Source organism: Camellia sinensis, chromosome 3 (genome assembly GCF_055761805.1).
Source record: "Camellia sinensis isolate YWXY chromosome 3, ASM5576180v1, whole genome shotgun sequence".
In the NCBI taxonomy this organism is placed as follows: domain Eukaryota; kingdom Viridiplantae; phylum Streptophyta; class Magnoliopsida; order Ericales; family Theaceae; genus Camellia; species Camellia sinensis.
The window spans coordinates 87550568-87684095 of NC_138963.1; the positions used below are offsets into that span (position 1 = coordinate 87550568).

Below are 133528 nucleotides of genomic sequence, written 5' to 3' on the forward strand. Positions count from 1 at the left end.
AGGGACTAGTAATGGTTATAATATGGACAGGTAGTTGACATGTGAAAAAATACAAAAATGACACGTGAACAGATAGGTAGACAATGTGGACAAATATGTGGACAATCGATAGATAGATATATAGGTAGAGGTAATATGGTCATTCAATTTTTATTTTTATTTTTTTTGCCCCCAAAAAAATAGAGTTTGGCCCTCTTGCTCCAAAAATTTTGAAATTGGACTAAACCTGAGTGCCTTATAAGTTTTTGGGGAGGAAGCATTAAATTTCGTAGATCCAACTCTTATGTGGAGTGAGCTTTCCAAACTTTCCAGTGGGCTTGGATGAAGTTAGGGGCCATTACATTAGATTTGTCAAAATATTAGAGAGTAAACCTTTTATTAAAAAGGGGTTTTCAAATTTTTGGAGGAATCATATTCCCTTGATCCCTCTTCCTCTGCCCTTGATTGCACCAAAAATATTAATGAGAAACCTTACTTTTCGACAGTTTTTAAAAATAAAAAAAGTGCTAGCTAGTAAATATGTCTCACATCATCTGCAGTAGAGGCAGCCTTATTTTTGACATCTTGGCCGACCTTCTTTGCCTCATTGGCACCTTGTTTTGCTGCATCTTGAGCCTTGTCACATGCTTGCGTAGTTGTAGCTTCATGGCGTAAACTTGTCTGCAAAACATGATTTAATATATTAACAACAATACTATTATAAATTATAAAACATAATAGCCTTCAATATATGCCATACTTTTTCTATATTATATATGGTTATAGGTTCAAATATTTTATATATTTATGCATAATGCATACGATATGAAAGACTTGTGAAACATTTGAGACTGGAAGGAAGTCGGAAGTTAAGTTCACCTACCTGGAAAGGACGTGGGGCAATGGAAACAAAAACCCTGGAGCTCAATGGGTTTCGTACTATGATTCCTTGGCCAGCGTGGTGGGATTTTGTAAGGATGGTTGTCAAGGCCATGCTTGCCATTTTACCCTCTTTCTTTCTTTCTTTCTAATACTTTGAGAGTTATTGTGTCAAGGACTTGTTCATATATGATTAATTGCTCCCTCTTCACTACTTCGCTGTTGAGTTATATGTAGATCCAAATGGCCTTGATTTCAGGTGATGTGTTGGCTTGGAGATTTTCTCTCATTTGCATGGTTAGAAAGCTTGCTTCTTGTTGAGAATAAGATACAAGGATGACCCAGTATTTGGGGTTGGTTTGTTGTTGTTTCCCGCGATTCATTTATTTATTATTTTATTTTTTTTGCCACAAGTTATGGACACATCATTCATGTTATCATCAATAGAAGTTCACTCCCCTTTATTTATTTATGGGAAAGTTGTGAATCAGTCAAAAATAAATAAAAATTACAAAGTGATGGAAAAATTTATAATTTCAATTAATAAAGTTAATGAACTTTATCATTGATGTGTGGACAAGTCTTTGGTGGAGACTATCCCTAATCACTGTCTTACTAATACGAACACTTTTGATACATTGATTTATGAGGATGGTCAATGGAATATGACTGCTATATATTAATAATCACATCCCTCCGGAGGTGGCTTCGGATATTTTAAAAATCCATCCCCCTCCCTGACAAGCCCTGTTGGAAGGGATCCATTTATGGAGGATTTTCTTCTGCGGCTGCCTATGACCTTCTCACAACCCAATCATACAATGTGAGTGATTGGAAGTAGTTGCGGAAACTCAAGATTCCACAAAAATTGAAAGGGTTCTTGTGGATTTTGTTACATCGGAAACTTCTTACCAATTGTATGCGCTTGAAAAGGCCTCACTACGGATCCTAGTTGTTCCAACTGTGAGGATATGGAAGACATGAACAACGTGCTAAGGGCCTGCCCAAAAGCAGTGGAAGTGTGGTCCTATTATATATTTTGTAGAATGTGGTATGTTGAAGGTTTGAATGTCCCACTTGAGGATTGGATTAAAACCAATTCAAAAAACAAAAACCATTTTAATAGCTGCACCTCTTGGGAATTGTTTTTTATCACCACACTTTGGCGTATTTGGAACAACAGAAACAAGAAGATTTTTGAAAACAAGAATTGTGATTGTTTTGAAAGTGCCAAATTCATTTTGGATTATTCTTTGGAAATCCACAAAGCTATTGGCAGATCCATCACCTGCCCCAAACCTTCTTATAAACTAATTCCTCCTATTGTAGGTTCTATAAAGCTTTACTCGGATGGATGCACTGGAAAGGGAACCAGAGCTAGTGGATTTAGAGGACTCTTTAGTGATGAAAATGGAGCATGGATAAGTGGCTCCTATGGGAGGTTTGGAGACATGGACTAGCCTTGAAGCCAAGCTGTGGTCTGTTTGTCATTCTTCAAAGGGGTCTCCCAAAAGTTATTGTTGAAACAAACGCTGAACAAGTTGTCCATCTGCTCCGAACTCCTCTTTATTGATGTATCTCTGCATACTTTGTATGGTTCTATCATCAATAAAGTTTTTCTCTTTGCCGATCAAAAAAAAAAAAAAAAAAAGTTGTCCATCTGCTGACAGAGGCCCGGGTGAAAACTTTCAGTTTCGAGGACTTGTGGAGAATGCGAGGATCATTATGCAAGGTTGCGAGTGCGAGATCAAACATGTAATGAGAGAAGGAAACGCATGTGCTGATGCTCTAGCCAAACTTGGAGCAAAGCAACTAAAGGACTCGCTTGTCGTGAATCACCCACCGGCGGAGATTCGCAGCCTCTTGGTTGCGGATATTTTAGGAGTTTCGATGGAGAAGGCTTCTACTCTCCTTTTTCTTTATGATGTACCTAAAAATAAATTTAAAAAAATAGAAAGAAATTGATTTTGAAAATATAGGCTGAATTGTAATTTTTCCTTTATTTATTTACTAGCGTTTCTAGCTACGCAAATGTGTGTTATATATAAATAGCAAAATAAATTTTTTTATAATTTAATTTGTAGATAAAATAAAATTTTATTAAAGAAGTTAAGTTTGAATATAATTTTAACGGTGTTAAGTTTTCAAATCAATCTTAAATAACTTACTATTTGGCTCAATAAACTTATATGAACTACAAAAAATAAAGTTAGTAAAGCTCAACTCATGTTGGCTCATTAAAATTTCATTCGAGATTGACTCGTTATATACACAAGTTAAGTTTAAAGATAATTTTAAGCTCATTAAGTTATCAAATCAAACTTTTTTTTTTAGGGAGGGGAGAGGGGGTTTACAATGGGGGATTATTAAATCAAACTTAAAGGGCATGTTTGATTGGGTGGATTAGAGCATGGGATTGGGATTAGTAATCCGTTGGCCCAATTATCCTATGTTTGTTTTAACATTTTGGTTTAGGATAATTAATCCAACAAATTTGTAGGATTATTAGTAATGGAGTAAGGGTGGGATTATTAATCCAATGGATATTAATCCAATTGGATAGTGAATACCACACTAATTTAATAGGATTATTAATACTTCACTATTAATTTTATGAATCAAACATGATCAAAAAACCTACTATTTAGTTTGTTTTCATCTCTACCTAAGGTTTAACCTTTTGATATAATTATACAAACCCCCTCAAACGTTAATTGCAATTAACAAATTAGATCATTCTATTAAATTGCCATTAAAAAACAAACAATGCCATAAAAAAAAAAAAAACTTTATTAAATTTCAAATTTATCATTCTTAATTAAATTGCCATTATTTTATATTTTATTTTTTGATATTTAAATTATTAACCATATATTATAATCACAAATATAGATATATAATATCAGTTTCTTACCCCTCTTTCTGTCATTCATCTCCTTTATCAACCATCATATCGACCGAAGTGTCCCAACCTTCTCTACCTCCCTCCATCATCTCACCACTAACCCCCATACTACCTCACCACTATCTCCACCAATTACCTTTACCCTTTCCTATTGCCTTACCACCACCTTATCGCTACCCTACCTCTTTTTGTCTCAGTTACAAGCAAAAAAAAGATTTGAGTTGGTAGCAGTCGACTGATGGCCACAATGGCTATAACTGTGGCACTGGTATTGGTGGTTTTGTGCAACGGTGATGAAGCAAGTGGTTTAGTGTGATCGATGAAGATGATGGAGGATAAGATGGGGTGGTTCGTGATAGGTTGTGTTGGTGGATGTGGGGCACTGGATTTGAATGGAGGGTGGATATGGATGGTGGTTCTCCCTATAGCCACCGCACTACCACCATCCTTCCATTACAAAAGCATCACCACCACTCTACCACCACCACCCTAATCCACCATGATCCATATACCTCAACCAATCTCCCATCTACCGTTGCCAACACTGCCAAAATATATAAATTTAAAAAATTAATAGTAACAATTTTTTATTTTAGATTTTAGATTCTTATATCAAATAATTTATTTTAGTTCAATACTTAAATTTTTATCAAACAATATTTTTAACTTAAAAAATTCAACACTCAATTTTTATAATTTTATTTTCAAAATTTAAATTTAAATTTTTAGTTTCATCAAATGACACCTTAGTTCAACACTTCAATTTTTATTAAACCATTTTTAAACTTAAAATTTTCAAAATTAAATCTTAAAATTTTAATTTTCAATTTTATCAAACAATATATAGATTAGATTAGATTGATTATTCGATATGAATTCCTAATTCAAGTATTTAAATTATTAATGTCTTGATTAAATGTGGTGGTGTTGCTGACTAATTTGACTAGCTAACCCTAGGGGTGTAAAACTGGCTCAGGTCGGCCCGCCATTGAGCTTAGCGAGCTCCTGCTAAAAATCAGGCTTGGCCATGCAGGCCTACTTGTGCAAATCTTGGCCTAAGCCCAGGCCTAGGAGGTACATGGGCCTCGGTCGAGCTGGCAGGTTGGGCTTGGGCTTGGGCTTGACCATTTTTTTAAAAAAAATTCCACTAAAATAACTTGAAATTGACATTAGGCCCCAATCGGGCCCCAAAATACACAGCCCAGGCCCAGGCCTAGGGTCATGGGTTGGGCTCAATCCTAGCCGAGCCAGGCTTCAAGTGGGTTACGGGCTAATGGGCCGATTTTACACCCCTAGTTAACTCCATAAATAAATTTGGGCTTCAATTATGTCACCTGACATATATGAATCCAATTTAAGGCCCATTATACAAAGGGTAAATTACCGGCCTATTCGATCTTTTAGAGTTTGACTACACATAGGTCATGTCCATATTTGAAAAGCACGAATTAGTCCTCACCTATCCGTTATTTTACTTTTTTTCCCATGAGGTATTGTATTGGTTGTCTCTCTTTATGTTTCCCTAAATAGTTTTCTTTGTTCTCTCTCTTCTTCCACCATTTCTACAGTCGACATATACCATCATTTCTCTCTATCGACCATCGTTCTCCTTTGTTGCCATCAACATCACTCGCCTCAATCACCGTTCTTCTTCGTCGTCGTCAACAATACTCACCTCAACCTTCATTTTTGTCCTCCTTCATCGTCCTTGTCGTCACTTGTCTTACACCACTGTCTTCTTCCCTCATGGCCATCATTGTCACTCATCTTCCTTCATCCATCTGTTATTTTCAACACCGTCGTTGCCACCATCCTCTTCCTCCATCACTGATCTATTATCTTTGATATCGATCTTCACCATCAACTTTAAATTTGGCCAATTTCAACCCCAATCTACTACTTCGATGTTGTTCTAGTATCGGAACCCTTGTTGACGTCAAGATATAGCCATGACATGATCGTTGGAGTTTCTATTAGTGAGATCGAGCCTCTCGTGAACTAGATCTACTGTGTATAAAAATTGAAAGAACTGGCCTAAATAAATTCATCAATGAGTGATAAACTTATCAGTAAATTTGTTGAATTCTCTGCTATTAGTTTGTATATGTAACTTCTATGTCTTTTTACTTTTTATATGTTTATTTTTCTATTTCTGCTAAAATCTCTTGAAGTCTTTTTTATCAAGAGCACATTTGGCTCTATTTTGTATTTGACGAATGCGCATTTTTTTTATAATTAATATATAAATTTTTGTATCCATAATCTAGTGTTTGATTACTGTGCTTCATGATATTGAGAAGTTGAACTTAGAAGCTGTAACAAAAGTCTCTAGATTGTAGCTTGTAGGAGCATATGTATAAACAGTTGAGTTATCCATTTAAATTCACAAATCGGGAAAGTATAAATATTAATTCCACATGAATTAATAATCTCTAATGCAACTTGTCTAAATTTTTAACCATGGTGCTTAATTTAAAATTAAAAATATTTATTACTTAATTTGGTGATTTAGTAGAGTGTACACACGTTAACAAATATTCGTGCTTCTGTTTTCTGTTTCCATTTTGCCTTGGTCTAAGGCTTTGTAAATGTGTGGCTGGGATGATACTACTGATTGTGGCCAAAGAACTATGAATTGGAGATGACATCATGGGGGTAGACACTACGCCAAAACAGGGCATTAACGGCGGTTTTTTTAACGGCGGTAACGAAAACCGCCGTTAAAGGTACTATTAACGGCGGTAACGAAAACTGCCGTTAATACCGCCGTTAATTTATCATTAACGGCGGTTTCGTAACCGCCGTTAAAAAAACCGCCACTAAAGTGTCTTTAACGACGGTAATGAAACCCTCTATTAACGGCGGTAACAAAACCGCCGCTAATGCCCAATCATTACCGCCATTAATGACGGCGGTCTTTGCCTGCGGAGCTCCGGCGAAACTTCGGCGTACTCCGGTGAAACTTCGGCGAGCTCCGGCGAAACCATCTACAATAAAGTAAAAGTAATGTTTAAATATTTATTTAGGGAATATATTTCATGAAGAGTGACTATGGCAGAGTGGTTGGTGTGAGTGGATGAGAGGTCTTGGGTTCAAAACTTGGGGAGTGCAAGAAGAAAGAACTTCTTTTTGAAAAAATCTGAACCTATTTACAGCGGTAAAAAATCGCCGTTTTTGGTCGATTTTTAACGACGGTAATTTACCTTTTTACGACGGTTGTACTTTTTTCGACACGCGCATAAACGGCGGTAACGAAACTGCCGTTAATACCGCCGTTAAAGATTTTAACGGCGGTTTTACAGCCTTTAACGGCGGTAAAAAACCGCCACTAAAGCCCAATTTTGGCGTAGTGAGAGATAATGTTGTTTTTGCCTAAAAGTTGATCGGACTCCAATGATTGGAGATGGCAGACAGAGATAGTTATCAGCGATTAGAGACAATGACTAAAGATGATAGTTAGACATGAGAAAAGTTATGCAATTGCTGATAATGAGGATAAAGAATGTGGGGAAACAGGTATTTTGGGGATATTAAGATGAAAAATGAGTAGGATTTATAAGTAAATAATTTTACTTAACAAGATTGATCTGTAAGTGGGAGCAGATTCAATTGACCAGACTTATTTACCTATAAATATCGTTCTTTCTCTTACATTTATACTATATATTAAGCAAAAGGGGATTTTTAACCCCAAGGCTTGTGGAAACTCCAATCTCCTAATCCTAATTTTCTAAATTTTTTATTTTAAAAAAAAAAAAAACCTCAGCATTTATTGACTTCTCCCAACCCAACCTCGGCATTTATTGTCTTCTCCTAACCCACAATCCCTTTTGACTTCTCTCATAATTATTGCAACACCCTTTTTAATTTCTCTCATGCACTATGGTTACACACAAAAATAAAAAAAATAAAAAAGATAAGAATTTAGCTATAGATCTCAAAAAGATATAACATCTAAATTTGAATTAGGATTTAATAATATAATTATGTATTTTTTATTATGTATATTTATCAAAATTTTAAATCTCTTAATGGGACTTCTCCCAACCCACAATCCCTTTTGACTTCTCTCATAATTATTGCAACACCATTTTCAATTTCTCTCATACACTATGATTACACACAAAAATTAAAAAAAAAAAAAGATAAGAATTTAGCTATAGATCTCAAAAAGATATAACATCTAAATTTGAATTAGGATTTAATAATATAATCATGTATTTTTTATTATGTATATCTATCAAAATTTTAAATTTCTTAATGGGATAAATTAATCAATTTTCCAAAATTATTGATTTTGAATTTACATAATAGATTAAAAAAATATTGACTGATTTATTTATTTAATAACAAAAATATTTCATAATCTCTCCCTTCTAATCTCTCTCACAAATTTTCAAAAAAAAATATTAAAACTTGCATTCCTTTTCTCTTCCCCAAAAAATCAGATAACATTTTTTATTAAAGTTATAGATATCTACCTATATTTTATATATTATATTATAACATAACGAAAAAAAACTAAAAAACTAAAAAAAAAAAATCTTTAAAGATACATATCTATCACATATCTTTAAATATTAAAATCTTTATAGATATCTACCTATATTTTATATATTATATTAGATAAACTTTAAATAAATAAAACTCACATATCTATTACATATCTAACTCACATCATAATTTACCTAAATAATAATAATTAAAAACAAATGGAAACCACTGATAAATTAAATTTAAAAAAAAAAAGATACCCACAACTCCATCTTAAATAAATTGAAAAAAAAATACCCGAATAGAAATCACACAAAAATAAAAGGTATATCTATCTATCTATCTATCTAAATCTATACTATATATTAAGTAAAATGGGGTTTTTAACCCCAAGTATTGTGGGAGTTCCAATCTCCCAATCTAAATTTTTTAATTTTTTGATTTAAAAAAAAAATCTTAGCATTTGTTAACTTCTCCCAACTTCCAAGTCTTACCCTCATAATAACACTTTAATGCATTAAGAACAAGTATAAAAAAAAATTTTGAAATCCAACACATATGAATTCCTTAAAAAGTCCAAACGCGTATGATTATTATTCCTCATAATAACACTTTAATGCATTAAAAACAAATATAAAAAAAAATCTTGAAAAGTCCAACACATACGATTATTATCAAAATATTAAACTTTAATATAATATAAAAAAGGGGAAAAAAAAGACATTTAAAATAAAATAAAAAAGAAAACATTTAAAAATCACAATTCACATATATAGATAATTGTAAACACAATCCGTGCATAGCACGGGTGATATGCTAGTATTAATATATCCAAAATGCCCTCTTTTTCTTTATCCCCAATTATCAATACTGCAATGAGTCCACTTCTCCACCAACATCCATGTCCGGTTGTGGGTGACCACGTTCGGCTACCAGCTCCAATCATTGGTGACCATCTCTGGTCATTGTCTCTAATTATCGGCGAATCTCTAACTATCGTCTTTGACCTCCGAGGATATTTTCCAAGAATGCTTTTTGACAATTGTCCAACCATTTTTCAAGCACAACAACATCATTCTCTACTATGTCACTACTCCCATCACTTCCTCAGATCTGGTCATGACAAGAGAAAAATAAGGGCAGGAGAAAGATAATAAATATTAGTGATAAATTTAGGGAGCAATATCCACACTCTACTTTGCTCCAAATACACTCATTTCTTTGTCCTTATTATACATAGAACATAGTATATTTGGAGCAAAGTGGAATGGGGATAATAACTACATGTAATGAGGATAAAGAAGATCGTGTATTTGAACAGAAGTGGAGTAGAAATAGTGACTTCCTAAATTTATCACTAACAACACTCATAAAAAAAAATTCAGACCACTTAAGTAATTACTGCCACTCACTCTTACACTCACATACACACACACACACACTCACACTCACACTCACTCGTTTATTCATTCATAGAAACACACTAATACACTTAAACACGCGCGCGCACACACACACAAAGACTAAAAAATTTATCACTGCAAATTTATTTATTAATATTCAGATTTTACAAATAACAGATCTTATTTAACCATATTTTTACAAACAAATCGATAGAGATCCATCAATATGTACACACATTCATTGGTACAAGCTTCAACAATCTTGTCATGATCAAATTAACGTCCAAAAATGACCAAATTTGAAGTCACAGTGAAGATCTGAGTTGAAAATAGTTAGATTTGAAAGTCATCGATGATGGCAACAAAGAAATAAGACGATGGTGAGAAATGTACGACATTTATGATGACGGGAGAGGATGGTATTGTATAGAATGGTGATGGTAGAGTATAGATCCACAACAATGCAGGTGATTGATGAATGGGGTAGTTGCGACCAAACAATGACGACGGTGGTTGTAACTGAACAATGACAACATTAGTGGCTAGTGGACATCATGGCTATAGTTAGGGGGCTCGTGGATTAGTTTTTGATAGTTCGGTTTGCGATTTGGACCCGTCCGCATGTTTGTAGTTTGAAGAAAATTGAACCCGCAACCGTCCGCAGTATGGATTGCGGTTTGTGCAGATAAGACTCACGGATGTGCAGATGATTGTGAGTGGTTTATAGATTGGGCTTTTCCTTTAAAATTTATTTTTGTGCTTTCTTTTTTTTCCATTTTTTAAATATTCTTTTTGGGACTTTTTCCCTCATTTTTTAAATATTATTTTGGGGCATAAAATCACATTTCTTATCATGAAATTGTTATCTTCCACATGATTTATCCCAAATAAATTATAGTCTATCTATCCAATTTACTTCTAAAAGGAAACAGACCATAAGTACAAGTTAGGATTAGTCAATTGAGTCACATTCACTTTACAAAAAATGTATAAGCTAAACAATGCATACAAATACAGATAGGTAAGTGTGAGTATAGGTAAAACTAGCAACTTACTCGTAATCCACAAAATAGAAAAATTTTAACATGCATCCGGCCCTAACAATTATGTAAAATCGCTCAAATAGGTAGGAACAATTCGAATCGGACGACTTCCGCAGTCTATGCCCAACCCTAGCGACAATAGTGATTGTTACATTCAAAACGTTAATATTACTTAAGAAATTAAGGCCCTGTTTGTTTTGGGAGATAGAATAGAGGGAATTGATAGTGAGAGGATTAATAGTGAGGGAATTGTTAATGAGGGGATTAATAGTGAGGGAATTAATAGTGAGGAATTGTTAAGTTATTTTTATATAAAATAACAAAACAAATAAAAAAATATAAAAATTAAACATTAATATTTAAAAAAAATTCTCAATATATAAAAAATAAATTTTTTTTTAATCCGTTCACTATTTTTTTAATACCATCTCTACCTCCTCTAGAATTACTAGCCCCCTCACTATATCTCAAAACAAATACCACATTCTCCATCCCCTTCTCACTGTCAAACTCAATCCCCTCCTCATGACCCTCAACAATCGGGCCTAAGTCCAATAAACAAAGGACGGATATTGGTCGAGTCGGGTCCTATACATTTCTTTGTTTACTAGAAAAAGAAAGAAAGAAAGGAATAAAAAGGACACAACTTGAGTAGAGAAATCCCAAACAAAACCTAGTTTGCAAGTCTGTCAGTATTTCCTGTGACAGAGAGGCAGGGCAGGGGAAAGAGGTAATGGGTCAGGGAACACCAGGTGGTCTGAACAGGCTAGGAGAGGAGCGGAAGAATGAGGGGGAGAAGAAGGAGAAGAAGTTCGAGCCGGCGGCGCCGCCAGCAAGAGTAGGGCGGAAGCAGCGGAAGCAGAAGGGGCCAGAGGCGGCAGCCCGTATTCCGACGGTGACGCCGGTAACGAAGTGCAAAGTGAGGCTGTTGAAACTGGAGCGAATCAAAGACTACCTTCTCATGGAAGAAGAGTTCGTCGCCAATCAGGAGAGGTTGAAGCCCCAAGAGGAGAAGACCGAGGAGGATCGATCCAAGGTCGACGATCTCCGTGGATCCCCCATGAGCGTTGGAAATCTGGAGGAGCTCATCGATGAGAATCACGCCATCGTCTCCTCCTCCGTTGGCCCTGAGTACTATGTTGCCATTTTGTCGTTCGTTGATAAGGATCAACTCGAGCCTGGTTGTTCCATTTTGATGCATAATAAGGTGCCATTTATTCTTCTTTTATTTTTTTTATTTTTTTCCCTTATTAATTGATGATGATGATGATGATGATGGGGAATTTAGGGTTTTCAATTACCATTACAATAATCTCGATATTGTGATTTCTTAAGAATTTGTCAATTGATGATGATGGGGATTTTAGGGTTTTGATTTACCATTACAATGGTCTTCGACCCCCTCAGTCATCACGAATGCCTCCGATTAGTGCAATGGGATATGTCTATTTCTCTCTCTCTCGAGTCAAAATGGGAGCAGGTTTGAAAAAAGATCTTAGAATGTCTAGGGTTGGGCAAGAGGATCTCTTAACCCATTCTTTTCTTCTCATTGAAGTTATTTCACAAAGACTTGCCATGGTATGAAAGAAGGGGGGAACAACACACTTGGAGAGCGCACTACAATGGAGAGTTGTATTTTGCATTGGAAAGGATGAATTGCTCCCGAAAAGGAATCTATTGATTCTCCTCCAATTGGTTGGACTATAGGTGTGATGATTTGCTTCACAGGCAAGGTGTCTGGTTCAAGTCCATGATGGCCCAACTGAGATAGGGAAAAGAATAGAAGAAGCATCTGACCCCTTCGTCGACGTTGCACTTGGCTTGGGGGATATAGCTCAGTTGGTATAGCTTTGCTCTTGCAATTGGGTCATTATGAGGTTGGATGTTTAATTGTCCAGACAGTAATGATAGTATCTTGTACCTGAACAACATCCCTAAAGTATCTTCTGATGATGCCAAACTCAAAAACTGAGTCTGCAACGTGCACTTTAAGGCTCTATGATTAGTAGGATTAATAGTGAGGGGATTGACAATTCATGGGGTTTGTGTAAGATTAGTTATTTAGATCCAGTTGGATTAGTGGTATAAATAATGCCCCTCATATCCGTGTTTGTTTTGCAATAGATATGAAAATAGATAATTCCAATTATATGTTTATTTTTCATTATTAGTTCTAGGATAAAAAAATTCATCAATTTTGTTAGATAGAATGTCCATCGGAATAATAATCCCAATCTTATGCTATAATCTGACCAATCAAGCATGCCGTTAAGTGTTTTGCAATTGCCCAATCATAAAGCAATATGCATTGTCCTCTCAATTAGAAACATTCCATCCGCTTGTTCTGTCATTTAGAAAAGCTTATTTGTATAAAGTATACATGAGGTTTGTAAAGTGTGTGAAAAAAACTGAGGCTCTTGTATTATTAAATGCTCCATGCTCAGGTTCTTTCTGTTGTTGGGCTTCTTCAAGATGAAGTCGATCCAATGGTGTCCGTGATGAAGGTTGAGAAGGCTCCTTTGGAGTCATATGCTGACATAGGTGGGTTAGATGCACAGATACAGGAAATCAAAGAAGCAGTTGAACTCCCTCTCACACATCCTGAATTGTATGAAGACATTGGTATCAAGCCTCCCAAGGGGGTCATACTTTATGGAGAGCCAGGAACAGGCAAGACCTTACTTGCAAAGGTGTGTACTTGTATGTTGCTCTATTGAATTGCTACTTGTTAATTTAATACCTTCTTTGCATCTGCCTTCTATTCTTTTATGTGTATTACCTTCACAAATGAAATTAAATTATGTTTTGCTTATGTTGTGTGCAGTCAATTTCTTTAATATAAGATTTGTCCCTGTCAATTGAAAACCATTCTTTTCAATGGCAAATAATTTTATCACTTTAACTTTTCTTGTTGCTTTGGTTTATTTTTTTGTGTCCACAATTTTGCAAATGCACGAGTTTAACCATTGTAGTCTTGTAGAGCTCAATATATTTTCTTGGTCATGTTGTCCATGTTAGGTAATTATGGAGCAACTTAGTACCTATGTTGGGAAGAAAAATTGATTGAGGTTATTGGCTTCGTCTAAAGGTTAAGTTAATCTATGCTTGGGGAGAAGCATTTGCAGAGGGAAAGCACGCTTTAAGCCTGAACTTTGGGGTTTGTGTTTCAAAATGGTGAGACTGTGGGAAGTTCTCTCTTGTTTAAATATGCATTTTGTTACTAGAATACATCACATTGAAATAAAAATGAAAGGGTTAGAAGAAAATTTGAAGTCATTTCGCTTGGTAAAAATGTTAACCTTAGAACTTATTTACTTTTTTTCTTATTATCAATCTTTAATGATAAATAAACTAAGAGTTCAAGATAAAGCCTTAGAGTATGATATGATATGATAGTCAGGTTGTGTGGTTAATGAGAACTGTAATTCTACAAACACTCTTAATGAACCCCAAAGTTCTTAGAATTATATCAGGATTATCTTGTAAATCATTGTATTTTCACATGTTTCTTATCCAACGTGCTTGTCTTCAAACATGAAATGGCGGGGACAGACACGATTTTCTGCCTTGATGGGGGTGAATAGTAAAACTCTCAATGAAATTATCAATTAAAATTTACTAAATGGTTTATCCAATTCATAGTTTCTACGAAACTGTACATGACAAAGGAAACCCACTTCCGATACAAGTATGATACTATTTTGAAAATTTTTGGCAAACATCCCGGGTGCTTTTTGGGAAGGAAAACTGAATAAACTACGTAGAAACTGTAGGTGCAAAAAATATATATATGAAAAAAGTTCACTAAAAAACACAAAAATACGGAAAACAAAAAACTCAACTCAAAAACTATATTTGAAAACTTAAAACCAAACAGATGAATGATTTTTTTTTATGGATTTATTTTGAAAGATTTGTAGCAAATAAAAAAATAAAAAATAAAAAGCTTTTATTTTTTATTTATTATTTATTTTTTATCAACAACAAAGGAGATAAATTAAATATAAAGGGGTACATAATGAGAACCAATCAATTTTGAAACTCTTCACTCAAAAGATTCCTTCTATGATATCAAAGAAAATTTCCTTACCCGACTCCCCTCTTGACCCAACCCCATTCCTAACCCACTCCTATTACTTGAATTGGGCCCTTTATGTTTTTAGGCCTACAAATTTAATAAACCATCCCCCCTTTGGACTAGGCTCACTTTGTCTTTTAAACATGTGCTCTCTCCACTCCATTTTATTAGTCCATCTTTCCATTTTAAGATGTCCCAAAATGTTAGTCCTATTCTAAAAATAAAAATAAAAAATAATTAAAAAAAAGTATATAATTTTCCAAAATTATTTCTTATAGATGGCTATAAATTTATTTAAAAATGAGAGCAAAAGGGTATTTTTGAAAATAAAGTTATGACATTTGCATTAAAGTACAATAATTGCTTGTCCCCTTAAAAAGGTAGAATTCTCAAAAGAGACTAACAAATTTGGATGGAGGGATACATTACGGGAGTTCTTCTGCTATTTTTGCCTTGGGTCCGGTCCCAAGCACTAGATATGAGGATGGCAAAGAGTGAGATGGATCGACACCAGACATTGGATCATTGCCATCAGAGGGTCACCTAACCTATGAGAAGTGAAGGGACACCTAGTTTCGCTTTCAGGTTTGATAGAGAGCATTGCTTCAATAAGTATTAACAACCCCTCAAGGAGATTCAGACTTCGATTGGGGAGGGATTGGAATCATTCATTGGTGTCAGCAAGGAGGACGGGTGCTTAGCTTCCTTTTGCATCAAAATGGCTTATTCCGAACCCTTGCTTGGGCTTTCATGCCCCGCTAGAGAGGATGTGGTTGGGAGTTCATAGCCACTTGGCTTGGAGTAAAGAGAGTGAGGAGTGGAGGGAACAGCATCGGCTGGAATGGGTAGATATTTGGCCGGGGAATGGGCTCAACTCCCGCCTTTTGGTTCCGGTGAGTCTATCGATTTCGGGTCAAAGAGAGATGGGTGGGCATCAACAGAATCGGATCCATGTTTTGATCGATAGCCATCGGAATCACCTTCGTTGGTGTCAGCTAGTTGCTCCAAGCCAGCACCGTAATCTCAGGTGATGGGACCAGCCAGGGAGGTGGCAAAGAGTGAAATCCGGGTACTGCATCCTCCCCCCCTTCTCTACTCCCGATGGGGACTCAAATGCTTGTTTGGTTGGCCATCCCTCAGATCCAAGAGAATAAGAATGCTTTAGAAGACCAGGAGACATGGAATGACAAATCCTTGCTCTGACAAATCTTTATGATCAATCGCAAGAGATGCGTAGCTTGAGGGCTTAGATGCCGCTTCGTACCTGGGGTGGCAAATGAGAACAATAATTGGATCATGCGACCAACCATAGGAGAAAAAAGAAGGCAGCCTCTCTAAACTTCATACAGGACGCAGTAACTACCTACCCTAATGAGGATATGTAAAGTCTTGTTTAAATGCGTAAGAGAGCCCTTCAGGAACTATGAGGAAAAGGTTGATGAAGATAGGTTGCTGCTGTTGATCTCTCCTAGGTAGAAGAATACACAAGGCTGGGCCTAGAGCAGAAGGCCTCCCTTACTCAACTAAGAGGGAATCCAGGAAGTGAGGCTACAGACTAAACCTAAGAGAGAGACTTGCTATCCTGCATGCCCTTAGCTTCAGGAACAAGTAGGTTGGGAGAGGGCTAAGTCTTCCTGGTTGTAAATCAATCGAATACTAGCAAGGGAAAACTAGAAGGGAGACTCCCTTAAAGAACTAATAGCGAATTAAGATAAGTAAAGCCACATACTACTGTTAGCTGTTACGCTCGTCCCTCTTGTGAGGTTTTTTATTCCTTAGAGTTCTAACAGCAGTAATAAAAACCTTCCTCCGCGCGTCGTCTAGCAGCAAGACTGGCTTAGTTAGCTACTGGCCTCAGGTTTAGACATTCTAGAACCAAACGTAGCTACACACAACTACAGGAACAAGAACCGCAAACTCATCTATTCTCCTCTTTCCTAGCTTGCTCTAAACATACAGTAGGAAGAGAGCTCCCATCTAACTAATCTATTCAAACCTGTCCTTGTCTGTTATAACCTTTAGGAACCTGGGGAAGAACTATATAGCAAATAGCTACTAGGGCTAACAAGCAGCTGCTAGTCCTTATGCCACTATCAGAACTTTAAGGAGACTTCAACTACTATTAAGGCAGGAAGAACTCAAAAGCAACGAAGCTTACAGTCCTCTCCCAGGGCATTAAGGAAAGAAAGCTACCATCCTAGAGGTAAGATTGAAGATATCTTCTCTATCTCTACCCCGTTCTTGGCCTAGCTACAGGAACAACAAGAACGGAGAGAAGGTAGTTCGCTATGCTACGCTTTGCTGCGCTACTTATGAGGTACCCCCCTACGTTCACTCACTGCGGTGGTCAGGCAACAAGAGCTAACTGGCAACCTAATACAATCCCTTCTACCCTTACCTTCTATTGACGGAGAGAGATAGAGAGGAGGTATAACACATTACATAGTGATAGAAAGATACAGGAAAGAACAAGACAATCTAACAAGAGAAGACAAGAAGACAAAAGAAGATTGTTTGCTAACTAGGGGAAAGACAAGAATTGCTTGGAACTATGGGAAGATTAGAATTCCCTTAATAGGGACCTATGAAGAAAGAAGCCAGACAAGAGGATAGAAGTAAAGAAGGGCAGCTGTAAGCTGCTAATTTCATGTTTCAGGATAATTGCTTACCCCTGTTGTGGTCTAAAAGAAATTGATCGTAGACCACCCTATCACTCTCATCTTAAATCTTTCTTATTGGCATGAAGGAATACGCTTTTAAGGATGTCTTTCACAAGAGTCCCCTTTCCTTGCTTATCTCTATCTCTACTAGGCGGCAAAGGGAAGATGCAAACCATATGAACTATTGAGCGGACCAGGGGTGGCTCTCCTTTGTCTTGGGTAAGAAGAATAGTTCATAAAGAGATGCATGTGAGACTCTTTCAAATGCTGTAATGGAGTCCTTGCTTTTTCAGTCTCTCTCGAGAAAGCATTTTTAGAATATTGAAGTAGGCGAGAGTAGCTTGTCGGGTATGTATGGTAGTCGTCTTGGTATTGGGTCCGCTTCAAGTCTTTTTCGTTTTGGACGGATTTCCCTTTCCATTGGTAAGCATTATGAGTAATTAGGTGTAGGTATTTCGGGGCGAGCTCCTGCGGTCCCGCCTTCATTTTATAACTAACGTTATTCGTTCGCCTCCGAGCTGCTAGTGTATCTCTGGTTAAGTGTTTTATTCTACTATTTCATTACTTACTAAAGTATAGAAGAATGAAGTATGCATGATCACTTCTGAGATTTTCTTCCTTCATATAAGGAATCCTCTTGATTGGTCGAAACTAGAAGACGGAAGGACGAACTGCTATTTTGCATAGGGGGAGTAAGATAGGCTAGGTGCTTTTACTCAACTCGTGAAGGTTCATTTCTAGTTAGCAAGGATAAGAAGGAAGCAAAGGTAGTTTAATAATATATCTGTCATTACGTGCGATTAACTCCACTATAAAAATTAAAAAAGGAAAGAACTTCATTTTCAGCACATTTATACGGAAAAGTAATTATTATTCTAAAAGCATAAGTAGTAAACATTTTCAACTAGGGTTTCCATACATGCAAACATAAAAAAGAAAACCAAACAAAGATAGTTAGCATAAATAGGAGTCTATCTCCAGTAAGCATCGGAGTAGATCTCTGCTAAAAAAAGACAAAGAACGCCATAAATGAAAACACGCTACTTTACGTCTACAGACACCTATTTAAACCTTCTAAAACTAAAAAGAGTCGACAGACTCTTCTATTCTAGTCTCCTCGGTGACTGCGGGTAACAGCACGCACAATTAGGGCTTCTTACTCCACCCGCAACGCTTGCTGCCTCTCCTCCAAACCCTTTATGCGCTCTCTGGTAGCACTAATGCGCGTTTCTTTCCTTGCAGGAACCATTGTTTTAACACTTCTCAAAAGGAAGTTTAGCACTCTACAGTGCTCTTGAATTTGATTTTGCAGTTGTCCCATTTCGGCAACAATTGCAGAAAGCTTGTTTGCAGCATCCATAGCCATACGTGCTAGTACTCAATTTCTTTGATTTGAATTTGATGGAGTGAAGACACTTATCAAGCCTCTATTTATAGAGTGGTAGAGTAATATCGTCATGCAGTACAAATTGCATGGCTTTACCTAATAAGGGAAGTGCCATGTTATTGGAATCTCGCTATTGCCGCTTATTTATAGTATCCATTCCGCGGGGGGCACAAGCTTAATGAAGACCCTGAGTTGAGTACGTCCCAGGTAGAAAGAAGGGATGGAAAGGACAGCGCATCCTTAGGATGAACTTTTCTGGTTCAGATATTCCATAGAATGTTCGAATGAGACATCGGCCACAAGAAGGCGGTCATTAATTCACTCAAAGATGCCAGAAAGGCACAAATAGCGCACGATTGGAAAAAGGGTTGACAGCCTTGACTCTTTCTTTCAGGCACTTGGCTTCATACTTCCTACACCCACCTGTGTCAGCCATGCAATTCGTACTGCATGGCGATATTACTCTGCCACTCTATAAATGGAGGCTCGATAAGTGGTTTCACTTCATCAAATCAAAGAAATTGAGTACTAGCACGTATAGCTATGGATGCTGCAAATAAGTTTTCTGCAATTGCTGCCGAAATGGGGCAATTGCAAAATCAAATTCAAAAGCACCGTAGAGTGCTAAACTTCCTTTTGAGAAATGTTAGAATAATGGATCCTGTAAGGAAAGAAGCGTATATTCGCGCTACCAAAGAGCGCAGAGAGGGTTTGGTGAGGCAACAAGCGCTACGGGCGGAGCAGGAAGCCCTAATTAGGCGTGTTGTCAGCCACGGTCATCGGGGAGACTAGAGTAGAAGAGTCCTTCGACTCTTTTTAGTTTTAGAAGGTTTAAATAAGTGTCCGTAGACGCAAAGTAGTGTGTTTTCATTTATGGTGTTCTTTGTCTTTTTTTAGTAGAGGTCTACTCCGATACTTACTGGAGATAGACTCCTATTTATGCTAACTATCTTTGTTTGGTTTTCCTTTTTATGTTTGCATGTATGGGAACCCTAGTTGAAAATGTTTACTACTTATGCTTTTAGAATAATAATTACTTTTCCGTATAAATGTGCTGAAAATGAAGTTCTTTTCTTTTTTTATTTTTATAGTGGAGATAATCGCACGTAATGACAGACTTATTATTAAACTATCTTTGCTTCCTTCTTATTCTTGCTAATTAGAAATGAACCTTCACGAGTTGAGTAAAAACACTTAGTCTATCTTACTTCCCATATGCAAAATAGCAATTTGTCCTGCCATCTTCTAGTTTCGACCAACCAAGAGGATTCCTTATATGAAGGAAGAAAGTCTCAGGAGTGATCCTGCACACTTCATTCTCCAATACTTTAGTAAGTAATAAAATAGTAGAATAAAGACTTACTAGAGATATACTAGTAGCTCGCAGGCGAACAAGTAACGTTAGTTATGAAATGAAGGCGGGACCGCAAGTCGAAAGACATACACCTGATTACTCATAATGCTTTACCAATGGAAAGGGAAATCTGTTCAACAACTATCATACTACTAAAGTACCAAGGAAACCTTTGGTTCCCTTTGTTTGAGTAAACGCCGCCTATTTTAGTTTACATTCATTACAAAGTAAGCCAAGTCTAACCGGTCACGACATGTTCTTTGTTGATATTTATTGAGGAGTTCGATAGAGTTTAGTTGACTGAATCCATAAACCTAGAAAGTAACCGTCACCGGTACTTTTTTTACTCTATAGGTAGGTATCAGTGGGCTTTGCATAATGTAATTGTAGTTAAGGCTGCATTGAAGTAGCGCTTTTTTTTTTGAAGATCTACTGAAGTACCAAAGGCGAACGGGGCTCCTAGGCCGGGACGTCTAGCAGAATGCTTGGCCTCTTGCACTGGAAGCGACGCCTGAAGGGTGAGCTTCTAGCAGTTAGCTTAACGCACTAGATAATAGGCATTAGGCATTCTGAGCTACAAGCAGGCAAGCAAATAAAGGGAGGCATTACGGGCTTACTACAAGAAGCAAAGCTTTGTAGACTCAACAAGTCGCTTATAGAATGCCGACTACTAAGTGAAGACCTTCCACTTAATAAGGGAAGGGGGGAGGGAAGCGAAACTTAGCGAGCTTTATAAGGCCGACCACTACATAAGCTGCTGGTGGAGAAAGCTCTTCGAGCTTCCATTCATTCGTTGCTAAGCCAAGGTCCTAGGCCTCCAAGTTAGCCCGCGTTTTTTCGAAGAATCCTGCACCCATGGGCATACTGCTTGGCAGGCCTTCCCTTTCCGTTGGAGCTTTATAGGCGTTGCCTCGTTCCCCAATCAGATGTTTGGATGTGAGTTATACTCCGCGAAGAGCCAACCAAGCGTATGGCCTTGCCTTGCCATTTGACCTCTCTTCCCGTATGACTAGGAATGTTCAGTGACAACCTCTCAATTGTCACCACTTAGCCTCTCTTGCTACCACAGTAGCACCTAGTGTGGTCAGCACCAATTGTGTTCGGGCAACGAAGCTTACACTCATTCACATTGGTTCATCCTGCTACGCCCTGGGCCTTTTGCTCTTCTAACATAAAAGGTGGCCTACCATTCATCAAGGCCCAGGAATCTGTTGGACATCTCAGCGGCGGGATTAGATACCCGCATCCAATCGAAGTTCCATTTTAGTGCCCCCTTAACATAAAGGGGAGCTCTTTCTAGGAGGGTTGCTTCACACAAGACATTGCTTAGGACCTACGAGTCACACGACAGGTGCACGATTGAATTTGCACATTCCATCCTTCGGCCCTTCGCCTATTGGCTTAGTAGGCAAGCTACCTTGATTCGTCTTCGGCTTCGATTCGTTATGCTCAGCAGCTCCAACAAGCCCTAGAGTCTCTTGCTGCCTAAAACTCTGCCAAGAAAGCGCTGCTTTACGTTTGATCTTATGTGCCCAGAGAATGCTATGCGTTCTCCACTTTCGGATCTCACAAAGAGAGAACGTGTTTTTTCCTCTGACTTTCTCTCTCATTCGTGGAGCGAAGAAAGCGGGCTTGGCCCCAGCTACCCGCTATCCTTGGGAAACCAAAAGAGCTACCGAAGGAAAGGGGTGCAGTCTCTTCCTTGGCCTTTGGATTGGAGAGGAGAGGGCAGAAAAGATTCGCACAAGTTTTTTTGCTTCCTGCACCCTTACTAGTAAAGAGGCCCTTCGACCAAGGAGGCATTCTGGTGGGAAGGCTGCCCATGACATAAGCCGCCATCAGTCCAGGAGAAAAGGAAGCTACCTTTCTTTGATCCACTTTCCCGGGCAGGGAAGAGAATAAAAATGGACCGCGGATGGTGGTCGTGGTAGGTTCGAGGATCTTACGCGGTGGAGCGAACTCTTCTATCTTGTTGCATTTCCTCTGGCGGCCTAGCTGCACCCCCTTGATCCATCGTACTGGAGCGATTTGAGAAGAACGATTAGGGTCATTCTATCTTTTCTATAATTCCCATAGAAGAAGTGCTTCGTTTCTGATCAATTCTTTGCTGCAATCGCTTCGATCCACCCCCTCGGTGAAAAACCGTAATACGCCCTGAGGAATTCCTCCCAGCAGACTTCCCTGTGCTCAAAGTGAATTGTCCAAGTGCTCTCCCTTCTTGGCTTTGTCTCATTGTCTATCTCGTAATCATTTGATTCCGTTCTACTCCTACTCCTCTTTCATCGTCGTTGGTCCTTCTTTCACTTGCTGGTAAAGATGCTTGATTGCAGCTGTCAGCTACCTCTACCTGGCTGCTACTTGCTTGGCCATCTCTTAAGAGATTTCCAAATCGACTATTTTCATTCTGAATCCCACCCATTCTAACCCAAGAGAAGCATTGGAGAAGACTTTCTTTCGGACTATTCTGTAACATCACAAGTCTATAACAGAAGAAAGATGGGTCCGCTATCTCCCTATGGCTTTCTAAGAAGCTAAACCCAATAACCAATAATCAGCCCTTAGGTGCAGCCATCTCTTTCTTTCTGGAGGTATCTTCCGAATCGAATTTATATGAATTGGGTTTGTTAAGCATATAAAGAGGGTTCATCCTTTCTAATAGAAGGGGGGCTCGGGGGATCTCAAGAATCAGAGAGGGAACGAGGAAGCGGCGTTAGCTTCAAGAGAATCTCCTCCGGCCGGCCGAACTAGCATTGACGATGGGGGTTGCAGTCTTGCTTTTATAGGAGCGAGACATTTGATTGTACTAGATTGGATACTTAAAATTAGAATAGATGAAGTGAGCTCGGGGCCAATGCTAATGTAGGACCCAAGCGGTGCCATTCATTGTCTACTCTAGTGGGAGGGAGTGAACAGACTAACCGCTTTCCTCTTATATGTCTCTTTTTCTTTCTGTTTCGAGTTGATTTTTTGTCTTTTCCTCCTTAATATAATACTATAAATAGTCCTTTTATTTTTTAGGGAGGGGTAAACCCAACCCAATCTCAACATTCAAGGGCTTGAGTCAATCTCCTGAATCCACTGGATCAACTACCACTTAACACTACTAAGACTTAATTTTTTCATATCCCCTCTACAGAACCTACTTTGGAATACAATGAGTTGCCAGTTTTTGAATGAAGGGTAGTCTATGCTGCTAGTGAAAGTGGGTACGGTAAGGGACGGCCAAAGGAAGGACACTACTCGACTGGATCCAAGGTCAACGACCCATGGTGGAGAAGAACCTGTGCTTGATGGGCTCGAGAAAGCCTAAGTTTCCCAGGGTTTCCGGACCCCTTAGAAAAGAGATTAAAAGTACACCACGAATCTCTTGTTTGTTGGAGGTGATTATTCTCTTTCTAGGTGGTAGTTTTTAGGTGATTTTATGTGCCATTCTCTCTCTGTTCCCGTCTTAGTTCTGTGCTTCCTATACCGCATGCTCCAGTAAGATCAATCTGCCAATGACACTGCCAATGTGGATTGGTATTCGTCGTATCGGAAGTCTTGCTAATAAAAGACTTCCAAGCCTATGTGGTTCAGCATTGTGGTCTTTATAGTAATAGTTGTTGCATTGCCAAGGCCGCCCCACGTGCGAATGGCATAAATCCAATTGGGTACGAGCGGTACTCTCTTTTAAGTTAACGAGTAAGCTCCCTTGTGCAAGCGCTAGTGAGTCTTCCAAGTGAGTGGAATGCTTAATGTACTTCGGTCGAGTGACTTTCTTACGCTTCTCCTTTCTTTTGTCTAAGTGGCTTCTCCTTTGGTTTTAGTCAAGCCAAGCTTCACGCTTTACTGCTTGCATTTTTCTTTTATTTTAAAAGGCTATATAGACTATTCTATTGTTACCATTACCTCCTCCTAATAGGAAGAAGAGCACTATTAACGGGGCAAATTCCCTTTTCTTCTATTCAAGGTGGGCCAGTGAGGGAAAGCTTTTGACAAGAAGTGGTATCTTTATTAATCAAGATATAGTGAGTGTGAAGTATACCGCACCGTGGGTACAAGATCGAAATGGATTGGAAGCCAAGTGAGATGTCTGTCTAATAGTAAGGAGGTCTCTAATGGAATCTAGTGGTAATGGATGTCCTATAAATATCCTATATAATCTAAAATGAAGAGTGAAGCGAAAGGCCCCTTAGTTTAGTAAGATGAAAGAGTTCAATCTGGCTCTCTTTAGTGACTTTACTTCCTTGAAGCAAGCACGAAGACAGATGTAGCAAGACCGGAAGACCAGCAACCCGAAGACCTGGCTTGGTACTCTAATGCAAGACAGATTTTAGCCCCTCTGGACAACAAAGACTGGAGTGAACTCAAGCAAGCCCTAACTAAAGCAGCTTACTGAAAGTGGCTTGAGCATTAACCTTTTCTTTTCATTTAGAAGAGAAAGAAATCCAGCAGAAGGGAACCCATGAACCAAGGGTAGCAATTCCTATTGAAGATAGATTTTTTGCTATTCCGCCCATTGATTCCTTCTACCATTCGGGCTTAAGCGAGTGGACTAGAAATCTCTTTCGCCTTAGAACAAGCAGTGGGTGCATGTAAGTCTCATCTCTATCAGAAAGAAGGACTACAAGCATGGGTTAAGCAATCACCTATGGACCTTTTATTTTTGTCTTCTGTCTACTCGGATTAAGAGTCGAGTGAGTATCCCCGTCTACTTTGTCTCGCTCCTAGGATTTGAGGTTACGGAAGCGGTGGCTCTGAATAGAATAGACCTACCTTGGCTTGATAAGCCTAGCGATCTCGGTATAAATAGTGGACGAAATTCCTTTCTTTTTCAGCCCTTTTTGTGCTGTGCTTCATCTCTCTTTTTTCAGTGATCCCAGTCCTGCTCTTTTGAATGAGAATAGATCCTTCGTTAGAATGAAAGAGGAGCTCATCAGTCTTGAGAAGACAGTCTCCCTATAAGGAAGTGTAGCAAACTCGTAATATCCGCTCTCTGGGTACAAACGGAAAGCGTTAAGCTATGCTAGCAATTCCTCTTAAGGAAGTCCTTTTCCGAATAGAACCTTTGAAAGCAGAGGCACCTCCTTTGGTGGATTGTAATAATAGAGCCGTAAACCCCTCTTCACCGAAGTAACTACCCGAAAACCGCTTTTACAAATACAGGACGTAAGCATCATGCATGAGTGGGAACTAACTTGAGTACTATCTCATCTCCCTTATGGTCGAGCGGATTCCATCTTCTCCCCAAAGTAGCACATCTAAAAGCCCCGTATTTACAATGTAGCGAACTCATTCATAGCACGACATGACATAAGCTACTTCTGGACAGGCAATAAATAGAATAGTAATAATAGCCGGGGCAACCTTTGGCTGGATTGAGACCTTCTAGGAAGTACAATTCCTGCAATTAGCTATCTATTTTCACCTAGACATAGTTGAACTTTGATTCCTTGGCCACTTAGATATAGATAGAACTCTCTTTTTATTTACAATGAGGACATAGATACCATGCAGTAACCAGAAAAGAATCCAATTCCTGAGCCCACATGAAGGAGGGATAAAGGGCACGCACCTATCCTTTGACAAAGACCAAAAGAACTCAAAAGAAAAAGGAAACCAATACTTAACAAGAATTGGAGGGGATAACAAAGATTTCCAACTCAAAATACAGGAAGAAGAAGATTGGTTTGGTTCGCTATTCGTTATTTACACTGGGGACTTAGTCAGACAGCGAGAAAAATCAGAAAAAGAGATCTCCTCCACTTTCTTTAAAACAAGTATGGATTCCGCTTTGATTCTCTAAAGCAAGGGATGACTACTTGATTAATGCAGGCAGTGAGGCCATCTTCTCTATTGCAGGTATTTCTTCTAGTTGAACTCCAATTAGCGGAATCTGAATCCACTCTAACTACGCCCTAGTAAGAAGAATAGATAGAGGGCACTTGCCCATATACAACTCTTGACTCACAGCATTCGGGCAAACACACGGGCTCAGTACTATTCTATTAAGACGCTTAGATACAATTAGATACATGTTCAAGAATAGATAGAAGGATGAAAATCAATCCGGATTCGTGGATTCCACTCAATCCCCTGACTCTTTTGTTTGAAAAGAACTCTGGACTATTGGATGAAAATCAATTAACCGAGTCGCTCGTGTGGGAGAGCATTCCCACGTCAATCCGACGTCCTTCGAGGCGGCACTCAGTCAGAAACCCCTCTCAATCCATAACTCTAAGTCAAGTAGTTCCTTCAGCTGTGAGTTATAGCTTAGTAGTGAAGCCCAGAGTTCTTGCTCAGTAGTTAACTACACTTGGGAGGAAGTTTAGAAACTATATAACTCAAAATTTTAGAAACTTGTAAATCTAGTAAATTTTGATCATTTCCCACTTTCATTTCTGAGTTTCACTTCTTATTCTATTTACTATGATCCAATCTAATTAATTAGTTTCAATTAATCAGTCAATTATACAACGACCATCTACAAAATATTGCAAAAATAAAGTAAAATAAGAAACAAAACTTTATATGGAAAACGTTTAGAATAATGATCTCCATTGGTAAAAAACCACAACTACCTTGGTAAAATAATCCACTAGAAGAGTTTGGACAATGACTCTACAACTGAACCAGTGTTACTAGAAAACGCTAATACCCTAGCAAATAATTTTTTGGAATGCATGTTCCGAAATATTGTACATTTTTGTTCCAAAGTAGTAATTTTAGTGATCTAAAGTTATCCCAAAATTTTTTGGGTAAACTATCAATAGGTCCTAATAGTTAGATTTAATTCCCATCAAGTCCTATTGAAAATAAGTCATGGTGAAATTGTCGCTAAAAATAATTTTTTGTGACAATTTTTTACATGTCTCTAAAAATTGACAATTAGTAACTTTTTTTTTTTGTCACAGTTTTGATAAATTGTCGCTAAAACTTATAGTTAGTGACTTTTTTGTGACACATTTTTTAAACTATCGCTGAAAGTTGAAAATTAGTGACCTTTTTTTGTGACGGTTTTTTTAAACTGTCGCTAAAGCTTATAATTAGTGACATTTTTTGTTACAATTTTCAAATTGTCGCGGAAAATTAACAATTAGTGATATTTTTTAATAGTGTTTAATGAAAAATGTCATTAATTCTCACAGGACCTGGACAATAAGTCTACCTGTTAGGACCTACACGTAAATTTCGCAAAGTATTTTCCGTCATGTTTTTTCAAGGTTTAATTAGGAGTAAAACATTCAAATATAATGAACTAAAATCTAAGTTGAGTGAAGTTTTGACAAAACAAAATGTCAAAAATGAGTCATAATGCTTACAGAAATTTGTTGTTACATGACTAGTTTGGGGTGGGGGGAAGCTACATTTTATTAGATGTCTACTTGTCGAAAGAAAATTACTTTAAAAATACCTTAAATTCTTGTAGTGTAATCTATATAAGTCTATTCTTATCGCACCACATTTTAGAGCACGTGGTGTACCATGTTCTCTTTCCACGTGCCGGAACAATCCACCTTTCAGGTAACATAGAACTCAACTATAGATGTGTTTAGCCTTGATGTCCTTTGCTACAAGCCAGCAAATTTGAATTCCACTAGCTAGTGATTCTGTCACTGATAGCAGCATACTCTTGTCTAGATTTATGCTCCTCATGGGTAATGGCACTGATTGGCCAATTGGCAAGAATAACTAATGCATTGACCTAACTGCAGTAAACTATAGTTGGTTTTGTAAAACAATTACAGAAGAGTTTTTGCAATTCTGTTCTATGCATTTTGAAATCAAGTTTTCTTCTATGTATAAGGATTAGGTTTCCTAGGCTTCGAAGGGATTTAGAGAGCCTAGAAAAAGTTTTATGTATCAGAGACTGAAAAGCAAATGTTTTAATAGTTTTTCCAAACTTGGTGATGTAGGGATTCTGAAATCTACTTACCCGCTCAATCAAATTAAAGCAGACTTCTATCAAGCACAACTCTCAGGATCTGTGTTCCACAGAATCAACAGCATCTCACTCAAGTGCAATTCGAGCTGTCCTCAGATCCTGCCCAAATAAGTCTAGTTTTAACCTGAAAAGTACCCAATACATAGATAACTTAAAGGCTTGCAAACTAATGTCAATTTAAGCAATTAAAATGTGTACTAAACTAATGCAATATAGTGTGCAATTATACCTGAGATTAGATCCGAGCACACTTTGTTTTATCTCTGTAGATCTTCTATCTTCATCACTTGGAAACTCGGGCCTATCATCTAACTTAGGCACCTAGCACTTGTCGTGTCCACAGAAATTTCTAATACACCAAGGTCCTGTTCGGTGCAGCTTTTTTTATTTTTGAAATTTGTGTCGTAGTGTTTGGTGTAGCTTGCTTATAGCTTGTAAACAAAAATACCTTAAATCAGCTGGAAAAAACTAATTAACTAGAAGCTGGGGGACAGATGCTTTTAGTTTTTGCTTTCTGATTATTAAATTTTAGCTTGAAAAAAAGCTGCACCAAACAGGCCCTAAACGATGAAACAAAATCTCCCTGCTTGGCTTGATTCTGACTTTTTGCTTGGGTCCTTTCTGAGTGTTCTTTTGATAATTGACCATAATGTTTTCAAATTGCCTTGTCTCATTATGAGTTTGTGGTTATTGAAAGAATTTTGTGTAAAAATCTTCAGCTATGGAGTCTGTTTGGTGTTCTTACAGGCAGTAGCAAACTCTACAGCAGCTACTTTCTTACGTGTTGTTGGAAGTGAACTGATCCAAAAGTACTTGGGAGATGGTCCAAAGTTAGTGAGGGAACTCTTCAGAGTAGCTGATGATCTCTCACCTTCAATTGTGTTCATTGATGAAATTGATGCAATTGGTACAAAAAGGTGAGAACTTGAACATTACTGCATGAAATAAAAACTTTTGGGTATTATTTAATTTTTATGCTCTATAGGTATGACGCTCACTCAGGTGGTGAACGTGAAATTCAGAGAACCATGTTGGAACTGCTGAACCAGTTAGATGGTTTTGATTCGAGAGGAGATGTCAAGGTGATTCTGGCAACAAACAAAATTGAAAGCCTTGATCCTGCTCTGCTTCGGCCTGGCCGTATAGATAGGAAGATAGAATTCCCACTTCCTGATATTAAGACAAGGAGGCGCATTTTCCAGGTACGAGCATGGCATGATTACACAAATACAAGCGTAGTTATTACATCAATGCCCATCAGCCCTATGAGCAAACCTGTTTGTGGGTGAAATGCAGATACACACTTCAAGGATGACTTTGGCTGATGACGTCAACTTGGAGGAATTTGTTATGACGAAGGATGAGTTTTCTGGAGCTGATATAAAAGCTATATGTACTGAAGCTGGTTTGCTTGCTTTAAGAGAGCGTCGTATGAAGGTGAGGCAATTTATTATGAAAGTAAATATGTGCATCAATTGTTTTTGTTGTACGTGTGACTAATTCTCTAAGAAGCATGGACACAAGCATGTGACACGATATGACACTGTTATTGCAATTTTCAAATGCGTAGGACACCACACGTGAGAGACACTAAGTATATGGTTTTATATAGTAATTATATATGTCATATATATGAATATTTCAGTGAAAGTTAATTATATATTTCATATACATGTAATATATTAATTATATCACATATAACACGAATTTATGAAGTAATATGTTATATCTATGTTGTTTTTCTTTTGTCATTAGATGTCAAGTGTTTGATGAGTGTTGGGTAGTGTCCGACAAGTGTTGGTGTTTGACATGTGTCATACACGGAAATGTCACCTTAGCAGTGTCTGTTCTCTTGAGCTAATTCTGATGGCATATTGCTTTTTGACTACTTTGAATTTTGGCTTCTGAAGTGGATATAGAACTAATCATTTATTCTGTTAATACTGTAGTGTGAGCTTTGTGTTTTTGCAACTGAAAGTTGTACTAGGTTACATCCTGTTTTCCATCAAACAAATAGCTATGCCTGCATCCTTGCTGGTTTTTATTCTTATGACATTGAAAGCTGATAAGGCTTAAAACAAAATCCAATTTCAACTTTTTAGAAGGAAAAAATGGAGTTAGCGCAGCAGGGGAAAAACCAGAGATAAATTGGAAGCACGTGATAGGACGAAAAGGAAAAGAGAGGAGATGAATCATCTCCCACAGGCCTGTTTTGTGGATATAATCTGCTGCTATTCTTGTATATCCCATAATTTATTTTGTCATTTGTTTGAAATTTGTAAATGCACCATGTCAGACCCATTCTATTGGCAACTTTATGCTGCGTTTGGTTGGGGGATTTGGAAAGAGAAAGGGAAAAGGAAAAGATATCTGAAACTAGATGAAATGTAGGTTTATTTTATTCACATTTCACTTATCTTTTTCTTTTTTCTTTCCAAATCCCTTCTTAAATTCCCTAACCAAACACATCGTTAGTGAGCTCAAGATGTACCCTTTTCAAACACAGGTAGAGCAAAACAAGGCAAGAGAAGACAAGAAAATATTAAAACAGCAGTATCAACAAGAAGAACAATGTAGTTAGTGATATTTAGAATAGATAGATAAACAAATATGTTGACCAACATGTGCAAATTATTGAAGTGTCGTTATCTAATAGAAGTGTTCCTTCCATCTGCCTCAGGTTACGCATGCAGACTTCAAAAAGGCTAAAGATAAGGTCATGTTCAAGAAGAAAGAGGGGGTGCCAGAAGGGCTTTACATGTGAAAATACTCTTCTCTCTATGGACACAGTTGTGTATTGTTTTTTTTTTTTTTTTTTTTTTTTTTTTTGAACTGGACAGTTGTGTATTGCTTGTTTCTCTAAATTTATGAAACGGATTTTCCATGTTCTCTTTGTTATTTGACTATTATTGATACACAAGATGATTTGCCGTCATTTGCGGGAGGAGGATGATAGTTGTTTGGATAAATTACATTTTGCCCCCTTTATATTTGGTTATTTTTTCACTTGGACATCATGTTTTTAATTTTTTCCAATTTATTTCAAAAGTTAACTTGTGTCCAAAATTAAACAAAAAATGACACATTGGTAGTCACATGTCATAAAAATATTTTATTGTATATAAATCATGCCTAACACAAATCTAAATTCTAATATAATTTTATATTTTTTATATTATTTGATAGTTAACTTAGCTTCTTTTTTTTTGGTTTAATTTTGAACGAAGGTTAGTTTTATGAATAAATTGAGAAAAAAATTAAAACATAAAGGGTCAAAGTTAGAAAAAATAAACATTAAAAAAATGACTAAACATAAAAAGGATTATAATTTTTCCGTAGTTGTTTTTGTCATGGTTATTAGAATCTTGACCGGATTGTAGGATTTTACGATCCTATGATCTTAATTAAGCCAAACGATTTGAATTGCACTAGGATTTTAAATTTAGTAGAATCCTAAAATGATTGCAATTCTATTCATAAAATCATGTAGAATCAAATATGATTTCGATTTTTTATGATTCCGATCTTATAATTTTTTTTTTATTATTTATTTCTTATATAAATGTATGTATATATGTATATCTATATAAAAAAATTTGACTACAAACTCTTTTTTCAGTCATCTCTTTCAATTTATATTAACATAGAAAGTGCATTTTATCAAATTTATCATTTTTCTTTAGTCTTTTTAAAATTGTATAATATATATTATCATTATCCATAATTTTATTTTGCTTTAAAAGTATAATCTTAAGATTCTTAATCCGATTTTACGATCCGATTAACGGGTTCTTTTCAACGATCCCACTTAACATCCTGATTTTAACATGGGGGGCAATAATATCTAGTCAATTTACTAGTGTTACTCTTACTAACACCTTTAGAATGGATGTTACGGTTACTCGAAATCATCTTTTTTATTTATTTTACTGTTGCAAGATTTTAGGTTATGAAGCTCTGCTTCCTGTCCTGAGGAAAATCAGAAACCCTTTTGTATGTTTGACAAGGCAGCTATTTTACGCCCCCATGCATGATTACTATTTTTCTTCTCTATTGTTGGATGAGTTTAATCCCTGTTTACACCATATTTTATTTTTGTCAATTATGACCTATTAATTATGGCCAAGTTTGATTATAATTTGTCGATTGAAATCATAAATTATTTTCGAAAAATAACCTTAACTACATTTATTTTTATTATTATTATTATTTCTGTCGATAAGCATGCTAATGTAACGTGGCATGATGAAATGAAGGACCAGAAAATTAGCAATTGCAACAATTTGAAGGTTAGTTATTGAGATCAATGAGCCAAAGATCAAATCAAGCATCAAATTTGTAAAATGGTTCCTGTCAAACATGGGATATGGATAATGTTGAGGAAATTATGGATTGGTTGAGAAAATCGTGGGTTTAGTTTATTTCTTTCTCTCGTGTTGCTGAACCTATAAATAGGCTAAGGGAGATAACAAAGAGGCATCAATCAAACATCCAAAACCACTCACAAAGTGTGAAGAATTACTTAGGAATAGTTTAAGTTAGCCATTTTAGAAGTAGATTAAGTGATTTTTCAACCCCCATTTCTCTTCTTTGTGTTGATTGCTGTATTTTTCATTTCTTTGTTCTTATTTAAATTCTTATAACTAGTAACAAGTGACAATTTAATTGAATAAATATGTATTCTGTTTCTTCTTTATTTAATCACCTCTAAGGAAGTTCTTAATCTGCTTAAGGCATAAAACTCAACCACAAAACCTGATTCTTTTTTATGTTTATTTGAAAATTAGTTTAAGTCAATCAATCAATTATTGTCAATTGGACCTAAACCAAATTTTTGCTAACATAAATTGGTATGCCTGGTGGGATCATTCTAACTTGGAGTAATGGCAATGAAGAAGCAGACTAATGCGTATGAAATCACGCCTTCAAGTGGCATGTTTACATCTTGTGAACCCATGGATGCAAACCACCAATGGAATGGTAGTGTTTCCATGATACAGATTATCAGTAGAATGCCTCATATTCTGAAAATGTCAATGTTATGGTGGTGGATCTACTGTTTATTGCCAACATGACATGATAAATGATACGAAAAAAATGATTTGGCATTGTGAGGATGAAATTTATTGGTGCGAGAGTGAAATTTTGAGCCTAAAAGAAGAAATTAATTCTCTTTATAGGAAAAGATTTCAAATAATTTAATCATCTCTGTATTATTTGACACAAAGAGATTTAAATTACTATGATGGAAAAATTCATCGACTTAAAGGCCAAATTTTTCTAATTGATGAAGATATTCAGTGTTGGAAGCATAAATTAGAAGGCATAACAGCCAATGAAAAATTAAGATGCGGAAATAATGTGGTTCATAGGGTTAATACACATATTTTTGAAGAGCCAAGGTATGTGGCTCGAAAGGTTAAGATAGTTTGTTTTCAGTTTTCTGGAAATTAAGTTTTTTGTTTTTCTTGTTTTTTGATTTTAGTGAATATTTTTAAAATTTTAAGTAATTTTTTTTACGTTTTTAGATGCACCTTACTTAAATGTATCTAAATAGTAAAATATTTGTGAAAATTTATTTTAAAAAATTAATAAATACACAAAAATACGAAAAATGTACTAAATTTTTATATATTTTTTTTTTATATTTTAGGTATTTAGTGAATTTTTTAAAGATTTTTTTTTCACAAATATTATACTTTTTTTAGTGTCTTTATGTTAGGTGTGTCCAAAAATTAAAAAAAAATACTTAAAATATTAAAAAATTCAGTAAAAACAAAAAAAATACAGAAAATGAAAAAGTAAAATTTTCTGTAAAACGAATTCTGAAAACTAAAACCAAACATTTGGAGAATTTTCATAGGCCATTAATGGCAAAAAATAAAAAAGAACAACAACCACTTCTCTAAAAAAATGTTAAAAACTCATCACAAAATGATTATGAAAATTCACTTGGGGGCATGATTTTAAGCCAAAGGTGACTGAAAATTATGAACTTGGGGGACATGATTTTAAGCCAAAAATGACTGAAAATTATGAATAAATCACGGTTGTTGAATGTGAATTGTTTGGCATTGTTCAAAGTGTCAATTTATTTTTTCATAACATTCAATTATATGAGTTTTGGGATCCAACATCCAATTTGGATTTGTGGATCACACCAAAAATTAATTTTCATGACATGGTTTGAAAAATAACAATGGTTAAAATATATTATACGTAATGAATTCTCTTTAATTAGCCAAAATATGACTAACAAATAATTGTTTTATTTTAAAAATACGGGATGTGACTCTTTATTATGTCACTCAACAGAGCCAAAGATGGAGCATACGCCAATCGATAGCGATAGATTAAAAATTACTATAGGTGTAATATAACTCTTCAAGAATTTGAATTATTTGTACCATAAAATATTTTATGTCGATTGTGGTGAACTGCCATATAAATCATTTAATGGGATTTCATTCTTCAATCCATTTAAATGAAGGCGGCATTGTTTACACATATTTTATTTTTCTGTCGATTGTCGTCTATTAATTATAACCAAATTCGATTATGATTTGTCGATTGAAATCAAAAACTATTTTCAAAGAATAACTTTAACCACATTTATTTCTATTATTATTATTATTTCTATCGACATGGATGCTAACGTGGCATGACAAGTGTGTTAAAGACGTGACATGATGACATGTTAAATGGAGGGCCAGAAAGTTAGCAATTGTAGCAATTTGAAAGTTTGTTGCTGAGATCAATGAGCCAAAGATCAAATCAAGCACCAAATCTGTAAAATAGTTCCTATCAAACATGGGATATGGATAATGTTGAGGAAATCATGGGTTTGTTGAAGAAATTGTGGGTTTAGATTATTTCTTTCTCTCATGTGGTTGAACCTATAAATAAGCCAAGAGAGATACAAAAAGGCATCAATCAAACATCCATAACCACTCACAAATCGTGAAGAATATGTTGGAACAATCTTCTGTGTAAATAAAATAAATTGAAACTAAATCAAACAAAATAAAATAAAAACTTACAGAATTTATTTTGTCGAACCGAATGGAAAAGTAAAAGACCAATTCGAGTGTATGACACTCTGTCCTTAAGACAGATTCGCCCCGCTTTGGTGCTTACGGACTAATGGCATGTATCTCCTAGGATACAATGATCTTCACAAATTTGTAGTAGCACTCCAAACAAATTTGTCTGGCGAACTAGAACCTTGTGTTCTATACTCTCTATAAAATTCCTAAAAACTAATATGAAGAATATATGCAAATGTGCAGAAAATAGGACAACAAAAATAATGATTTTTTAGACTGTTTTTTTTATGCCCCGGACTGCTGGAAATTGGCTTTATTTATAGGCAAAAAATTTGACCCGAATAGGTACCAAGGAAGTGAACAGATGCAGTATTTAAACTAAACAGATACAAAACTGCTATAGTTAAATAACTGTTCAGAAACTGCTACAGTTGAATTTGAATATGTCCGAAATTCAATCTATCCAGGTGCAACAGATTAAGACCTGTTTGGACTGTATGATCTGTCCGAAATTCAATCTGTCCAGGTACAACAGATTAAGACCTACTTGGACTGTATAACATATCTGAAACTGATTAAATCTGTTCGGCAGTTACTGCAAAAAATTCGGACAAAAGGAGGCACAACTTTTGGACAAGAATTTGAATTCAAACTCAAATTTGAATTAAAAAATTTAAATTAATTTTTCCTGCAAGAAATTTTGGAAAATATTCAAATAAATTTTGTCTAAAAAATTAATATTAGACTCGACCCAACCCGGCCGGGCAGCGGCGGCGCGAGCGTGCACACGCGCGTGTATGGTGGTTTGGGCCAAGATTCACTTTGTCCATAACTCCTCCCTTCTACAAACTTGGGGTGCCCCTTGGGGCCCAACCCAAGTGTTGTAGTCTAGAGCTTATATACACAAAGAAGCTCTCTTAAAGTTTCAATGTAGGACAACCCATTAAAAGGAAACCTACATTTAAATCTTTAAATTGTCCATTCCACGAACCCGAAGATGATGTCAACTTCTCATTCACTCATAAATGGTTTTGACGAACCGTCTTCACCGTGTGACTTGTCACGCTGCAAGGAACACATCACCTCTTCGGACCCAACCCAAAAAACGTTTGGGGCCCACTCTATTTTGGGCTCAAAGATGGCCCAAAATAAGCCTATATTACACTATTTTTCCAACAATCCCTTACATGAATGGAATTTGACGGAGAGAAAATGCAACAACATGATCTACATACAGAGAATACAGAAATTGAAAATATTCTGCAAAAGATAGGTAGCTTTTGGCTTTGAACTTTCCCTTGTGAGGCACTATCGGATTTACTAGCTAACCAGTGAACATGATATCTTGAACTGTTTAGCCGTTTGTGTAAACCAAGACAATAGAATTGACAGAGTATATCCCAGACACAGTTTAGTTCTCACTATTGTGTTCATTTTGGCCCTGAACAACCTGGTCTTTCATGAGTGCTCTAGAGAATTGTAGCCCTTCACAAATCTCATAGAACCAGCCCAGTTCACACTCACATAGGTGATTCTTATGAAGAGTATCCTGTCATACTCCACTAGGTATTCCTAGATATAAGAATCATTAAAAGTATTACTTAACCTAAAACGCTGCAGACATCACTATTTCATCATAGAAATGGGTAGGAGTTAGACTCCCCAGCAATCCTTCTGAGTTATACACAACTCAGTTGTCCCTTTGAACTTAGATCTTGGGATCTCCAGTCAACTAGGTTGGGTTGCCGTTATGGTAACTCTTATTTAATAGGCTTAAGTCCCATTCCCGTCGATGAATTTTCAACTAGCTCTCTTGCTAACCCTTTGGTTAAAGGATCCACTATGTTGCTTTAGACTTCACATATTCAATGGAAATAATTCCGTTAGAGAGTAGTTGTCTCACGGTGTTATGTTGACAACGAATGTGTCGTGACTTACCGTTATACATAAGACTCTGTGCTCTACCAATTGCTGATTGACTATCACAATGTATGCATATAACAGGTACCGGTTTTGGCCACATTGGAATATCTTCAAGGAAGTGACGAAGCCATTCTGCTTCTTTCCCAGCTTTATCTAAAGTTATGAATTCTGATTCCATAGTAGACCTAGCAATACAAGTCTGTTTGGAAGATTTCAAAGATACAGCCGCCCCACCAAGAGTAAAGACATACCCATTGGTGGACTTTGAGTCTCTAGTATCCGATATCCAATTTGCATCACAGTATCCTTCAAGTACTGCTGGATATCTAGTATAATTCAGACCAATGTTACGAGTAAATCGGAGATATCTTAGAACCCTTATAATTGCTTTCCAGTGTTCTACTCTTGGATTACTCATATATCTACTTAATTTACTTACTGCATAAGTTATATCCAGGCGAGTGCAATTCATCAAGTACATTAGGCTTCCAATAATTTGGGCATACTCTAATTGAGAAATACTTTCATGTACATTCTTAGATAGAAACAAATTAACATCTACAGGTGTTCTAGCAATATGATCATCATCTTTGCTGAATTTGTCAAGTATTTTCTCAATATAATGAGATTGTGACAAAGCATAACCTTCTGATGTTTTGGTAATTTTCATACCAATAATTACATCAGCAATGCCCATGTCCTTCATGTCAAAATGTTTATTCAACATTTTCTTGGTAGTTTTAATCATATCATTATTACAACCTATGATGAGCATATCATCTACATAAAGGCATATAATGACATAACATTTGTCTGTATTTTTAATATAAGCACATTTGTCACACTTATTAATTTTAAAATCATTTGACATCATTGCCTTGTCAAATCTCTCATGCCATTGCTTTGGCGCTTGTTTTAAACCATATAATGATTTAACCAATTTACACACTTTTTTTTCTTTCCCTGGAACAGAAAATCCTTCTGGTTGTTCCATATAAATTTCTTCATCTAACTCACCATTTAAGAAAGCGGTTTTCACATCCATTTGATGAATTTCTAGATTGTACAAAGAAGCAATAGCAATTAGCATTCTAATGGATGTTATTCTAGTAACCAGTGAGTATGTGTCAAAGTAATCAAGACTCTCTTTTTGTCTATACCCTTTGACCACAAGTCTTGCCTTGTATTTGTCAATTGATCTATTCGCTTTTATTTTTCTTTTGAAAATCCACTTGTACCCAAGAGGTTTACAACCTGGTGGCAAATTCACCAATTCCCAAGTGTGATTTTGCAAGATGGATTCAACTTCACTATTGATAGCTTCTTTCCATAAAGGAGCTTCAGGACTAGACACTGCCTCTTTAAAAGTTAAAAGCTCATTTTCTAACAAATATGTTAGAAAATCTGGACCAAAAGATTTCGAGGTTCTAGCACGTTTACTAGGCCTAGGTTCCTCTTCCTCATTTTGATCTAACTCTTGCTCTTGATCATGTTCTTGATCATTATTAGTAATAGTATCAAAAGATCTTTTATTAGTACTAGTCTCTTGTCCAATCTTATTCGGAAATACATGTTCAAAGAAAGATGCATTTCGAGATTCAATAATAGTATTTACATGCATTTCGGAATGTTCTGATTAATGAATCAAAAACCGATATACACTACTATTCTTAGCATAACTGATGAAAATACAATCAACGATTTTAGGGCTTATCCTAGTCTTTTTAAGACTAGGAATAGCCATTTTAGCCAAACACCCCCACACTTTTAAGTATTTGTAGGATGGTACTCTTCCATGCCACATTTCATAAGGTGTTTGATTTACTTTCTTTCGGGGTACTATATTAAGTATATAATTAGCAAAAAGTATTGCTTCCCCCCACAAGTTCTGAGGTAATCCAGAACTTATTAACATGGAATTCATCATTTCTTTTAAAGTCCTATTTTTCCTTTCAGCAATTCCATTTTGCTGAGGTGAGTAAGGAGCGGTGGTTTGATGAATTATTCCATATTCTTTACAAAACTCACCAAAAGGTGATTCATATTCACCACCTCTATTACTTCTTAGTTTTTTTATTTTCTTACCAAGTTGATTTTCAACTTCATTCTTATATTGAATGAAAGTTTCCAAAGCTTCATCCTTGGTTCGAATTAAATAAACATAACTATATCTAGTATAGTCATCTATAAAAGTGATAAAATATTTTTTCCCACCTCTAGTTTAAATTGATTTAAAATCACAAATGTCACTAAGAATTAATTCAAGTGGTTCCGTACTTCTTTCAATTGAATGAAAAGGAGTTTTAGATAATTTTGCCTCAACGTAAATTTCACATTTATGATTTGAATCAATGTCAAATTTAGGTAAACATTCCATATTAATTGATCTACGTAAAGATCCATAATTAACATGTCCTAGTCTACCATGCTATAAATTTAAAGACTCAAGCAAGTAAGAAGAAGATGTATTTTTATTAATAATTGAGGGTACAACAGTCATTACATTCATCTTGAAAATGCCATCAGACATGTAACATTTTCCTACAGGCATCTCATTCATAGTAAGTACAAATTTATCACTCTCAAATACAGGCCTAAACCCATTCTTACTCAACAAAGATCCGGAAACAAGATTCTTGCGAATGTCCAGTACATACAGCACATTGTTGAGAGTGAGTTTCTTTCTAGATGTCATCTTAAGTACAATCTTTCCTTGTCCTTCAACTTTGGAAGTTGAGGAGTTGCCCATAAAAATTTGTTCACCATTGTCCACTGTAGAATAAGATGTGAACATCTTTTTGTCGGCACAGATATGGTGAGTAGCACCAGTGTCCACCCACCATTTTTTAGGATTCCCGACAAGATTTGCCTCGGAAACAACTGCAGAAAGATTGATGTCATCTACACCATTGGAAATATTGTCCACTTCGGTCATATGGACTTGAGCAAGCTTCTTGCTTGTTCTTCTTTTGCTTTTGCCTTTGCTACGGCAATCTTTGGCCCGATGTCCCTCTTTGTCACAGATGTAACATTTTCCATTAAACTTGTACTTTTTATTTTCCCCCTCCCCCCTCCTTTAGAGCCTTGTGATGAACTTTCTCCAAAAGACTTTCGTTTCTTGGTTTTTGAAGCATGTTCCACCACATTTGCCTAAGACTCCATAGGATGCTTACCAGCCCGTTTTTCAGAATTGCGGTTGTCCTCCTCAATCCTCAAACGCACAATTAATTCTTCCAAAGACATTTCTTTGTGCTTGTGTTTGAGGTAGTTCTTGAATTCCTTCCAGCCTTGTGGTAATTTCTCAATTAAGGCTGCAACTTGGAAGGATTCACTAAGAGACATGTCCTCTGCGTGATTTTCATGCAGAATGAGTTGGATATCTTGAACTTGGCTAATCACAATCTTAGAATCAACCATTACAAAGTCCAGGAATTTTTCAACTACAAATTTCTTGGAGCCGGCATCTTCCGTTTTGTATTTTTTCTCCAAAAACTCTCAAAGTTCCTCTGCTATCTTAATAGGACTGTAGACGTTATATAATGTGTTGTCAAGTCCGTTCAAGATGTAGTTCCGGCAAAGGAAAACAACATGTTTCCAGGCATCGACCGCAGTAACCACTTGCCGGTCAGTTTCATCCTCTTTCAAAATAGGAGCATCCTCACAGAGAAAACGAGTCAAGTTCAGAGTTGTAAGATAGAACAACATTTTCTGTTGCCATCTTTTAAAATTAGTTCCTGAGAACTTCTCTGGCTTCTCACCGTGATTTACCGGTATTGTCACAACAGGAGAGGGGGTTGGCGCAATTGCAGCCACCACACTAGTACTTGTTTGGGCATTAGTTTCAGTAGCCATCAATTCTAAATTATAAAACAAAATTATAATTAGAATTTATACTACACAGAAAATTAAACCAAATTCACATAATTAAATTCTGTAAAAATAAAAGAAACAAGAAATGTATCTTTTATTTTCAATTAATTTGGAAATAAAATAAAATTTATTTAACCAAATTAATTCCACACAGAAAATTAAATTTCTGTAATACTTCAAAAATTAAAACACCAAAACAGAATTTTAATTAATGAACACTCAGAAATACTTTCTGAAAACCAAAATTAATTTCTAAAAAAATTTCACAAATAAATATTCTAAATTGTTAATGACACTAGTATATTACTATTAGTTGTCAAAGAAAATAGACAATATATTACTACTATATGTCAAATAGTATATAACCACTATTTGTTTTTCCAACCAGAATATTATTTTTGTAAATCCACAGAAAATATATATATATATATATCTATATTTTTTTTTAAAACAAAAAAAGAGAAAAGGAAACAAACGCAAAATTCCATAAACAGAATAATTCGAATCTGTCTTAAGATTGTTAGAACAATCTTCTGTGTAAATAAAATAAATTGAAACTAAATCAAACAAAATAAAATAAAAACTTACAGAATTTATTTTGTCGAACCGAATGGAAAAATAAAAGACTAAGACGAGTGTGTGACACTCTGTCCTTAAGACAGATTTGCCCTGCTTCGGTGCTTACAGACTAATGGCGTCTATCTCCCAGGATACAATGATCTTCACAAATTTGTAGTAGCACTCCAAACAAGTTTGTCCGGCAAACTAGAACCTTGTGTTCTATACTTTCTATAAAATTCCTAAAATCTAATATGAAGAATATATGCAAATGTGCAGAAAATAGGACAGCAAAAATAATGATTTTTTAGACTGTTTTTTGGATGCCCCGGACTACTGAAAATTGGCTTTATTTATAGGCAAAAAATTTGACCTGAACAGGTACCAAGGAAGTGAACAGATGCAGTATTTAAACTGAACAGATACAGAACTGCTGCAGTTAAATAACTGTTCAAAAACTGCTACAATTGAATTTGAATCTGTCCGAAATTCAATCTGTCCAGGTGCAACAGATTAAGACCTGTTTGGACTGTATAACAGATCTAAAACTGATTAAATCTGTTCAACAGTTACGGTAGAAAATTCGGACAGAATGAGGCACAACTTTTGGACAAGAATTTATATTCAAACTCAAATTTGAATTACAAAATTTAAATTAATTTTTCCCGCGAGAAATTTTGGAAAAGATTCAAATAAATTTTGTCTAAAAAATTAATATTAAAACCGACCTGACCCACAACTCACAACCGGCACGGTGACTGTGCGCGTGTGTGTGGTGGTTTGGGCCAAGATTCATTTTGTCCATAACTCCTGCCTTCTACAAACTTGGGGTGTCCCTTGGGGCCCAACCCAAGTGTTGTAGTCCAGAGCTTATATACACAAAGAAGTTCTCTTAAAGTTTCAATGTGGGACAACTCATTAAAAGGAAACTTACATTTAAATCTTTAAATTGTCCATTCCATGAACCCGAAAACGACGTCAACTTCTCATTCACTCATAAATGGTTTTAACAAACCGTCTTCACCGTGCGACTTGCCACGTGGCAAGGAACACGTCACCTCTTCAGACCCAACCCAAAAGACGTTTGGAGCCCACTCAATTTTGGGCTCAAAGATGGCCCAAAATAAGCCTATATTACACCATTTTTTCTACAGAATAACTTAGGAATAGTTTAAGTTCACCATTTTAGGAGTAGATTAAGTAATTTTCGAACCTCCACTTCTCTTTTCTCTGTCAATTGTTGTATTTTTCATTTCTTTGTCCCTGATTAAGTTTTTGTAACTAGTAATAATTGACAATTTAATTGAATAAATACATATTCTGTTTCTTCTTTATTTAATCACCTTAGGGAAGTCCTTAATCTGTTTAACGCATGCAACTTAACCGCAAAGTTTTATTCTTTTTTATGTTTATTTGAGAATTAGTTTAAATCTATCGATCAATTACTGTCGATTGAGCCTAAACCAAATTTTTGTTAACAATTGCAAAAAGGCATTATTGAATAAGTGAATATATGGAGTACAAGATGATATCACACTAGTATTATTAATAAATAAATAAATAATCATTTCACAGTTAGGTTAGTGAGGGAGGAGATGTTCATTTAATTTTATTTATGATTTTTTTTATTGATTAGTAATACAATGTAAAATAATGTAAGCCCAAAAAGTTACTTTGTTAACCAATTTTCTTACATGATACAATACTAGTTGAATTTGCAAGATGATGCAATTTATTATATTTTAGATAAACTTGAACTACGTAAAAAATATATGTATATTTTAAGACTACCAAACTTTAAAAAAATATATATTATTATTTGCTTGATCAGTCACTTAATTTATCTTAGTTAAATCGACTATTTCATTAGGATAAATTACACTTTACCAAATTATACTTCAACCCTTTGTCATTTTATCAAAAAACATATGACCTCCTTAAAGTTTGAGTTGTAACAATGAACCTCTCCCTGATATGTTAACTACCAAATTACAAAAGTAAATGGGGGGCTCTAAATGCACCTCAAAAATTAGGTTAGGCATCCTATTACTTTGAACATTTGAACGGGAAATTCTATTTCCACACACTTAATTAACTCAGTGCACATCTTTTCTCAATACACACACTTATTAATTTGATTATTAATTAATTTTTTCAATCCACACACTTAAAGTTACAATTACATCATTAGTCATAATCATTGTATGCACACCACTTAACTCTTTTTTTCACACACTTTTAATTGACTCTACTTCCACATTTGTAGACCCACCCACGCCCTTGAAAAAAGGCCAAAGTCTGAAGTGATGCTTCCTCTATTGAAAACTCTCAAAAATAGTGTTGAAGGTAAGACGACATTCCATTTTATTATTACATTTGTCATTTTGTTATTGCATCTATCATTTTCGGATCTTTGTGCACTCCATTGACATAAAATCCTCAATTTTGTTCTTAAGATTTCTGGTTTAGGCTTTTGACACTGGGTTTCCGAAACTATAGATTTATTTTGGAACTTAACCTCTGAATAAAATATATTATTTCGACCAATTAGTTCCGAACGGTTGCAATATTTTTGACATTTGAGTTCTGAAAATTACGTGTTTCGTCGGCACTAAAGTTTCGAATGGAATTTTTTTCTTTTTTTTTTCACTTGTCATTGCACGATCTCGCTCATAAGCGAGATGTTTCCACTTGTACATTGAAATCAGGAACTTGAAATCAGTTTTTCCACTTGTAAACAGGCACTGAAGTTCTGAATGAAATCAAAAGCGAGATGTTTTGAGAATATTGCTTTGTAGGTAATAGAGGAGTATAGAATGTGTAACAAGTAAAGTGACAACAATGGAAAAATTAGGGTTTAATTTTTTTTAACTCAAAAGGTATACATTGAGATTTTTTTTGCTCTTAAAAGATGTGTATAGAGAATTTTTTCATATAATATTATGGGTGTTGTTGAATGTCTATTATGGTCATTTTCATTTCGGATATAATTGTCATTAAATTAATATTTCATTAAGTGTGTACCCTGAGTTAATTAGGTGTATGGAAATAGAATTTCCCCACCTCAACAAAAAATTTTAAATTTTTTTTTTTTTGGACACCCCAAATGATACCCTATTATTCCCCTAAAAATCTTTAAAATTCTAAAAATATATTAGAAACCTATTTTCTACACCTTGTTAGTCTAATAGTTACAATAGAAGCACAAACTCATCCTTAACGATAAAGTCAACCCGTCATCGCCAAACCTTGTCGTCGCCAACAACCCCGCCGTCTCCAACACCCTTGTCGCTAATCCATCGTCTCCAACCCCTCTTTTGTCTCCAACCCCCCATTGTTTTAGGATATTTTAGCATTCCATCAATTTGGGAATTTTTATTTTGATTCTTTGAAAAATGTGAGTTCTACAGTTTCTTCAAATACCCAGTGCCGAATAAATGAAATATGCCAGGATGCTCGGTTCAAAACAACAGAAAATTGGTTAAGCTTTTTCATCTGAATACTCAATTCTGAATAACAGAAGATTGGTTCCAGCTGTTCTATCCAGATACTTAGTGCCGAACAAATTAAATATGTTCATATATTTAATTCCAAAATTATGAAATTGCTTCGAATATTTGGTACCGAACAAATGAAATATGTGCGAAAACTCAAATCCCGAACAACAGAAAATTGGTTCCAACTTTTCTATCTGGATAATCAATTCCAAAAATATTAAATTGCCTCAGTTCCAAACAATAATTTTGGGTACTTAAAAATTAAATACTTATCATTCATATCATTTAAATTATTTAAGGTTATAAACACAGTCAAAACACTTGATTAAAAGTACTTAAAACAGTATATATTTAGCATTCGACTTCCAACATCCAATCATCATTTGTGTCGAGTTTCTTTCCTTTTTGTTAAAAAGGACAACCACATCTTTTTTGTGCTAGTTAGCTTGAAATTCATTTGTCTCTAGACCTTTATGTTTTTTCTTATATCTCTATAATAACCATTTCTTTCAGCTCTCTTTGTAACAATTACAAAACTATTCATCCTTCTTATGTCACGAACCAATCGAATTAATGCTCCTAAACTCTTGAATATTTATATATAAGACAAAAATAACAACTAATATTCATATTGATAATACACATTACAATTACTAATTTTATGTGCGTAGCATACCTCATGAGTGATAAATTTACTAATAAATTCCATTAGACATTCTGTTGAAATTTTACTACTTCATATAAAAACATCACCCTAAACCATAATAGGAGAAGATAGAAAGTTTAAAAGTATGGAAATACAGAGTTGAATATTTTAATTGTTTTTAGATACTCATTACCGAACAAAATTAAATTTATTTAGAAATAAGTTTTTGACCATATGTAATTTGATTGGAGATATAATATCAGATAGTTCTCTTTGTTTGAAATTGGAATATGTGAACAATTAAATGTTTGGAAATACAGAGCCGAACATAGACAATTGTTTGGATATTAAACACTGAATAATGACCATTATTTCAAACACATTGTCAAATATATGAATTTTGTTTAGAAACAAGTTTCTGAATAACTGTAGTTTGTTACGTACTGAATTTTCGAACATATTGCGTAAACCCAACAGTCGAAAACAATGAACATGAATAGAAAACTTAACTTCTCCATAAAAATAAAAATAAAAATAAAAATTGCTTAGAAACATCTTCTTCATTGTCCATTGTTAACTTCAATATGAAATAGAATGCAAGAATGATAGATTTAAGCAAAATAGGGGTGAATATGAAGATGCAAAATGAAGAGAGTAAGAAGAAAATTGAAGAAAGAAGGAAAGATTGAGTTTGATTATGAATGGGTGTCCAAAACACCTAGACTTGTATTTTTTTTCAATATTAAGTACTTTTTGGGCATTTTAAATGGGGACCTAAAAATAATAAAAAAAAGTTTTATTAAATTGGGGTGTCCAATCTAATTTTTCGGGTGCAAATAGAGTCTTCTAGTGAATGGGGAATGGAGGTACTGTTGGGCCCCTCTCCCGAGGTCAATATTGGGACTAGGACTACGTAAAATACTGCACAATCTGATAAAATTGCATCAATCTGCACCAATTCACACTGTTCTATTCACTAACCACAAATTCAACATTAATTTATAATCCTCCTTTGAAATAGTTCCGCTCCACTATATTTTTAACCTCTAATGAAATATCAAGGTAAAATGAGTGAGAGAGAGATTTAAGATATAAAATTTATTACAAATTATTAGTTATATATATGAAAAATATTATGTAAAATTAGTTTGTGTTATATATACGAAAAATATTATACAAATTAGTATTATATATTAGGCAAATGCTTGATAATTTGTTAAGAATATTTTTCAATCCACCAATCTACCCAAAACTTCCCAAATCACGATTTGTCAATCCGCCAATCTGCCATTTGATTTATACTTTTTATTCACAAACTGTCCGAACTACACCGCACACACCTCTAATTGAGACTATTTTGATAATCTAAACCGTTCATATTGTAGAGTTTGTCGAGTAGAATATACATAACAAAAATTAAGTTATTGGACAGTCGTAACTACATGATCAAGGCCTTAAATATGACTTATTACCAAATTTATGTTTACCGTTTATTTTTTTCAAAACGTATGTGATATTGTGATTACAAATGTCCAATTGATTTGATTTTTTTTATTTTTTATTTTTATGAATGATCTACTTGACGAATCCTAAAATATGAACGGTTTGAATCATCGACATAGGCCCAATATCGATCCCTACAAGGGGCACAGCAAGTTGTTGTGCCTACCTAGGCATAGTAGTATCCCCTTGTCCCAGGGGAGCTTCTATATACGCACACCTAATCCCGTCTTTGCACATCCTTCTCAAAACACACACCAAAAAAATTAATTCCTAATTAATTTCCTCACTACACACACGGTGAGTTCCAAATGTACACACACACACACACACACACCCGACCCCAAATACACACACCTATTGAATCTGAAGCACATCTTCAACCTTGAAGCATTCCATCACCGCTGAAGCACCTATTGAAGCATTGAAGCACATCTGCAAACACATTGAAGCATTCCATCTCCTTACCGTGTGCAACCCAGGTGTGCAAATATATTGAAGCATTTCATCCACGAAGCTGCATCCCATTGAAGCATTCCATCAGATTTTCAATCCTCATTAGGTGAGTTTACTTTTGAATCATCATTCCTATTCAATCCTCATTTTCATCTGTAATGTAGAGTTTTTCAGTTGGAATGTAGAGTTTGTGATTTGGAACCGTCGTTCGGAACTAGTTATCCGAAACATAACAATGTATTCGGACGTAGGAATTCGAAAAAATTCAATATTTTCATCAGTAGATTTCCGAAATTTTTACATTCATTCGATAGTCAACTTCCGAAAAAATTGAATTTGGACAACAGTCAACCTCCGGAATTATGTTTTTGTTTCGGACAACAACTTCCGAACAGAATAGGTATTTTCGGTTGTGAACTTCCGAACAAGTTTTTTTTTTTTTTTTTCCCCTTCTTAATTAAAACACTTAATTATAACACTTATTATAATTTAAAACACTTATTATTTACACACACACTCATTACACACACTCTCATTAATTTTACACACACTCTCATTACAATTTAAAACACTTATTATTTACACACACACTCATTACACACACTCTCTCATTATAATTTAAAACACTTATTATTTACACACACACTCATTACACACACTCTCATTAATTTTACACACACACTCATTACACACACACTTATAATTTAAAACACTCTCTTTATTTACACACACACTTAGTATTTTTTGCAGATAATATGGATTCTAAATATCAACAACGTGTCCCACCTACTGCTTCAAATAGACGACGTCGTGAATTGGATGTAGACCATGAACGGGGACGAGGGCGTGGGCGAGGACGAGGTCAAGGTCGTGGTCGAGGTCGTGATCCAGTTTCGGTAGAATATGATATTCCCAGTGCCAGTCAAAGTGGGGGCCGAAGCCAAAGACGAGTTGAAGGTTATGATATGCCTGACATTGCTGTGGAGGATACCTCTTTACCTGATTCTCCTCCTGTCCAGGAAGAGTACCTTACTCATGCTTTTCTAGGTGGACCGACTGATTCGTCAATACTGCGAAGTTTCAATAGTCATGTGGCTGCAGCTATTTGACACGGGGAGGTAAACATTCGTCAGTAAAACTGAAATTCATTTGTATATGAGTTTTTTTTTTTTTTTTTTGTGTTTTGTATGGTAGTTTGTGATGAGATATCATTTGTGTTGTAGGAACGAGGGCCCCTAAAGTGTCATAATCACTCTTCCAAGATCCTTGCATGGCTATGGTGGTTAGTAGAGAACAACACCAGATTCAAAGCCATTATTGAGCAGTCTGGACTGTCACAGTTAGCTCGTTGCACTTATCGGTTCGTCAACAAGCTTCTAATCTCCAGTTTTGTTGAGAGATGGCAACCTGAGACGAACACATTTCACATGACAGTTGGTGAGATGACCTTGACCCTGGATGATGTTGGCACTATTCTTGGCCTTCCCATTGTAGGCAAATCAGTCAGCATACCAGATGTGACAGATCATCATGGAGTTACATTACTCATTTATGGCTTGGGGATTACTGAACGTGTAGCACATGAAGAGGTTTCTTCTGCTGGTGGCAATTCAGTCAGGCTTGAATGGTTGCGAAGTCAGTTTGCTGGTGTCACAGATTCAGACCCCGAGGAGGCGATACAGTGCGCTGCAATAGGGCTGAGCAAGGAATCCGTAAAATCCGTAATCCGATCCGGTCCAGTCCAATCCAATCCGATAGGTTTGGATTGGTTTTTTGAATCCGTGGTTCGGTTCTGGATTAGAAAATTCAAAATCCGTAGGCCACGGATCGGTTCCGGATTGAACCTTACGGTTCCGGATTGGAACCGATCCGGACCATCTAGAAATAAACTATATTTTTATACTATATACCTTCCCACACCATATAATTTCTTACATGATATAAAAACTAAAATGTAAACCTAATCCAGCAGCCTCACCTTCACGCCTCTCACTCTCATCTCATCTCAGGTCTCTATTCTATATCGATGGTGTCTCTCTCTCTTCTCTTTCCCATCTCAGACTGAGTTTTCTCTGTCTCACTCTCATCCATCTCAGATCAGATCGGTGTGCTGCTGCTCTCTCTCCGTCGGTGAGCTCTCTCTCTCTCTCTCGGTGTTCTTATCTCTCATCTCTCTTTCTCGGACCGGTCACTATTTTTGTTTATTTGTTCCCAGATCTCCATCTCAGATTAGATCGATCTATAGCTGTTGTCTTCCTCTTTCGGTGAGCTCCTCTCTCTCTCTCTCTCTCTCTCTCTCTCTCTCTAACACTTTGAAATAGGTTTAATCTCTAACACTCTGAAATAGGTTCCCAGATCATCCATCGCAGATTAGATCGATTGTTCATGTCATCTACAATGGATTTAGTGAATGTAAGTAGGAGATTTTTTTTTCTGTTTTTATTTTTATTTTTTTTTTTATTTTTATTGTGTTTTATGTTTACATTATGTTTTTATTTTTATTTTTATTATGTTTTTTAGATCGATTTTTTTTTTTTCTGTTTGTATTTCTATTTTCTGTTTTTATTTTTTATTTTTTTTTCTGATTTCATCTCTGTTTTGTATTTCTATTTTTTGTTGTTGTTTGTAACCATTGATGCACAAATCAGTGTTTATGGAAATTAAACTAGTTAGAAACATTGATTGGTTCTACTTCAAAGCACAAAAGTGTCAAAGATGTCTACGATTTAAAGCCTGAAAGAGCTTGAGTTAATGTCCAGGATTTCTGACCTCTCGGAGCTTATTTTTTATTTCTGCTTTTTAATGTGTTTTTTGTTGATGGGTTTTCATTTTTAACGCTATTCAATCCAGTTTCAAGATTCAATTTTTTTTTTGTCTGATACTTTCATCGAATACCTGGGCTGCATAATTTGTTGATGTTTGAAATTTTTTCTCTACTGCATTGTGTGAGCGTCTTTGCCATAAAATTTAATGATTTCAGAGTGTGTTTCTGTGTTAATTGGAAGATCCAGTTGCATATTGAATGTTTTTATTGATGGGTTTTCCTTCATGTTGTAATTTTATTTGATCCAGTTTGAAAGCTTTTAGTTTTTTTATTTTTATTTTTTGTTCTTGCGTCAAATACTTGGACTGTGTTGAGCTTTGAAAATGTTTCTGTAGAGCATTGTGTGAGTCTCTTTGTCATAGAGTTGAAAGAGTTTCAGAGTTTGTTGATGTGTTAATTAGAAGATCAAGTTTCATATAGTTACTTTTGGTTCTAATCAACTTGATCTTTGAGTTTTGTTGTGGTGTTTGTTCATTTGTTTACATTGTATATAATTTATTGAGGTTCTTTGTTTGGTTCTTAAGTTATGAATATTGAAATGGTAAGTATATCAATTCGAACCAAAAGAGAGATTGCATAAATAGTAATTTTTTTTTAGAAAGTAGGAACTAGGAACTGCTTGCATGTTGAATTTCTATTTTACAATGCTCTTTACCTTTTTCTTTTTATTCCCTCTTCTTTACGTTTTTCTTGTTGGAATTGATTCAGCATTATTGTTGATGTGTGTTTGCTTGGAATGGATGATGTTTGCTTAGAATGGAGGATGTTTGCTCCAGTTTATAATGGAATGGATGTTGTTTACTTGGAATGGGTGTTGTTTTTACTTATATTGTTTACAGGTTTACAGGAATGGAGTTGCTATTGGAATGGAAATGCTAGTGGCATAGGATGTTTACAGGTTTTCAGTTTATGGAAATGCTAGTGGAATAGAATGGAAATGCTAGTGAAATGAAAGTTTAATTTGGAATGGTTTACAGTTTATAATTTGAAATGAAAATGTAATGTCTATATTTTTTTTGTTATTTAATTATTTAAATCCGTGGTCCTAAACCGATCCAATCCGTGTTTCAACGGATTGGTTCGGATTGGTTCCACAATTTAAACAGATTGGATTGGTTCTAATTTTCCAGGAACCGTAGATAACGGATTGGTCTTGGTTTTCTCCCAATCCGGACCAATCCGGTCCACGCTCACCCCTACGCTGCAAGAGCTTATTTGTTGTTTCTGTTGGGATGTACACTCTTCAGTGACAAGAGTGGCGGCAGGGTTCCCGTTGTTTACCTCGGCTTGTTGATAGATTTGGGATCCATACATACTTATGCCTGGGGTGCTGCTGCATTAGCATTTTTATATAGACAGTTGGGGTTTGCTAGCTGGTCTGGGGTTAAGCAGATGGGTGGTTATATGAATCTTTTGGAGGCGTGGATTTATGAGCACTTCCGAGCATTCCGACCTCATCAGAACATGGGCTACAATAAAGACATGCCACACGTGTACCATTGGACATCTAGGAGAGAGGCGGGTTCCTCCATTGACCATTTGAAATCTGTTCGAGCCGAGCTTGACAGTTTAGTAGCTACTGATGTAAGTTTACTCATCCTGCGATAATTTTAACACTTCCATTTATCTTACCCTTTATGTACTTTAATGCAAAAACACTTTACGTTTACAGGTTATTTGGGATCCATACCATAGCTGCAGAGACCGGCATCCATGTAACCCGGTTACGTTCTACCATGGATGCTTAAAGTGCTTAGACGTTGTCGAACCCTATCATCCAGATAGAGTTTTGAGGCAGTTTGGCAGGGTTCAAACCATCCTAGATGCACCGCTAGCTCCCAGTCGTGGTGCGCGAGGCAACATATCTGCACGATATACAGTCATGTACAGATACTTGGATAGGATCTGGGAGGCTTGGGATAACCACGTGTTATCTGAGCAACGGAGGAGCACACCAGTTCGTCAGCTTTGCAATGTGTACCGAGTTACATGGATTGGTATAAGAATATCACGCACCTATATGTCGAGCACACTGATGAACCGCGTGTCCATGACCATCAGGATTTCAGCGAACATGCGGATGTAATCTATTATCCTCTCTTATGCATATGTAACTTACTTTTTTCTGATATGTTCCCTAAAATGTGATATTCGTATTGCACATGCACTGCAGATTTCACATCCTATTATTGACGCTGGTTATCAGGAGGGGATTCGCCATCCTTATCAACTTTACCAGGCTATCGAGAGTATGACACATGTTCTTGAAGGTCAGCACATTGACGAAGCTGGACCTAGTTCTGCTGGAGGTCGCTTTCCATCTTCGACATTGACATACAGTCGTAGGCCTAGGCGTAGGCATACAGCTAATTCGTGACATGTTATTTTGTTACATGTTATTTTGTTAGTTGATGAATATTTTTTGGTGTTTTTTGTAAGATGACATTGTTGTAATGGTAACAGTGGTTAATATTTTCTTATTAGAATGGAATGGTAACAATGGCATTGTAATGACATTTTATTATTAGAATGGAATGGTAACAATGGTCGTTGATTTTCTAAATGATATTTTCTTATTACAATGGAATGGTAACAATGGTCGATAACATTCAATCCACATTGCAAAACATAACACATCAACATCAAAAACACATCCATTAATTTCTTCCATAATTCTAACATTGTCAAATGTATACATGTGTCATGCGACATCAACAACATCAAAAGTCTCTCGAGTAGCTACATTATCATGAATAATGTCCTTGAAATGTTGAATGCGACGCACATATGCATCATCCCAGTCAACAGCGCAAGGGTGAAGGTATTTTCTCCAATTAGTGGCAATAGGAGAAACTGGATGGCCTGGCTAGAACAAAACCTGCACCAAATATCAATTGACTTAGTGGTCATACCTCATAACTTCTTGTACATGCACAAACCCAATTGATAAGTTTCTGTTATACCTGGACGAAATGATTTCCGTTGACAAACCCAATGGCAATCTCACGTCTATCAAGTTAAGGTACTGGCACTGTTCTAAGAGGTAAAAAGGTGAGACATTGCTGTAAAGACAAGTGGTATAACACAAGATTGTAGCACGATGCAACAAGATGCCCCATGTTAGGCATAGTCATCCAATGTGAGTATCCAGGACTGTCTTCAAAGTATGACAATATGCTTGTCAATTCTTCAAACCTTTCATAGGACCCATAAAGTGTAATGTATTCCTCTTTGTGTGTGTGCAGCTCACCCAATAGGTCACGCCTAACTTGAGCCCAATCATCTTCTGTATGACCAATTGAAGCAGCTATAGCCCTGAAACCACAATTCCCATCTGCAACTACATCCTTGACGAACTTAATGTATGGTTTCAACCCAACAGGGAAAACATCAACATATGCACCAGGTTTCACTGTTCTAGTAATGTATGCCTTCCCTTTCGGATTCACCTTCTCCTTTCCCTTAACAGGTCGCTTCTTCTTGGTTTGCAGAGTAGAAGCTAATGTAGTGATTTGAGTGTCCCTAGGTGAGAAGGAATCATGTCCAGATTGCACTAACTCAAATGCACACGGGTCACGACGGGTAGAAACATTGATCTTCTTATGATCCCGAGGACGTGTTTTGGGCTTCACCTCCGGCTCAACAAGAAAAGTGCTTCCCGGATATACAATCTCTTTTAACTTCTTCAAAAGCTCCAACTGCATGGTTCTATCACTTTCATTAAACTTGTTCACAAACAACTCTACTTCTGCATGACAAGTCACCTCCATTTCCTCTTCTTTCTTGCATATGGAGATATGAAGTTGCCTCCACTGTGAGTGTATGGTAGCAAGTGGTATAGGACGATCTTGTCTGATGTAGTCAGCAATCTCATGGGTGCAAGGTAAACCATGAGTGTGGCGAAGGACGCATCCACAAGCTTCAACATCAATACCAATGGAAATGGCTCTCTTACTCTCGACAAGCAAGTACTCCAATACAGAGATAGACACATTACCCCGTAGCTCCCTGAATTGAGAAGGTTTAAATTGATGTTGCACAATAGTTAGACTTTTCTCAAATGAAGCCTTGATATCAGTGTGTTGCAACTCAAGCAGACTGTGTATTTTCTCAAATGATGCCTAAAATGAGACTTGACATGAACCCAATTGTCTTTTAAGTTTTGCATGTGCACTCTCAACCCTGTTCAATTCAATGTAAGCCAAGTTAAAATCAAGTACATGGCACTTATTAATAACATATTGAAGAAAGGTAATCTTACCTGTTCGTTGTAACATTGCCACAATGCATGCACGTGTTTGTCCATGCCGCCACAAATTTGTCCTTGTAAGGAACCAACCAATTATCCATGACGTATTTGACTGCATCAGGATAACTACTGAATTCCTTAAGTAATGATTTAAGACGCTCCTCGTATTGAATTTCAAAAGATGAATACACTACAGAGTTCCACTCATGGTTGAACTTCTCCCATTTTTGCTGTGTCTCAAACATTTTCTTGCATTTGGTCAACACATTCTTACTGATATGCCAACGACATAATAAATGTCTGGCACTCGGAATATCTTCTGTATGGCATTCATCAAGGCTAGCTCTCTGTCAGTAACAATAACTGTTGGCACAACAAACCCATCCATGACATCACGCAATGTAGCTAACACCCACGCATAGTTATCGACCCTCTCATACTGTAAGTATACAAAAGCTACAGAGAATGTCATTTCAGTTGATGTCACTCCCACAATTTCAAGAAGAGGAAGCCGATATCTGTTGGTTTTATATGTGCAATCCATAATTAATATACGTGGGAAAGACCGAAATAAGTCCAAACTAGTAGGATGTGCCCAAAACAAGTCTGTCACAGTCATCGTGGACTCTTCAAACCGATGGCGCTCAATGTAATTGTTAAAATTCCACTTACTCCACCTACTACCACCTACTACACACCTACCTACTCTACTCTTCTATATATATGCATCATTGTAAACATATTCAATACATCTATCAATAATATAATCAATAATACATACAATTTATTCTCTCTCTATCAATTTATTTTACATCTCTCTATCAATTTATTTTACATGGTATCAGAGCAAGGTTAAGAACCTAGTCATTCTGCTTCACCGGCGGGCGGCAGCCTCGCCTTGGTCGCCCGTCGGACCTCTACACATACCTTCACTCCGCTGCCACAAATTCCATAACTGAATTGAACTCTTGTCTCTCTTCTTGGCTTGACTTTCAACCCAGATTATCAACTCCCTCGTTGCAACAAGATTCACCGGCATTGCTCGCACTTGGAGATGCCAAGGGTAAAGAATTGGCCTCTGGGTTGCCTCTTTTTGCAGGGACCGGTGCAGCATCAGTAACTTCGATAGTTTCTTCTTTTGTCTCCTCAACAAGAAGTTCTGCCTTCACTTCTGGAGCCTCTTCAGCAGCAACTTCAGGTTCCTCAACTTCCTTAATCTTGGCTTCAACTGCCGGGGCTTCAGCTTCCGGGGCAGCTGCTGGCTCCTCTGTTGTTGTTGCCACCTCAGTTGGTTTTTCAGTCACTAGCTCTGGGGCAGGTGGTGCTGCCACTGCCTCTTCTGGCTGGGTCTTGCTCAACTCAGTTGTTTCAATTTCTGGCAATGCTGTTGCTACCAGTGTAACCTCAACAGTGGCCCTTGGAAATGCAAATGAAAGCAGAGAGAGAGAATCTGAAAGCCAGAATGGAAGAGTACAGGCTGTCAGCCGAATAGCTATTTCTTTAATCAAAACCAAAACATATACACACAGAGGACGGCTCTCCCTCTCTCAGGTCTCTCTCAGCTAGTATAGTTGCTCATCATCTGCTAAACAATATACACAAACACATGTCTGCCTTTCTCTCTCATAACAAGTCTTTAGACTCTTCTTCATTTACAAAGCTTTCTGAAGAAGAGCAAATATACTAGAAACCATGCTGCTGGAAAAGGGTGTGCGCCTTGGCAATTTGATCCGATCTTCCAGTTTTGCTTCTTTATCACAGATTGGAGCTTACTATACATCTCGGGCTGCATCTCCCCTCCAAGAAGCCTGTAAACCTTCTTCTTACAGTGATGATGAGTCCACGGATAGCCCCACTCCAAATCACATTGACCATTACCCATAAAATATCACCATTCCACAATTTTGAAGTAAATAGTGCTGGTGGGCCCTACCACTAGCAAAAGCAATTTATAATAAATACCAACAGCTCACTCCTCAAAAGAAATTTCTAATAATTTCTCTTTCTCACTTTACTTTTTCCCACCCACCAAAACCTAATCATCCTGCTGGCCATGTATCTTCTTCTTTCCACCGAATACCACCCACCTTGTCTCCACTCCTGTTTGCACATGGCATGTCCCTCAGCCTTTTGACAAGTTATTTTTCTTTTTCTTTTTCTTCTTCTTATCCCCGTATTTATCATTTTCATTTTTCATATATATATATATATATATATTTCCAAAAACAAAAAAAAAACAAAAAAACAAAACAAAACAAAACAAAAACAAAAACCAAACTGCACACCAAACTCATTTTATTTATGTCGGGCTCACCCCGATCCACATTTTCCACCACAACCACACAAAAACAAAAACAAAAACCAAAACAACAACAACAAAAAAAAAAAAAAAAAAAAAAAACCAACATCACAACAACAAAAGATTTGTTTTCTTTTCTGCAGACGACCACCCACCGACCTCACTTCTTCGCCTCTTCCGCCGGTCTTTTCTTCTTGCCTCCGTCCTGGGCGGCCCTTGACGGTGCTGCCTCTGTGTTTCCCGTGCCGCCGAGCCCGTTCACTCCCCCTTGCTCCTCCACTGCAGCATATGGCGGACCTCCGAATCGGAACATAATGGTGGCCTTCCGCTTTAGATCCTTGTTTTCCGCTTTCAGCACACATATCTCTGCTCGCGCATCCTTATACATGCGCTGGAGTAGAGCCAGTTGGGCGTTTAACTGCTGCACCTCATTTGTCCTACTCTGGAGCCGGTGCGACAAGTTTGTGACTGCCGTCATCGTCTCCACACATGACTTCAATGTATACTGATTGGCCTCAATATCTGATTGTGCTGCTATTCTTTGCTCCACAGACCGCATAGGAAAGGTCAACGGAGCAAACTCAGGGGCGCTTGGTTGAGATTCACTGGCAACCGCACCAGTTATCTCTCTTGTGGACTCGTTGAGGTCTGGAAAGAGAGTGAGCAGACTACGGGACGAAGAGGCCATTTTCTGGGCAACAAAGTGTTTCAGAGTATCTCTCTCAGTAAACGAAGAGTTTTTCAGAGGTTTTTAGCAGGTTTTTGTCTCTGCCTCAGCCTCAGCCTCCGTCTTGGTTAAATAGCCAAGGCCGATACGCGTATTGTGCGCCGCTCGGCGCTAGACGACAACATGGGCGCGCAAGCCAAGGTAGTCACGCGTTTCGCCATAATGTCCGGCACACCTTTTTATGGATTGGGCACGCCTTTTGATGGCACGTCTTTTGACAGATTGGGCACACCTTTTGAGGGTGCGACTTTTTAGGGGTCCGACAAGACTCTGTAAACTGTCCCGACATTGATTCCGGTTAGCTTTTACAGCGGTCCGACATGACCCCATAAAACTGTCCCGACATTGATTCCGGTTAGCTTTTCCAACGGTCCGGCATGACCCCATAAACTGTCTCGACATTGATTCCGGTTAGCTTTTATAACGGTCCGGCATGACCCCATAAACTGTCCCGACATTGATTCCGGTTAGCTTCTACATCGGTCCGGTGTGACCTCGTAAACTGTCCAGACATTATCTCCTACAACGGTCTGACACGACCCTACCGTGTCTCCTATCCTATTTTATTTTATTCATCAGTTTACTTTCCTGTTTGTTCCTCTCTCCAAACTCAAGTTGGTTTCTGTTTATCCTCCTTGAGTTTGAGGGGGGCTGTTAAAATTCCACCTACTCCACCTACTACCACTACCACCTACTACCACCTACTCCACCTACTACACACCTACCTACTCTACTCTTCTATATATATGCATCATTGTAAACATATTCAATACATCTATCAATAATATAATCAATAATACATACAATTTATTCTCTCTCTATCAATTTATTTTACATCTCTCTATCAATTTATTTTACAGTAATTATACTTGGCCAATTCACCCAATAAGTGTTGCATCTGTGATCTTCCAGCTCTCTGTACCACCCTGTTTCGATGGCGTACATTGTAAATGGTTTTAAGTGTGCTTACATTGAGGGCATCTCGCTGTTTCAAGGTTACTAGGATTTCTTTTGGCTGAACCATGCTCTTTGACATATCCATTAACAATGCTTTCTCATCCTTTGATAGCCTCCCCGCATATGAATGTCCCTCGAGGTGCTCCGCAGGTGGATGATTGTGCAATCCGCATACTACGGTCAATGTCCATTCATCATGTGTGGTAAACCTGTGAGCCCTCATATCAAAAGGACAATCACACTTCTTCGTACCGGTTATTCTTGATGTATTGTTGCCATCATGTTTTAACTTCTTTGTTGCTCTATATTGGCCACTCCTCTCACAAGCAAGATACATAGTCTGATGTTTTGATTACAATGACCAAACCATTTCTCTTTCCAACTTCACGTACCCAGTTGAGCAATTCATCCTTACTTTTGAATACCTACAAAGTTAAATAAATATTATCAAACATTTACATTTGGTGAGCAATTCGAAACATAATCGTTATAATTTCGTAGACTGAACCTGTTCAGTTGTGAATTGAGTGGTGTAATCTAACACAAAATCTGCGCAAACCTGACTTCCTTGAGTTGACACATATTCCTGCATCTTTTGTATAACATTACAAATTTTTAATGGCATTATAAAGATTAATTTGCAATTTGAAACTATAAATTTGGTATGCAGTTTGCAAATTTGGAATATAAAATGGAAAAAAAAAATTTACTTCATTCGGAAGTAGTTGTCCGAATTTTTTTAAAAATTTCGGAAGTTGAATGTTGTAAAAGTTAACTTTGTTTGGACAACAACTTCCGAATTTAAATACATTGTTCGGACAACAACTTCCGAAATTTATTACTTTGTTCGGACATCAACTTCCGAAAATACATAATTATTTCGGTAGTAGATTTCCGAACCAAATAACACAATTTGACTCTGGTTATCCGAACGACACTGGGAAAAAAAAAATTTAACTCACATTTCCTTTGCTCTACTTCACATGAACACTTATTTGCTGATTTTCAAAAGGCAAATCCTCCATAACAATGATGTTTTCTCTACGAATGACGAAGGTTGATGAACTTGGAAATGCCAAAGCCCTTTGGTTTCACTTCTAGCTCAATGAACATCATATACAGAAATTGATAGAAGAAGTGAAACCAATTTGGACAACCTTCGTCATTCACAAATTGATAGAAGAAGTGAAACCAATGGTGTCACTAGCTACACACACGATGCAACAGATACAACAAATAGAAGCTATGAATGATTACACACACTCCCTGGAAGAAGCTATGAATGAGCATCCACAAGCTACACACACGATGCAACAGATGTGAACTCTGAGGTGTGCATTGAGATGTTTTCAATTAACAATGGTGTCTAAAATAGTAATTTCACTTAGGGATAAAATTATAATAAAATTAAATATCATTAAGTGTGTATATTGAGGGGATTAGGTGTGTGTATATAGAAGCTCCCCTTGTCCCAGTGAATGGTTACTATAATAGAAAAGTTAAAAGACAAAAATATCCCTTATATACTTCTCTTAGAGCATCCTCCAACAACACTTTATTCGTTCCTCAAATTTTAACCAAAAAATGAATTCCCTAGGTCAGAGTCTTTTTCAACTACATTATCCAACAATACTCCTTATTCTTTCTCCATTGGATTAAAATATTATTTCTTTGTTATTATTTTTTAAATTTAAATGGTAGAGAAATGATAAAATATCATTGAACGAACACATAAACATGTGATCTTACGGATCTATTAGATAATTTCTGATTATTAAAGACTCAGAATATCAAATCATGTTTGGTTTTAAATTTTAAAAAAAAAAAATAAGAAACAAAAATTCAATGGTAATCGACAAACAGAGCCAAGTACGATTAATTCAAAATCCAAAACATTTACAAAATATGTTTTTGCTTAAACTTAGAAGCGCATGTTGGCTGCCATATTGGAGTAAAATAAAAATTTTATATGTTTAGGAAAATTACAGTAACTCCCTACAAATGAAGTGACTGTAGCAACCTTTTTTAATATGTAGGGGTTTGACTAAGGGATTAGTTGCAGATAATTTTTTTGATTAAAAAAAACTCTTCATTTTAGCTAAAAAGTAAGTATAAGACATCTGTTGGAGATGCTCTTATGCTGGTTGTGCAGAGACAGAAGATGAAATATTTTTGCATTGTGAAACTTGCACCGAAAGCAATCCTCCTTCCTCTCCACTCCTTTCCAACTGTAGGGAATTTGGATAACGAATCAAATTTTGTATCCTCTATCAAGTCACAACAATAGTCACTGACAGTTTACATCTCCGGAAGCTTTCAATCATTACAAAGACCACCACCACAGATATTTATAAAGATAAAAGCATCAAACTTTTCTCATGGCCGTGTGCACGTAGCTGAATGAACCAGCATATAGAGGCAGGATAAGCTTTTTGTTCTTTTTAGGTTTTAATTTATTTGCTTTCCTTTTGATAAGTGCAGGATAAGTTAGAACACAAAGTGATAATCCATTACACAGACCATATTTGATCTGACACTGAGATGCAATGAATTCTCAGCTGCGTGTTATCTCCGCATCACACGATGGCGTTCACGTTTGCGGAAGCGCTCAAGCATGAACTCATCTGTTGCAGCTTGCCTTCGTCCTGCTGCATCTGTACCAGAATCAGTTGGTCTAGATTCCTGACCAGCATCCTCTACACCTCTCTCCTTGTACAGCTCGGGATGATCTGCAAGAATTTTAAACCTCATTAAATCATCAAAAAGTAAGTAGCAATACTAATAGCACAGTGTAGGATGAGGAGGGGGAGTAGGAATAGGGTTAGAAGCAGGAGTGCAATAGGCAGCAGTAACACGGTAGCAGTCAATGGAAAGTGGGACTAAAAAAACAATAACAAGAAATAAAATCCTGACTATCATGACGGGTGACTTCCAATTTTTCAGGAAAGGTGAGCTAAACTTAGATACGCTGTCAAAGGGACACAGCATATCCAAATTCCCTACAGTTGAAGTCCCAATTTGGCAGGAAGGTGAAGTAAACTAAAAAATGAAAGCTGCAGTTTAATGTTACATAAAATGGAACCGAGAAACAAGAAACTATTATAAACAACCTCTTCTAAGCTTTTCGGCATAGTCTCTGCCACGTTGGAAATAATCTGCACTATAACTTGCAGGGATGCTAGATTCTGTTTTCATTCGACCCATGCGCCTCTTTTCCTGTAGGAGCTTTTTGGCAGCCTCTGTTTCCTCAATATTCTTTAGCTTGAATCTGCAATCATTCGAAACCAGGAAATAAAACCCCTAAAAAGGTACGCACAGAAGATTGTCTATGACCATGGTAATCTACAAAAACGAGAAAACCATTTTCTTTCCCTTCTTTTGAGTCTCAGATAACTGACTCATGGCAGCAGTGTTAAATATCAGCCAACAAAAAACAGCCCTTTTGCCAACCTATTCTCACTCTCTCACGCAGAAGTGGTAAAAAAAAGGTATCTAACAGCAAAAACAATTGAAAAAATTAAATTATTATTTAAAAAAAGAAGAAAAGGATTGGAGTGTAACAACCGAGAAGAAACACTCATATTTTGCCACAGAGTATGTGAGGACATACTCAATGGGGAGTTGAACCTCAGCAATCCCAGTAGTCCATTGAGTAGAGCTTTCCTCTGAGTTCCGCCTCTTCACCTGAGTAGAGACAAACGCGCAGTTCGTATTACAAATGTCAGGCAGGGATCCACACACTAATGAAAAAGAAACGCATATGAACTGTACAGATTGGAAGAACAAAAAGGGGAGGCGGCAGTAACTTTCTCAACAAGCATAATTTAGAAAGCCCAATATTAGCTTATGAGGTTCATAGTTGTGTCATGAGTTGACCTTTCAAGTCCAACATGGTGACACTTGCATGTGTAGCGACCTTTGGAGAGCTCAGTCAAGGCATTTCGGAAGTGCTTGTGCGAGTGGCATTGGGGTTCCAAGTCAATGGTTTGACGCCCCATCGTGACCTGGCAGTCAGCAAGTGGCTCAGAATGCTATATTAAGAGGGTATGGTGTGCTGCTTACCAGTCTCCCCACATGTAGTGGGATTGAAGTGAGCAACCTTGAGGTAGCTTGGGGGGGCCTTTGGCACCAGGAATTAGGGATGGCAATGGGTAGGATATGGCTTGGGGGGGCCCTACCCCACCCCCACGCCCACCCCCATTTCTGCCCCTTGCCCCAACTCCCAACCCAACCCAACCCAACCCTAATGAAACTCTCCCCCACCCCCACCTAAACCCAAACCCACAAACGTAAGCCCCACCCCCAACCCTACCCGATCCGCAACACAATCAGAAATTTAACAATAATATTATAGCTCAATAATTAAAACTAGAAAAAGATATTTATAATTAAAAAAATATATTATATATTGTACATTTATTAAAATTATACAATAATAGAAACTTAATAATACATTGTATAAATATTATATATATTCTATAAAAATTCAACAATATATTATACACATATTACATATATATGTAATATTTTCGTTTATTTATTACTATATTTGCGAGTCGGGTAGGGTTAAAAAAATACTCTCCCCAACCTGAATCCAATCGGATTTTCCAAAGTTTCCCCAAATCTGACCCTACCCTATTCAACCACCCCCAAATCCATCCCATTAGGGACGGGGACCCGGCGGATCAGGGTATTTTGCCATCCCTACTTGGAATGGTGTCTTAGGTCTCCATGTGGGTTTGGGAGCTCCACGGATAGTGTCATTGAGGGGCATTAGTGCCAATACTGCGTGCATCTAAGGTTCGGGACATGCACCCGCTATGCCGCGAGTTCTATCATCATGTGGTGTTGTCCTAGACCGAATGGGTTGTCAAGGCCTCACCAAAGCCACGTGTGCCAACTCACGACATGTGCTTGGGTTCGGCCATGCTCATGGGGGTCTTGTAGCCTAAAGTTAGTAGTTTGGTGGCAACACCGCTAATCTTAGAAGCATGGACACTTCTAAGAAGGTGACGTATCTGTGTTGTATCCGTGTCGGACACCGACACTCTTCGAACACTCTTAGGACACGTGTCCGACACTCTTCAAAACGTGTCCTATTTTTTAAAATTTTTTAAAGACCCGGACACTCTTTTTGGACACTTGGAGGACACAAGTGTCAATCGCTTAAACATATGTGTCTATCGATTAGACACATGTAGAGAAACTAATTATAAGCTATGAAGCACGGACACGGACACGCATACGGACACGGACACGGGACATGTAAGAATTTATGTATTATTGATTGATGTCTTGATTGATAGATTACAAGATTCATTAATTACAATTCCTATACAATCTATATATAGAAGAAAATGTGGTAGTAGGTGTAGTGGAGGTGATAGTGGGTTAGGTGAAGTGGAGTGTGTAGTGGAGTAGAGGTAGGTGAAGTGGAGTGTGTAGTGGAGTAGGTGAAGGTAATGTGGTAGTAGGTGTAGTGGAGGTGATAGTGGGTTAGGTGAAGTGGAGTGTGTAGTGGAGTAGAGGTAGGTGAAGTGGAGTGTGTAGTGGAGTAGGTGAAGGTAAAGATGGGAAATTCTAACAGCCCCCCGCAAACTCAAGGAGGAGAGAAACTAACCAACTTGAGTTTGGAGAGAGTAACAAAACAAGAAAATACATAAAAATAAAAAAGGATAGGAGACACTGTATGGTCGTGTCAGACCGTTGGTGAAGACACTGTATGGGGTGTCATAACGTTGTAGAGGACACTGTATGGTGGTGTCAGACCGATGTAGAAGACAGTTTATGGGGTCATGTCGGACCGTTGTAGAAGACAATGTTGTGACAGTTTACGGAGTCTTGCTGGACCCTTGTAGAAACTAACCGGAATCAATGTCGGGACAGTTTACAGAGTCTTGTCGGACCCATAAAGGAGCTAACCAGAATCAATGTCGGGACAGTTTACAGAGTCTTGTCGGACCCATAAAGGAGCTAACCGGAATCAATGTCGGGACAGTTTACAGAGTCTTGTCGGACACTTGTAAAAACTAACCGGAATCAATGTCGGGACAGTTTACAGAGTCTTGTCGGACTCTTAAAAAGTTGCACCCTCAAAAGGTGTGCCCAATTTTGTCAAAAGGCGTGCCATCAAAAGGCGTGCCCAATTCATCAAAAGGCGTGCCATCAAAAGGCGTGCCATCAAAAGGCGTGTCCACTTTGTCAAAAGATGTGCCATGAAAAGGCGTGCCAGTTTGTCGGGCGGCAAGAGGCGCGCGATACGCGTGGCTGCCTCGGCTATTTAACCAAGACGAAGGCTGAGGCTGAGGCATACCATTCTGAAACCTCTGAAACCAACCCTTCGCTGAAAAAACTCTGCCTCTGCGGAGAGAGAAACTGTGGAACACTTTGTTGCCATTCTGTCACCAACCCTTCCGAACATTACCAGTCTGAAATTGCTATTTCGCTGAAACACTTAGCAACCCAAAAACATGGCCTCTTCTTCCCGTCCAGCTACCCAGAACCTGCTCACGCTCTTTCCAGAACTGAACGAGCCCACAAGAGAAATAACTGGTGCGGTGGCCAGTGAACCTCAACCAAACACCTCTGGTTTTGCTCCATTGAACTTTCCGATGCGGTCGGTGGAGCAAAAAATGGCGGTGCAAACTGATATTGAGGCTAATCAGTATACTCTGAAGTCATGCGTGGAAACCATGACGGCGGTCACAAATTTGTCGAACCGGCTGCAGAGTAGGACAAATGAGGTGCAGCATTTAAATTCCCAGCTGGCTCTGCTCCAACGCATGTATAAGGATGCGCGAGCAGAGATAAGTGTGCTGAAAGCAGAAAATAAGGAGCTGAAGCGGAAGGCCACTGTGATGTTCCGATTTGGAGGTCCGCCGTATGCTGCAGTGGAGGAGTATGGAGGAGTGAACGTGCTCGGCGGCGTAGGAAACACGGAGGCAGCACCGTCAAGGGCCGCCCAGGACGGAGGAAAGAAGAAGAGATCTGCAGCAGAGTAGAGAAGAAAAATCCCACTGTGGGTGTTGGGTGTGTTATGGTGATTTTTTTTTTTTTTTTTTTTTTTTTTTTTTTTTTTTTTTTCTCGTGTAAAATTATGATCGGGGTTGATCCTGACATGAATAAAATAAGTGTGTTTGGCAAACTCGAATGGTAGGTGTGGTAAGGCAGAAAAATCAACTGGAATGAATTTTTTTTTTTTTTTTTTTTTTTTTTTGTGAAAATAATAATAATAATAATAATATTAATATGGAAATCATGGAGTGGGCGGTGGTACAAAAATATTGTGTAGAAAAAGAGGGAGATGGTGGAAAAGAGAGGCCACTCATGTTATTAAAATAAATTAAGGAATTAAAAAAAAGTGATATTGGTTTTGTTTTCAAAAAGATGGATTAAAATAAATATAAAAAAAGAAAAAGAAAGTGGAGACCATGATGAAAGGTGGGAACAAGTGTGCTGGTGCTGTGTTGTAATGGTCAGAAAGAGAGATAAGAAAATAAAATAAAATAAATTTCAAGGTGCTGTGTTGTAATGGCATTGAAATATCCACCATCATAAAGAGTATCAGTGGTGCTGCATATGTTTATGAGCATTATTTGAGGCCTTTCTTTCTTAACCCACAGCAGACTGTTAACGTCTAGTATGTCCCAAGGAAGAAGGACATCTTCAGTAAGCCAGATGACATTCTAACTGCTGCTGAGAAGTACATAGAAGAACATGGCCCGGAAGCATTTGAGAAGCTTGTTAGCAAGGATAGGGAAACCAAGTTCAGGAGTAGCAATTACACGTATTTTGATGAGGACCACAGCTATTGAGCCTTGTTTGGCTGAGGGAAACACCTTTTTTCCGCTGCTGTTAGGAGTATCTTTCCGGTGGAGAAGCTGCTATGGACTATTTGGGGAGAGTGATGTCGAAAGCCGGAGCCTTGGATCTCGCCACCGGCGTCGGCGGAAAGATCGAGAAAGACGATGTTCTCTCCGCTGTCCAGAAGTATGAGCAGTATCACGGCTACTATGATGCCGAGAGAGAATGAGATGTTATGAAGATATGATGAGGAGGTAGGTATGTAGTAGACAATTCTAGCGGACTAGGTTGAGGTCCGGCGGGCGGCCAAGGCGAGGTTGCCGCCCGCCGGTGAAGCGAAAAAATATTAAATTCTTAACCTTGCTCTGATACCATGTAAGAATTTATGTATTATTGATTGATGTCTTGATTGATAGATTACAAGATTCATTAATTACAATTCCTATACAATCTATATATAGAAGAAAATGTGGTAGTAGGTGTAGTGGAGGTGATAATGGGTTAGGTGAAGTGGAGTGTGTAGTGGAGTAGAGGTAGGTGAAGTGGAGTGTGTAGTGGAGTAGGTGAAGGTAATGTGGTAGTAGGTGTAGTGGAGGTGATAGTGGGTTAGGTGAAGTGGAGTGTGTAGTGGAGTAGAGATAGGTGAAGTGGAGTGTGTAGTGGAGTAGGTGAAGGTAAAGATGGGAAATTCTAACAGGACACAGCAATTTCTAAAAAATAGGGACACGAACAAGGACACGGCAGGGGACACGGCAAATTTTTTAATTTTTTATAAATATTTTTATTTTAATACATATTAATTATTTTATTTATTTATTATATTTTTTAAATAATTAATTTTTTTATTTTATTTTACATACACGTGTTTATTTATTTTTTATTAATGTGTATGAGTATATATTATCTTACAATATGTATTATATATTATCTTATAAATATATTATATGTTATTTAATAACTATTATATAATATATAATAATAATAGTTAGACCCTCAGATAAAACGACCGAAGCAAGGGAGAGAGAGAAGGAGAGAGGGAGACAAGTCGAGGTCGCGATCGCGAGAGAGAGAGAGAGAGAGACAGATTGTGAAGGCGAGAGAGAGACAGATCGCGATCGTCTGGGGTGTTCGATTGTTCGATCAACTGATGGAGCTTGGAGCTTCGATCTTCGACTGGATTCATGGAGCTTCGATCTTCGACAGGTTTGTCTCTCTTCACTCTCTTCCTTCACACTCTCTCCTTTGTCTCTCCCTCCTTGCCGTGTCTCACGCCGTGTCCAGATCTGGACACGCATGTCCCCTACAAGAAAAACAATTAAATTAAATGGACACGGCAGATGGCGTGTCCCGTACGTGTCCCCGGCGTGTCCCCGTGTCCGACACCGCCACGGCGCTGATTTTGCTGTGTCTATGCTTCATAGATTATAAGCTTGAACAAAACAACTTAAGATATAATAATAAAACAAAAACCATATAAATTTATAAGAATTAGTGTTATATTGCGTTTTTTATTATCTTTAAATGATATATTCATATATATAACATATAATAAATATATAAAATTATATAATTCATGTGTCCACATGTCTTATCATGCATTTTTTTGAAAATTAACGTGTCGGCGTGTCCATGTCGTGTCCCGAGTCCGTGTCCATGCTTCTTAGCCACTAATCGTGGGAACATTTGGAAAGGCATGAAGCATGACCATCATGTAAGGGCACCTCACACTAAGCTTATGCGAAGGTATAGTGCTAATTATGGGCTATGGACCAACAATGCCTTAATCGTGCAACGCCTTAGGCACGCAATGGCCCGTGCAAAATACTGCTAAAACCACATCGATCCACATCAATCCGCACCGTTCTATCACTAACCGCGGATTAAACTTTAAATTCTATAATCCGTCTTCGAAACCGCTCCGCTCCACTATAGTTAATACATATATATTTTTTAGCCTCTAATGAAATATCAAAATAAAAATAAGTGCGAGAGAAATTTAAGATGTAAAATTTGTTACAAATTAGTAGTTATATATATGAAAAATATTACGTAAAATTAGTTTGTGTTATATGTATGAAAAATATTATGCAAATTAGTATTATAAATTATGCAAATGTTTAATAATTGATTAGAATATTTTCAATCCGCCAATTCGCCCAAAACTGCCCAAACCGCGATTTGTCAATCTGCTATTCGGTTTATAATTTTACTCTCAAACTGCCCGAACCGCACCGCACACAAAGATTATGTTGTAGGTGTGCAAGCGACCCTCAGTCATGCGTAGGGAAAAGAAAGGCCCCGTGGCTATTCGAGATGCACATAACAGGAGATCATATTCATGTGATGGAAGTTTGTCAGCTAGGATAGGGGGCTACACTAGCACAGGGTTGGAAAACATCAGTTGGCTTAGCTGTGGGCAACAATTCTTGTGGACAGTTGGATGGCAAGAGGCGTCTTGATGACATTGGACCCTTCGGTGGGGGCAAGCACCTTGCTCATGGAAGAGATCGTGTAGCGAAGCAGATGGTTGGCCATATGTGGATGTGCAGTTAGGGACAATATGTCTTTGGGAGGCATTTGAAGTGTGGGACTTAAGAAAGGGAATTGTTCTTGCATGAAAAAACATTGGGCCTACAAATATCAAGATGGGTGCAAATTCAACACTCAGATGGTCTAAAGAGATTAGTGGGCTTGGACTTGGTGTTGTTTAAGCACCACACGGGTAAAAATTTATTCCACTGTGCACTCAAAAGAGTCGGCTTGTGACATAATGTCATGTCTAAAGAAACTTAAAATGTACAAGGTATAGTAAAAAGAGAGAAAAAAAGAATGCTTTTAAAAAGCGACAAAAGAATAAAAACGAGAATATTAAGAAATATAAATGGGCTAACAAAGAGGTTTAAATGATAGTTAGAGATGCTAACCTTTATACTATATTAGGTTTAAAGAACATTTCCATTGTGAAGTTGAGAGAAATAAAAACAAGAGAATTTAATTAGATAAAGTGTATAAAAAGTGAGGATTCAAGGGTGTTAGCAAATGATAAGGAAAGGTCGAACACTTAATAAAATAATTTAATAAAAATATAATGACTAAGAAAAAGATTGATTAACCAACTCGGCCTAGCCCAGTTGGCCACCATGCCTTTCTTAGGGTTTAGTCCCAAGGAGGTTATAGGTTCAATTCCCCTTAGGAGGGTTGAATTAAGAGAGTGTAAACACATAGGTGATTTGCCAAGGGTTGGGAGATTTTCTCCCATAAGTGTTAATCTAACAACTAACATTTGCCGATCAAAAAAAAAAAAAGAAATAGATTGATAAGTGCGGGGAGTACTTTATATATAAAAATAAAGGAGATATCTAAAATTGCAATTATAGGAATTAAGTTGATGAGTTATATTTATCGCGGGAGAGAGTGCTTGACCCTCGCTTAAAATTTGCAACAACAATATCAGAGAATCAGTTTGGAATTATGCATGGTACAACTAAAAAGAAAATAGAGTACAGAACATGAGAAAGACAGGCATTTGACAAAGTGAACCACCTAAAAAATTATGCGCGTCCACACCCTCAAGTAGATGGGATGAGACTTGGCTGCATTGAGTTGGGTGAAGAAATTGTTAAGTGATGTAAACTGGAGTGTCAATGTATTCTCAACGAAGCACCTATAGCAATTAGCAACAGACTACATATAATAAATAAATAGAACTCTAACCAGATTATTTTTAACTAAACATCCATGGCAGCAACAAGATTGAAAAAAATATTCGTCATCACTTGGTAATTGTAAACCACTTTGAAAGAAGTACAAGAAACCCACCACAAGGCCAATTCACTCACTTTAAGATGTTCGGGGATTTTGTATAATTCATCCTCTGCATGTTTTACTTCATTCTCAACCTGATTTGCTACGTCAACGTTCTTTCCCCTTTTCTTTGCCAACTCTTGTTCTACATATCTCAACCTGTTCCAAGAAATAAAATGGTAGATAGAAAAGGGAAAACACTCCACTAATTAATAAATCTAATTTCTTTTGAAGAAACAATACAGAGTCAACCCCTTCAATATTAGCCAAATATTTCTGCAGGAAAAACAAACTAGTAATTCATTAATAACACAATTGCAACGAAATAAACTTCAATTCTCAGTGGCTTACCAAAAAAACTTTCATATGTGATTTTCCAAACTCCAAGAAACTTGATCATTCAGTAACATCAATGATGTATGTCCTTTTTGTAAATTATTAGTGTAGAAATATGAAATAATCGAAGCCCCAGTGTTGGCTCATTTGGACAAGACCACACTATTTTATTAACCCCCTACAATAATGAATTGGCCAGACAATTAGGTAATCAATTGCCCCTACAAATTGACTTCAAAATATGGAGAAATTAAGGCTCTGTTTGGAAGAGCTTTGGAATTGTAATTCTACCTCTTGGTTTGCACGTGGTGTTTGATTGTAGTTTTCAAAAATTAATTCCACATCCACTTTTGAAAACTCCTTTCCGGCGGAAAAATTTGGCAAACCTGGTCGTCCCCCGGACGTCCGGCAGGTTGACCGGAACGGTGTACTCCTTTTTTTTTTTTTTTTGCACCTGTTATTTTTATATTTTAAATAAAAAATATTTCTAGAATTTTTTTAAAATTTCTTTATGAGCTTTGAATAGGATTTTGGACTGTGTGTTTGGTTATGAGTTGTAAAGTTTTTTAATTAAATATCATATGTCACATCATTCATTTCAAACTCAATTCATTACTTTCCAAAACTCTTTTCAAAACTTATAACCAAACAAATTTTTCACACTCAAATCATAATTCCAAAACTCACACTCAAAATACAACTCTTATTCTCAAATCATATTTAGCAAACTCTACCAAACACTACCTAAGTACTTAAGTTGTTTCTATAGATAACATTAACATAATCGGGCATAAAGCCTACAGTCATTAAAAATTAACTCAAGTCCACTCGGCAGGAAAGAAAATATTTCAAACAGCATAATTTTTTTTTTTTTTTTTTTCAAGATGTGCAGCATGCAATACCTTGTATACTTTTTAAGAGAATTATGCAAGAATGGTATAAAAAATAGTCCTTGCCACTTGAGGACTTAAGACCACCTTTTTGGTGCCACCTCTATTCCACTGCTGAGACACCTTGCCAGACCTTTTTTGCAACTACCCGTTGAGGATTATGGAACTGCCACAACAAATAGTTGCTTGAAGTCAATTTTTCTATGCCCTACCCAAGTAGATCATATCAAATCAAGCTACGCAATGCCACACCATTTTTTTATGAAGAATCACATAGGGACAAATCAGAAAGGTCATGTACATTGATGCCGCACACCCCCCCCCCAGCCACCCAAAACACACACACAAAAAAAGTGAACTGCATGAAATCAAGCATATGCTGTTTAAATTATAACCTCAGTTCTTGGGCCTAATTGGAAGGGCAACAGAGTTGAATTTCAAGTTTCCTCCTTTGATATATGATTGGGAAGGTCGGGATGAGGGGAAGACGGATCACTTGGTGAATTAGGAGTAGTTTATCTTCCTAGAAGAAAAGGGGGCCTTGTCATTGGTAACATAATGGCTAGGAACATTGCTCCTCTTCTTGGAAAGTGATTATGGAGATTTCCCGTCGAATGTAATTCATTATGGCATTCCATTATTAAAAGTAAACATTGGGTTCAAGTCAATGGCAGAGATACTCCTGTGGTTAGTAGGGGTAATTTTCGATCTCCATGGACATCTATTTGTTGTATTCTCCCACTTATGTGTAAGTTTCTTTCTGTGAAAGTGGGCAATGGGAAAAATGTTCAATTTCAGGAGGATGTTTGAGTGGGGTGAATCTTCCTTTGACGGGGCATTCCCACATTTATATAGTGGTTTGTTCTCAAAATATTTTCATTGCTTCTTTGACATGCTCTAATTTGGCACCAATTTCTTGGAATTTTAACTTCATTAGAAATCTTAGTGATTAGGAAGCTCTTGAGTTGGCATCTATGTTATCTTTGCTTGATAAATTATCGTTGCCTCCAAAAGTTTGTCATAGACGGGTCTAGCTAAACGACTCTTTCAATATCTTTTCATGTGTGTCCTTTTTTGATATAATCATTGATAAGCCCAACATTTCTTCTTTTCCATTTCACAAGAGTATTAGGAAAGCGGTAGTGCCTCTTAAGGTGAAGGTTTTTATGCAGTCGTTAGCTCATGGAAGCATTATGACCAATGATATGTTTCAAAAGAAGAGACTGGCTCATTTTCTTTATCCTCAATGGTGCATCATGTGCAGAAGGAATGGGGAATCAATGGACCATATATTTTTGCATTATCTCATGCCTTTGAATTTATGGCATCGCATATTTCTTTTAATTGAAGACTTGGTCCTATGAGTTGTGGAAAGGAAAACTTGAAAAAGTTGTACCTTTGGATAATGGCTACTTCGTATTTAAGATCAATAATGAACAAGCTTTAAAGTTCATTCTTGAAGAGAGGTCGTATCATTTTGGGAGCAAAGAGATTGCTATCAAGAAATGGCACCCTAGTATGCCTCTTACTATGAATGTTTTCTCAAGTGTGACGACTTAGATAAAGGTTTTTAATGTGCCTCTTGAGCTTTGGACTGAGGAGGGATTGAGTTACATAGCAAGTCCAATCGGTAATCCATTGTATCTTGATGAGTTTACTCAAAATCATAGTTGTTTAACATGTGTTAGAATTTGTATTGAGGTGGAAGCTACCAAGGAGATTCCACCCTCCTTTGTTATTAACTTAGGATTTTTATTGACTTAGGATATGGTAAATCTTTTGAAATCAAAGTAAAAATTCCTTGGAAATCCCAAGTCTGTGAAAAATGCAAAAAATTTGGTCATAGTGTCATAGTACAAGGACCTGTCCATCTAAGCCTAAAACTCAAGCTCCAAGTATACCCAAACAAGAATGGAAGGCTATGGTTCAACAAGTGGCCGACACAATGGGAGCTAAGCCAAGTCAATGGGAAGAAGTGAAAAAGAAAAAAGGAAGTTGATGCTCCAGGAGTTGATATTGTTTCTACCCATCCTTCATTTTCATCAAATGTGTTTGATGTTCTCAACTTTTGTGTGGCTAATGCGAAGATTTTCTTTTTTTGTGAATCTAAGAGTGTGCCTAAATGAGGAAGAGAAAGAAATTGAGGAGATGTGGGTAATCTAAATGGGCTAGCTCTTCAAAGATCCTCACGTCCCAAGGGGGCTTCAAAAACATTTTTAGATGGAATATTCATTGTTTCATGGATAAATCCGTCTTCAAGAGATGAGAACAAGAAGCTCCTTGAGAGAATTTCAAATCTTAAGCTTGGTAGAGAGAATGCTAACCTCTTCCTCAAGTCTAAGAAATCTAGCCGTAAGACTTATATAAGATAGTAGGCATTGCCCTTTAGCTTTGCATGTTGTTTGTTGCCTTGGCCTAGGTCTTGGACTGTAAGAGTTTTTTTTAGTGCTAAGCCTTTGATTTGTATGCTTGCTTTGATGGATTGCTCGGCCGTCTTTCTTGTCCCCCTTGGGTTGTATTGAGCCTCACTGTAATATCTTTTTTTGGGGTATATCTAACACGCTTGCCTACCCAAAAAAAATAAAAATATATATATTCATCATTATAAGCAAATCAGCACTATCGCGATAGAAAATTCATCACAATCAACACTATTGAACCAGATAAATTCAATAGAAGAAGAAAGAAATTAACACAGAACCTGACAACCCAGGTGCAAAATCAAAACAAGGTCTGGTTAACCAAAAGAAAAAACAAATAAAGCAGATGCACAAAGAGATGCATAACATAAGAGAGAAATCAGACTATAGATGAGAGTGATGGAGATTCATAATAGAGGAGCAAAGAACATAGAAGGCACCAAAGACTATTGGGGGGAGGGGTGTGGGTCAGTGATGATGCAGCCCAACCAGATAACAAAAGTGGTGGACAATCTAGAGTGCAAAGTTTATGTGAAAGTACAGAGTTTCAGAACTCAAAGTAAGCGTATTAGTGTAACTGTGTAAGTGATTTAAGGGAAATACCATCTCTATTTATTGAAAGTGAGCACATGCACGTCGCTACATGTTCTAATCAATGTTGCTGACAAATCTATGTCCAAGGTGGCAGCAAATCCATGTCGTCAAGACATCAACAAATCTATGTCAGAGGTTGTTGAACATAAATTTCAACCAAATTTATGTTAAAATTTCAAATACGGTCAATCAATCAATGACACATACAGAGCCTACGGTAGAAATGTTGTAAGCAATCACTTCCTAAAAAGATCAATATGATCCATTGAAGTGCATAATAAAGTACAACAACATCGTGTTTCAACGATGTCATTCAAGATATCCAAGTGATACGTAGAGCCTACAAGACTTGAAGAACTCAATCAAAATATGACACTCAGCATGGGACTATGGCCATGTTTGTTTGGGCGGACTGGATTAGCATTCCCATGATTAATAGTCCTAGACTACCAATCCGTTGGATTATGTATCCTATCTTAACTAATAGTCAAGTTTAAAATAATTAATCCGTACTTCAATTGTTTAACCAAATATCGGATTAATAATTTTATTGGACTATTAGTCCAATCCTAAGTTCATGTCCACCCAAACAAACATGGCCTATAGGGAATAAAATTTGGGAGATTAACATGATCAACCGAGTTCATTATGATAACATTACAACATTGTCATAATAGTTTGAAATTTGCAACACGCGCTCTTATCACATGAATTTCAAATTCAAAATAAAGATAAAGCGTTCTCAGAAATCAAAGAGGATTAGTGGATCAAAGATTAGAAATCAGAAGGAGAGAGAAATCAAAGATTGGAGATCAACTAAAGAGTGAGACAGAGAGAACTCAGAAGACTACACCACAAACATATAGGACAATGGCAATCAATAGGCAAAAGGTTCCACGCCCAACAATTGCACCTTGTCAATTCAGGGACAATTCAATAAAAATATTTTTTTTCCTTAGATTTTCTTCTTTTAAATTTTATGTTCCTCACTAATCGAAGGTTTCATTTGATTAAAATGTGTAATTAACGATCTGGAATACAGAGCAAAAATAGGAACCTGCTATCGAATAATCAACACTGTTTAGTCCAAAAACTAAACAGTAGACATTTGTAACATGAATTTCGAAATGTGTTGAAACATTTCACCTTTCAAAATTTGTCTACAAAGGTTGTGACAAATCCATGCCATAATATTCAGTAATCAGTTAAGCCAAGTTGTTAGGCTGTTAAAACCCCATGCACTACATTTTGGTGAGAAGACTTGCATTTGAGGCAAAGGAACCAAGCTTCTAGAAGCTTCCAAGAGATATCTAATATGATAAGGTTTTCCTCTCAGTTCAATTGTCCTAAGGCAACTTGACTCGAGCAGGGCAGAGAGCCACAAAAATATGTTTGTCTTTAGCCACAAGCCTCAAATTCATTTGGCATCCCTAGGTCCTACCTCTTGGCAAAGATTAGGAGACCCATGAGGTGTGACCAATTATGTGTCCCTGACACATAGAGCTTTGTATGATGATGTGTAAGGAAAACATCGCTGCATACATTTCTAAGACACAGGGTCGGTGCACAAGTATACATAGAATGAAAACAAAGCGCGGGCGTGCACGCGCGCGCGCGCACACACACACACACAGATACGAAGTCTCAAACATGGCAATGGGTTTAGAAGAAAGTCTATCAAAAGGAAAACAAACAAATAAATAATAGAGAGAGTATCAAACATGTCAGAGAATAAGAAAAAGAAGACAACAAAGGGTCTAGTTGGAGAAAGAAAAAAAAAAAAAAAAGGAGGGGGGGAGGGGATCAAATATAGTTGGGGTATAGAAGATGTAGAAGACTGAAATAGAGGATGCAATCGATCGCTCTTCCGCATATTTTCTGTTATCTAATTCTATTTGTTTAGGGATTGCTTTTTCTCTATAAAAAGACCTTCCTAAACATGAGATTAGGTATCTTAGCAATTGTGTTTTCATAGAAAATATATTTTCTCTATAGAGAGTTGAGTTTCAAAAACTCATAAAATACTTTGCATCGTGCATCGTTTGCTCTATACTCTTGGTCGATTGGATAATCGGAGCCGTTCGTGAACGGAGATCGAAGCTGAAGCTTCAGGGAATCCTGAAGATCAAGAAGGCTAATTGGGTCATGTTGTGCTCGTAAGAGTTACTACAAAACATTGTGTTGGGTAAACCTAGGTGAAGGTTATAAGTCCTCTCAACTTTGTGTTTGTATTCTTTGATCATAGTGGATTTTCTCCAAATGTTGGGACCATGGTTTTTTACCCTGTTGGCTTTTCCAAGTAAAATCTTGTGTTCATGTGTTGATTGCTTTGTATTACAGTTTTCAGTTATCTTCCATTTTCATATCATTATACTGGAAAATTGCTTTTTGATTAATGGATATATTATATTGTCTATCTATTTTTGTCCATAATCATTGCTTCTGTTATGTCACTTTATTTCCTATCACATTCTGTTTCACAAGGTATTCTTGTTTTTTATGTGTTTCAGGACTATGAAGTTGACTTGATGATTACTTTGCAAAAGATTACCCAGAATTCTGTGTTTGTGGGTATCATGGGGTTTTAGGATTTTATCTTTTGTCAAATTGTAATTTGTACAAATTGAGTTGTAATATTGTGTCACAAAAATGAAAAAAGGAGAGATTGAAATAGGATATTTTGTGTAGGCCATTTCTGGTGATCAAAATTGGGGGTTTAAGAGTAGTTTAATTGTGTGACGGTATTTCGGTCATTGCACATGCTCAGTCAGCCCCACACAAGAAGTTTGGAAAATTCAATCCCTTACCCATCAAGGTAATGTTTGCATACATATTCTCACCATTTTGAAAACGGTTTTACGCAAAAATAAATAAATAAATATTGTTTTCCAAACTCTTGATTTAAAATCGTGTGCAAAATCGACAGAGCAATCGATCGCATTAGGAAAGAGATCGATCACTGTTGGAGATCGATCCCCTATCAGTCGCTATGCTTTGACCGAAAAAAAAACCTTGTGATCGAAAGGCGATCGATCCCTCTTGGATCGAACGATCTCGCTAGAGGATGCGATCAATTGCTCTACTGCATATTTTTTGTTTCCTAATTATAAAAAGACCTTCCTAAATACGAGATTAAGTATCTCAACTATTGTGTTTTCATAGAGGAAAAAAATAATAATAATACAAAGTTGAGTTTCAAAAACCCATAAAATACTATGCATTCTTGCATCGTTCGCTCTACAATCTTGGCCGATTGAGTAATCGAAGTCGTTCGTGAACAGAGATCGGAGCTGAAGTTTCGTGGAATCTTGAAAATCAAGAAGGCTAATTGGGTCATGCTATACTCGTAGGAGTTACTACAAAACATCGTGTTAGGTAAACCTAGGTGAAGGTTGTAAGTCCTCTCGACTTTGTGTTTGTAATATTTGATCATAGTAGATTTTCTCTGAGTGTTGAGAGCGTGGTTTTTTACCCTGTTGGGTTTTCCACGTAAAATCTTGTGTTCATGCATTGATTGCGTGTTCATGCATTGATTGCTTTTACTTGATTTAATCTCTTTAATCAACTTAATTGAACTTAAAATTAAGAATTTTAATTGATTGAAATATTCACTCTAGGCAGTGAATATTTGGACTCTATAATTTCAAAGACGGTGTAAGAATTTATGTATTATTGATTGATGTCTTGATTGATAGATTACAAGATTCATTAATTACAATTCCTATACAATCTATATATAGAAGAAAATGTGGTAGTAGGTGTAGTGGAGGTGATAGTGGGTTAGGTGAAGTGGAGTGTGTAGTGGAGTAGAGGTAGGTGAAGTGGAGTGTGTAGTGGAGTAGGTGAAGGTAATGTGGTAGTAGGTGTAGTGGAGGTGATAGTGGGTTAGGTGAAGTGGAGTGTGTAGTGGAGTAGAGGTAGGTGAAGTGGAGTGTGTAGTGGAGTAGGTGAAGGTAAAGATGGGAAATTCTAACAGCCCCCCGCAAACTCAAGGAGGAGAGAAACTAACCAACTTGAGTTTGGAGAGAGTAACAAAACAAGAAAATACATAAAAATAAAAGAGGATAGGAGACACTGTATGGTCGTGTCAGACCATTGGTGAAGACACTGGATGGTGGTGTCATAACATTGTAGAGGACACTGTATGGGGGTGTCATAACGTTGTAGAGGACACTGTATGGTGGTGTCATAACGGTGTAGAGGACACTGGATGGCGGTGTCAGACCGATGTAGAAGACAGTTTATGGGGTCATGTCGGACCGTTGTAGAAGACAATGTTGTGACAGTTTACGGAGTCTTGCTGGACCCTTGTAGAAACTAACCGGAATCAATGTCGGGACAGTTTACAGAGTCTTGTCGGACCCATAAAGGAGCTAACCGGAATCAATGTCGGGACAGTTTACAGAGTCTTGTCGGACACTTGTAAAAACTAACCGGAATCAATGTCGGGACAGTTTACAGAGTCTTGTCGGACTCTTAAAAAGTTGCACCCTCAAAAGGTGTGCCCAATTTTGTCAAAAGGCGTGCCATCAAAAGGCGTGCCCAATTCATCAAAAGGCGTGCCATCAAAAGGCGTGTCCACTTTGTCAAAAGATGTGCCATGAAAAGGCGTGCCAGTTTGTCGGGCGGCAAGAGGCGCGCGATACGCGTGGCTGCCTCGGCTATTTAACCAAGACGAAGGCTGAGGCTGAGGCATACCATTCTGAAACCTCTGAAACCAACCCTTCGCTGAAAAAACTCTGCCTCTGCGGAGAGAGAAACTGTGGAACACTTTGTTGCCATTCTGTCACCAACCCTTCCGAACATTACCAGTCTGAAATTGCTATTTCGCTGAAACACTTAGCAACCCAAAAACATGGCCTCTTCTTCCCGTCCAGCTACCCAGAACCTGCTCACGCTCTTTCCAGAACTGAACGAGCCCACAAGAGAAATAACTGGTGCGGTGGCCAGTGAACCTCAACCAAACACCTCTGGTTTTGCTCCATTGAACTTTCCGATGCGGTCGGTGGAGCAAAAAATGGCGGTGCAAACTGATATTGAGGCTAATCAGTATACTCTGAAGTCATGCGTGGAAACCATGACGGCGGTCACAAATTTGTCGAACCGGCTGCAGAGTAGGACAAATGAGGTGCAGCATTTAAATTCCCAGCTGGCTCTGCTCCAACGCATGTATAAGGATGCGCGAGCAGAGATAAGTGTGCTGAAAGCAGAAAATAAGGAGCTGAAGCGGAAGGCCACTGTGATGTTCCGATTTGGAGGTCCGCCGTATGCTGCAGTGGAGGAGTATGGAGGAGTGAACGTGCTCGGCGGCGTAGGAAACACGGAGGCAGCACCGTCAAGGGCCGCCCAGGACGGAGGAAAGAAGAAGAGATCTGCAGCAGAGTAGAGAAGAAAAATCCCACTGTGGGTGTTGGGTGTGTTATGGTGGTTTTTTTTTTTTTTTTTTTTTTTTTTTTTTTTTTTTTTCTCGTGTAAAATTATGATCGGGGTTGATCCTGACATGAATAAAATAAGTGTGTTTGGCAAACTCGAATGGTAGGTGTGGTAAGGCAGAAAAATCAACTGGAATGAATTTTTTTTTTTTTTTTTTTTTTTTTTTGTGAAAATAATAATAATAATAATAATAATAATAATAATAATATTAATATGGAAATCATGGAGTGGGCGGTGGTACAAAAATATTGTGTAGAAAAAGAGGGAGATGGTGGAAAAGAGAGGCCACTCATGTTATTAAAATAAATTAAGGAATTAAAAAAAGTGATATTGGTTTTGTTTTCAAAAAGATGGATTAAAATAAATATAAAAAAAGAAAAAGAAAGTGGAGACCATGATGAAAGGTGGGAACAAGTGTGCTGGTGCTGTGTTGTAATGGTCAGAAAGAGAGATAAGAAAATAAAATAAAATAAATTTCAAGGTGCTGTGTTGTAATGGCATTGAAATATCCACCATCATAAAGAGTATCAGTGGTGCTGCATATGTTTATGAGCATTATTTGAGGCCTTTCTTTCTTAACCCACAGCAGACTATTAACGTCTAGTATGTCCCAAGGAAGAAGGACATCTTCAGTAAGCCAGATGACATTCTAACTGCTGCTGAGAAGTACATAGAAGAACATGGCCCGGAAGCATTTGAGAAGCTTGTTAGCAAGGATAGGGAAACCAAGTTCAGGAGTAGCAATTACACGTATTTTGATGAGGACCACAGCTATTGAGCCTTGTTTGGCTGAGGGAAACACCTTTTTTCCGCTGCTGTTAGGAGTATCTTTCCGGTGGAGAAGCTGCTATGGACTATTTGGGGAGAGTGATGTCGAAAGCCGGAGCCTTGGATCTCGCCACCGGCGTCGGCGAAAAGATCGAGAAAGACGATGTTCTCTCCGCTGTCCAGAAGTATGAGCAGTATCACGGCTACTATGATGCCGAGAGAGAATGAGATGTTATGAAGATATGATGAGGAGGTAGGTATGTAGTAGACAATTCTAGCGGACTAGGTTGAGGTCCGGCGGGCGGCCAAGGCGAGGTTGCCGACCGCCGGTGAAGCGAAAAAATATTAAATTCTTAACCTTGCTCTGATACCATGTAAGAATTTATGTATTATTGATTGATGTCTTGATTGATAGATTACAAGATTCATTAATTACAATTCCTATACAATCTATATATAGAAGAAAATGTGGTAGTAGGTGTAGTGGAGGTGATAGTGGGTTAGGTGAAGTGGAGTGTGTAGTGGAGTAGAGGTAGGTGAAGTGGAGTGTGTAGTGGAGTAGGTGAAGGTAATGTGGTAGTAGGTGTAGTGGAGGTGATAGTGGGTTAGGTGAAGTGGAGTGTGTAGTGGAGTAGAGGTAGGTGAAGTGGAGTGTGTAGTGGAGTAGGTGAAGGTAAAGATGGGAAATTCTAACAGACGGTGAGGACTAGCTTGGAGATTGAAAATTTTCATTTGAAAATATAGGTTTTTCCATAACCATAACTCAAAGACAAAACCATAAAGTGGTTACTCTTTACGTCTTTAAAATATAGAATTGATCAGGTACTTCATGGATATCACAATGTATTAATGTCACACAACTAAATCAAGGGCCATTATGGCCCAATAAGTCTTTTTTCATTTCACCTACTAAGGAAAATATGAAATAAAATCACAAGAAAAAAAAGAGACGCGCATTAATGGCCTCTTGCACCTTTTGATCTTGTGTCTAGGCCTGCATCCATTTGTAGGTGCCTCGCCTACTTCAAGGAAAAGCACTAAGGTTGGGTTGGCTGGGACTTGGACCTTTTTTGGCACCTATGCACACCTTTCGACCCTAAGCTTTTATCCATAGATGAAGGTGCATTCTTGTGCCTGCAAACTGTAGGCATAAAACTGATGTTTGGATTACTTTGCCATGTTAGCCATTTATCAGTTTACGAATTCCCTTGGAAAATATTAGATATTTAAGCACAAATATGTTGATTGTCACCAAGCCTCGTATCATTTTCTAGTGAAAACAATATAATGATTATCTAGTGGTAAATATCAAAGTTTTAAAAGGCTTTATTGAGACTAACCTCGATGCTCACCTTGCCTTGAAACTGAGGTAAAACGCATCAAGGCTTTGATTTTTAGGCTATACTCTCCAAAGGCTTAGGTGTGCTTTGTATGCCTTTTCCGCATAAACATATAAGGAGTAGGCATATGAAGAGGTTGCCTTAGGGTCTTGTTAAACTTACTCCAGTAAATGTTTTAAACATAAAAAATATAAAATAACCCATTTTCCAACTATATTATATAGGAGTAAATGATTAATCAAGAAAAAAATAAAGTTAATGCTCAAGTGAGAAGCTCAATCACTAAGCTAAGAATGTCTTTCACTTTCAATAAATGCAACCTTCCTTCTTTCCAGTGAAATGTTCAATGTCTTAGGATAAAACTATTTGCACCTTTATATTAATTTTTATTTATTTTTTTAGTATTTAAAAATATTTAATTTATTTATTAAATATTAAAATATTAAATTCAAAATGCTTATGCCTCGCCTCATGAGGGGTAAAATGCCTCGACTTACACATTTGCCTTTAAAAACTTTGCCGAATATTACTTTTATTCATCTTCAACATCATCTGCTTCCAAACATCGATGAATGGCTCCCCACCTGATGTAGGTGATTTTATAAACACATCTACCACATAACAGCATATTCAGTTACTCTTATCACTTCATCTATTGACAATAAAAATAGTCATCTCTAAAAAGAAGCCAATTAATATGTAATTGATGGTGATCTCTCCCAAACAATGAGGCAATTCTACCCAAACCTTCAAAGTAATATCTTTATCTAACCATAACATGCATATCTACCAAAATATATTATATCATATACCATGTCCCCCCAAAACTTGAGGGGAAGTTCTTGCTCAACTAGACTACAAATTAACCATCATGCAGCCCAACAATGCTCCCAAATTCCACAAGATTTTTGAAGGCCCTTTCTCTACATCATTCACTACTTTCCCAACAAATTCTAGACCTTTTCACAAGATTTTTGTGAAAACCAATTATTGCAATTACTCATGCAGCTCCTTTTGTTTTTTGACAGGTAAGCTTTAATATGAAGCTAATGCAGGATATCAACGAAGAAGAGGATTCAAGGGTTAAGGTACATGTACAAAACTGGAACCTACTAAAGAAATTATTAAATGTTCAATGCATTCTAGTAATAAAGTCATCAGACAGTACATACAGATTCCAGACAACTAAACATGAACAATTAACTAAATCCGAGACAGATATTCATCACTAAATATAAAACAAAATAAACCAAAACTAGCAATTATTATGACACAGTCACTATCATTGAGCAATACTACTCTGCTGCATGAACAGTTGCACACTTTATATTATTTTTTAATATAATTACAATAATAATAATAATAACAATAATAATAAAACAACAAGAAGAAGAATGACAGTAACTATAATGATGATGATGATGATGATGATGAGGCTCAAATTAGTGCCAAATTTTACAATTATTCAACCATATCAGTGCATCAAAATTCCAAAAAACTAAATATTCATGCCTTAAACAAACTATACAGTTTCCTAATTCCTTAAAAAAAATCAGTGCCCAATTTCTGCAAACCAAAATCAAAGGAACTCTAGAAAACATAAAACCATATGAAGGGAGCAAACAAGGTGCACCAAAAGTTGAAAAGGGGAAGGAATTAAATCAAGGTATGAACTAAATAATTAAAAAGGCAACTATGAAGTTCTTATGAGCCCTAAAGAGTTATAAAATATTACTAAACTTAACGAAGCCTTCAACTACATGGTTTCACCTAGAAAAGTCCTTCATCACCATTTTGAATTGCTTAGGGCTGCATCTTGAAGGATACCATAGTCCATTATGTCTTTCCTCTCTATCTCAATTTTCAACCTTGTTCTTTTTAGCATTAAGACCATTCCTCATTGCACACCTATCAGCCTATCTTAGGGAACTTGTATGATCTTATACTTAAGTAATAACAACCAAATCTTTTTAACATCACTTCCAACTAGAGGCTATGGCATTCCAATAATTGGAACAAAAGTACCACATAACTACGAGATGGACAGACTTTGTTTGGATTAGTCCTCGATATTCAAAGAACTTCAAAAGAGATGAAATATAAATGAACCGCATCCTCCGCTCCCTCAATCTTCAAACGAAGTAATTAACTATCATCAACACATCAAAAACCAAAAAACCTAATTAGACACTATTCACCAATGACCTAATCATTTTGTTAAATAATAACAACAATAATAAAAATAACAATTACTAAGAAATAATAATGATAATAATAAGAAAAATAAGAATATTTTGATACAATTGCTTCCTATTGTTGTATTTTCCATGTCATCATCACGGGACTGTGCTGGAATAAAGGAATTAATTACACCAATGTTTTGGCCCCTTTTTTATTTTATTTTTTTGGTCCCTGTAAATTTTTTATTATTTTCCTTTGCTAGCTGATGTTCTGGTTGTAGATGCCATAAGGCTATTTGTAGAAAATACTGTATTATTGATTGATATATATTGTTGTGTTATATTACAAATCAGAGTGGCTCATTATATAGGAGAGGGTTTGGGTAGTAGGTGAGGAGTAGGTGAGGGTAAATTGGTGGTAGGTGTAGAAAATACTGTATTATTGATTGATATATATTGTTGTGTTATATTACAAATCAGAGTGGCTCATTATATAGGAGAGGGTTTGGGTAGTAGGTGAGGAGTAGGTGAGGGTAAATTGGTGGTAGGTGTAGTAGGTGTGGTAGTAGGTGGTGGTAGGTGTAGGTAAATTCTAACAGCCCCCCGCAAACTCAAGGAGGATAGAAACTAACCAACTTGAGTTTGAAGAGAGGAACAAAACAAGAAAATACATAAAAATAAAAAAGGATAGGAGACACTGTATGGTCGTGTCAGACCACTGGTGAAGACACTGAATGGTGGTGTCATAACGTTGTAGAGGACACTGTATGGTGGTGTCATAACGGTGTAGAGGACACTGGATGGCAGTGTCAGACCGATGTAGAAGACAGTTTATGGGGCATGTTGGACCGTTGTAGAAGACAGTTTATGGGGTCATGTCGGACCGTTGTAGAAGACAGTTTATGGGGTCATGTTGGACCGTTGTAGAAGACAGTTTATGGGGTCATGTTGGACCGTTGTAGAAGACAGTTTACAGAGTCTTGTCGGACCCTTGTAGAAACTAACCGGAATCTATGTTGGGACAGTTTACAGAGTCTTGTCGGACCCTTAAAAAAGCTAACCGGTATCAAATGTCGGGACAGTTTATAGAGTCTTGTCGGACCCTTAAAGGAGCTAACCGGAATCAATGTCGGGACAGTTTACAGAGTCTTGTCGGACCCTTGTAAAAGCTAACCGGAATCAACGTCGGGACAGTTTACAGAGTCTTGTCGGACCCTTAAAAAGTCGCACCCTCAAAAGGTGTGCCCAATTTTTTTAAAAGGCGTGCCATCAAAAGGCGTGCCCAATGCATCAAAAGGTGTGCCGGACATGATGGCGAGGCACGTGGGCGCCTTGGCTTGCGTGCCCGTTTGTCGGCTGGTGGTAAGAGGCGCGCGATGCGCGTGGCGGCCTCGGCTATAAGACAGAGGCTGAGGCTGAGGCAAAAAACCTGCAAGAGATATTCTGAGAGAGATTTCTGAGAGAGATTCTGTAACACTCTGTTTTCTGAGAGAGAATTCTGAGAGAGATACTGTGTAACACTCTGGTGCCTAGAAAATGGCTTCATCGTCTTCCCGCGGGCTGCTCACCCTCTTTCCCGACCTCAACGAGGCAACGAGAGAGAGAACTGGTGCGGTAGCACTGGAAACGCAACCAAGCGCCCCGGAGTTTGCTCCGTTGAACTTTCCGATGCGGTCGGTGGAGCAAAGAATGGCAGTGCAGTCAGATGTGGAGGCCAATCAGTATACTTTGAAGGCATGTGTGGAAAGCATGACGGCGGTCACAAACTTGTCGCACCGGCTGCAGAGTAGGGCAAATGAGGTGCAGCAGTTAAACTCCCAGCTGGCTCTGCTTCAACGCATGTATAAGGATGCGCGAGCAGAGATAAGCGTGCTAAGGGCAGAAAACAAGGAGCTGAAGCGGAAGGCCACCGTGATGTTCCGATTTGGAGGTCCACCATATGCTGTAGTGGAGGAGCAGGGTGGAGTGATCGTGCCCAGTGGAGTGGGAAACACGGAGGCAACACCGTCAAGGGCCGCCCAGGACGGAGGCAAGAAGAAAAGACCGGCGGCAGAGTAGAGAAGAAAAATCCCGCCTGTGGATGTGGTTTTGTTGTTTTGGTTTGTTTGTTTGTTTTTTTTTTTTTTTTTTTTTTTTTTTTTTTTTTTTTTTTTTGTGTGTGTAAAATTGTGATCGGGGTTGATCCCTGAGATGAATAAAATATGATTTGGTGTGCAAAGCTATATGGTATGAAGGGAATTGGAAAAAGATTAAAAAGAATGTGAAAGAAAAAATAAAGAAAAAATAATAAAAATATATTTGAAATCAAAAAATGAAAGATGGAGGAAATAAGGAAAGTGGTTTGGAGAAAATAAATAAAAATAAAAATAATGGAGTTGGAAATCAAACGGAGGAGAGATGAAGATTTTTTTTTTTTTTTTTTTTTTTTTTTAAGATAAAATAAAATAAAATAATAAAATAAGGAAAGTGTCATAAAAGGGATGCACATGGGTTCTGAGGTGGTTCATAATAATAATAAGAATAAACGATAGAGAAAGAAAAAAAGGGAGAATATTGGTGAGTGGAGGATGTTGGGGCAATGGTGTAATGATCAAAAAGAAAAAATAAAACATAAAATAATGATTTGAAAAACTAGTGATGGTGTGGGAATCTGTGAGTGGGGTGCAAAAAGAGGAAGGAAAGGGTTGAAAAGTGGACAAAGATGTGCATGTCCGTGAGTGGAGAGAGGAAGTGGGTTAAAAAACAAATGGTGGGTTTTGCGGAGAGAGAGAGACAAGAATAAGAAAATATTGCTTTCCCCAAACTTCAAATGGAACCTGGACAAACAAACAGTAAGCAATTGTTTTATCCTTTCAAAGAACACAGCATTAGTTGCTGCTGCCATTTGTGTCTGGGCCAGCATTTGCCATTGAAAGAAACCCTGGGCCAGTGTGCTTCAGCTTGAAATTCTCATCAGCAAACTTCTCTCCATAAATTGATTCTCCACCTCGTCCATCACCAAGTGTAAAATCACCGTCCTGGAGCATAAAGCTGGGAATAATTCTATGGAATTTGCTCCCCTTGTAGTGAAGAGGTTTCCCACTCTTTCCAACACCTTTCTCCCCTGTGCACAGTGCTCGGAAATTCTCTGCTGTTTTAGGAACTGCCTTCCCAAAGAGACCCATGACAATACGACCAGCAGGTTTTCCGGCAATCTCAACATCAAAGTAAACTTTGTGAGTCACTTCCTTTAAATCCTCCTTCGATTTCTTCGCCTGAGTGAGAGCTAGGGTTGCGAAGAGGACTAGCGTCCACACCAGTGCGAGTGAGAACGATCGAGTTCTTCTGGCCATTGTCTCTGGTTTTCGACACACCCTTTTGGTTTCGCCTCGCAGCTTTTGATACGTAGAAGAGGAATTGAAGAGATTTGGTGCTTGGACAGCAGCTGGGGAGGAAGCACATGCAGAGTGATCAAGGTATGTGTAAGAAAAATCTTAGCGGACTAGGTTGAGGTCCGGCGGGCAGCTAAGGTGAGGTTGCCGCCCGCCGGGGAAGCGAAAATATCAGGTTCTAAACCTGCTCTGATACCATGTAGAAAATACTGTATTATTGATTGATATATATTGTTGTGTTATATTACAAATCAGAGTGGCTCATTATATAGGAGAGGGTTTGGGTAGTAGGTGAGGAGTAGGTGAGGGTAAATTGGTGGTAGGTGTAGTAGGTGTGGTAGTAGGTGGTGGTAGGTGTAGGTAAATTCTAACACTATTTTATGCATTCAATAACAATTTTGCTTAAAGGTAAGGAGGTCAAATCCTCTCAAAGTGACCTTCCGTGCTTTTTCAGCCACTAAAGTACCATAGAGATAGAACTCTGGTTCCATCACATTTCTGCAAATGTTGGTGAGCACAGATAGAGCTGAATGGTGATGCTAGGGGGGAGAAGAAAAAAGGATCACCCCAAATGGAGATATGCTAGGGGGATGAGGGGAAGACCTTGAAATGGGATGCTGTAGTAAAAAAATATATATGAATTTATTTAATTTAACTAAACACGCAGTCGATCAAAATAGAATTGAATGACAAAAAATGATTTGTGTAGCTAACTCCACTTGATTGGATACAATTAGGGGTATTCAAATTACTCAATGAATCGAAGAACCGAACCAAATCAACCTCTTTGGGTTGGGTTGGTTTGGTTTTTGAGTGCCTAGTAAGAAGTACGGACATGGACAGTTGACATGACACAAACACGCTGATACGCAAATTTTTAAAAAATGCAGGACACCACATGTTATGGATGCATGCAAAACATATAATTTTATATATTTATTATGTCATATTTTTAAATATTTAATTTGTATTTTATGTCAAATATTTAATTTTATCAAACTTAGGTATGCTATTTTAGTAAAAAAAAATTAAAAATAGTCATCAGCGTGTCCTTAACGTGTCCCCAGCTTGTCCCCAGCATGTACCAAGCTTCCCAACGTGTTCGACTCTTTCCAATGAATCGAACACATGTATGTGACGTCCGAAAAGGAGTCTGTACTTCATAGTTGAGTGCATTGGTTTGGTTCTAAGTCTACAAATCATCAACCCGATAGGATTGGGTTAGTTCTTGATTTAAGCTTTGTCTAAACCAAACTAACTTGAAAACCAAACATATATATATTTTTTTAATTTTATTTATATTGGCATATTTTCACCCAATTGGTCTATTACAATGAACTTGATTTCACCAAATAATTTTTCACATACAAAAATTATTAGGTGGACGAAGGACATACTAGAAGACTAAGCTAGATTTCACAGTTGATTTAATTTGCATTGATTATATGAATGGATTTAATTTGTATTAGTTATGTTTACAGTTGAGTTAGATTTAATTCGTATTAGCTTGCATTAAACAATAATTTACTCTTTGTCTGTGTTATGTTTAAACGTTAAAGCCTTATTATTGATTTATTCACTTATTTTTAATATTGTCTGAACCAACCCAAGCTGCATTGGGTTGGGCTGGTTCTACTGCATAATTGGTTTGGTTCTGAGTCCAAAAATTTTGAACCGATTATGATTGGGTTGGTGCTAAATTTAGTATCAAAACCGACCCATGAACAACCCTAGACACAATGCTTGGTTTGGTTTCGTTTTGTTAACTACAAGCAGATAGTGTGAAATACTAAATTTAGCAGTGTGTAACAAAAATACCAAAAAAGAAAAAAGGGTATTCAAATTAAATAGATATGATTAGAGGGGAAGAAAACACAACACAGGTAGAGAAGGAAAGGAAGAAGAAATGAGCGTACATATTGGGGTCTTCGACCATGACAGCAGTTTCTTGAGCGAAGGTATCCTGCAAGACCAATTCGTCTTTCTCCCCATCCCCATCGTTCTTCTCGCTTGCTTTCTTTGCAACCAAACCACCACCACCACCGCCGCCGCCAACACCACTACGCTGCACTATTGTGCTACTACTTATTGCTGCAATTCCCCACTTCTTCTCCCTCTGTTTCTGAAGGAATTTCACCTCTTCTAACGCCAATCTGAACCAAAAATAAATGGGAATAGAAGAAGCACAAAACCCTAATAATATTAGATGGTTCAGCAAAATAGCCAAAAAAACAACAACAACACGATGCTCCAAAAAGTTTACCGCCTTTCTTCTTCGTCGCCATCTGAACCATTGTTTCTTAGAATTTGGTCTTCTTCTACTACGTCTTCTATATTTCTTTTCCGAAAATTTTTCGTCTTCATCTTCTGCTTCGGTTCACCCATATCCTCGACTGGGGCTATTTTTTGGCTTAATAATCAGCAGTTACATCAATTTGGAATTAATTTTTATATAAGAATTTTTTTTTAATTTGAAATGAGTTGAAATGTGAGATTTTCTAAATATTTCAAAATAGTACAAATAATGTGAAATGTAGGATATTTCAAAAGAAATACAAGAATTCATTAGTAAATTTTGAGTAAACGTATAATTTCAATTGTATTATTCTAATGTAATATTCAAACGTAACATTTCATTGTAAGATTCTAAAAAAAATTACAATACTCACATGAAACACTTTAGAAAAACCTTCTTCGTGTAACACTCAAAAAAGAAAAAAAAATTCCTTAGTACACTTTTTTCAAACGTAACACTCAAATATAAGATTTCAAAAATAATCATTAGTATTTTTTTTTTCTAAACGTAACACTCAAATGTAACACTTGAAAAAAAAAAACTCGTTATTGTAACACTCCGATGTAAGATTTCAAAAAATACTCCTTCGTATACTTTTTTTCAAATATAACACTGCAAAAATAAATAAATAAATAAAATAAAAAATTGCTTAGTGTAACACTCCAAAATAACACTCAAAAAAATTCATAAGTGTACTTTTTTTTATCGTAACACTCCAAAAAAAAAAAAGGTGAGATTCTTCAAATCATTCAAAAAGAAGTACAAAATTTTTGTAGTAAGTTTTTGACAAATGTATAATTTTAAACTGTGAGTGTTACGCCTGTGAAAAGTACACCAAGAATTTTTTTAATATTTTTGTGTGTTACATTAGAATGATATGTTTGGTATTGCATTGATTAGAGTGTTACGTTTGGAAAAAGTACACTAAGAAGTTTTGTATGTGTTATATTGAAGTGTTACGTTTGGGATTATATTGATTGGAGTGTTACGTTTGAAAAAAGTACACTGATGGTTCTTTTTCTTCTTCTTTTTTTGTATATATGTTATATTGGAGTGTTACGTTTAGGATTCCATTGATTGGAGTATTACGTTTGGGAAAAATGCACTAATGGTTTTTTTGTGTGTTACATTAAAGTATGTTACATTAGAGTGTTACGTTTGGAAAAATGTTGGAGTGTTGTGTTGTTACGTTTGAAAAAAGTACACTAAAGAATCTTTTAGTATGTTGTTGTAGACGCGCCCGAACGTCCCGGGAAAATCCCGTTTTGTTCATTGGGCTCACTACAGTTCGGACTCAATGTCACGGTTCTGAATCTAATCTCACAAAGTGCAATGCAAGATCGATAAATCAGCAAAGAGTCCAAATCTAGCAAATCATTTTGAAAAACTGATTTTTAGAAAGAAGTGCCAAACATAGACTGTTTTGCCAGATACAGAGTCGCCACCTAAATATTTTATTTTTGGGGAATTTAGGAAACCCTGACTCGTGCCTAAGGCCACGTGTCCGTCATCACCAAAGTTGCCTTGGCTTGGGAACTTGGGCACGAGAGGGGAAGGTCATGCAATGAACACCCCCACTCGCCCGATCAAAGATCGGCCTTTACTAACATGATATGTTATTTTTGAAAACGCATGCGCTCTTATTCCGGTTATTTAGCCTAAAATTACTATGTTATGCGCACGGCAAACAAGTATAGACTGGATCACCTGAGTTGGAACAAAACATCTCGTGTTTGTTTTTTAAAGCGGTTTGCTACTCACAAGTAGGCTAAATTGCGGATTTTGCCACCCTCAACTGAGCTTAGAAAACATGGTGATTTGCCACTCTCAAGTGGGCCTAAAACTCGCAATCAATGAATTGTTCCAATTCAAGTAATCCAACCTTCACCCACAGGCATTCAGGCAGTTATATCACATAAGCAAATAGCCTCATGGCAAGCATGCTATCATGGCAATCACTCACACATATGCAAGGATGTTAAAGCATAAACACTCACTGTACATGATCCTAGCTATGTCAAGAATGCCTAATGCAACACATACAAAGTGTAACTAAGATACGCTCGGCTATTCTAAAATGCCATGTGAAATGCAATTTGATACATGTATTCAAACAGGAATTGAAATACAATGCAGTTAGTATGATGCGCCGAGCTCGGTGCATGCAAAACAGATGAATGGATGCAAACATGCGAGCATAAGGATGCTAATTGAAACATGCCCTAAAACTAACCACCGTAAGCTGGTAAATAAAAGGAAGAAAGAAATGGGGGTTGGAAGACATGCATCACACACACGCACACTTATTTACAAAAGTTGTGCCCTCTCGACGGAGGGTCCGAATGAATAATACCGAACCAACTAGCTAATCTAATTAAACTAGTTATTACACACAAAATGAATAACAAGCTACAGCTAATTATTACACAACATTAACTAAGTGAGCAATCCAAATGAGCATGCAAACTAAATGAATGTGGGCTGCCCCAGCTCTACTTTGAATGACAAAGGATGCATGTATGCTTGAATTGCCTTGTTCGGAAATCCCTCGCGATGCCCCGACTTACCTCTGTTTGCAATTGACCTCAGAACACTGCACAAAGCTCCAGAAGGCTGAAACTCCACCAAGGGAACCTGTGGGAAGGCTACCGACCAGATATTGGCCTTGGAGACCACCGATCGACCACCTTTTGTGGTGAAAACCAGAAAATATGGTCGGCCTGCCACTTTATCTGGTCGACCGACCAGTTTCTGCCCCTGGTTTCTGGTTTTCTGCAACAGAAGGCAAGAGAGAGAAATGGCAAAGTATTCGCAACACATGTGTGCGCGACCACTCTCCCCATCATTGCATAAGCTCAAGGGAGTGTAGTCCTTGACCCCCGGGCCACCAATCACGCGTCTCGATGCATGATGGCCGAGGAGTCGAATTGCATGACTCAATGTAAAATAAATGCACAAACAAGCACCTAAAGCCAATAACTCTGTCATGGGTAGTCAGGAGTGTCGGCGACCGGGAATCGAGGCACATTTCATCATTTCAAGCATGAAACGTCCCTCGTTCCCCGTGTTTGGACTAACCCCTATTTCAAACACAATGCAACAAACAAGGCATGCACCAATGCAAATCTAGCATGCAATCTTAATGCAATGCAACTAAGTCATGCAAACATGCAAGGAATAACATGCAAACTAGCATACATAATGCTATGAACTAACAATGACATACTCAATGCTATGAACTACAATGGCATACTCAATGCAAAATGGACTTAAACCAAAATGGACGGGCATCAGCCACACCCAAATTAGTGGCCATTAGATGATGAAAATAAGGCATCAAAACACACACGATCATGCATAATGCAACGGCCCCAAGTCTAGGGCACAAAACACAACTTTCCAAACGCATTGAAAGGATGAAATATGCAGTGCAATGACACATGTTTCAGCTCTGAAATGGCATACAAAATGACTTCGAATTATGCAAACAACTCATGTAATGCATGTTGAATGGCTCAAGCATCGAAACTAGTGAAGTGTATTACACTATAGGCATGCAAGGCAATACTCAAATGGCCAAACCAACTCCAAACAGACCCTATGCAGGCCCAAAACAGTAGTAAAATGAGTTGGGATGATGGCTTGAAATGCACAAAAATGAAGCTCATGCAATGGCTCACAAAATAGAGTATAAAAGCACAACTCTGAAGGGCACTTAAAGAGTGGAAAACATGGAAGTATGACAGCCCTATGTGCTCTGAAATATCTTGCTCAATGATGCCAAAACATGAAAATAACTCAAGTTAAGCATGCAAGGGACTTCAAAATTCGAAGGTAGTCAAGGCTATTACACTACAAGCATGCATGGAAAGCATCTTTCGACCAAAAGGCCTCAAAACAGAGCCAAGGCAGCCCAAAATATAAACAAAACCAGGTTGGAGCAAGGCCAAAATATGCTAGAATTGAGGGCCAAAACATCATGCATTCTAAGCTAGTAAACATGATTTACACTACAAGCATATGAAGCATGTGAGAGGCTACCAAACCAGCCAAAAACAGAGTCATGGCATGCCAAATGATGACCAAAAACCCACTAAAATATGGCCAATACATGCAAGAATGACATGCTACTTTGATAAGCCACAGAAGGGATTACTCTACACATGCGAGAGGCAAACCCAAGGTGACCAAACCAGCCATAGACAGAGCCTAGGCAGGCCCTAAAATTCACCAAAAAGTGCCTGAACCGAGCCTTGAAATTATGAAAACATATGCTCCTTTGATAGGCCAAAAATGCAAGCAACAACCCCTCTCTAATTTAGGGCCTCAAAACCACATCCCAACCACTGAAAATCCACTAGATTTCAGTGGCTAAAAGGCCATGCAAGGGTTAACTTAAAGGCCTTATGGCATGACACAAAACAATGCCAAATAGGACATGCAAGAGGGAAGATGACCCTCAGCACCAAAAGAGCCTTAAACAAACACGAAAAACACTTAAATATGGAGCTTTTTCAGTTGACAACAAAGCTCAAATAAGCATGCAAGTATGGCTAAGAGTGTGATCAAGACAAAGCTTAAAAAAAGAGAAAAGAGATTACCCTTGAAGCTCAGCAAAACCAGCAAGTTCCTCAGCCAAAAACCACCATTTTAACCTCCAAAAAGGAACCTCTAGGAACCTCAGTTCAATGGTAAGGATGTATGGCTAAGAGTTGGGGTGTTAAAGGTCAAGAACAATATACACTTTTGGCTCAAAATATAGAGATATAGAGAGAGATATGTGTTTGTGCCTTAGGAAATTTTCAGAACCTAGTTCAAGGAGAGGAAGAGCCTCTCTTATAGAAGAAACAAAGGGTTCAAGCTTCTTGGAGAAACTAAACATGGATGCAATCCCTCCATACACGTGTATGGAGGATACAGTCTGTGCCCTCCAGCTGGCACAGCTGGCATCCACACAATCTGACAAAACAGGGGGAAAGGGGCCGACCAAAAAAGGTGGTCGCCCCGCTACTTTAAGTGGTCAGACGACCACCCAAAGTGGTTTCCTAGAAAAAAAGTGGTCGGCAAGGGGAAATGGTGGTCTCCACACTGAAAGCAAGCCAAAGGTGGGGTGGGAAACCAGAAAATGTGGCCCAAAGACCAAGAAAACCAGTTTCCCGACTAGTAAACCGGCTGGCAGGGAGAAAGTTGGTCTCCAAGGAAAAAAGCTGGTTTCCCACCCTTGTACCACTTCCAAACAAGGAAAACAAGGTTCTTGCCAAGAACGAAACAGCACGGATGCAAAACGAGAGTTCAGGGGACAAGACGCACGGTCAGGGGCCTCAAAAACTGGCTGTTGAGCACAAAAAGTGGCGTATGACCACAAAAGTGGTCTCCCAGATCACAGTGTCCCTCTAGACAGAGGAAACAAGGTGTGTTCCAAAAAACGTCTTCATCTTCTTCTACTACGTCTTCTATATTTCTTTTCCGAAAATTTTTCGTCTTCATCTTCTGCTTTGGTTCACCTATATCCTCGACTGGGGCTATTTTTTGGCTTAACAATCAGCAGTTACATCAATTTGGAATTAATTTTTATATAAGAATTTTTTTTTTAATTTGAAATGAGTTGAAATGTGAGATTTTTTAAATATTTCAAAATAATACAAATGATGTGAAATGTAGGATATTTCAAAAGGAATACAAGAATTCATTAGTAAATTTTGAGCAAACATATAATTTAAATTGTAATACTCAAACGTAACATTCCAATGTGACACTAAAAAAAATTACTTAGTATATTTTTTTCCAAACGCAACACTCAAATGAAACACTTCAAAAAAACCTTCCCACGTAACACTCAAAAAAAAAAAAATTCCTTAGTACACTTTTTTCAAACGTAACACTCAAATATAAGATTTTAAAAATACTCATTAGTATTTTTTTTTTCTAAACGTAACACTCAAATGTAACACTCGGAAAAAAAAAAAAAAAAAAAAAAAAAAAAAAAAAAACTCGTTATTGTAACACTCCGATGTAAGATTTCAAAAAAAACTCCTTCGTATACTTTTTTTCAAATGTAACACTGCAAAAATAAATAAATAAATAAAATAAAAAATTGCTTAGTGTAACACTCCAACATAACACTCAAAAAAATTCATAAGTGTACTTTTTGTTATAGTAACACTCCAAAAAAAAAAAGGTGAGATTCTTCAAATCATTCAAAAAGAAGTACAAAATTTTTGTAGTAAGTTTTTGACAAATGTATAATTTTAAACTGTGAGTGCTACGTCTATGAAAAGTACACTATGAATTTTTTTAATATTTTTGTGTGTTACATTAGAATGTTATGTTTGGTATTACATTGATTAGAGTGTTACGTTTGGGAAAAGTACATTAAGAAGTTTTGTATGTGTTATATTTTTACGTTTGGAATTATATTGATTGGAGTGTTACGTTTGGAAAAAGTACACTGATGGTTCTTTTTCTTCTTCTTTTTTGTGTGTGTATGCTATATTGGAGTGTTACGTTTAGGATTACATTGATTAGAGTATTACGTTTGGGAAAAATGCACTAATGGTTTTTTTGTGTGTTACATTAAAGTATGTTACATTAGAATGTTACGTTTGGAAAAATGTTGGAGTGTTATGTTGTTACGTTTGAAAAAAGTACATTAAGGAATCTTTTAGTATGTTGTTGTAGACGCGCCCGAACGACTCGGGAAAATCCCGTTTTGTTCATTGGGCTCACTACAGTTCGGACTCAATGTCACGATTCTGAATCTAATCTCACAAAGTGCAATGCAAGATCAATAAATCACCAAAGAGTCCAAATCCAGCAAATCATTTTGAAAAACTGATTTTTAGAAAGAAGTGCCAAACATGGACTGTTTTGCTAGATACAGAGTCGCCACCTAAATATTTTATTTTTGGGAAATTTAGGAAACCCTGACTCGTGCCTAAGGCCACGTGTCCGTCATCACCAAAGTTGCCTCGGCTTGGGAACTTGGGCACGAGAGGGGAAGGTCATGCAATGAGCACCCCCACTCGCCCGATCAAAGATCGGCCTTTACTAACATGATATGTTATTTTTGAAAACGCATGCGCTCTTATTCCGGTTATTTAGCCTAGAATTACTATGTTATGCGCACGGCAAACAAGTATAGACTAAATCACCTGAGTTGGAACAAAACATCTCGTGTTTGTTTTTTAAAGCGGTTTACTACTCACAAGTAGGCTAAATTGCGGATTTTGCCACCCTCAACTGAGCTTAGAAAACATAGTGATTTGCCACTCTTAAGTGGGCTTAAAACTCGCAATCAATGAATTGTTCCAGTTCAAGTAATCCAACCTTCACCCACAGACATTCAGGCAGTTATATCACATAAGCAAATAGTCTCATGGCAAGCATGCTATCATGGTAATCACTCACACACATGCAAGGATGTTAAAGCATAAACACTCACCGAGTACTCCAAGCCAAAACAGAAGATAGTTAGTAATCATGCATGATCCTAGCTATGTCAAGAGTGCCTAATGCAACACATACAAAGTGCAACTAAAATAGGCTCGGCTATTCTAAAATGTCATATGAAATGCAATTTGATACATGTATTCAAACAGAAATTGAAATACAATGTAGTTAGTATGATGCGCTGAGCTCGGTGCATGCAAGACAGATGAATGGATGCAAACATGCGAGCATAAGGATGCTAATTGAAATATGTCCTAAAACTAACCACCGTAAGCTGGTAAATAAAAGGAAGAAAGAAATGGGGGTTGGAAGACATGCATCACACACACGCACACTTATTTACAAAAGTTGTGCCCTCTCGACGGAGGATCCGAATGAATAATACAGAACCAACTAGCTAATCTAAGCTAATCTAATTAAACTAGTTATTACACACGAAATGAATAACAAACTACAGCTAATTATTACACAACATTAACTAAGTAAGCAATCCAAATGAGCATGCAAACTAAATGAATGTGGGCTGTCCCAGCTCTGTTTTGAATGATAAAGGATGCATGTATGCTTGAATTGCCTTGTTCGGAAATCCCTCGCGACGCCCCGACTTACCTCTGTTTGCAATTGACCTCAGAACACTGCACAAAGCTCCAGAATGCTGAAACTCCACCAAGGGAACCTGTGGGAAGGCTACCGACCAGATATTGGCCTTGGAGACCACCGGCCGACCACCTTTTGTGGTGAAAACCAGGAAATGTGGTCGGCCTGCCACTTTATCTGGTCGACCAACCAGTTTCTGCCCCTGGTTTCTAGTTTTCTGCAACAAAAGGCAAGAGAGAGAGATGGCAAAGTATTCGCAACACATGTGTGCGCGATCACTCTCCCCATCATTGCATAAGCTCAAGGGAGTGTAGTCCTTGACCCTCGGGCCACCAATCACGTGTCTCGATGCATGATGGACGAGGAGTCGAATTGCACGACTAAATGTAAAATAAATGCACAAACAAGCACCTAAAGCCAATAACTCTGTCATGGGTAGTCAAGAGTGTCGGCGACCGGGAATCGAGGCACGTTTCATCATTTCAAGCATGAAACGTCCCTCGTTCCCCGTGTTTGGACTAACCCTTATTCCAAACACAATGCAACAAACAAGGCATGCACCAATGCAAATCTACCATGCAATCTTAATACAATGCAACTAAGTCATGCAAACATGCAAGGAATAACATGCAAACTAGCATACATAATGCTATGAACTAACAATGGCATACTCAATACTATGAACTACAATGGCATACTCAATGCAAAATGGACTTAAACCAAAATGGACGGGCATCAGCCACACCCAAATTAGTGGCCATTAGATGATGAAAATAAGGCATCAAAACACACACGATCATGCACAATGCAACGGCCCCAAGTCTAGGGCACAAAACACAACTTTCCAAACGCATTGAAAGGATGAAATATGGAGTGCAATGACACATGTTTCAGCTCTGAAATGGCATACAAAATGACTTCAAATTATGCAAACAACTCATGTAATGCATGTTGAATGGCTCAAGCATCGAAACTAGTAAAGTGTATTACACTATAGGCATGCAAGGCAATGCTCAAATGGCCAAACCAACTCCAAATAGACCCTATGCAGGCCCAAAACAGTAGTAAAATGAGTTGGGATGATGGCTTGAAAGGCACAAAAATGAAGCTCATGCAATGGTTCACAAAATAGGGTATAAAAGCACAACTCTCAAGGACACTTAAAGAGTGGTAAACATGGAAGTATGACAGCCCTATATGCTCTGAAATATCATGCTCAATGATGCCAAAACATGAAAATAACTCAAGTTAAGCATGCAAGGGACTTCAAAATTCGAAGCTAATCAAGGCTATTACACTACAAGCATGCATGGCAAGCATCTTTCGACCAAAAGGCCTCAAAACAGAGCCAAGGCAGCCCAAAATATAAACAAAACCAGGTTGGAGCAAGGCCAAAATATGCTAGAATTGAGGGCCAAAACATCATGCATTCTAAGCTAGTAAACATGATTTACACTACAAGCATATGAAGCATGTGAGGGGCTACCAAACCAACCAAAAATAGAGTCATGGCATGCCAAATGATGACCAAAAACCCACTAAAATATGACCAATACATGCAAGAATGACATGCTACTTTGATAAGCCACAAAAGGGATTACTCTACACATGCGAGAGGCAAACCCAAGGTGACCAAACCAGCCATAGACAGAGTCTAGGCAGGCCCTAAAAGTCACCAAAAAGTGCCTGAACCGAGCCTTGAAATTATGAAAACATATGCTCCTTTGATAGGCCAAAAATGCAAACAAACAAGACCAAAAGAGAGAGGGTCACCCCTCTCTGATTTAGGGCCTCAAAACCACATGCCAACCACTGAAAATACACTAGATTTCAGTGGCTAAAAGGCCATGCAAGGGTTAACTTAAAGGCCTTATGGCATGGCACAAAACAAGGCCAAATAGGGCATGCAAGAGGGAAGATGACCCTCAGCACCAAAAGAGCCTTAAACAAACACGAAAAACACTTAAATATGGAACTTTTTTTAGTTGACAACAAAGCTCAAATAAGCATGCAAGTATGGCTAAGAATGTGATCAAGACAAAGCTTAAAAAGAGAGAAAAGAGATTACCCTTGAGGCTCAGCAAAACCAGCAAGTTCCTCAGCCAAAAGCCACCATTTTAACCTCCAAAAAGTAACCTCTAGGAACCTCATTTCAATGGTAAGGATGTATGGCTAAGAGTTAGGGTGTTAAAGGTCAAGAACAATATGCACTTTTGGCTCAAAATATAGAGATATAGAGAGAGATATGTGTTTGTGCCTTAGGAAATTTTCAGAACCTGGTTCAAGGAGAGGAAGAGCCTCTCTTATAGAAGAAACAAAGGGTTCAAGCTTCTTGGAGAAGCTAAACATGGATACAATCCCTTCATACACGTGTATGGAGGATACAGTCTGTGCCCTCCAGCTGGCACAGCTGGCATCCACACAATCTGACAAAACAGGAGGAAAGGGGCCGACCAGAAAAGGTGGTCGCCCTGCTACTTTAAGTGGTCAGACGACCACCCAAAGTGGTTTCCCAGAAAAAAAGTGGTCGGCAAGGGGAAATGGTGGTCTCCACACTGAAAGCAAGCCAAAGGTGGGGTGGGAAACCAGAAAATGTGGCCCAAAGACCAAAAAAACCAGTTTCCCGACCAGTAAACCGGCTGGGGGGGAGAAAAGTGGTCTCCAAGGAAAAAAGCTGGTTTCCCACCCTTGTACCACTTCCAAACAAGGAAAACAAGGTTCGTACCAAGAACGGACCAACACGGATGCAAAACGAGAATTTGGGGAGCAAGACGCACGGCCGGGGGCCTCAAAAACTGGCTGTTGAGCACAAAAAGTGGCGCATGACCACAAAAGTGGTCTCCCGGATCACAGTGTCCCTCTAGACAGAGGAAACAAGGTGTGTTCCAAAAAACGTGCCAAACAGAGAATGTTAAGCGGTCCCAAACCGAGGTGCACGGCCGACGGCTCCGAAAATCGAAAACTAGTCTCCAAACGGGAATAGTGGCCTACGACCACGAAAAGTAGTCTACGACCACTAAGAGATGGTCTACAAGACCTCTCCCTCCCTTCGGGAAGAGAAAACAAAACTTGGTCCACGGATCGAGTCAAAGTACAAAGGGTCCCGAGGTTCGGAGGCGAGGCTCTCAGCCAAGAACTCTAAAATCTCGAAACGAGCACAACATGCGCAATCACCGAGCGCTCAATCGATGACGTCTGAGTATTAAGGTCGGTCAAAAATGGGGGTGTCTACAGTTGCATTGGAGTGTTATATTATTGGAGTATTACATTAGAGTGTTACATTCTTCTTCATAACGTGGGATTTGTTTCAGAAAGAGGAAAAATCCAAAACCTCTATAATACAGATTACCCAAATGTGTAATTTTACATTTGGAGAAACCCACTTTTATCCCTAAAAAATTAAACTTAAACATATAAGTGACTACCCTTTTATGTAATATTCACTTTAATGAGATTTTTGGATTCATAAAAAAAAAAAGGGACTAAACAGTTCACAAGATCATATTTTGGGATTTATTGGTGCTTTAGGCCTATTTTTAACCCTTTATTATTTTTTTATACACCCGATTTACTTTAAATACGAATTATTTGATTTATTTTAAATACAATTTTTTTTTTGAGTTTGGAAAAATCACATAATAAATAAAAAAAATTAGAGCATTTGGGCAAAAAAATTAATTTTTAATTTTATATGGCCAAATATTGGGAGCTTCTATTTCCACACACACATTTCTCTCTGTGCACACACTTAACGAAACTTATTTTTATTACAATTCTATCCCAAAGTAAAATTACTATTATGGACATCCACGCACAATTCAAATAAACACACAAGTTCAAAATACACATCTTACATTATAGGTTGCTGAAGCTCCACACTCCATGGTCACACACTCCATTCTTCCATACCCAGTTTACTAAACCTCCACACTCCATCCTCATCCTTTCAAACCATTAATTGTTAGCTTCCATTCATTAGTTTACGCACTAAATAACCCCATTCTTCATTCTTAGCATTCCTTAGTTTACACACTAAACTCCATCCTCATTCATCATTGTTATGGAACATTTCCCTTTTGAAAATTCAGATGTTCAGAAACAAATAACTGTTTATGAGAAAGATAATCAAGGAAAGGTGAGTTTTGCTATGTAAAAATCGTAAGTTTTTTTTTTCTTTTTTTTTCCAACGTCTTTTAGAAAACCAAGGTTGAAATGTATTAATTTATTCGATAGTCTACTACCGAATTAATTAGTTAACTTCGAAAATTGTATTCCGAACTAAATTAAAATATTTGACATGCAACTTTTGAACCATAAAAATAAATTCGAACACCTACATTCGAACAATAGAAGTTTTTTCGACATTGTACTTCTGAATGAAGTAAAAGTTTTGTTTTTTCATTTTATATTCCAAATTTGTAAATTATGTACTAAATTTGTAGTTTGGAATAGCAAATTTGTCTTTATAATGCCATTTCAAATTTGTAATATTATACAAAACTTGCAAGAATATGTCTCAACTCAAAGAAGTGAGGTTCGCGCAGATGATGTGTTGGATTACACTACTCAATTCACAACTGAACAAGTCTACTATACGAAATTATAATGTTTGTATTTTGAATTGCTCAACAAATGTAAATGTTTGATAATATTTATTTAACTTTGTAGGTGTTCAAAAGTAAGGATGAATTGCTCAACTGGGTATGTGAAGTTGGAAAGAGAAATGGTTTGGCCATTGTAATTAAATCATTAGACTATGGTGGAGGGAAAAAAAGACCCAAGATGTATCTTGCTTGTGAGAGGAGTGACCAATATAGAGCAAGAAATAAGTTTAGAAATAAGTTTTCCCTCCCCCCCAAACTATTACACGTTTTTCACACGCACCCCCATACTTCTATTTATTTCAATTTAGTACCTAAACTTTTCACAAATTGATCAATTAGACCCCTATCGTCACCTTTCGTCCACAATTAGACGGAATGTGATGAGTTATTCCCCTAAACTATCTTTTGGAGGGAATATAAGAGGGTTTTCCGCCATATGCAACCTCTCCCTTCTACTATATAACAGAGCCAAGCTCCCAACAAAAAAAAAAAAATAGAGCATTTGTTTGGTGGTAAAAGAGAATGAGGAATAGAGGGTCAAGAAATCTGGGAAGATCAAGCTCAACTGAAGGAAAATGGAGTTCAAGTGACATGGAAGACCTAAGATGCATTTGTTGTGGAAGACGAAGGGTGATACAAACATCATGGACTGATGCAAATCTTGGTAGGAGGTTCCTCAGCTATTCCACTAATAGTTGTAATCAGTTCACCTGGGTAGACCCACCTATGTGCTCACAGGCAGTGCAAATCATCCCTGGGTTGTTGAAGAAGGTCAATAAGCTAGAAACAAGATTACAAACAAGGAATAGAAGAGAGAGAAAGCTATGGATCTGCTTGGCTACCTCATGGTGCATCATTTTATCAATGTGGTTTGTAATATAGTATAAGAAAGAATGTAATAGGGGAACACTATTATGAATGAATGAATGTAATAGGGGAAATATTATGAATGAAATGTAATGGGGGAAATATTATGAATGAAATGTAATGAGGAAAGTATTTTGAATGAAAATTTTAGATTTTGTGTTAAAGTTTTACTCTTAAGAAAAATAGAGCATCACAGCCTTTGTTTGTCCCTTAAAAAACAATTTGTGTTCATCTTTACAAAAACATCGCATTATCATTTAATTAAAAACAAAAGTAGCATTGTGTGTTATTTTAACTATTTGTCATCCATCCATCAAAATAACTAATTGGTGGCCTCTTTGAATGGCCCATTGGCAACCAATGAATAAAAACCTATCACTAGCATCCATCCATCAAATGACATTCATTCAATGAATAACAAACCTATCAGTGGCATTCATTCAAAACACACAATTGGAATCCATCCATGTAATGGCAACCAAAACCAACACAAGCTACATTTACATAGAAATGAGGAGTACCATCCATTAAAATAGAGCATCATGCACAAAAACAACAGTTATAAATTTGTCATTCAAGTTTTCAAAACACACAATTGTTTGTGACAACCAAAACACTACCTTTACATAGTTAACAAGTTTAGGGCAATCATTCCAAACAAAAAATCATCACATGTACAAAAAACCCCAATGAGAAAGTCATGTAGATGCTTCCTTCTTGTATCCCACAAAAAATTTTTAAAAAAAAAATCAATAGTTTGGGGGGAGGGGGAAATGATATTTACTCTTAATCCTCATTTTTATTTCATTTGTAATGTAGGGTTTGTCTTAACTATTTTCAAAACGAACGCACACTCTGTTTCTCATTTAGAACTGGTTTTTCAAAAATAAGAGCAGAAATGAAGCAATGATGTTGAGATTGGAAGGGTTGCTGATGGAGGGAGTGACGAAAAGAGAGAGAGAAGAAGATGAAGACAATGACAGTGATGGTGGAATCGAAGAACATGAATTTGAAAGAAGCTTTGCCGTCAGAAATTTCAATTTTTCGATCAGAGAGTGACAAGCGAGAGCTTCGAAGCGTTTTGTTGGCCATTTTTTTGAGTTCTTGTTAGAGAGAAAAAGTCTAGATAAAGAACATATCTATCAAGGTAGCTGTTGCTCCTTCATCGTTCGCCGCCGCTGAAGGCTTGAAGAAAAAAGAGGAGGGAGAGGTGCTGCGGTAGTTTACCGGTAGTACGATGCGATCGAAAGGTTAAGCAACGACTCTGGCGACTACAAGAGAAGGAGTTTGAAGAGAGAGAAAGGGTTAAGGTTTGGAGATAGAGAGAGAGAGAGAGAGAGAGAGAGAAGAGAGTGTAAGAGAGTGTGTGCGCGTGTGTGTTCATTTTGAGTATTTGGGTCCGTGTGTATGATATATATATGTATAGGGGCATGTTGGTCATTTTGTCCACGCTTATCTTTTTAGACAAAGTATTTGGGGAAGCTTCTATTTCCCCACATACATTCCTCTCTATACACATCTTTCTCAGTCCACGCACTTAAAAAATTAATCTAAATTTATTTTGCTTACTCTACACACTTGTTATTCTAAATTTACCCTCAAAGGTAAATTGTGCATACACCCTCAGACACCCACAGAGAACACACACACCCATCTTTGTCAAATTACTACCCGTCTCTCACATACACATCCATCTCTCACAATCTCTACCGTTCGTCCCCAAAAATTTCATCCATTCATTGAGGACGTCTCATTGAAGCATTGGCATTAAAAAACATTGAAGAAAATCACATGAAGTATTGAAGAGAAATCTTCACATTTGGAGAATTTAGGTTAGTTTACTTATATTAATCCTCATTTCTATTTCATTTGTAATGTACGGTTTGTTTTAACTATTTTCGAAATGAACGCATACTCTGCTCCTCATTCAGAACTAGTTTTTCGAAAATAAATTTTTTGTTTGGAAGTCAAAGTTCAAAAATTAACATTTCATTTGACATTCAACTTCTAAATTTTATTATTTTATTCGACTTTTAAGTACCGAAAGGAAATTATTTTTCCAGTTTTCAACTTTTGAACTGTAGAGATATTGGCAATTTTCAACTTTCAAGCTATATAATTTTTTTTTCCTGTTTTGCATATTCTTTTTACAATTGTATGCTCATTAAATATATTACTTTTGTAGATAATATGGATTCTGAACAACAACAACGTTTGCCACCTATTGCGTCAAATAGAAGACGTCGTGAATTGAATGTTGAACGGGGTCATGGTCGAGGTTGTGATCTAGTTCTGGTAGAAGATGATATCCCCAATGCCAGTCACAATCAAAGTCGTAGTCGAAGCCGAAGATGAGTTGAAGATGATATGCCTGACATTGCCAAGGAGGATGCCCCTTTACCCGATTCTCCAACTGTCTAGGAAGAGATCCTTACTCATGCTTTTCCAGGTGGACCAACTGATCCATTGATATTGCGGAGTTTCAATAGTCATGTTGTTGAAGTTGTTTGGCACGGGGAGATAAACATTCCTGAGTAGAAGTTAAATTAGTTTGTATATTATTTTTTAATGGTGTTATATGGTAGTTTCTAATGAGATATTAATTTATTTTGTAGGAACAAGGGCCCCTTAAGTGTCATAATCACTCTTTGAAGATCCTTACATGGCTATGGTGGTCAGTAGACAACAACACCAGATTCAAAGACATTATTGAGTGGTCTAGGCTGTAACAATTAGCTCGTTTGCACTTATTGGTTCATCAACAAGCTTTTAATCTCCAGTTTTGTTGAGAGATGGCAATTAGGAACGAACCGTCACGACCCAAACCCGCCCCTAAGGGTTTGGCATCATAACTGGCTAGTAATTCGTGGATTACCAAAGGCCTCTGAACAGAATTACAAAATATAAGGGGTTGCGGAAGCAAATATATAAAACTTACATAGTCTATCGAGCTGTGCAGGCATACGTGGGACAGATAATTTTAAACTTTATAAACGCACTTGTGAAGTCATAAAAAGGCATTAGTCATACATCATTCCCATAGATAGATGAAACAAAAGTGGGACTTAGCCCAATGTATTATACCAAAAAGAAAACAGGTCTTAAAAGTTTGAACCACAAAAACTTGACTTCTCAAAGAGAACCTCCTCGGGAGGCATAGTAGCTATCTAACCCAACTCTCCAAGCAACAGCTTAGGCCTGGTCACGCGCCTGCTCAGTGAGCGAAAGCCCAGTCAATAATAACAGAGTAAAGGGTTAAATGAATGATGTCCTATAACTAATTCAGTAAACAAAAACAGATTCATATGTACATTCTTGTTCGAGTCATAAACAGAAATTGGAGTTCATATTTAATCTTATAGTACATCTGTTAGCGCTAACAAATCACATACAGAACATCAAGGGTCATACTTGTCAATTCCATATAGGAACCTCCGGCCGGGTACGGATAACTTGTCAGTTCCATAAAGGAACCTCCGGACTGGAAACAGATAACTTGTCAGTTTCATAAAGGAACCTCCGGCTGTGCACGTTGTTGTTCTAGTCATAAACAAAAATCGAAGTTCATGCTTAATATTACATAGTACATCCGTTAGCACTAATAGATCACATACAGAGCATCAAGGGTCATACTTGTCAGTTCCATTAAGGAACCTCCAGTACCGGGAACTTGTAACATACTTGAGCCATGGTATTGTTACCCCCGGCCGACGGCCATTAGACCACGGTATTATTACCCCCGGGCAAGGGCCTTGCTCATAAACCATGGTATTACTACCCCCGGGCAAGGGCTTGAGCGTGAGACTCAGGTCCTCGCTTGAGCGCAACTCTTGTCGCTCGAGCGGTCTGCAAAAATAGAAAACTTGTGGGAGCACACTTTTTATGCTAGAGCCAACTTTTGGTCGCTCGAGCAGAAGTGCAAAAACACAAAGTGGTCGCTCAAGCGACAAGCGCAGTAACTGTCGCTCGAGTGAAGAGCAGAATTCTGGAATTTCTAGATTGCTCTTCCTAGCTCAAAACTCAAATTCAAACCAACAAAACACATTCTTTTCGGCCCAAAACTTAAGAAAACACATGCAAACTTGTAAAATATGATGAATCAAGGATCATTTCATGAAATTAGGGCCCAAAAGTTTGCCAATTGCCCAAAATTCAACTTAAAGCTTACGAATATGATATTGACATAGAAAACATGAATTGTTATGAACTTAAACTTTTCAAAACATGATCAATTAAGGTCAAATAGTAAGAAATGTGGTGAAAACTCAAAACAAAGTCAAGATAGGCACATGCATATGAGATTTGTTTGAAATTCAAACTCCAAATGTGATGAATATATATGTATACATGCATGGAATTCATCTTCTTAAGCTTAATTCTCATGTTAATTCACCCATCACACTTGATTTCATGTAATAGCTAACTAAATTACCAACTAGGCTATAGAAATTCTTACCTTAGAAGCTTAATTGTGTCCTAGATGTCCAAATGGTCGAATCCCTTAGTTCAACACCTTGAATTCTAGTAATTCCCGTTTTTCCTTGTTAATGTCACTTGCTCTCTTGGTCTCTCTCTCTCTCTCTCTCTTGGTCTCTCTCTCTCTCTCTCTCTCTCCACGTTTGAGTCCAAAAGATGAGAAATGAAAGTGTAACTAATAGCCTTGAGTCATCAAATTGCCTTATATAGGCTTAGTTTAAAAAGTTTAATTAATAACTAATTAATTGACATTATTATATTCAAATCATTTGGTTCCGAATCAAATTCCTATTAAACCAGCCATAATGTTTTAAAAATTACAACTAACACTTAATTCAAGTCAATTTCGTGATCGGATGTTGATAAGGCCTTCAATTCACAAACTGAAACAAAAACACAAACATATATTTCTACAAGAGACAGATAAAAACACAAATAATGAAATATACATGTAATTAAATCAGGATTTCATCTTAATTACTTATTAGGCATACTTAATCATGGCTTAACAATGAATCATGGGTCGAGGTTGTTACACAAACACATTTCATATAACAGTTGGTGAGATGACCTTGACCTTGGATAATGTTGGCACTATTCTTAGCATTCATATTGTAAGTGGATCATTTAGCGTTCTAGATGTGACTGATCATCATGGAGTTACACTACTGGTTTCTGGCTTAGGAATTACTGACCGTGTAGCACATGACGAGGTTTCTACTGCTGGTGGGAATTCAGTCAAGCTTAAGTGGTTGCGAAGTCAGTTTGCTAGTGTCACAGATTCAAATCCAGATAAGGCCGTAGAGTGCACTGCTAGAGCTTATTTGTCATTTCTGTTGGGATGTACACTCTTCAGTGATGAACTTGTCCATTCATGTTAAAACCTATCACCTACTTCACCCACTAAACCTAACCCACTACACCACTACCACCTCACCTACTCCACTAAACCTAACCCACTACACCACTACCACCTCCACTTCACCTACTCCTTACCTACTACACACTCACCCTCTTCTATATATAGGAATCATGAATCATTGTAATAAATATAATATAACATCAATCAATCAATAATACATAAATTTTTACATGGTATCAGAGCAAGGTTGAGAAGCTAGTAATTCTGCTTCACCGGCGGGCGGCAGCCTCGCCTTGGCCGCCCGCCGGCCCTCTAGTGATCCTAACGTTGGTAGAGTATGATCTCTCCATTCCTCTGTGTTTGAATCTTAGACCACTGTTGAAGCTACTTGGACTGCTTGAGCTTCTCTCTAAGCCCTGGAACACGATCTTTCCCGATGAGTTCATACGCGGACTATCAACGGACACACCTCGGACTACTGTAGCAGGTGTTGATTCCGTTGTTGCTCTGCGCCTTGGGCTTCGTTCGATTCTCGTACCGGTGGGGATTTCGGACGACGCAGCCCTTCACTTCACTAATCGCACCCTAGGGGTGCTGGATTTTGGATTTTGATTCTTTGTGAGAACGATCGGGTTTTGACTGAGATTGGGCTTCTCGGAATCAAGCGAAAGCCTCGGGAGATCATCGTGCTCGTGACCAGACGATGAGGACGAAAGAGATAAGCGAGACGAAATTGAAACGGACTCGCTATCTGAGTCCTTTAGCAAAGGAAGACTGAGCGAAGACTCCAGAATCGAGCTCGAAGATTTTGAGCTTCGATGGAGAAAGTTCTTTAAAGATTTAGAGTTACTACTGTTATGCAAAGGGAAGGACGATGACACCTTGTGGTTGTTATCTTGCTTAGCATTGTTGTTGAGGTAAAGTTTCTTCAATCCTAGAAGCTCCTTCCACCACTAACATTGTCATGCGGTATTGCCTCGGGTCGGGGTGCTGACGTCGCTACAGTGTCTGTGATGTAATGGAGAGGATGTTGTTTGGTTGCATGCACTGCCAGCGCATGTTAAGCTGCGTTGTGCGTGGTGAGTTTTTATTGGTGCAGCTTTTCTCCCAAGTCTAGCTGTAGTCTGCTAGCTGGTTGATATATGGGGAAGACAGGAACAACTTTCTCACGTGGCTTGTTTTTTGAAATTGTGGTTGCCGGTTATGCAGCAGAGAAGAGTTGGTGGTTTGGTCCCTTTCTCTCCACTAGACCCCTTTTAATTATATCCATGATTCCCTTTCCTTTAACACCAAACCTCTCTCTTCCTTTTGACAGTTTGAAAACACATGCCAATGTTCCCATCATTTTTCTTTTTTATATATATATGTATTCCACCACTCTCACCACACCCCCACTCTCTTCTTTTATTTAAACATATCAAACCCTCTCTCCACTCATTCCTTTTATTATTTTTATTATGCACCTACTCAGACTCCATGTGCTCTTTGATCCTTTTTTATCAACCCTTCCACCCACATATATAAAACACACACACACAAAAAAAAAAAAAAAAAACAAACAAACAAACAAACAAAACAAAACAAAAGAAGAAGACGGACTGCACACCAAACTCATTTTATTCATGTCGGGGCTCACCCCGATCACCATTTTACACCACCAAAAAAAAAAAAAAAAAAAAAAAAAAAACAACACAACCACACCCACAGTGGGATTTTTCTTTTCCCTTCTCTACTCTACTGCAGGTCTCTTCTTCTTACTTTTATCTTGGGTGTCCCGTGCCAATCCGGCCTCCGTGTTTTCCACGCCACCGAGCACGTTCACTCCCCCATACTCCTCCACTGCAGCATATGGCGGACCTCCAAATCGGAACATCACGGTGGCCTTCCGCTTCAGCTCCTTATTTTCCGTCTTTAGCACACTTATCTCTGCTCGCGCATCCTTATACATGCGTTGGAGCAGAGCCAGCTGGGAGTTTAACTGTTGCACCTCATTTGTCCTGCTCTGTAGCCTGTGCGACAGGTTTGTGACCGCAGTCATGGTTTCCACACATGACTTCAGAGTATACTGATTGGCCTCAATATCAGTTTGCACCGCCATTTTTTGCTCCACCGACCGCATCGGAAAGTTCAACGGAGCAAAACCAGAGGTGTTTGGTTGAGGTTCACTGGCCACCGCACCAGTTATTTCTCTTGTGGACTCGTTCAATTCTGGAAAGAGCGTGAGCAGACCACGGGAAGAGGAGGCCATGTTCTGAGTAGCTGGACGGGAAGAAGAGGCCATGTTGCTGAGTGTTTCAGAGACGGGTTGGTTACAGAGTATTACAGAGTTTCTCTCTCAGTAAAGGAAGAGTTTTTTCAGAGGATTTTCAGAAGTTTTTTGTCTGCCTCAGCCTCAGCATCAACCTTGGTTAAATAGCCGAGGCAGCCACGCGTATCGCGCGCCACTTGACGCCAGACGACAAACGGGCGCGCCAGCCAAGGCACTCACGTGCCTCGCCATCATGTCTGGCACACCTTTTTATGACTTGGGCGCGCCTTTTGAGGGCGCAACTTTTGATAGCACGCCTTTTTATGGATTGGGCACGTATTTTGATGGCACGTCTTTTTATGGATTGGGCACGTATTTTGATGGCACGTCTTTTTATGGATTGGGCACGCCTTTTGATGGCACGCCTTTTGAAAGATTGGGCACACCTTTTGAGGGTGCGACTTTTTAAGGATCCGACAAGACTCTGTAAACTGTCCCGACACTGATTCCGGTTAGCTCCTTCAGGGGTCCGACAAGACTCTGTAAACTGTCCCGACATTGATTCCGGTTAGCTCCTTCAAGGGTCCGACAAGACTCAGTAAACTGTCCCGACATTGATTCCGGTTAGTTTCTACATGGGTCCAGCAAGACTCCGTAAACTGTCACAACAACTGTCACAACAGTGTCTGCTACAACGGTCCGACATGACCCCATAAACTGTCTTCTACATCGGTTTGACACCACCATACAGTGTCCTCTACACCGTTATGACACCACCATACAGTGTCCTCTACATGGTTATGACACCCCCATACAGTGTCCTCTACAACGTTATGACACCACCATCCAGTGTCTTCACCAATGGTCTGACACGACCATACAGTGTCTCTTATCCTCTTTTATTTTTATGTATTTTCTTGTTTTGTTACTCTCTCCAAACTCAAGTTGGTTAGTTCCTATCCCCCTTGAGTTTGCGGGGGGCTGTTAAAACCTATCACCTACTTCACCCACTAAACCTAACCCACTACACCACTACCACCTCACCTACTCCACTAAACCTAACCCACTACACCACTAGTGGTGAACCTGTGAGCCCTCATATCAAAAAGACAATCGGTTATTCTTGATGTATTGTTGTGCAATGGATGCTTCCTACTTCCAATCTCCAGGTGCTCCCTGTTTCTATCTAGTGGATGCTGTTTTAATGCCACTAGTATTGTACACTAGCTTGCCTCTCCACATCATTTGACCCTCCTTTGGTGTGCTGATTAAACTCATTGGAGATAGAGTTGACTGACTTCCTTGTAGCACTCTTCTTTTAACCTGCAATAAGATTGAATTATCCACAATCAAATATAAGACAGTTAAGTTACTATTTAAAAAAAGAAAAAAATAGAAGAAGAACACTGACAACCAGTTTCTTCTGTCTCATGTGTCTCTTGACCTCAAGTGCTTTTGCAGTTAATTGGCTCTGAGGTTGGCTTAGTTCAGTTTGGCTCCCTTGAGGTTGGTTTTCTTACATGTAGCTAAATCTGCAACTTCTCATGTTGTGTCCCACCTTCCCACAATTATTACAAGTCATTCTAGTGCCCTGTCTTCCTAACTTTGTGCCTTGAATTGGTGCCTCAATCCTTTCTTTTATTTTGTTTAGACCTCCCAACTCTCTTTTTCACATCAGGTGGCAGCACCTTTGCATAGTCAGTTCTTGGCCACATTTCTCTACCATTAATAAGAGTCAACATATTGTCATAGATCTTCAGATAAGTCTCCACCTTGTAGTACTGATGAACATATTTTCTAGTTCTTGACCCAAGAAATTTGCAGCAGCCACAACATGGGCACATGGAATGCCTGGCAGATCCTACTTCCTGTAGGCATAAGTCCAAGCTTGCAAGTCTAGCTTGTATTTCTTACCATATGGCCCTACAACCTCAAATTGCTCATTTCCATTCCATCTAAGAATCCATCCACCTGTATCCACTTTCATTTTCTCCAAATGATTTTGAATCTTAGGACATATAAGACCATTGTGTCTCTGCATTGCATCTCTTCTTTTTTGAACTGTTTCCATTAACAACAACCTAATCTTCTCTAACATTGTAACCACAGGTTTACTCCTAGCTTCCAAGATGCTTGAATTGAAGCACTCACATAGATTGTTTAGCAAAAGGTCATACTTTGAAAAAGTGTTGAAGTGGCTCCTACTTCAATGAATTGGTAGTCTTTCAAGTAACCAATCATATGCTTTAGAATCAACTTCTTTAATCTTTTCCATCACTCTGGTAAATGCAGGAACAGTTGTTGCCCTTACAGCCTTCCACAACAGATCTTTTAGGACCAACCCCTTGTATTCACCCTTAAAATTGTTGTACAAATGCCTCACACAAAACTTGTGTAAAGCATTTGGAAACAACTCAGCCACTGCATCAATCAAACCCTTTTTTTATCACTCATAAAGGTATAACAATGAGAGGTTACAATAATCAGACCATGTCCTAGCAGTTCTAGAAACCATAACCATGTTTTCTTCTTCTCTTTCTCAACAATTGCATAGGAAAATAGAAATATGCAATTGTTTGCATCTATCCCAACAGTAGTTGAGAGAATACAACCATATGACCCCTTCAAATGGCATCCATCAACTCCTATGACTAGCCTGTAAGCATTCATAAAAGCTTTCTTCAATGGACCCCAACACAAGTATAACCTTTTGAACTTTGACTCTGTATTGCTCCCATCAATAACCCTTAGATTACTCCTTTCATTAACCTTTGGAATCTGTTTCACCTTCATGCAAACTGTTGTTTCAGGATTAGTATTCCTAATCTTCTCAATGTAACTCCATTACATTGCAAACTGCTCAGCTGCAATACCCTCTACTTGTGTCAACACCTTGTTTCTTGCCCTTCTCACTTTTTTAAGTCGACCTTCACATTGTGCTCACTTGAAATAGTGTCTGCCAATGACTGAATTGGCCATGTAGGATTTAACCTAATTCTTTCAAGGTACCTCTTGACAATCCATTTGGAACTCACATGTGTCACATTAAAAGACCTATTACAAGTGTGCTCATCAATAAGTGTTTTGATCCTATAAGACCCATCATGTTTTACATATGATGCATAACAAACCCAAGGACAACCAACTTTGCAGTCTGCCCTCACTTTTTGTTTGTCTTTCTTAGTAAATGTTATATGTTTGCCCCACTTAATTGCACACTCCTTCACAGCATCCCTAAACATATCATGACTTTTGAACTCCATACGAAGTTTGAATTGAGGATTATGCATATCAGAGTGAACACTAAAACTAGGGTATTGCCTCCTATGAGAAGTACCTCCTTCATTAGATGAGCTGTCAATACTTCTTAGCTCATCAAAGGAGCTTCCAAGGCTTTGTAGGTCATCAACTGCCTCAGCCATTGTATTCTTACTACTTCCTACACCAGCAAACTCTAGCTCTTTGTCAACATTAGCCTCATACAATGCATCATCATCAGAAAAATCCATAGTCACTATCCTCATATTTCTCAAACTCATCAGATGAGGAAAAGTTTGAGGGATTAGGATCCTAGTCATCACTATCTTCATCTTCTGCTACCTGTATATCTACAAGTACTCCCTTTTTCTGACTTATTTTTGCACTTGACCCTATAACACCATCCATTTCTAAACAACCTACATAAACCTCTACTACTCTGTTTCCATCCACAAGTGTCTCCAACCTCATTACATCTTCATCAGTGTTAATCAACTCTAACCCAACACAATAATTAAGCTTATAGTAATAGATGTACATCCAGTGCAGCCTACTTCCTTGGCCATATTATCCAACTCCACAAGTGATATTTCATCAGAATTACAAAAGACAAAATAATTGATAAATCCACCACTATAAACCCTCTGAGGATTATAACTAACCAAACCCAATGATGCATTTTGGTTATGAAATAACAAGATCCGTTCTCTACATTTTTAAATGAAAAAATATGCTATTATGGACTAATTATACTAATAAATAAATAAAAATAGTATTAAACTACTATTACCATAAGACAATTCCAATTGAAGAAATCCATGTATGAATACATTTAAAAAAAAAAAAAAAAACTTTGTATTCTAAAAAAAGATTAAACTAAATTGATTTTTAATAAGCATTACATAAAAAATGAGTTTCTTTGAAGGACTGATTAAACTAAAACTAATCAAGTATTACACTATTCAAGTAAAACAATTACGATTAAACAAATCATTTTCAAAGACAAACAGACAAAGATGTATTCTAAAAAATGCCAAATCAAAATAGTATTATATCAGAAATCGATTTTTCATAATCATTAGTTTCAAAATTAAACAAATATTAAAAGTAAATACCATAAACGATTGGTCGCTTCCTTCGCTTGCCATCTTTCTCTCTTCGAACCCAACCCATGATTCAATGTTAGTCCGTGCCCTTCGTTCACTGATGAACTTTGATTTCGATTTCAAATAAGGAATTTGAAAACCCTAGAATTGATTTTGATCCTAACGAAGCCCTAATTGAACTGTCTACTAAACCAACTTATTTTGTAAGGAAACCCTCTTATATTCTCTCCAAAAGATAGTTCAGGGGGACAGCTCATCACATTCCGTCCAATTGTGGACGGAAGGTGACAGAAGGTGACGGTAGGGGTCTAATTGATCAATTTGTGAAAAGTTCAGGTACTAAATTGAAATAAATAGAAGTATGGGGGTGTGCGTGAAAAACGCGTGATAATTTGGGAAAAAAAATGATATTTACTCGAGGATTAATATAAGTAAACTAACCTAAATTCTCCAAATGTAAAGATTTCCCTTCAATGGTTCATGTGATGCTCTTCAATGCTCTTCAATGCCAATGCTTAAATGAGACGTCTTTAATGGATGGATGAAGTTTTTGGGGACGAACGGTAGAGAGTGTGAGAGATGGGTGTGTGTGTGAGAGACAGGTGCTAATCTGACAGAGATAGGTATGTGTGTACGCGATGGGTATGTGTGTTCTCTAAGAGTGTCTGAGGGTGTGTGCACAATTTATCTTTGAGGGTAAATTTGGAATGATAAGTGTGTGGAGTGAGTAAAATAAATTGAGATTGATTTTTTAAGTGTGTGAACTGAGAAAGATGTGTATAGAGAGGAATGTGTATGTGGAAATAAAAGCTCCCCCAAATATTTGTCTAAAAAAATAAGCGTGGACAAAATGACCAACATGTCTCTATATATATCATACATACGGACCCAAATACTCAAAATAAATACACGTGCATACACACTCTCCCTTCTCTCTTTTTTTCTCTCTTTATCTCCAAACCCTAAGCTTCTCTCTCTCTCTCTCCAAGTTTGGGAAGTCTCAAAAAAATCAAAAAGTCAAAAAATTACTCAAAAAGTTAAAAAATTATCACTATTCACTAAAAGTCAACAATTACGGTTACACGACTCTCAATATTAATTTTCCTCTATACATTAATTTATACAATTTTTTAATACACATTTTTCTATAAAAAGTCAAAAAATTAACCCACGCATTCATATTTTCAACCTCAACCTTTTAATCTAAAAAAACAAAAAATACTTATTTAAGACACCACAAACAATCCTTCTCTCTCTTCAGACTCTGTCTCTTGTAGTTGCCAGAGTCGCTGCTTGACCTTTCGATTGCATCGCGTTACCGGTAAACTACAGCAGTTCCTCTTCTTCCTTCTTTTTCTTCAGGCCTTCAGTGGCAGCGAACGCCAGAGAAACAGCAACTACCTTGATAGATACGCTCTCTATCTAGACTTTTTCTCTTTAACAAGAACTCGAAAAATGGCCAACACAACGCGTCAAAGCTCTCGCGCGTCACTCTCTGATGGGAAAACTGGACTTTCTGACGCAAAACTTCTTTCAAATTCATGTTCTTCGATTCCACCATCACCGTCATTGTCTTCCTTTTCTTCACTCTCTCTCTTTTCGTCACTTCCTCCACCAGCAACCCCCTCGATCTCAAGATCATTGCTTCATTTCTGCTTGTGTTGTTAATTAATTTATTGTTTTGGTTTGTTAGGGTTTCACATCTAGTTCGAATCGAGTTGAATCGGTGCGGACAACGGTTCTAGTGCTCAAATCTGATCCGTTGAAGCTGCGATTGGATCAAATCAGGAAGCAAACGGATGATCACTGATCTCTGGTTCTTGTTTATGCTTCGTATGCTTGGAAACTGAAGTTGGAGAACTCGAAGCTTGTTAGGGGTTCGCTGATCTTTCTTAGAACTACACGGATCTGTATATATGTATGTATGTATATATTTGTTTTCCATTTGTATTTAGACTTGGCCAAGTTTGGGAAGACTAAATAAGTGCACTTTTTGTCTTTTTGGACTAAAAAATTGAGGTTGAAAATATAGATGTTTGGGTTAACTTTTTGACTTTTTATTGAAAAATGTGTAATAAAAAATTGTAAAAATTGATTTGTAGGGAAAAATTTGAATTGGGAGTTGTGCAGCCGTAATTGTTGACTTTTGGTGAATAGTGTTAACTTTTTAACTTTTTGAGTAACTTTTTAACTTTTTGATTTTTTTGAAAGTACCCAAACTTGGCTTATATGACTGATACATACATAAATATGTATATATATATTTGTAAGTGTGTATATATGTATATCTTGAGTGTATGTATATCAGTGAGTAAACGTTTGTATAAGACAAATTTGGAAATTTTTTTTTTTGATGTTTATAACGATGATTGCAACAGATAAACAAAAAAATTGACACAAATTTTCAACAAATAAAAAAAAAAGTTGAATAAGTGGATAGAACTTAGAGAAAAAAAATTGAACAAATAGATAGAATTTAGGAGGAAAAATTGAATAGGTAATCAAAAAATTTAAACAAATAGATAGAATTTAGAAAGAAAAAAAAAATTGAACAGATAAATAGAATTAAGGAGAAAATTTGAACAAATAGGTGTGCATACATCTTTAACCCCAATTAAAATAACATTTTCTTTTCTTTTTTTGGTATTAAAATAAGGGTTTCGGATTTTTGAAATTGTGTTTTTATAATTCAAATATCGTTAATTTGATAAGACTCTCGTATATGTTATTCACGGAAAAAAAAAAAATTAAATCAATTCGATAATTTATTTTATTTTATTTAATTGTATTTGTCTTCATAACAATGGATGATTTATTTTAAAAAATATGCTAATCTTTCATTTTTTTGAAGACAAATATGATAAAATGAAAAAATACACGAATCAATCTAATTTTTTTTTATAAATAATATACATTAATTGATATACAAAATAAAAAATTTAAATTATTGAAATGAGACACGTGTTGGGTCACACAAGTGCCTCAAGTGATGTGAACCTTCCTTTTTTAAAAAACTAGTGGGTGGCACACACGATGTGTGTGCAATTTAAATAAGTAGGAATAAAAAAAATAATAATGAAATTAATATTATAATGTGTCCTTAGCTTAAGTGGTATGAGTTCTTGTACTTAAACCCATGGTTATAGGTTCAAGCCTTGCCCATCTCTTTGTTTAACTTTTTTTAAAAAAATAAAAAATACTGCCACATGACATGAGGAGAGTAAAGCTTCAGGACACCATAAGAAGCGTTCACTTTATAATAGTATAGATAGATAAAGTTCTTTTTAACTATGCGTTTGAATAAAACGGGTAAAAAAAGAGTTTGTTTTGCTCAAAAATTAAATAGGACAAATTTAACTTATTTATTAATTTACGGCACAACACGCTTTTTTTTAAAAAAAAAAAAAGAAAAAAAAAGAAGTGTATTTAGAATGAAGGGTTGTTTGGAATAAACTAAATAAGTATACTTTTTGACTTTTCATGAAATATGGGTTGAGTTTGAAGTGATGTAGTAGAGAGGTGATGTGACTTAAATAAGATGTGACTTAAATATGATAGTGACTTTTTAACTTTTTAACTTTTTTAGACTATACCAAACCAAGCCTGAATCAATAATTTTCCCATCATGGATAATTTAATAAACTAATAAAGTATAAAAGGAGACAAAGGAGACAAAAGAGAAAATAAAAAGGAGCAGGAGTAAAAGATTTTTAGGACTGAGCATAAAAATTGAAAAATTATAAATTGGTTCGATTCAGATTAAATCACACTGTTTGTTTTGATTTTTTTCAATGTATGATTCAATCTTGATTTTTAAAATAGGTGAACCACATACATTACGGTTCGGTCCGTGATTTTATCGTCATGATTTCGGTTTGAAATTGAACCGGACCCCTTAAATATATACATATATGTAATTTGTTATTTATAGTACTCAAGTATATATTCATAAGTTGTTAATCTTTTACTTACATGTTACAATTTTGTTCTTATATAAGTAGAGCTAGCTCTAAATAATTATTTAAACAATTTTGTTTGTAAAATGATGATATATTACTTGATCTTTGAATAATTTATGATTATGTTGTAGATAATAACAAAGTTTATGAAAATCGTGGTTCGAAACTAAACCGAATCGCGTTTTCAAGGTTCAATTTAGTATGGTTTCAAGATTTTCATGATTCTGTTTGATTCTAAATTTTTGTGGAACTAAATGTAGTGATTTGATCTTGATTTACTTCAAAATTGAATCAAATTGCGTTTTCATGGTTCGGTTTAGTTTGGTTCCAAAGTTTTCATGGTTCCATTTGATTTCAAATTTTATGGAACTGAATGTAGTGATTTGATCTTGATTTACTTCAAAATCAAACCAAACCAAACTATGCTTACCCCTAGAAATTTCAACCGTTCACAAACCATGCTTTTAAGAATTCGCTCCTCAATAAAACAATAATAAACAAATTGGACTATAAAGTTTGTAGTCTTGTTTATAAAATACGCTTTAATTAGGTGGTATTTGATAAGATTAAAAATTAAACATTAAAATTTGAATATTGAATTTTTTAAGCTAAAAACATGTTTAATAAAAATTTAATTGTTGAATTAAAAATAAGTTGTTCTATATGATCTATACACTAGTCTAAATAGTAAGGAAAGAGAGAAGAGGATATACAAACTTGCTAAAACAAGAGAGAGGAGAACAATAGATTTTAATCAGGTTAAGTGCATCAAGAGTAAGGACTCTAAAATATCGGTGGAGGATGAAAAGATTAAGATGCGGAAGAACTATTTTGAGAAGTTAAATGAGGAACATGGAGGTAGGTCAAAGGGGGGAGAAAGTAGGCCGTAATAAGGAAAATCAAGACTACAGGTTCTATTGTAGGATTAAGAACTTTGAAATGGAAATTGCACTTAAGAAGATGAATTCGAATAAGGCTTTAGCACCCGATGATATCCCTATTGAAACTTAGAAATGTTTGGGTAAGAAGGGAGTTGCTTGGTTGACTAGGTTATTTAGAAAGATTTTGTTGACTAAGAAAATGTCAAAGGAGTGGAGGAATATTATTTTAGTACCAACTATAAGAATAAAGGAGATGTCTAAAATTGCAACAACTATAGAGGAATTAAGTTAATGTTTCATATAATGAAAGTGTGAGAGAGAGTGATGAAATGTTGATTGTGAGATATAATAGAGGTGTCAGATAATTAATTTGGGTTTATGCATGGTAGGTCAACGATGGAAGCAATCTATCTTTTAAGGAGAGTAATAGAAAGTATAGAGAAAAGAAAAGAGACATTCATATAGTTTTTATCGATCTTGAGAAAGTATATGATAGAGTGTCTCGGAATATAATCTGGTGAGTGTTAAAGAAGAAAGGGGTGACAAAAGATTACATTGATATGATTAAGGATATGTATAAAGGTGTTGTACGGGGAGCAAATATTCCGGCGTGCCCGTATTCCTTTCTTCCGTGCTCCGTCGATATCCGATCACCTGCGAGCAAATAACGGTGAGCTACCCGGCGATGTGTGGCCGGAAAAACCCTCCGACGGTCAAGTTAGCACACACCTTAGAGGGAATAGAGAGAAGGGAGAGAGTGTTTGAGTGTAAGGATTTTCTTACAGAGTGTTCGTCTGTCTGCGTATGGGAGGCGCAGACATGCTTATATACCCTCTGCGCCCCATATCCACTCCCAGTCATCTCCTGACACGTGGCTCCGTTATCCCATCTGTCAGCATAAACCTTGCTGAACATCACCTAATCCAACTGCCTGCCCATTCTCCTAGGAGCTCGGCAGCCGGGCAATTCCATCTCGGCCATCGTCTGCCATGCTGCGCTTCATGCCCAAGTACTCCAACAGCTAAGCTTAGATGAGGACCGGACTCAGCGGCATCTCGGCAAAGCCGAGCTCGGGACTACTTACGCTTGTCTGCGGTCGACCTACCTGCCGAGCAAATAGGTAATTCGGTCCAACCTTGCCTTTCCTGGTGCTGGACTTTTCACCTGACCGGCTTCGTAATCACGGATCCTTGCAGCTCGGTCAGTCAACGCGTTGCCTTAACCGAGCAGCTTCCTTCAAGGCCGGGCCACACAACTTGGCCCAACACCTGTTCGGCCCAAATCTGTCTGGCACAACTCTGCCCGGCCCAAATCTGTCTGGCACAACTCTGTCTGGCCCAAATCTGTCCGGCACAACTCTGTCCGGCCCAAATCTGTCCGGCACAACTCTGTCCGGCCCAAATCTGTCTGGCACAACTCTGTCCGGCCCAAATCTGTCCGGCACAACTCTGTCCGGCCCAAATCTGTCTGGCACAAAGTCCATATCATTAATCTCCCTCTCAATTGCCCCTTAATTCCGTCCGCTGAAGCGTGACTGGGATTACCTATCCTGACCGGGGTAATACTTCCTCGGTCCTCAATATGCAAGATGGTGACCGCACTAAGAAAGCGAGCAAGGTCCGCTCCACAACTTCCTTCTTGGCGAGCAACATCAACTCGGTCAAGGAACTTCCAAGGTCGGCGAGCAAGGTCCGCTCCGCGACTTGCTTCTTGGCGAGCAACAACAGCTCGGCAAAGAACTTCCAAGGTCGGCGAGCAAGGTCCGCTCCGCGACTTGCTTCTTGGCGAGCAACAACAGCTCGGCAAGGAACTTCCAAGGTTGGCGAGCAAGGTCCGCTCCGCGACGTGCTTCTTGGCGAGCAACATCAGCTCGGTCAAGGAACTCCGAGGAAGGCGAGCAAGGTCCACTCCGCGACTTCCTTCTTGGCGAACAACATCAACTCGGTCAAGGAACTCCGAGGAAGGCGAGCAAGGTCCGCTCCGCGACTTCCTTCTTGGCGAGCAACAACAGCTCGGCAAGGAACTTCCAAGGTCAGCGAGCAAGGTCCGCTCCGCGACTTGCTTCCTGGCGAGCAACATTAGCTGGTCAAGGAACTTCCAAAGTCGGCGAGCAACGTCCGCTCCGCGACTTGCTTCTTGGCGAGCAACAACTGCTCGGCAAGGAACTTCCAAGGTCAGCGAGCAAGGTCCGTCCCCCGACATCCTTCTTGGAGGACAAGATCAGCTCGGCCAAAAAACTCCAAAGAAGGGGAGCAAGGTCCGCTCCGCGACTTCCTTCTTGGCGGACAAGATCAGCTCGGCCAAGGAACTCCAAAGAAGGCGAGCTAGGTCCGCTCCGCGACTTCCTTCTTGGCGGACAAGATCAGCTCGGCCAAGGAACTACAAAGAAGGGGAGCAAGGTCCGCTCCGCCACTTCCTTCTTGGCGGACAAGATCAGCTCGGCTAAGGAACTCCAAAGAAGGGGAGCTAGGTCCGCTCCGCGACTTCCTTCTTGGCGGACAAGATCAGCTCGGCCAAGGAACTCCAAAGAAGGCGAGCTAGGTCCGCTCCGCGACTTCCTTCTTGGCGGACAAGATCAGCTCGGCGAAGGAACTCCAAAGAAGGCGAGCTAGGTCCGCTTCGCGACTTCCTTCTTGGCGGACAAGATCAGCTCGGCCAAGGAACTCCAAAGAAGGGGAGCAAGGTCCGCTCCGCGACTTCTTTCTTGGCGGACAAGATCAGCTCGGCCAAGGAACTCCAAAGAAGGGGAGCTAGGTCCGCTCCGCGACTTCCTTCTTGGTGGACAAGATCAGCTCGGCCAAGGAACTCCAAAGAAGGGGAGCTAGGTCCGCTCCGCGACTTCCTTCTTGGCGGACAAGATCAGCTCGGCCAAGGAACTCCAAAGAAGGCGAGCTAGGTCCGCTCCGCGACTTCCTTCTTGGCGGACAAGATCAGCTCGGCCAAGGAACTCCAAAGAAGGGGAGCAAGGTCCGCTCCGCGACTTCTTTCTTGGCGGACAAGATCAGCTCGGCCAAGGAACTCCAAAGAAGGGGAGCAAGGTCCGCTTCGCGACTTCCTTCTTTCTTGGCGAGCAACATTAGCTCGGCTGAAACTTCGGAGTTAAACAAATCATCAACTCGCCAGCCAGAGTAAAACATCTCGGCTGGAACCTCGCAGTTGAGCAAATCATCAACTCTTCAGCCGGAGTAAATCATCTCGGCTGGACCCTCGGAGTTGAGCAAATCATCAACCCGTCAGCCAGAGTAAAACATCTCGGCTGGAACCTCGCAGTTGAACAAATCATCAACTCGCCAGCCGGAGTAAAACATCTCGGCTGGAACCTCGGAGTTGAACAAATCATCAACTCGCCAGCCAGAGTAAATCATCTTGGCTGGAACCTCGGAGTTGAACAAATCATCAACTCTTCAGCCGGAGTAAATCATCTCGGCTGGAACCTTACAGTTGAGCAAATCATCAACTCTTCAGCCGGAGTAAATCATCTCGGCTGGACCCTCGCAGTTGAACAAATCATCAACTCGCCAGCCGGAGTAAAACATCTCGACTGGAACCTCGGAGTTGAACAAATCATCAACTCTTCAGCCGGAGTAAATCATCTCGGCTGGAACCTTACAGTTGAGCAAATCATCAACTCTTCAGCCGGAGTAAATCATCTCGGCTGGACCCTCGGTGTTGAGCAAATCATCAACCCGTCAGCCAGAGTAAAACATCTCGGCTGGAACCTCGCAGTTGAACAAATCATCAACTCGCCAGCCGGAGTAAAACATCTCGGCTGGAACCTCGGAGTTGAACAAACCATCAACTCTTCAGCCGGAGTAAATCATCTCGGCTTGAACCTTGCAGTTGAGCAAATCATCAACTCTTCAGCCGGAGTAAATCATCTCGGCTGGACCCTCGCAGTTGAGCAAATCATCAACCCGTCAACCAGAGTAAAACATCTCGGCTGGAACCTCGCAGTTGAACAAATCATCAACTCGCCAGCCGGAGTAAAACATCTCGGCTGGAACCTCGCAGTTGAACAAATCATCAACTCGCCAGCCAGAGTAAATCATCTTGGCTGGAACCTCGGAGTTGAACAAATCATCAACTCTTCAGCCGGAGTAAATCATCTCGGCTGGAACCTTACAGTTGAGCAAATCATCAACTCTTCAGCCGGAGTAAATCATCTCGGCTGGACCCTCGCAGTTGAACAAATCATCAACTCGCCAGCCGGAGTAAAACATCTCGGCTGGAACCTCGGAGTTGAACAAATCATCAACTCTTCAGCCGGAGTAAATCATCTCGGCTGGAACCTTACAGTTGAGCAAATCATCAACTCTTCAGCCGGAGTAAATCATCTCGGCTGGACCCTCGGTGTTGAGCAAATCATCAACCTGTCAGCCAGAGTAAAACATCTCGGCTGGAACCTCGCAGTTGAACAAATCATCAACTCGCCAGCCGGAGTAAAACATCTCGGCTGGAACCTCGGAGTTGAACAAACCATCAACTCTTCAGCCGGAGTAAATCATCTCGGCTTGAACCTTGCAGTTGAGCAAATCATCAACTCTTCAGCCGGAGTAAATCATCTCGGCTGGACCCTCGCAGTTGAGCAAATCATCAACCCGTCAACCAGAGTAAAACATCTCGGCTGGAACCTCGCAGTTGAACAAATCATCAACCCGTCAGCCAGAGTAAAACATCTCGGCTGGAACCTCGCAGTTGAACAAATCATCAACTCGCCAGCCGGAGTAAAACATCTCGGCTGGAACCTCGGAGTTGAACAAACCATCAACTCTTCAGCCGGAGTAAATCATCTCGGCTTGAACCTTGCAGTTGAGCAAATCATCAACTCTTCAGCCGGAGTAAATCATCTCGGCTGGACCCTCGCAGTTAAGCAAATCATCAACCCGTCAACCAGAGTAAAACATCTCGGCTGGAACCTCGCAGTTGAACAAATCATCAACTCGCCAGCCGGAGTAAAACATCTCGGCTGGAACAGGAGAGTAAACCCCTCATCCACTATTATTTCGGACACAACAAAGCTCTTCAGCAAAAGTAATTCACTTCTATTACATTGACAAAAAGAGTATTTGCATTCAGAAGTGTAGGGGAAACAAGTCCCTCAAAAAATTACATAAGGCCGCATTCCATGGTCGGGGTACGCCTTTGCCATCCAAATCTTCTAAGTGGTATGCCTCCTTGCCCGGTTATCTTGTAAGGCTCTTCCTAGTTTGCCCCTAGCTTGCCTTCACCCGGCACTAGTGCGTTGCCCATGACCTTCCTTAAAACCCAGTCGCCCACTTGCCCGTGGCTATCGAGGTTGTCTCCGCGGTGGACGTCGCTGCATCGTCCTCTACTCGGATGTGCTCATTGATGCGCTGCATTAGGTGCCACATGGATGTCTGCTGGCTCATTGTAAGCGAATCCCTCAGCCTATGTCCGAGCGGGAGACCGCGCTTATATTGGGTGATTGCCAGTTTGACTGGGCAATCTAGGATCTCATTGAAGGTATCCCAGTACCTGGAGTTGTACGCCTTGAGAGTGTCGCTCGGTTCCATCCTGACACTAAGTAAATGATCGACTTCCTTTGGTGTTTTTGTGTTGGTTTTGAAGCGCGTCACAAAGGCTTCGGCCAACTGATGCCACTGTTGTATGCTCCCTTCCGGCAACCTCTCGAACCACTTCAAGCCCAGCTCACCTAAACTTGACGGGAAGATCAGGCACATAAGTCCGTCATTTCGCCTATGTCCGGCCATAACCTGTCGGAAGTGGCTCACATGCATGTAAGGATCGGTTTTTCCATCGTAGAGTGTGAACTTAGGCTGGTGGAAGCCTGTCGGAAGCGGTGTTGTCTCTATTTCCAGGAAAAAAGGGGTGGCACTTAACCTGGCCAAATCTGAATCCACTAGGAGTGGCGCTGCCTAGCGGGGTGGAGGCATTCTGACCTCCTCGCTGGCGTGAACCCCGTAGGATAACCGCTGGAACGCCGGTATCCTCTGGGCATCGCGCCGGCAAGCCCGCTCCTTCAAGACCGCCCGCAAATCCTCCGAATGAGCGGAGTAAGAGTACCTCGATGTCGTCACCGGACGCGAGGGCCGGTAGGTGCTGTCTTGCGCGCTAGACTTCTCTGCATGCGCGTCGGAATCACCAACCTGGTAACTTCTGGTAATAGATATGGACTGAGTACGTCGCTGACTCTGGCCGCCTGAACGACGGGATGGAGTGCGCTCACTGTGGTCTCCCACTCCAGCTACACCCTTCCCTTTGACATGCCGCTTCAGATCCTCCATCTCCGCCGCCATTCGCCGGATGACAGCGTCTTGATCCCTTAACTTATTTTCCAGACGCTTGGCGTGTGAATCTCTCCTCCGCCGGTGACCGTCTGGACTCCGTGAATGTCCATGACTTCTTCCGCGCTTATCCCGCGCGTCTCCTGACTGGCCTCCGGTGGGCGTCCCCAAGTCCGCCATTGGATGGATGGCGGGAGGGCCTTCTCTCCTTCGGGTGAACTCCGGGGTAGCTCCATCTATGGCAGACAACGGAAACTCATCGTTGTTCGCCATGGACGGCGATCAGATGAACCTAGAAGACAAGGTTTTGTCTGTCAAGCTTCCCACAGACGGCGCCAATTGTACGGGGAGCAAATATTCCGGCGTGCCCGTATTCCTTTCTTCCGTGCTCCGTCGATATCCGATCACCTGCGAGCAAATAACGGTGAGCTACCCGGCGGTGTGTGGCCGGAAAAACCCTCCGACGGTCAAGTTAGCACACACCTTAGAGGGAATAGAGAGAAGGGAGAGAGTGTTTGAGTGTAAGGATTTTCTTACAGAGTGTTCGTCTGTCTGCGTATGGGAGGCGCAGACATGCTTATATACCCTCTGCGCCCCATATCCACTCCCAGTCATCTCCTGACACGTGGCTCCGTTATCCCATCTGTCAGCATAAACCTTGCTGAACATCACCTAATCCAACTGCCTGCCCATTCTCCTGGGAGCTCGGCAGCCGGGCAATTCCATCTCGACCATCGTCTGCCATGCTGCGCTTCATGCCCAAGTACTCCAACAGCTAAGCTTAGATGAGGACCGGACTCAGCGGCATCTCGGCAAAGCCGAGCTCGGGACTACTTACGCTTGTCTGCGGTCGACCTACCTGCCGAGCAAATAGGTAATTCGGTCCAACCTTGCCTTTCCTGGTGCTGGACTTTTCACCTGACCGGCTTCGTAATCACGGATCCTTGCAGCTCGGTCAGTCAACGCGTTGCCTTAACCGAGCAGCTTCCTTCAAGGCCGGGCCACACAACTTGGCCCAACACCTGTTCGGCCCAAATCTGTCTGGCACAACTCTGCCGGGCCCAAATCTGTCTGGCACAACTCTGTCTGGCCCAAATCTGTCCGGCACAACTCTGTCCGGCCCAAATCTGTCCGGCACAACTCTGTCTGGCCCAAATCTGTCCGGCACAACTCTGTCCGGCCCAAATCTGTCCGGCACAACTCTGTCCGGCCCAAATCTGTCTGGCACAACTCTGTCCGGCCCAAATCTGTCCGGCACAACTCTGTCCGGCCCAAATCTGTCTGGCACAAAGTCCATATCATTAATCTCCCTCTCAGGTGTGGTGACCACTATTAGATCACCTGTTGGAGAGACAAGTGAATTTTCAATTACCGTAAGGTTACACCAAGGATCAACCTTAAGTTTTTATCTTTTTACTTTAGTTATGGATAAGTTGACGAGAAATATTCAAGATAATATGACATAGTGTATGCTTTTTACAAATGATATCGTGTTAGTGGATGAGACTAGAAAAGAAGTTAATACTAAGTTGGAGACTTGGAGAGAAGCACTTAAATTTGAAGGATTTAGGATAAGCAAAACTAAGACAGAGTACATGGAGTGTAATTTTAGTAACTGTAACCATAGAAGCATGAAGATTGAGAACCAAGAATTACTTAAGAGTTAACATTTCGTTATTTATGATCGATTATCACAATGGCTGCAGAGATTGGAGTGAATGTGATCCATAGAATTAAAGCAGGATAGCATAAATGGTGGAGTGTGTCTAGGGTATTGTGCGATAAACGAGTACCCACTAGACTAAAAATGAAGTTTTATAGAACGGCTATAAGACTAGCGATATTATATAGGTCAGAATGTTAGGCAACTAAGAAACAACATGTAAATAAAATGAGTGTTGCTGAGATGAGGATGCCAAGGTGGATGTGTGGTAAGACTAAAAAAGATAGAGTTAAGAATGAGTATGTTCGAAAATGAGTATGAGTAGTGCCGAGTATGGTCATATACAACGGAGACCAACAGAGGCAGTAGTGAAGAGATACGATACAGTAATGGTAGATTGAAGTGTTAGGGAAAGAGACAGACCTAGATTGACGTAGGCTAGTATAGTAAATAGAGATATGAATCTCCTTAATTTGACTAATAAAATGACCTTGGATAGAGTAGAGTGGAGAAGAAGGATTCATGTAGCCGACCTCATTTGATGGGACTTAAGGCTTAGGTTGGTTTGGTTTGGTATATTTCAATTTTTATATTATGATTGTGATGATGGTGGTGGTAGTGACAATGGCATAATGGTGGTGGTGGCGGTGGTGGCGGTAGCGGTGGCGGTAGCGGCGGCGGCGATTGCGGTAGTGATGGTAATGGTAATAAAATGATAGTGGTGCTTATGACAACAATGACAATGGTGATGAAGATGGTGGTAGTAACGGTAATGGTAACGGTGGTGGTGGTAATGGTAGCAATGGTGGTAGTAGTGGTGATGGTAATGGTGGTAGTAATAGCGGTAGTGGTGATGACAACAATGGTGGCATGGTGATGGTGGTACTGGTAGCAATAATGGTAGCGATGGTGGTTGTAGTGGTGGAGGTGGTGGGGGTATTGAGTTTATGATAATGTATATTGATACTTAAATTTAATATTTATAAATTTAGAGTGCTGCTATTAGCACCTACCAAAATTCTTTGGACCCCCCATTTCTTTGAACCCCAACCCTAAACCCTAAATTTTAATAATATTTTTTTGGACACCCTACTTATTACCAAATCTACACATATTCATAATATTTTTCACAATGAAATGCACACCCACCTAATTTTTCATCCCTCTTCTTCCTTGAATCACTCAATTTTCAGAGTTTGGAGCTTTGGTCCAATATAAAATTCTTGGACCCCAACCCTCCATCACTCTCGTCGCCGTCTCGGCCGTCAACGGAGCATTCCGATGACTCTCATCTTCTCTGAACGCTCTCCGTATCGCCGAATCAGTAACCTCTCTCATTATCATCTTCTTCGTTGCTTTTTGTATCTTCGTCATCGCTGAGATCGATCAAAGATACTTCAATGTCTATGGGATTTGCATAACCATTTGCAAGATGAGGAAAAATAGAATCATCGTCTGAATCGCCATCAGAATCATCATTTGAATCGCCATCAGAATTCTGAATGTAGCCCAAAACAATTTGTTCACCACTGTGTAGCCGAAAAAATGTATTTTGTTCAGAATTATTTTGTTGAACAATAATAATCCTGTTAGCACTGTATGTCCGAACAAAATTTGTTCATCACTGTGTAACTTGAATCCATTCCAATTCACAACTTAAAATAACATAAATTAAATCCATTTAAAATACATAACTTAAATCCATTCCAATTCACTCTTTTCCATTCTAAGTTAGTTTAACAAAAAAAATTACATAACTAACTATCTGCATTAATGTTCAGAACCTATGTATTGAACGAAAGGATTATGTTCAGTACTGTATTACCAAACATAATTCTAACAGTTAGCAAACCAGTACCGAACAGCTCGAACGAAACAAGAACGACCGAAAACGACCGAGAATGTTAATACAAGACAGATAAACTTATCAATGGAACGCCGGTCTCACTAGAATTGTTGTCATCGCCCTCCATTGCTCTACACAGTGAAATAAGTGATGAAGTATACGTTATGCTTGAAGCAAAACTTTCAAGTTCAATAGCGTTGATGATGGTGATGAAGATGATACATTCAGGATTTAAAATGATTATGAAAAATAATAGATTTAGGATTTATGTTAGTTGGTTATGGAAAGTAACATGTTTAGGGTTTACAAACATGGAATACGTATAGTTGGAGTTAGAGTTTGAGGTGGGAGTGGGGGTGGGTGTCCAATATTATAGAGTATTAGTTCTTATTGATAAGTGGGTGCTCCATTTAATAATGTCTTTTAATGTAATTTTACTTTAGGGTATAATTGTAATAAAAAAAAATTATAAAATGGGGGGTCCAAAAAATTTTGACAGGTGCTAATAGCAGCATTCGAAATTTAATCAGAATTAAATAAGTTTCATATGATTTAAAATTTTCTTAAATTTTAGGTTACATTTTAAGAGGTAATTAAATTTTTAATAATTATGATTATCAAACGGGCTTAATTAATTCTCACTTAATACAAAATTTCCAAACTCTTTTGGACCCGATTGCTCTAATTCAAGTGAGAGTGGGAGAAGTGGTCCTTTCAGAGGGAATCATGCAAAAGAAAGGGATTTGGCGGGGTAGCTGCCTCGGGTATGGATAAGAATCAATGTAGATGGTGCAGTCATCGACTCCTTTGGCTATGTATAGGGATGTAAATTGTGCCCGGCCCGACCCACCCAGGCCCAAGCTCAGGTCGGCCATGTCAGACCGCTCGGGTCCTACCAAAATTCGGGTTAGGCCACAAGCTAGAAAATTAGGCTCAAGCTCAGGCCTAGAGGTATTTGGGCCTTGAACAGGCCTAGGCCTAGGCTCGGATTTGCGTCGAGCCTGGGCGAGCCTAAACATTTTATTTTCTATTTTTTCTACCAAAAGTTTATTCTTTTTCACTAAAAATGACACTGGGACTTGGGTGGGCCGAGCCTCGAGCAAGCCGATGGGTCAGGACGGCCTTCAAAATGATGGCCTAGGCCTAAGGTCTCGGGCTAGGCTCAGGCTTGGGCCTAAGCGGGCTAGGCTCGAGCTTGGGCATTAGTAGGCTGAGCCCACCTCAATCTACAGGCGCGCCGTCCACATGCCGTAGGCCATTTTCACACCCCTAGCTATGTAACAATTGGATGTTTAATCCGGTCATGTGAAGGTCATTGGCAGGTGGGTTTTCAGTACTGTATCAGGACTGCTCATTGCCTTCATGTAGAACTTCAGGCCATATATGGTAGGGGCTATGGCTTTGTGCTACTGGAATTGGATCTCAAGAGTGTGCAATTGATAATTAATTTTGATGAATATAATTCGAAAGCCGTATTAGGACGGCAAATCAAGGAGTTGGCCGCTAAAGATTGGTGCTATGAGATTGGTTTTGTGCCTCGAGAGGTGAATGAATGAGTGTGCTGACAACCTAGCGTAAGCGGCTTTAGATGCTTGGTCTAGCCACCAAATCTTGCGAGATGGGAGGTTGAATTTAGGAGAAAGTGCTAGAAATGGTTTGGGAAAAACAGGCTTTTCCTAAACTTTAGTCTATTTTTAAAGTAGAACTCATGAGCCAAAGTTGGCGGGTCTATGTGGCAACGTGTTCTTTGTCGTGTGACAATTCAGGTCGAATATTTGGTTGCTCAAAACCATTATCGGGTAAATGAGATATTGATGCTAAAGTGAGCTTTATGAAAATGGTGTTTTGGTTAGTTTTCCACAAGGAATGAAGAAAAGCTTGTACCACATTGCTTAGGTAGGCAAACATGTTGTGGGTTTATAAGCCTTAAGTTTGCATCTTGGAGAAGACCTTAAGGGGCACCCAAGTTTTGTGGAGGGGGGGTTATGGGTAAAGTGCGCCTTAAAACATTGGACCCAAAAACAACCACGTGCACGCTGCCGCCTAGATGGGGCGCAGATGTGAGGTTGGGTTGGGCTTGTGTTGTCCAGTCCAATGCTTATCTTTTTAGGCCAAAAACTTTTGAATTTTATTTATTTATATTTTTTAATTAAATTCCTACCGTTTGGAATTTAAATTTCCATTTGAAATTCAAAATAAATTTTGTTTTGACCTTAAAACAACCACACGCGCCCGCCACCGCCCACTAGTCCGAATCGGACCAAATGCGAGTGTGAAGTTGGGTTGGGCTTGTGTTGTCCAGTTCAATACTTATCTTTTTGGGTCAAAAGCTTTTGAATTTTATTTGTTTATATTTTTTAATTAAATTTCTACCGTTTGGAATTTAAATTTCTATTTGAAATTCAAAATAAATTTCTTTTTGATCCCAAACACAACCACACATGTGCGTCGCTACTAGCCAGTCTGAACTGGACCATGCGCGAGTGTGAAGTTGGATTGGGCTTGTGTTGTCTAGCCCAATGCTTATTTTTTGGGGCTAAAACCTTTTGAATTTTATTTGTTTATTTCTTTTAATTAAATTCCTACCATTTGGAATTTAAATTTCTGTTTGAAATTCAAAATAAATTCCTTTTTGACCCCAACATTTCTGAACGTTGGCAGTTTGGTCCAACACACCTTTCTAGCTTTTCCCTTAAACTCAAACAGGTTCATGCCTGTTCAATTCTGTCCCAAACAGCCACCATTTTTTCTATAAATAGGCAGTCCTCTATTTGTTCTATTCATTCAATTTTCGTTCTTCTTCTTTTTGCATTTTTTTGCATTTGCTTATGTGAGAGAAAAGTATATACACAGACTGTGTTCGCTAAATAATTAGTGTGTAGTGCTTCTATTAATTGTTGTCAATCATTTTATCATGGGAGATAGACGTCCATATTCTGATAGCACTATAGAGATGATGAATCTATCTTAAAGAAACAGTGTCAAACGCTAGACTTAATTATTTTTTTAAAAAAATAATTTTGTAAGTATTTTTCTTATTTTTTGGTTTCATGTTATTTAATTTTTTGTTTTCCAGATTCTGTTTTATTTCTATAGTAAAAAAGAATCTGTTTTTCCATAGTTTAATTTTATATATTCTAATTCAATGTCTAGTACTCGAACAAAATCGCTTCTTTCTTAAACTATTCTTCGAATACAGTAAATATTGTCTGACATAGAGGTTATGGAAAGAGATGCAATTGTGGGAGCTCCTAATTCAGCAATAACATAGTTTGTTTTCTTTGGCTTCGGCCACCATTGTACCTTAAAAAAAGAAAAAAAAGAAAAAAAAAGAGTGCTAAATCAACTTATCAAACACTCCCTTAGATTATTGCTTAAATTTAAGTGTCTTTACAAAACACATTTTTAATGATAAAATGTGTATATAAACCGCGTTAATATCATAAAATTAGGAATCTATGTTGAGGAAAAAAAATATACGGTTGAAAGGGACGTGTGCCTAGTTTTGTTGACAATTGACCCCAAAATGGACAATTTTCCCCCTTATACCTAA

General features: G+C 38.1%; 4 protein-coding genes, 2 long non-coding RNA genes and 3 pseudogenes across 8 annotated transcripts; 2 read left to right on the forward strand and 7 right to left on the reverse strand.

Moving 5' to 3' along the window:
* The first annotated feature begins 11248 nt into the window (after window positions 1-11248).
* LOC114296848 (26S proteasome regulatory subunit 4 homolog B) lies at window positions 11249-30990 on the forward strand. The gene is made up of 6 exons (XM_082920324.1): window positions 11249-11910; window positions 13148-13393; window positions 28854-29023; window positions 29092-29308; window positions 29403-29543; window positions 30787-30990. The coding sequence occupies exons 1-6, from the start codon at window positions 11437-11439 to the stop codon at window positions 30868-30870; spliced, it is 1332 nt and encodes a 443-aa protein (XP_082776450.1). The 5' UTR covers window positions 11249-11436; the 3' UTR covers window positions 30871-30990.
* LOC145822654 (large ribosomal subunit protein uL2mz, N-terminal part-like) lies at window positions 20901-22466 on the reverse strand (annotated as a pseudogene).
* An 18584-nt stretch (window positions 30991-49574) lies between the features above and the next one.
* LOC114289767 (uncharacterized) lies at window positions 49575-51453 on the forward strand. Of its 2 annotated transcripts, none has more exons than XR_014364270.1 (3): window positions 49575-49732; window positions 49818-50014; window positions 51266-51453. It is a non-coding gene; the product is annotated as an uncharacterized LOC114289767 (long non-coding RNA). The 2 variants fall into 2 exon arrangements; XR_014364271.1 differs by having other exon boundaries at window positions 51274-51453.
* A 1712-nt stretch (window positions 51454-53165) lies between these two features.
* LOC114299285 (uncharacterized) lies at window positions 53166-55294 on the reverse strand. The gene is made up of 5 exons (XM_082918207.1): window positions 54950-55294; window positions 54688-54833; window positions 53622-54434; window positions 53390-53488; window positions 53166-53304 (listed from the first exon to the last, which is right to left on the reverse strand). Exons 1-5 carry the CDS (start codon window positions 55292-55294, stop codon window positions 53166-53168), a joined length of 1542 nt encoding a protein of 513 aa, XP_082774333.1.
* A 5602-nt stretch (window positions 55295-60896) lies between these two features.
* On the reverse strand, window positions 60897-90090 carry LOC114296851 (integrator complex subunit-like protein). The gene is made up of 6 exons (XM_028241187.2): window positions 89861-90090; window positions 89514-89750; window positions 70301-70424; window positions 62269-62342; window positions 61769-61926; window positions 60897-61387 (listed from the first exon to the last, which is right to left on the reverse strand). Exons 1-6 carry the CDS (start codon window positions 89980-89982, stop codon window positions 61224-61226), a joined length of 879 nt encoding a protein of 292 aa, XP_028096988.2. The 5' UTR covers window positions 89983-90090; the 3' UTR covers window positions 60897-61223.
* LOC114296852 (uncharacterized) lies at window positions 71502-74249 on the reverse strand. Its single transcript, XR_003641312.2, has 2 exons — window positions 73816-74249; window positions 71502-71657 (listed from the first exon to the last, which is right to left on the reverse strand). It is a non-coding gene; the product is annotated as an uncharacterized LOC114296852 (long non-coding RNA).
* LOC145822655 (peptidyl-prolyl cis-trans isomerase CYP20-1 pseudogene) lies at window positions 86321-88653 on the reverse strand (annotated as a pseudogene). Its single transcript, XR_014364272.1, has one exon. The product of XR_014364272.1 is annotated as a peptidyl-prolyl cis-trans isomerase CYP20-1 pseudogene (transcript).
* An 18867-nt stretch (window positions 90091-108957) lies between the features above and the next one.
* LOC145821663 (uncharacterized) lies at window positions 108958-112840 on the reverse strand (annotated as a pseudogene).
* A 17-nt stretch (window positions 112841-112857) lies between these two features.
* Window positions 112858-114505, reverse strand: LOC114304729 (uncharacterized). The gene is made up of 4 exons (XM_082918208.1): window positions 113941-114505; window positions 113486-113794; window positions 113231-113417; window positions 112858-113128 (listed from the first exon to the last, which is right to left on the reverse strand). Exons 1-4 carry the CDS (start codon window positions 114503-114505, stop codon window positions 112858-112860), a joined length of 1332 nt encoding a protein of 443 aa, XP_082774334.1.
* Window positions 114506-133528: the final 19023 nt, after the last annotated feature.

Bases quoted from the DNA above. Each gene is read 5' to 3' on its own strand.
- LOC114296848 (XM_082920324.1), top strand. From the start codon at position 11,437: ATGGGTCAGGGAACACCAGGTGGTCTGAACAGGCTAGGAGAGGAGCGG. The intron at 13,394-28,853 runs GTGTGTACTTGT...GTGTTCTTACAG, and splicing joins GCAAGACCTTACTTGCAAAG to GCAGTAGCAAACTCTACAGC. The intron at 29,544-30,786 runs GTGAGGCAATTT...CATCTGCCTCAG, and splicing joins TAAGAGAGCGTCGTATGAAG to GTTACGCATGCAGACTTCAA.
- LOC114299285 (XM_082918207.1), bottom strand. From the start codon at position 55,294: ATGACTGTGACAGACTTGTTTTGGGCACATCCTACTAGTTTGGACTTA. The intron at 54,834-54,949 runs GTAAGAATGTGT...CAATACGAGGAG, and splicing joins ATTATGTCGTTGGCATATCA to CGTCTTAAATCATTACTTAA. The intron at 53,305-53,389 runs GTATAACAGAAA...TATTTGGTGCAG, and splicing joins ACGGAAATCATTTCGTCCAG to GTTTTGTTCTAGCCAGGCCA.
- LOC114296851 (XM_028241187.2), bottom strand. From the start codon at position 89,982: ATGGGTGAACCGAAGCAGAAGATGAAGACGAAAAATTTTCGGAAAAGA. The intron at 62,343-70,300 runs GTGAGTGAATTG...GTCTCTACTCAG, and splicing joins AAATCCCCGAACATCTTAAA to GTGAAGAGGCGGAACTCAGA. The intron at 61,927-62,268 runs GTATGTCCTCAC...GAATGATTGCAG, and splicing joins GAGGTTCAACTCCCCATTGA to ATTCAAGCTAAAGAATATTG.
- LOC114304729 (XM_082918208.1), bottom strand. From the start codon at position 114,505: ATGGATTTTTCTGATGATGATGCATTGTATGAGGCTAATGTTGACAAA. The intron at 113,418-113,485 runs GTCTGATTATTG...TGATTGATGCAG, and splicing joins TCTAGAACTGCTAGGACATG to TGGCTGAGTTGTTTCCAAAT. The intron at 113,129-113,230 runs GTTACTTGAAAG...CTTCAATTCAAG, and splicing joins GATTCTAAAGCATATGATTG to CATCTTGGAAGCTAGGAGTA.